At 37.1% G+C, this 113,972-nt stretch overlaps 2 protein-coding genes and 1 pseudogene across 2 annotated transcripts; all 3 read left to right on the forward strand.

Annotated features, from left to right (window-relative positions):
- Positions 1–7,745: 7,745 nt before the first annotated feature.
- On the forward strand, positions 7,746–39,280 carry LOC149827532 (pumilio homolog 23-like). The gene is made up of 7 exons (XM_090019444.1): positions 7,746–8,149; positions 14,342–14,705; positions 14,810–15,115; positions 20,896–21,066; positions 26,463–26,606; positions 30,776–30,895; positions 32,646–39,280. The coding sequence occupies exons 1-7, from the start codon at positions 7,890–7,892 to the stop codon at positions 32,904–32,906; spliced, it is 1,626 nt and encodes a 541-aa protein (XP_089875570.1). The 5' UTR covers positions 7,746–7,889; the 3' UTR covers positions 32,907–39,280.
- A 1,862-nt stretch (positions 39,281–41,142) lies between these two features.
- Positions 41,143–75,703, forward strand: LOC149827533 (ubiquitin-conjugating enzyme E2 34-like; annotated as a pseudogene).
- Positions 75,704–83,996: 8,293 nt separating this feature from the next.
- On the forward strand, positions 83,997–110,249 carry LOC149827534 (pumilio homolog 23-like). Its single transcript, XM_090019445.1, has 7 exons — positions 83,997–84,400; positions 90,702–91,065; positions 91,170–91,475; positions 97,256–97,426; positions 102,823–102,966; positions 107,130–107,249; positions 109,000–110,249. The coding sequence occupies exons 1-7, from the start codon at positions 84,141–84,143 to the stop codon at positions 109,258–109,260; spliced, it is 1,626 nt and encodes a 541-aa protein (XP_089875571.1). The 5' UTR covers positions 83,997–84,140; the 3' UTR covers positions 109,261–110,249.
- The last annotated feature ends 3,723 nt before the right edge of the window (positions 110,250–113,972 follow it).

Raw genomic sequence — 113,972 nt, forward strand, 5'->3', positions numbered from 1 at the left:
CAGCCATGGTGGAAATTCTCAGGATTGAGAATTCTGCTTGTGTGGTTTAAACACAAAAGTCCAGAACTGTATGGCATTTAGACAGATTTAGGGTTTTAACGGGTATTTACAGTTTCTACCTGTAATGGTGGCAATTTGATTTCTTGAATATTGTGTGGCTCGATGTGTCCATAAACCCAGAGTATTGGGAAAATATAAAGTTTTTTTTTCTACTGCCAATTCTCTCTTACTCAACTGCACCTTTTGATACCAGGCATATGGAATTCAGAAATGAAGCATGAAAAGCATCATTATTCTTTAGGTCTCAACAAGATTTAACTCCTATGAGTCGCCTTCCCTCTCTTGTTTGAAAGCTGCCCTCCAATTTGTGTGAACCACTACGTCTCCTTGCCAACTGAGGATTTTGTAAAAGACTTTAGCTCTTGACGTTTTTCAATTTCTGAAATGAAAACTCGGTGATCAAGACTGAAACTTTCATCGATAATCCATCTGTTGATAGGTTGATGAACTCTTGTGGATCTTCTCACAACCTATTCCTTATTAACCACACTTGGCTGCTCATTATCTTGTTGATGCCCATCATGAGCATTACTTCCACATTTGACGGACCTGACCATATCTAATCTCCTTGAATCGGTGAATCTCTATCGTCAAATTTACAAAAGATACCGAATGCATCAATTTACAAAAAATGAGTGTAGCTGAGATGCGTATGCTGAGATGGATGTGTGGAAATACAATAAAAGATAAGATTCGGAACGAGGAGATACGTAGGAAGGTAGGCGTTGCACCCATTGAAAATAAGATGAGAGAGAATCGTTTACGGTGGTTTGGACATATTCGACGAAGGCCTAATGATGCTCCAGTTAGAAGGATGGAGAAATGGGAAAATATATTAGTTAAAAGAGGTCGGGGTAGGCCTAGGAAGACATGGATGGAGGTGATAGGAAAGGATATGAATGCTTTGAACCTCACCGAGGACATGGCATTGGATAGAAATGAATGGAGGAGAAGGACTCATGTGGAAGACCCAGAATGATTTTCTTTGTTGGTTCATATCGCCGACCCCAATTGTTTTGGGATGAAGGCGTAGTTGTTGTTGTTGTTGTTGGACCGAATGCATCAATTTTATTTTTTCATAAAGCAAATCCAAGAATAACGGGAATAATCATCAATAAAAATAACATAGTATTTGTTGCAAGACAAAGATGCATTGGGAGCTGGACCCCAAACATCAGAATAAACAAGTTCAAAAAGCTTCAAAGCCCCACCATTCCAAGACTTGAAAGGCGAGACGTGACTCTTACAAATATGACAGCTAAGATATAAAGAATCTTTATTACAGGCTGGATTTGGGAATTAATCCATCAGACACAAGTATCTCAACAAAACCATGATTACAATGAGCAAGACGAAAATGCCATGTAGATTTATTGGACTCTGCAACATTTGAAATGGAAACAACAAGAGAAACTGACTTCGAAGTTGAGACACTAACAGGCGACTCTGATGAATGATGATCTTATTGATGGTTCATATATTTTTACGTCATTCTCCCTCAACGAACGTATTCTTCGTGAGAAGATCTTTCACATATACAGAAAATGAAGTAAATACAATGTAGGAATTTGTATCATCAACAAGTTTAGATACAAAATTTAAATTCTTCTAAATATTAGGAACACAAAATATTTGACAAGGATAAAAGATTAGAAATTGGTAGAGGAATTTGAGCATTGCCAACATGTGTGATTCCTACCAAACTATGGAATTAATTTGAACACTTACTTACATCACCTGTAGTATGAGTGAGGGTTCCAAAATCAATGTACCAATAACCTTCTTCACTCTTTTTGAAGTTAAAACCCACAAGAGCAGCAATAAGAGAATCTTTTTTAGTTCCTGGTTGGTTGTTAATACACTGTCTCTAGTTGGAATTTTGACCTTGAATAGCTGTTTGGTTCTTATTTTGGACAATCTTGACCTCAAGATTGTAGTTGGGGTCATCCTTCAACCAGCAGTTGGCCTTTAGATAACCCTTCTTCTTGTAGATATGATAGGTTGGAGCACCTCCTCCTCAATTTTGATTAGGAACTCCTAAGAGCTGCATATTAGGCAAGGGCAAAATACTCCTGCCTCCTTGATTGTTTCCATGACCATGACTGCGAGGCTCCCCTCAAAAGATTCCATGTCCTCGACCTTGTCCAGCAGCAGTGTTAAGAACATCACTAGAAGACCTTACACCTTTGCTTAGATCCTTCAAACTGTTCAGAGATAACTCAGTTACAGGAAGACAAGATTGCTGAAGAGGGTGAATACTATCAATCAGATGATATGTATGACTTCTCTTATGGTCATGATGTCGCACATGGTATGCATGGCATATCTCCATTGTCTGATGGCACATGCATGAAAGAATGTGATCCAAATGATATACGAAGTGGATGAACGCTAAATAAAGAAGAAAAAGATGATGACGAAGAGGAGGAGGAGGAAGAAGAAGAAGAGTATGAAAGTCAGATAAGTGATGATGAATCATTCACGAGCTAGTAAAATACAACTTGTAATACAATTTGATCTGAATGATCTAAATGATTAGAATGATTTAAATGTATTATATTGATTTGAATATATTGAAATGTATTGCAATGTTTGAATGCCTTGCATGAAGTTTTTTTCAATTTTATCTGAATGATTTGAATGATTTGAATGTATTGAAATGTATTGTATTGATTTGAATATATTGAAATGTATTGCAATGTTTGAATGTCTTGCATGAAGTTTTTTTCAATTTGATCTGAATGATTTGAATGTATTGAAATGTATTGTATTGATTTGAATATATTGAAATGTATTGCAATTTTGAATGTCTTGCATGAAGTTTTTTAATTTGATCTGAATGATCTAATTGATTTGAATGTATTGTATTGATTTGAATATATTGAAATATATTATAATGTTTGAATGTATTACATGTCTAAGATATTTTTTGAATTAATTATGTATGTTCAATAGGTATAGAGTTATGAATTGAATGTACATGTAATACATTAGAATTATTTGAATGTATTGCAATATTTGAATGCCTTGCATGAAGTTTTTTTTAATTTGATCTGAATGATTAGAATGCTTTGAATGTATTTAAATATATTGTATTGATTTGAATATATTGAAATGTATTGCTAGTATATTTTTATTTATTAGAATATGGTTCAGGGAGGACACACTCGTTGAGCACCCAATGGTAGCCAGTTTGAGCCTTCATCTTTACGGGCTCCTTCGATAGGTATATCATTTAAATAATTATATATTTGATTAGTTGAAATGCACATTATGTGAATTTCTAACTCATTGTTCTGTAGGTACTGTTTTGCCTACACATGACCCACCTACGCCGGATGCATGGTCTTCTCAGTGTGACCCACAAGTAATTCAAATAGTGTATATCGATGGTCGACCGTAGGTATTTCATTGTCACTTGTTCAATATTTAACTTATAAAAAATGTATATTGACGGTTAATTGTTAATGTGTATCTTTTCATGTGCAGTGCGAGGTTTGAACAGCAAGAAGTAATACGAGGAATTACGAAGTCATTACTGCATTATTTTCTAGGACCGATAGTGCAATGAAAAGAGTACCCGAAAGAGGTGTTGGACAACTTAATTTTCCCATTCATGGTATGCAATCATTTATCAAAACAACCAGTGTTTTATATTTATGTATGCTAACGTTCTGAAAGTATTTGTAGGTCTCCCATCGCTTCATGAGTGCAAACGAGGAGAATGACGCGAGGGTAGTATGGTAGAAGATGGCTGCCAATCAATTTATTGACATGCTGCACAATATGAAGACTGCAACAAAAAAATAGCTGGTGGGATAGATGATCCACTGCAGTGGAAGGGCCATGGGCCGGCTACTGCCAGGAGAGATTATTGGGAGGGCATGTGCGATAAGTGGGCGAGCAATGATTTTTGAAATCGCTCAACAAAAGCTGCACAAAATCGAGCAGTGATGCCCGATGCACAGCTACACGCAGGTAGATTTAGGACTTTTGGGAGCCACCAGAAGAAAATGATAAGTCATCAATATATATATTGTCAAATTTGTAAGTATTTCTGCATACTTATTAATCGATTTTTTATATCATGTCAAATTGCAGGAAGCAGAAAAAGGAGACATTGTGCCTTACAAGGATGTGTTTGTTGAAACACATAAATGTAAGAGCATGAGAGATTTTGTATCAGAGAAGGCGAGAGCGATAACGATATGTATTTATTGTATTAATAAACATTGTAATATACAAGTTACTTTGAATTATGTTATCATAAATATTATAATCCTTAATTATTACTTTGTAGGAGTCATACAAGCAACAAATGATACAGCGATACGGCGATGACTCCACTCAGCATCCGTCTTTTGATCCTGCAGCATGGGTGACTGCTACAGGTGAAAGGGTCGTGTGATCAAGTTTGGGAGTAACATGAACACCACACCAGTCATTGCCTCCTGTAGCCCGGGCTCACAGAGTTCTCCCGCCAGCATCAACTCTCAACGTCCTATTGACCCTGCTATGTCTTAGGATGGTGTCTGTCAGTGTCTTGACGAAAAAATGCAACAGTTTTTAAATCAAGCCATCCCCAACATTGTCCGTAATGAGTTATGCAACTTTTTTCAGAACAGGAGAACTTCATGTGCATTCAACATGAGCTCAGATGCCCGTCAGGTATGCATGATTAACTACTATAAATTTTTCTTTATAATTTTGCTAATGTGCTTAAGTTTATTACTAGTCTATGTGTCATTCAGCCATTTACTTTGTTGCATTATATTAGGTGGATTACAAATAATTTATTTCATTATGTTTTGATTATAAATACTAACATTTTGGTTCTCTTTTGTAGGATGCTGGATATGATCAACGTAGAGGAGCTGATGGAGGCATGGAGGGAGGGGCAAATTGAGAAAATGAAGAGGATGATGCCCAAAATCTTGGCGAGGATTAGATTTTTTTGTTTAATTTGTTTGACAAACTTGTAACCAATTATAACTTCGCAAGGACAGTATTTGATTGTTAAAGTTTGCTTAACTTAGCATTTGTGTTTAATTTGTATGTATTTTTTATGTGTACTATTTTTTTATAAGCAAGATATATGATTTGTATGAGAATTTTTTCTCGAGTTTCAAAATATTTCAATTTTTTTTTTAAAATTTTTATTACAAATTAGCGACGGATTAGCGACGAATAATGTCCGTCGCTACTCCATCGCTAATTTGAAGCAGTCATCGGTTTGCGACGGAATGTAAGTCGTCACTAATAGTCGTTGATAAATAGTAGCAATGAAATAACGACAGATTATATTCAGTTGCATAACCAAATCAGTCTCTATTTAGCGATGAATTCGCGACGTACATGATCCGCCGCTAAGCTGTCGCAATATAGTGAAGGAGTGGCGACAGATAAATTCTGTCGCAATTTAGCAACTAGGGTTATGCGATGGATGATATACGTCGCTAGTCCGTTGCAAAATCTATCGCAAAGATGTTCAACGACAGATTAACAACGTATATCATCTGTCGCCAATGCGCATTTTCCTTGTAGTGGAATAATCTTGCCTTTACTTTTAATTAAGGTGAATGTTTGGATCATCATTATTTAAATTACAATAAAGAAGAAAAGAAGATTAGTGAGCGGGTGTGATGATGACGATGGCAATGGTGATAGTGGTGGTGGTGATGGCAATGTTAATGGTGGTGATGGTGATGATGATGATGTTAGTGGTAATGGTAATAGTTGTGGCAGTGGTGATGACAATGGTGATGGTGGGGATGATGGTCATAATGGTAATAGTAGTGGTTGTGGTGATAACAATGGTGGTGGTAGGGGTATCATGTGGTCATGTTTGGTTAGAACCTAGGTGGAATCAGACTTGGATTAGATTTTTGAGTATAGTATCAGGTTTAGACCCGAGTATAATCGAGTCTATTATAAGATAAACCATACTGGGACCTGATAAAAATTACATGAACCAGACTTGATAAAATAATATCTTTTATCATCTTTACATTGAAAATTTGCAGGGCATAATCGGAACTCAGGTTGGGCCTGGGTTTGGTATAAAATTTTACAAACTATACTTGGGTTCATGTATTAATCGGACATTTGAGTTCGGACCGGAGTCCTAATCGGGTCTTATTATTTGTCACCGTACCCAGACCCTATAGGGTTTGGTCCCAGCTGAGTCTGGATAAACCAAACCCATTGACACCCCTAAGTGGTGATACTGGTGAAAATTACAAAGGTGGTGGTGGTGGTGGTGGTAGTGGTAATGATAATGATAGGTGGCCGTGATGGTAATGGTGGTGATGGTAAAGGTAGTGGTGGTGGAGGTGGTGGTAATGGTGGTAGTTGTAATAGTGATGGTTGTGTGGATTATGGAAGAAAATAAGTGTTTCCGAAAAAAAAAAGGTAAACTTTTCCTTTTGAAACAAAAGGTGAAATTTATAAAAAAAATCATTCAAAAAAGTAAAAAAAATATCCTAACACCAAAACGTGCTCTTTAAAATAAGCATAAATGGCAACGAGCAATTTATATAAGGCGATAGAAACACGGGGTTAGTTTTCTTTTTTCTTTTTTTAGAACCTCGTACTCTTAAATTCAAAAGTGATATACTGCAATTCAAAGCCTGAAAAAAATATGAGAGGATTCTGTCAAACGCTGTGTGAGATTAGCAATCTCACCCAGCGTTGGTAGGATCCGCTCTCAAAAAGTATCCGGGTTTTAGTTTGATATATATTTTTGATAGCTTATTTGAAATCTCTCTCTCTCTCTCTCTCTCTCTCTCAAGTACGCAATTTGCGTGTCCGATAATAGTTTCGTGATGTATTTCACTAGGCATGATTGTGGTGTTCAAAATTGAACAACTGAACTCCACAGTTTTTAGTAACAGCTGATTATAACACGCTTACCTGGTGTGCTGGTTTCCTTTATTATTTAATGTATAGTAAAAGAATTACCTTCTTCTGTCTCAATTCTCAAACAGGACAACTTTGAAGCTGCCCTCATTCCTTGGTAGCATCTCTGTTTTCCTGTGATTTGCACCTCGCATATGGGTTCCACCCAACACTCAAACTTAGGCGTCCAACTGATGGCTAGGATTGGTCTGCATTCTCACCTGGATGTCGTCTGATCCCAGCCGTCCATATGCATCCGCTGGATGTCTAGGACCGAACATCAAAGAATGAGATCCTTTGGGTTTAGGGAAACCGGTAGGCATGATCACCGGCCTACAACTTTTCTTCCCTAAGCAGATGGCGGGCTGAGGATTTTACAAAGTACCCAGATCACACAACCCAGAAACCACTGCTGGCACAGGTTGTAGTTGTACTGTTAAGTAAAACACAGAAAATGGGGGTGAGAGTGTCCATTATTAAGTCTGATGCTCACAAATCCGACCACAAAACTGACTCGGATTCTATTATTTTTTGGGATTCATAACTAGAAGAAATCGCACCCAGCACTAAGACCTGATCGCGCTGGCTCAGCCACCTATGCTAAGTGTTGGCTTGCGTAGAAGGGCGACCCCCATGGGAATCGAAACTAGATCTAGCAGCCAAGTCCCCACCCCACTCAGATTCTATTCTACAATCAATATCCGAAAAACAAAATGCATCGTTCGCATTCGGGTCTAAGGTTCAACTTCGTATGATTCATTCCATTTGTAACCCGAGCCCTAAGACGTTCTCTCTACCTCACTTTTCTTCTTCTTCTTCTTCTCTAAGGCCTCTTTTGTGAACCTCTCTGTGAAAAAACTATGAACAACACACGGTCACAGTGCCAACAACTCGTTTGAGTTTTGGGGGTGAAAAAAGAGAAAAGTGCAAGGATGGCGTGTTACGGGTCGAAGGTCTTGCAGAGCAGACGGAGAAAGGGAATGCATTCGGAGGCTCCAAGCGAAGACGACGTGCCCTCCAAGCACGGGAGCACGAGAGGCAGCAGCAGCAGAAACAGGAAGCCCATGAATGGGAAACAACGCGCAGATGGGGACCAACCCACCAGAAAAGCTTCATCGGGAGGGTCCTCTCACCAAACCCACTCTTCGCAGCCGACTCCGAGTGCACCATCCTCTCGAGATACTGCTCTCAGGTTGTTCTCGTCCCTACGAAAATGATTCTTTCTTGAACATCATTTGGACATGCCGAGGCTATAGAGGTTTAGGCCTTTTGATGGCTGTCATTTTCTGTTTTTTTTTTTGCTGTGAGTCCACTTTTTGTCGTTCTATTGAGTTCAAACGTTCGTATTCATAATGCCCAATTTGATTCCCGTTGTTGCATGTCGAGTTCTCTTAATGTTAAGCATTTTGGTAATTTTGGGTCCTCGTAGAAAAGATGCGCTGAATGGGATGGTGATTCAATTGTTTGATGAGAGAAAACTGTGAATTTTGGCGTTTGGAAACGACACCGTTCACCCGTTCTGCTCCTCATCTTTGAAGCTTTTTTCCATGACTTTTTAGCATTCTTTGATTCTAGAAAGGAAAGAAAGAGGGGAAATCTAATGAGACATGTTGAAGTTTGTATGGTGTTAGTTTGGTTACTGGCCAGTATTTCTTTCGTTGTTAACTGAGTGGCTGCTACAATATGTGAACTTGGTATTGAAAAAGTCATTCTCTTACGCTTCAAATGTGTTTAGCAGGTGTATTGATAATTCTGATTTCTCTTAGTTTGGCTAATTTTGAGCTTCAATGTGTTAGCCTTCTCTTGCTTTGATATGATTGTTGATCTTAGTACGCTGGACCTTTTTATGTTGTGCCAATTTCGTCACATCGTCAGTGCGACTCAATTGATGCAATTTGGTATATACTTTGTGATTTCTTTACCGGGAGATGTGGTAGTAGCTTTGAGATCGTTGTTGATGCCTTGTAGCTGTAATATGCTACTTTTGCAGCGGCACAAAATGAGATTATTTGAAGGGTTCTTCATAATTCAGGTGTTAATTACTACATTTTGCATCAAATATGACCACATTTACTTCTGGGCAATGAAGATCTCAAATTTAATAAGTTGGAAACTGAAGCTAGTTCCCTTCTTCGCGTATATTTAATTAACATTTGATTGATGTAAAATGGATGGTGTCTGAGCTTAAATTAAACATGGTTCTGTTTACCGATATAAAATGGTTGAGCTCTGAGCTTAACTTAAACATGGTTCTGTATTTGAGGTGAATTATAGATGCAACATGAATGAACCAACCCTTTCAAAATCGATGTCTGGCTTTGCTACTGAAGAAAAGGTGCAAGCAAGCGAGATGCTTTGCACTGTTTACTTATTTTCTATAAAATATACTGTAGTTGCATTGACTATGGCCCGACAATGTTTATTTCAAAACCTCTAGTAAAGAGATTGTTAATTTCACCCCCGATCTTTTGAATTTCTTGTAACGACAATATTATCAACATAACCAGAATAGGAACTTTATGCTGCTGACAAACTGTGGTGGTCAATTGGTGTAAAACACGTCAAAAATTTTGATTCGTGTTGGATCCGGACCCGACCCGAGGCCACCCGCCTTCGTGCTTATAAAATGAAACGAGGAGGGGAGGGGTTTCCGGTACGAAACCCTCTCCCCCTCCGTTGCTCTCTCGTTTCTCTCGGTACCTCGACTCCCTCTCCCCTCTCACCTCGCGCCGGCGACCTCCCGTCCGGCAGCCCTCAGGTGACCTCCCCTCACCTCTCCTGGCTTCTCCTGTTGACGGGATCGGCACAGGCGACCCCGACCCGAGCTCCCTTCGGACCCTTCCGGAAACCCAAGGTCGGTAGCCCAGGTGCGCACCCCTCTGCCGCCTCCTCTTCCCCTTTTCTTCTTCCTTCCGTCGACCAACAGGGCCAGTCGGTCTTTTACGGCAGGGGCTTTAGCCCCTGCCACTTTGCCGACAGGTCGGCAGGGGTAAAACCCCTGTCGCATGTGAGAAAGGTTCCGTCTGGGGGTTTGGGGCCTCTGCCTGCCTTTTCTTTCACCAGGGAGGGTCGAACCCCTCATTGCTTTCCTGTTTTGATGCGCAGGGGAGGGTTGGACCCTCCCTGCCTCTGTTTGTCGCAGGAGAGGGCTCGAGCCCTCCTTGCCTTCGAGCTACGCGCGGGAGGGGACCCTCCCTGCCTTAGTAGTACGCAGGAGGAGGGGTCGAGCCCCTTCCTCCGTCCCTTTTACACAGGGGGAGGGGTCGAACCCCTCCCTGCTTGTCTTTTACACAAGGGGAGGGGTCGAACCCTTGCCTGCTTCCGTGTTTCGCTGGGAAGGGGCCGATACCTCCCTCTATTGGTCAGGGGAGGGGTCGAGCCCCCCTCACTGCACCCTCGTTGTTAGGGGAGGGACTGAGCCCTCTCTCTGCACCCTCTCTCGTTGCCTTCGCCAGTTTTAGGCAGGCAGGAGCGGATCCCCTACCTCTCTCGTTGCCTTCGTAAGCCCCTGCCTATGCTTCCTTCGGGTCAGAACAATGGCAGTGCCCTTGGCCTTCTATTTTGGTGTTAGCTTGCTAAGGATGTCGCTTTTGCAGCTCGGCTCGTACGATGGATCCCGCTCGCACCCCCGTGGCTTAAGCCGTCAATCTCTTATGCCCGCAAACACCATCAAGCTCGCAACTTCATGAGGTAGGGGAAGATTGCACGGAGGATTTGGACAATTGAATTAAGTTCAATTAATTAAAAAGGATATATATATATATATATATATATATATATATATATATATATATATATATACGAGTATGCAGTTAACTCAAGGATGTGATTTCGCGATCTTTGTCCTTTACTTTCTCTCATGTCTTTTTTTACTGTCGGGCTTTGCGCTCAGGCTTTGCGTTTGCACTCCTGTTTTCAGTCTTTACTTTGCCGTTGCGCTTTGCGCCCAGGCTTCTGCTTTTGCAAATGTTTCGTTACTGTCTTGCCATTGTAGATGACGCTCAAGTTTTTGTTTATTGCATCCTCGTAAAGGATGCAAAGTCATTTACCACTCTTTCTCTTGCGACAAGAGTTGACTCGGGGGCTTAACGATACATCCTCGACTAAGGAGAGGGATCCCCAACAAGAATCCTGGCTTTTCGAGTGAGCAGTCTTGAAAAGTAGACTTGATAAATTAGGGAGCTGCTCAAAAGCATCAAAGACTGCCTAAATTGAAGTATTTGGAAGGATGTGATTGGTTGATTTTGTTTGTCTATCCGACATATCTCGGTTTACCCCGAATTGGGGCTTGAACGAACTTCTTAGCGGGGGTTATGTTGAGAAACTCGTATCCCGTTTATTGAGGCCAGTATCGAGTTATGCAAGGCATGTAGATACTACGATAGCGGATGAGATTCTGGAAACTCGCATGCCAAATGTTGGCACAAGCTGATGACTGTTTCAAAAGATAAAGAATGTCAAAAGTAAAGTTTGAGAAACATTAGATGTTTGCGAAACATTTCTGTTGAGGCTCATATTGAGGAATTATATCCCTTTCATCCTAGAGTACTTGTAGTCGTGCACTGTACGCTAGTACTGCGATGATCGGATGCGACGGTCGAGCGACCTCGATCAATGCTAAATGCACAATGTTGTAATCACATAAAATGGTGATTGATCGCCTTCACAAGCAAGATGCTCGAGCGGTTGAAAGACCAGAGCATGTAGAATGAATCGTTAGTTAAGCAACGCCTAACACACTCATTCGCCTTTTGTTTCTGTCAAGGGAGAGGATGGATCGGTACAAAAACTTCAATGAACAGATTGTTAACAACCACCTCACGGGCAAAGATCTGGCCTCCCCAGTCATTGGAGTTAGGAGAAAGGGGACTACCAAACATTATCTTAGGTGGTAGATCACATGAACTTCTGCAGAAGTTGGATGCATCCGTTGCCAAGTAACTGACTGCTTTTGGGGAATCCTTTCTCGGCTGAAAGCCGTCCCCTTAGGAGCGGACTCAACTAGCTATTCGGGTTATTGAAAATACATAGAATAACAGTCGTTCAAACTAGTCTCAGTTGTTTCTACAATTCGTGGCTGCGCGTACCCGTAGGCAAGTAATATCGAAACGTAAGTCTGTTCACACTGGTTGATGGGTCATAAGACTTGCTAATTGTTGGGTAGTTCACAGCTTACGATCAAATGAATTGTTATGCTGCGTTTTGACAGTTGTATTGCTTATCTGTTTAACTGCTTATCTGTTTAAATTGTTATCTACTTTAAACTGCTTAGCATACTGAATTAAATGTACTTAATTCAGTTTTCTGTAGTCTCTCTTGTGCACCTACTAGTTTTTCGCAAAACTAGCCTATTTTATGGGTACAAGTGTTGATTAGGTGCATCACAGGCGATGACATGATTGCGAGATGACTTCAAGATTTCTTTTTCCTGCTTTAGCTCGCGTCCTGGATGTTTTTTGGTTTTGTCACGGATTTTCCTTGGGATGTCCAAATATTGTAATTTTGAGAACTTATTTCAATAAAAGTGGTCTTTTCAAGTGTTTTGCAAGTAACATGTGAAGTGAGTTTTGGTCCTTTAGGCTAACGTGCCCAAAGTTGTCAGCTTGCCTTTCTGAATTCAACAAAAGAATCATCTTCCGCTGATTACATGGACTCTGAAAGGAAAGAGATTTTTTCTAGTCTCTTGCTTGTTTTCTGAAAGGTTCACAAGTTTGAAATTTTGGGGTGTTACAATTGGAATGTTCAAGCTAAAAATTAGTTCCGCTTTTGTTTTGTCTCTTATTTATATTTTTTGTCAGTCCTTAAAGTAAAAGATTCATGGCCCATCTGAGTTTTTGGGTTGTCCTGCACAAGTCATGAGTTGTGACTGAAGGAGTCAAGTGAAATGTTACAGATTCCTGAATTTGGATAATGAAGAAGATTAGATTGTTGTATAAGAAAATTGAAAATAAAGTTCGACGCAATAATGCACGATCGAGATTGAAAAATAGTATTGTTCATGCATGGGAAATGTCTCTAGGAGATCGTAAGATGGCATTTTAATGATCCGGCCGTGTGTGTGGAGGGAACATATTGCTATGATTGAAACATATTTGGTGGAGGATTCTAAAAGATTGCAATTGAGCATGATATACAAGACTGAAGCAGGTTGCTTGATCTTGGAAGGATTTGGGATAAATGTGGATTCAGATTGTGATAGCAAAATAATGTAGATTTGAAAATTGGAACTAGAAGCACAGAACAAGATTGGATTTTAGTATTTAAAAACCAGGGAAATGTGAATTGCAAGTAAGAGTAACATCTCTCTCTCTTATGCGGGTTACATTTTTCCTGTTTTACAGAAAAGGATAACAGTGTGAGGGTAAATTCCTCATTCTTCCTCTTCTTTTTATATTTTCCCTTTCTTTATAAAGAAACTGCCGTAAGAAACTTATTGAGAACAAGCGAAATCTAACTGAAGATTTCAAGAATTTTTGTTTTGTTTTTTCTTTTTGTGAAAGCATAATTCATAGTTACTCCATTACATATTTGCACTTGTTTACAGAATTGTAGTGATCAATCTTTTATGATTCAGATTCTTACCTGAGAAACTTTTGTTGGATGGCCATGATCTTAAAGGAGGGAGTAATAACTAATAGTTTCCAATATTGTGTTAGGAGGAACTGAGTTCTTAAGTCTCACTTTTTATTTGAGTTTTATTGGTGTATGGGTCGGTTTTCGTTTTCCTTTATAATTGGGTCTAGGTATAATCTTTGAAGCTGAGCATGGGTTTGGTCTTGTGGGTTGGATCAGGGCCCAACTAGACAGGATCAATCTAGGGCATCACTGTTTAGTGATGTAGTGATGAGTTCTAAACTAAGGAAGACTGCTTTTGATGCCAAGGAGGCCAGGGTTCCCTCCAAGCACCCTCTCTCGTTCCCTCTTGTTTTTTCCCCTTGTACACCATCTTTTTCCTCACTCTCTCATGTCAGCCACCTTTGTGTCGAGATCGCAAGTGATTCTCTTGGTGCATCGGGTGCTAAAGATTGACCAATAGGTTGTGTTAGCCTGCTCCCTTGCTGTATTCACAGTTGGGTTGAGCAGCTGGTTCACCTACCAATAGGTTGAGAGAGGAAGGCTGCAACATATTTCTCCTGTTTATAGATGCAAATTGTGTCCTTTTCTGTATACAAGTGTTTTTTCTATGTTTATTCTAGAGCCTTTTATTCTTACGGCTAAACAAAGCATACCTCCCTCAAGATCCTTTATATCTGTGGTTGAGTTGCATAAAACCAATTCGGGTCCAACCATTGGTTTATGAGAAGATGCAATTGTTTTTACTTGGCTGCATTTGTTTAATTTCAGTGTGACTGATCCACTTTGTGCTTACCAAAAATTGATGTAGGAAAATGGTTGATCCTGAGGCTGCAAAATACTTCTCTGAGATTGCCTCTCTTCTTGAAGGGAGTGAAATGGATCTTGAAGAAAGAACTGTTGTATGCAGTAATGCCCTTGAAGAGACAAGGGGAAAGGAATTACAGCTTGCATCTGACAAGATTCTTAGCCGAGTAATGGAAACACTCCTTGAAAACTGCAACATAGATGAATTGTGTAGTTTCCTTCAAAGTTGTGCCAAACAGTTTCCAGCCATCGCCATGGACCAGGCAGGATCACATGTTGCTGAAACTGCTCTGAAATCTTTGTCTAGTTTTCTTCATAACGAAGATAATTATTCTGCTATTGAATACACATTGACTAAGATCTGCCAGGTGTGTGATTTTTCACTGGTTGTGCTGTATGCAACATTATTCTACTGGTAAAAAAACTGGTGGTATATAAGTGTAACGTGTTAGTTTTGTTGTTTTTTCTTCAGGAGCTGGCTGTAACTTCTGGCAATGTAATTCTTAGCTGTTATGGATCACATGTCTTCCGGAGTCTCCTCTGTCTCTGTAAGGGAATACATCTGGATTCTTCAGAAAGTTTCCATGTGACAAAGTCAGCCACCATTTTAGCAGAACGTTTGAGTGGGAGGTCAGGTCAGTCAGCTGGGAACTGCCTGGTCCAAGGTCATCAAGGATTTCCTGAGGAGTTCAAATGTTTAATAAGGGGCATCTTGGGATATGCCAGAGATGACATTGCAACTTTGCAAGTTAGTAGTTATGGTACTCTTGTCCTCCAGGTATGCTTACAAAATCTTGATATCATAAGCTATTTCAATTGAAATATGTTACAAACAAGGAGAAAAAAGGGATCATATTTGTGTTATTGCTTAAGCTTGTACTCTGTGATTTACTATGTATGAAGGTCTTGCAAAGCATAACTTTGTCTGAAATGCCAGCATTTTGGGGGCTTTATTGTGTTTCTCCATTCATACTTACTTTGACATAGACATATATACTAGGTTTCTTTCTTCTTCTATTACTCACTTATATGAGCACATTTTTGCTGTTTTTCTTTCTTGATTTTATTTATTTTTCTTTTTTTTAACTGTACTGTCTTTAGTAAATTCTCGAATACTATCTTGGTGCCTGGACTTGGTTGGAACTTGGAACCAGCAATGGTTGTTTTATAAGTTTACAAAAGTTCAATCATCTTTCCGAAAGTGTTTGGTTGTCCTGAAAAGTACATTATAGACTGTTAGAAAGTGAGTTGGAATACATTGGGTTCAATAATGAACCCATATTTATGCACGTGAAGTGCAAATATACCCATTAAAGGGAAACAACACAAGCACATAATGTGCTAACCCATAAAACCCATAACAAGGGAAAAATATGACATAAAGTCATAAGTTGCATATCATTGAAGAAACAATGGACAAGGGGTAAAAACCCCATTACAATGGAGCATAAGCTCCCTCAAGAAGTAAGAAATACAAAGGGGAAAGCCCCTATTTATAACAACAAAAAGGAGCCTTGGAGGGGCTCCACTCATAGACGTTGGAGCCCCTCCAACGGTCACAAATGTGACCGTTGGAAGGGGCCCAACGTCTATTTGAGTGGGCCCCCCAAGGTACCTTTTGGTACTTGAGAAAAAAGAAAAAGAAAAATAAAATAAATTACAATCACATCCATAAAGTGAATGTGCGTAAAACAGAGGAAAAGACTAAAATACCCCTACGACTAAACAAAAGGAAAATATATATTTTATATATATAAATAGGAGGATACACATACATATATACCATATATGTATATGTATCATCTTTTATATATATAAAATATATCTAATTACAACAATTGATTGGTACATTTTAACACCCCCCTCAAGCTTTGCAGGGAAACAAAAAGATTGAAAAAAAAAGGCAAAACTCCACGATGCTTCAGCGACTCCAAGAGGCTTCGGCAAGGATGCAATGAAACTTGAAATAGCCTTCCTCCAATTGTCTTCAAATGATAAACCCATTTCCCGAACCATCCAGGGTACTTCCCTTTGTCCTATCTCCAAGATTCTGAGAAAAGAAAACAACAAAGAACAAGTAAACAATATCTTTGCACTTTACTCAAAAAGGAACATTCCTAACAAGGTGCAAAATTTATGCATAATATGATAGTTACTTTAGTATGAAACGAAAAATTTAGAAAACCAAAGTTTCTAAAGCATACATTATGTTAAAACAAAATGAGCGGAAGCAAATTATGCAAAAATTGCAAGAATGCATAATGCATTCATAAGGTCCACCATTGGACAAATATAACCCCATAATGGGGAATAACAAAATGGTCCACTAAGGGACACCACAATAAGCCTACGAAGAGGCATGATATACATAAACATTATTGAATGAGGGCCCAAAAAGGCCATAAAGAGCATATGCATATACTTATCATGAAATGAATTAATACTCAAAGAACTCTTTAATAAACATGCTTCAAACATGTAATGAAGTGCCAAACAAGAGAACCAAAGTTTCCAAGCATACTTTAGGCAGAATAAACCCAAGAGTTCACAAGGTTTTAAAATCATTTATAAAAGACATACTTAATACACATTTTTGCATATAAGGGTGGCAAAAACCATAAGCACTTAATATATGGATTAAATGCTAAGAAATCAACTTGATATGCATATCAAAAATATGATTTGCTTGAAAAACACAAGTCATGAATGAAATTTTGCAAATTTCAACAAAAGTTTATCCATTACAAACATCTTCCTCATTAGTCTTCCAAAACCCATAAATCAAGTGTATAAGCTACTAGATCAAGAATATAAAGCCATTAAAGGCCAAAGACACACACAAAGGTGTGTAAAAGAACCTCTTGTCTACATATAATAATACTTGAAATAAGTGCATCTACGACAAGAACAAGAGAATACATGCCAACATGGACTAAAAAGTATCTCTTGTCTACGTAAAAAATACACTTAAAACCAAGTATGTTCAGCTACTAGAACAAGAGTAATAAGCCAACCATGGGCTAAAACATAATACATCTCTTGTCTACATATGATAGCACTTGAAATGAGTGAAATAAGCCAACCATGGGCATACATCTTAAGCGACTAGAACAAGGACACAAACGCCAACATAGGCTCAAAATCACACACCATAGTGTGAATCAACGTGCCTTGTCTACATATAAAAACACTCAAGAAAAGTGTGTTCAGCTACTAGACCAAGAGAGCAAAAGCCAACAAAGGGCTAAAAACACACGAAGGTGTAATAAAATTCTTGTTTAAATATGATGACACTTAGATAATGGGCATAAAAGGAAAAGACTTTTGAGGCAATAAACTTGTAATGAAAATAAACCTCGAATAAAACAATGAATTCTCATAACAATAACATGCATGTAAAAAATATCTTCAACAAGATACTATAATCGATAAAATAAAATTCTTGAGAACAAATGTGTGAACATACACATACCAAGAATACTTGTGAAAAAACACAAGAACACGTGCACAACGAGCACAACATACGGAATCACAAATGTGCAAATGCACTCATAAGATTCATAAAATAAAAGGTTGGGCTATAATCCCAAAACATCTTGATTTTAAATGTACCTTAAAACATTTAAGGTTTCAAATACCATATGTCCATCACATAAAAGCATCCATAATATCAATGGCACAAGAGAAAAAATGAGTGACATGCTCATAATTAGAGATCAAATAACAAATCATTTTAGAGTCCCAAGGTGCCCATAACTCACCTCAACAACCATCTATAATATGGAAGGTGGACAATCTAAAAATGATACAACACGAGGTGCCCATAACTCACCTCGTCAAACATCTCTAATATAAAAATACTAAGGCCAAATAAATGATGCATTAAATAACATGTGATGGACAAACATAAATGCCACAAAAGGGCAATAAACACATAAGGAATCATTTTCTAAATAAAAGTTTTTACAAAGAGGACCGATTAACAAATTGAATCAAAGGTCCAATATAATCCATCAAAACAATTTTGCATAAACACGAATTATGCTTAATCTTCAAAAGAAGTCTTGTACACCAAAAAAGGCTTACTATGCAACATAATATGAAATATTAAGCAACATCATGTGTATGAACCGATTTGGAACAAACAAGCCTTAACTATGAAAGACATAAGGTGCAATTAAACGGTGAAGTTGGTGAAGTTCAAAAATAACAAACTTAGGCCAATATAGGCATTCATAAAGATGGTGAAGTTCGAAAAAACTTATGAAATCTACTATTGCAACTTAAAAATGATAAACAATCATGAAATCTTCATAAAAGAGTATATACTCACAAGAAGATCATAAGGACCGAAAGGCCCCTTAAGGAGAGTTTGAACAAAAAAACATATACAACTCCCAAGAAGGAGAAAACTCCATTAAAGTGGGAGAAATCCCAACAAAATAGATTCATTAACAAAACCTTATGATAAATAAGATTGTACTATGGCTTAAATAAAAATTAAACATTTATTGAGGAAAAATTTAACACTCTTAAGTTTTATAAAAAAAAAACATGACTTAATAGATTATTACCTATTCCTAATGAAATAAGTACACACTAGACATTAGTGAAGACCATAACTTTTGTAATGAAATATGCGGAAAAGCAATAGAGTGCATTAAGCACTTACAACATTCACTAATGAGCAAACAAAAGGGCAAACACCAAAACCCACAAGAGACAATCACAACATAAAATTATAAATGTCTCTTATTGAAAAGAGAGAGAACTCTCTAAATGTTGAAAACATCCTTAAGAGTGTAAAGATGAAAAGAAAATCATCATATTCCATAAGATCATTTTAAAACTTAATTCAACCGGTATTATAAAAAAAAACTTTCTTAATTAAATGTTGCTCATATAAAACGGACACATAATATGGAATTTTTCATATATGCCAAACATTTTTCAAAAAACTATATTTCACAAGCATTTTAATCTTAACATACCTTTCTTTAAAGACTAAACATTCATATAAAGGTATTTTCATAAACAAGATTAGGTTTAAAATGTAAATTCAAAGTTCCAACGGTCATAAATTTTTACCGACCCATTAAAGCAAGTTTTGAGCAATCATATATCTAATTTTTCGCCAAACAAGTTATCATTTAAAGTTTTTCAAAGAAAAACATACGAAAACGATTCAATGGAGTAGCAAGTAACTCAAAAAAGACATAATGACAAAAAGCACACATAAAGAAAAGGACATATTACATTCTTCATACAATACTCAAAGAAATAAAATGCATACCGAATAACTATAAGAAAGACAATAGAGAGAAACGAACACTTCACCATTTTTCTTTAACAAATTCTTGAATACCACGCTTCCCGATGCACCAAAGAGCAACTCGATCTCAACCTTGCTCTGATACCATGTTAGAAAGTGAGTTGGAATACATTGGGTTCAATAATGAACCCATATTTATGCACGTGAAGTGCAAATATACCCATTAAAGGGAAACAACACAAGCACATAATGTGCTAACCCATAAAACCCATAACAAGGGAAAAATATGACATAAAGTCATAAGTTGCATATCATTGAAGAAACAATGGACAAGGGGTAAAAACCCCATTACAATGGAGCATAAGCTCCCTCAAGAAGTAAGAAATACAAAGGGGAAAGCCCCTATTTATAACAACAAAAAGGAGCCTTGGAGGGGCTCCACTCATAGACGTTGGAGCCCCTCCAACGGTCACAAATGTGACCGTTGGAAGGGGCCCAACGTCTATTTGAGTGGGCCCCCCAAGGTACCTTTTGGTACTTGAGAAAAAAGAAATAAAAAATAAAAGAAAAAGAAAAATAAAATAAATTACAATCACATCCATAAAGTGAATGTGCGTAAAACAGAGGAAAAGACTAAAATACCCCTACGGCTAAACAAAAGGAAAATATATATTTTATATATATAAATAGGAGGATACATATACATATATACCATATATGTATATGTATCATCTTTTATATATATAAAATATATCTAATTACAACAATTGATGGGTACATTTTAACATAGACATGGTAGTACTTTTCTTGTAAACATAATTTTTACAAGTATATCAATTAATGCAAGGGATTGCCATGCAATTTTGAAATTTGTGAGGTAACAAAGGTTCACAAGCTGTTAATTTTTTACTACAAGCTGTGAATATATGCAGCACACTCCAAGCTATATGTGTGGAGAGAAACACAGGAATGCCAGGGTAATATAACATTACACCACATTATAAATAATACAAGTGTTGGCTGGAAATTTTCAGAAATTCCAAACCATGTGTTGACAATACTTACAAAAAAACTTTTCGGAAAAGGAATTTAAATACAGAAACCCAGTTAATGATGCAGACCAAGAAAGGGCAAAAGGACCATTCTAGCATGGAAAAAATTAAAATTCTGCTCTATTTTTTATTAGAATATTCTTGCAGTTTCATCCAAGTTTCTTCCTATTTGACAAATGCTATCTCATTTGAATACTACATGGGATTGTTAGTAATTGCATCATTTTCTTGTAGACAATACTAAAGTTACTAGCAGGAGATGATCAGGAGTTGTTCCATGTAATCCCTATCCTCCTTGGCTGCCATAAGTCTAGCACATCTAAACCAGGTGAATATTTGGAAGCTGCAAAAGTGCGTGAAATCTTGGGTTTGCTAAAGGATACTGCATTTAGCCATTTAATGGAGGTAATTTGCTTAATACTTTCTTGTGTATATTGCTTATTAAAGCTTCATAAGCATGTGTTGCAGAAACATCCTTTTTGTTTATTTTTTCGTTTGTGTGTATGTCTGTGTGCACATGTGGCATGCCTGCTTGCTATTTAACTTATTTTGCAAAATGTAAAAATACAGCTAAGGTGAGAGTTGCAATTTTTCATTTTTGATATTGTACACTGTCCTCCTAGCTCAACATAATGCTATTATTTTAGTGTTTGTGTCAGTGGCCAGTACCAAGGGTCAGTGAGATTTTGAGAAATTGTCTATGCTGATGCATTTAAGATGGTTGAGAGATGGCATTAAGAAGAATAGCTACTTGTGATTTCTCAAAAAAAAAAAAACATTTCCTTCTCAAAAAAGACTAATATTTACCTGTTGATGGTCTTCCTAAAATATGTATCTATGTGAGTTTTAGCTAGCAAATTATAGGGGAGAGCTTGGTCTACAAAAAATATAAGAACATCTTCCTTGTCATGCACCCTTTGAAGATGATAGTTGGTGGTTCATTTCTGTCTGGGGAAGTGCAATGTGCTAAAAAAAGACGTGAAATTTCCTTCTTCAGACTTTATGAAATATTTTGCACTTTGGAGAATGTTGTAGACTTGTAAGTAATGAAAATCTTCTTGGGAAATTTTATTGCTCCTACATGGAGATGGGGCACTCTGATTTTGTGTCTTAAAAATGTTTGTCTAGTTGTTTCTCCTTTCCTTTGGAGATGCTCTGGGGCATGAGCCATTGCTTAGTTAGCAATTTCTGGAGTGGACTTGATAGAAAATGACATTTAAATTATAACACTCAGTGTAGATTAATCAGATGGTTTCTTCATTAGTTGAAATGACACTTCAACTTCATTTGTTTCTTGGTACACTATGGAAGTGCTGCTTACCATGTTCACCTTGCTGGATGTTTAATGCACTTAATTGGGTTAGCAAATATCTTCTCTCCATTGCTGTAATTTTTTTTAACTTCATTCTGGAGAAAAAGGATTGTTGAAGCATTCTAGGATCCCTGATCATATGATATAAAACATAAGTAAATACTATGTTAAACTTTGTGGCGTATGAGATGAATTTTGTTACTTCACTTGACTGTCCTACATGTGTTAGAAGAAGAATCAGAAAAATTGGAAGATCAATCTCCCAAAGACATAAGTACATATGCTTGAGGAGAAAATGAACAATCATGGCTGACCTCCTTGCTACACACCTAAAGGTGTACCTACTTAGGAGCCAACTAATCCTATTTCCAAAAGCATACGTGATTCCAGTGAAGCTCTTGCTGATAACCTTCCAATTACTCTAAGAAGAGGGGATCAGTTGTGTGCTTGCCACTTTCTTTGTCGTTTTGTTTCTCATCATGTTGTTTTTGAACCATACAGAATGTTTATGGGCAATCCAAAATTGAATCCAATTCGTAAAAGTATAGAAGAGTCAACATCACATCCAAAATGGACTGAAACCATGATGAGCAAATGAAAGCTCTAAAGAGAATGATACTTGGAGGGTTACTATGATTCCAAATGTAAGAAAAGCAGTGAGGCCCAAATAGATCTATAGTCTAAAGTCCAAATCAGATGGATCCATGGATAGATACAAAACTAGATTAATTGCCAAGGGGTCCATTCAGATGCATGGTATCAATTATCATGAAGGCTTTGCTCCCTTAGCTAAGTTGAATCTCATCAGACTTATCCTTGCCCTAGCTTACAAAAGATGTGTCTCACATGAGTTGGATGTGAAAAATGCATTTTTACATGAGAATATTTAGAAAGATATCTGTGTCTCCTCTTCAAGGGTTCTACCCTCTAAGGGCAATAGAAGTGAAGTGTGTCAATTGAATAAAGCAATTTATGGGTTAAAACATTCATCTCGTGCATGGTTTGAGTATTTTAGTAGCCATCATTCAATTTGGCTACAAGTATTAGTGATCACAACTTATTTGTGTAAGAGAGAATGCTTCTATTATGATATTGTATGTAAATGATATAGCAATTACAGCTATGTCACAGGGATTCTGCATAGAGGCTGCCACACCTGCATCGACGCGACGTGGGATTGGATGCAGCACCCGGTGTGGTGAATGTGACCCTGAGTGCGGTCAATCCACACTCAGGGTTATTTTTGTCCAAAATAGATACATTAAAAAAATATTTATTTAAAGTTTTGTCTCATATACAAAGCTTTGAAAGTTTGAAACGTTGTGCACTAAATGTTTTGAGCCACACACATTCTTTTACTGTTTTTAAAAAGCTTTGTCATAAAAAGTTGAGCCATTACATTCTTTTATACTTTGTATAGAGCTTTATCATAAATGCATTAATAAAATAAGTGAAAACTGCATTGGAATGAATTTCTATATTAATTGGAGAGAATCGAGTAGGTCGGATTTTGTATTAAATGGGGAGAACCGAGTAGGTCGAACTTTTGTATTAAATGCATTAATAAAAAAAGTGAAAACTGCATTGCAATGAATTTTTGTATTAAATGTATATAAATTTAAATATGATTAAGCAATACCTGATTAAACAATACTTCTAAATTTTTATTGTTTCTTCTGAAAAGCAGATTTTTTTATTGATTACCCTCCTGAACCCCCGCACCCAAGTTTTTTTAAAGTGCCGCACCCGCACCCGCACCTATGTGACATAGGATTACAGGAGATGATGTAGATGGAATAAAAAGGTTAAAAGAGAGGATACAAGAGGAGTTTGATATTAGAAACTTGGGAGCACTTAACTACTTTCTTGGGATTGAAGTTCTTCGATCAAGGTGTGATCCTAACTGAAACGACATGTTCTAGACTTCCCAAAATTACTGGAATATTATGTTGTAAAGCTATGGACAACCCCATCGAGCCTAATCATAAGCCAAGAGGATGTTGAGATGTATCAACATATATCTCACCATTACATAGCCAGATGTGGCATATTCAATAAGTGTGGTGAGTAGATAGGCGTGCCTGCCCCCCAGAAGATTTTTTTTTAATAAAAAAAAATTGGACACAAATGACCGCACCTAGGGTCGGGTTGACCACACCGGGTGCCGCACCTGCGTCGCGTCGCGTCGACGTGGGTGCGGCACCCGGTTTGCCGAGTCCCTGTGACATAGGGCATTTCTATCTTTGTAGCCATTTTCACTATGCAGGGTCACTTTTGTTATTTATCCACCCCTTTTGCGATTAATGTGTATAATGAACAGTGTAACCCGATATGCAAATCTGAGCCTCATTTTTTCCCTTCATCGTTGTCTTCTTCATTTTTTCTTCCTTATCCTCTTCCCCTAATCTCAAGCACTTATTCCTTTTCTTTTTGAGACAAAAACTCAATCACTTATTCCTAATGTCAATAGTGTATGAATACTGTGGATTGAACATATCATATGGTACTTCCAGATCTGTGTGGAGAATGATTGGTTTGATTGATGACAATATGACAGTATATGAATTCATTTTGTTGTTTACTTGCAAATATATCTGGTCTATTGATCTATCTTGTATCTGATTTCTTTTTGAAGATAAAGATGAACTTTCTCTAAAGAGGAGATAATCAGTAACAAGTCACAAAAAAATATAAAAGAGTAGTAACTTCAAAAATGACTGAAATCTAAAAGAGAGTAAAACAAGGTATATGCTTAGCTCAATTTATTTGCTATAAAGTCCCCAGCCTACTCGACCAGTCCCATTGTATAGCAATACCTGCCTACTTTGCTTCAGCATAAAGTTGTAATTGTGACTGTATTCTCGTGTGTATTGTCGGCGGGTTCTCTTTCTTGTCATTATAAACCCTCTTATTCATTCTTGCCAAATATATGCCACCTTGCCAAAAAGATCCGTCATCTCCGATCTGTTTAACATTTCTTGCCTTTTAATCTGGTCCATGGGCCTATAAGGATGTATCTAAAGGATGTGATATCCCATGTGCTGAAGTTTCATTCCGGCCAGGATAGTTGAGAATGTAAGAGAAAGAGGAGTAGGCCCAAAGTAGGTGCCAGGATGTCTCTTCATTCTTGCCACACAGTTGCAGGAGACCAAGTGAAAGCCTCACTTTTTAAAGCTTCCCTGGGTCAATATGCTGTCTAGCAAGACTAGCCAAGCAAAAGTTACTGATCTTGAATTTGATGGGGCCCCAAATGTTTTTTTTTTCGGAGTAATGAATTTAGGGATTCACTCATAGAAAAATAACTGGATTTTGAAGTTAAAAGCCCCCATCTATTGAGCATTTTCTTTTAATAAAATCCTCCAAAGAGTTCAAAAACCGATTTCTCAGTTTGTGGGCATGGTGACAAATGTTAAAAGCGACAAAATCTCGTTTTTCAAAAACTCATGAGAAATTGAAATTTTTTCATAAATCTCACATTTTTTGGCAAAATCTCAGCAATAAAAAATTTAATTAAAAAAATATAAAATTAGTTTTTATAAGAAAATATTAATAAAAAATATTTAAAAATAAAAATACATGGTTTTTTCACTATAAATAGCTGTTTAAAATGTAAATATCATGTTTAAATCACGGTATTTATGTTTTTTCATAAATCTCATGATATTTTGAAAATCTCACGAGAAATTGCCGTTTTAGACTTTCAGGCAATTTCTCGTGATATTATCACAAGATTTTCATAAATCTTGCGATATTTGTCACTATGCTTGTGGGTAGGATCTAACCAATTTTCAACTACATTAAGCGATGACTCTTATGGAATGATATGCCCCATTCTCCTCCACCAGGCCAGCAATCAGCCATCATACTCTGTTTATTGGTAGCTGGTTGATATGGGTTATGAAATCTCAATCTTAGTTTTCTTTTCTTGTCCATGGGTCCAACCAAAACATAGCATTATGGCCATCTTCCAGTGTTGGACTGATGCACTCCTCAAAGTCCATCAAAACCTTCCATATGCCTGAGTAATTGTTTCCCTGGGTTCTATTCCCATGTGAAAGATAGTCCCATTAGCCCACATGTTTTATCAATGATTACCGCCAGCTAGTATCATAAAACAATTCTGACCTTCATTTTGTGGAAAAAAAGAAAGATATTTTGCTTCTACTACTGTGTTCTTGAAAATAATAGTTTTTAATAATTATTTATTTAAATACATGCCAACAAGCAGACAGTGTATGATATTCTTGTCATGCCACTTGCATCATGAGAAATCTTTAGAAACATAATAAGGATCATGCATGTCAGATCATGTCTTTTTTAGTCTTTCTTTTTGTGTAAGCCTATCCATTCTGTGTCAACATTAACTATAGGCATTAATCCCATTTCAATGCATTTTCAAACAAATATTTGACATGTAAAGAAGATTATGACCAACTATTTCCAATTCATACTTTAATAGGGAGATATTCCGGCTTTTTGCATGTTGCAGGTCATTCTGGAAGTGGCACCCGATACTTTATATGATGAGATCTTCATCAAAGTTTTGAGGAGTTCCTTTCTGGAAATATCATCTCATCATTGTGGCAACTTTGTCATTCAAGCTTTAATTTCTTCTGCAAGACACAAAGATCAAGTATGTGCTGGTTATCTATTCTTTGGCTGATCTGCAAATGTTGTTTTCATTACACACGAAGATTTGCACAAATGGAAGATTTATTAATTTTATTTGAATCTCCTGTTTTGTTTTTCAAACTTTTGGTGTTAAACTGTTGACTGCCTTTATCAGAATTTAGTTTGTATGTGGACTTCAGTTTTTGTTTGGGCATCTTGATTAATATGTCTAATTGGATTAGCAGCTGCCTTAGTGCTATTCCTGGCTTAATGCCAACCAAATGTCAGAACGGGTTAAATATGAGGATCATGACCCACAAAATTGTGAAGCATTTACATACCCTTTGTTTTTGGATTGTTGATGTATGTATGCTGAGTTGTTTTTCTTGAAAGGTATGTGTATAGAGATAAAGAAGTAGAAATGGACTCTTATCATGTTTCCTTATTTGCACTTTGTTGTCCTAATGAACATCAAAATAGCCCCCATCTGTCATGGAGTTTACACAGTGTCAAGAGACAAAGTTACGGCTAGAATATCTAAAATTAGAGGTTGCAGGAATAGAAGATGGTATGTGTATAGAGATAAAGAAGTAGAAATGGACTGGTATCATGTTCCTTATTTGCACTTTGCTGTCCTAATGAGCATCAAAATATCTGTCATGGAGTTTGCACAGTACCAAGCGTCAAAGTTACAGCTAGAATAGCTAAAATTAGAACTTCATGCATCTGGGCTTATCTTGTTTTTTAGGGGAAGAAAATTTTCATTGGAAGATGAATGGAATATATGACTAGGAGCCATCCAAAGCAAAGAGCAATTATTGCAACGAGAAGAACATGTGCCTACCTCTACTGTTTGGATTCTTTTGAGCATATCCCTCAAATACTAGTATCTTGAATGGGGTTCCTGAGATATTTCTTGAAGAGCTTGAGTAGGAGTTTGTGGCTTGTCTTGTTTTCCCTCCAGCTATGTGTACATATATGGAAAAAATATGTATGGGTCTTTTTTCATGGAAAGTAGAGATTTCAAGTGGTGAGATCTGAGGTGCGTTTGTTATGATGGCTTCCTTAAGGGAGAACATTACCATCGTTAGTTACATAACTTCTCAAGTGATGAAACCTATTGGAGGGGTTTCTTCATTCTCTAGTAAGAGTCAAAGCTTCCAAATCACCAAAGTGAAGTGCAATTTAAATGTAGTTTCTATCCGTCAAGGGAAGCTTGCTTAGGTCAATGGTGGAGTCAAGAATCCCAATGAAAGTGATCCTCATTGTGTGGATTGGGAGAATAAAAGTTACCTTGCCATTTGCTTACTTCCTATAATCCATGGACCCATCCATTAGAGAAACCTTTTTAATTTTTGAGACCCTAAAGGGATTTTGGATGCATGTTTGAAAAACAAAACTGTGGCAAAGAAGTACGATGTTATATATAGAATTTGGAGATATAAGCAAGAAGGCTGGTCATTGAATGACTATTACAATGACTTGGTAAATTTTGGCAGGAAGTGAGCCTCTATCAGAGCTAAATGTCCCGTGTAAGAAGGTAAGAAAGGTCAGAACTCAGAAGAGGTGTGATTTATTGTATAAACTTGATATTGAGCATAAGCATATCAGGTCAAATATCATGTGGCGTGAGGAATTACCCTCACTAGGTGCATGTACACCCTTCTTTAGAGAGAGAAAATAGAGATGTGGCTATCTTTGAAGAACAAGGCATTAAAAGATCCACTCTCCTTTGTGAGAACCCCTCCCAAAAGTTCAGTGAAAGGGGTAGAACCACAGAGGTAGAGAGAGAGTGTCTACTTAAGGCCGTGGTAGAGGTCTCAACTTTGTGAATTAGAAAATAAACTCAAGTGTACTCATTGTAGGAAGGCTAGGCATACTAGGAATCAATGTTGGGACCTAGCAAGGATGCCTACACCTAGGGTACTCAAGCATAAAATGATGGTCAAGAGAAGAAAAACCTTAAAGATTGTGAAATGGCTCTTTTCAGGAAAAGTATTTAGGAATTGTAGCTCAAGTCTGCTGATCATACTAAAGAGGGTGTATCCATCTCCATGCATCTTAACTCATCTGGCATCTATTTCTTAGATTATATATTCAAAATATACAAATCACATGGGATTGAGATGTAATGAAACAAGGTACAATAGAACAATAGGGAAACAAACACAATGCCAACAAAGGGCTTTAATAAACTCACTTAAAGTTGGTCACTAATGGACCAAATACAATCTCAAAAGAGATAAAAATACCAAACAGCACAAGAGGCATACAAGCCTATAAGATGGGAAAAAACTCTAGAGAAAAACCCTCAAATGCTTCTAAAAGCATTGAGGAATAACAAGGGAGTGAGGCTCTATTTATAGAGCCTCACTCCAACACATGGGAGGCAGTCCAGCTCTTTGGACTGCCTTCCAACAGTCATTATTATGACTGTTGGGTGGCAGTCCAACGTCTGCTGCCCAACAGTCATATTTTTGACTGTTGTGCCCAACAGTCATATTTTTGACTGTTGTGCCCAACAGTCATATTTTGACTGTTGTGCACAACAGTCATAAATATGACTGTTGTGCCTAAGCTGTATGACAGTTTATTTATTTATTATAATGTTAAATTACATTTCAGTCCCTAGTGGACTGTACTATATGATAAAAGACAAAAATACCCTTATTGGGTATTTGGATACAATTTTATTTTTAACATGAGATGTCTATTCTCTAGGTATCAATATCATGCATCTAACCATAGTGTAAGTTTAGGGGGCGTTTGATTCACGGACGCACGTGGACAGGACACCGCATCCTGTCCTACGCTGTCCATGGATAGGACAAGACACACTATCCCGGACTGTCCAGCACCCTCAATTTTTTTTTCTGAGTGTGTTTGGCATTTTCTCTTCCTCCCTATTCCGTTGGGTGGGGGAACAACAGTGGGCACAATTTTCCTGTCCTCAGGGCACACCACAAACGTGTTTCCGTGGGTGCACGGACGCGTGTGAGGCCTGCGAACACGTGGGGATGGTGAATCAAACACCTCTTAAGATTGGTTGATAGGTAGTCTCCATTGCCCACTCTTCGACAAGGAATAGTTAACATGGTTGATTTTCTTACATTCAATGTTGCATACACCTAAATTTTCAGTTAGCTTGCTATCTATAAAATTCCACGTGAAAGACCTTAACTATTGCATAACCATTTTCCAAACTACTATATATTTCAAGACTTTAAGACAGGGAAAATCGTTGATCATGAACTTGAGAGAAAGTGATTGTATACCCTTAGTGTTCCTTGTGCTCTGATGTCCCACAATGCCAAGTTATCATGTAATTAGAAGTCAATTCTGTTGATGCATTTGAGGTTAGGGTATCTGCCTTTGTCTAATTTGCTAATTTTGTACCCAAATATAATAATTGTCAATAATAGTCATGTTATCTATCATGGAACTTGTCGAAAGGCCAAGCAGTGCAAAACCTTCTTTCCAGTCAGATTTCTAAGAATTTTGCACCTTTTAAGCCTGTCCATTTTGAGGTGTTAGGACTGACCTCTATAGTATCTATCTTCGATTATAGATGTTTTATTTCATTTGTGGGCGACTTTTCAAGAATGAGAGTTGCTTAGTTGTTAAGATCTAACGTTTGTATCTTTTTTCAAACTTATCACAAATTAGTTGAGACTTAATATCGAAAGTATCCCTCTCAAACCTCTTATCATAACACCCCTCAACAAAGTGGGGTTGCTAAGAGGAAAAACAGACATTTGTTATATGTTACTCATGCACCGTTGTTTGAGATGAATGTTCTTAAGGGTATTGGTCGGAAGATGTCTTATTACTACTTACCTTATTACATATGTTTTTTGATGGCCTTTAAGGGGAGTCTCTTATTCATATTCTCAGACCGCATGATTTTGTCTTTTCAGTCATCGGTATAGTACTTGATTGCGCTGTTATATTCACATACCTAACGTCTCTAGAGATAAGCTTAACCCTAAGGCTATGAAAGGTAATTTTTATTGGATAAAATGTATAATCGAGACTCATCTGTTCATGGAAACTTGTGTCATTCTGTATGACCATCTAACACTTTGATATTCGATGTCCCTGGAATTGGTGTTTGCCTTGAAAAATGATCTGTTGATACTTTAGTTGTCCAGTGTTGGGTCCTGATTATTGTGCTGTACTTGAATTTTACAGATGAGCTTAATCTGGGAGGAGCTTGGTCCAAATTTTAAAGAACTGTTCAAAATGAGAAAGCCTGGAGTGGTTGCTTCTTTGCTAGCAGCATGCAAACGATTTCATACACATGAGAAAGAGGTGCCTTTCTCTTCTGTATTCTTTTCTGTAATCATAATTGTATGATATCCATCTCATGCTCCTCTCCCATGGCATGCTGTACATTCAGTATCATCATGTATTGGGTCTATCCAGTTATTTAAATTTCTTAAATAAAGACCACAGTATTAATGTAGCGTGGATGATGAATCATCTAGGCCATCACATTTGCAAGCTGGCACCATAAAATTTGTAGCTAGAAGACTCACAGTTTCGTGAAAATGGCTAATTGAAGTCAGGCTAGGATACCATAATAAGGAACCAAAGATATATCAGGCTGGAATATCATAATAATTTCTTCTTCACCATCAAATTTGAAACCTCTATTACATGATGGTTGGTTCTAGTTGGATATGGCCAAAAACTTGTGACATTTTGAAGCAGATGCAGATGAGATAATGAGATCAAATTAATGCCATACTCAATGATATTCCTCTCAATCTAGTGATAGTGGCCCGTAGTCTGTATCCGTTTCTTGAAACAACTGTTGTATATAGTGCATGTGTATGCTTGCAACCTTTGGAAAGTTAATGGTGGCAAGTGTTCTTAAATGCATAAGGTTTTTTGTTTGGATTCAGTCAGTTTACTTGTGTATACTCCTATCCTGATTGGTCAAGACTGTTTTAGTCCAATGTAAAATTGTAAATTATATTGAACACATGATCCAAATCAACCAGGATAAAGGTTAGTGAATATAAGCTTTAAAATGCAGCCTCCTCAATTACTTGATTGAAATGTAGCATGTAAGCTATGAACTTCTTTCAGCTTGAAATTAAGTCACATTCATTTAGGTTGAAGTCCAACACTACTTGACTAAAAGGATGAACTTACTTTAATAGGTATTATATTCTGTATTAATGTCCTATTTAATATTATAATATAAACAGTCTCTTTAGTAGAGGTTATATTACTCAATGAAAAGGGTCAAGCTAGCCCAACAAAAATTGTTGCCTCGCTATGTCATGAAGAGAGAAAAGGTGAAAGTATTAACTGATATTTTTTTTATGTTATTTCAGAATATCTACATACATCATTTTACATCATAATACATGAAAAATCCTATTGCAATGATAACATGTAATCTGTTAGTTGTGTGTTTGTAACGATACTTTCTTATTTGATGTGTTCTTTGTCTATAGTTTTTAATCTCTTAGTTGCATGTTTGTAATGATACTTTCTTATTTGATGTGTTCTTTTGTCTATAGTTTTTATAAAACAAAAATGCAAAGTTATACTTTTTGATTGCACAAGCTATATATGTTTTCTCTGCGACATGGACAAAAGAATTTAGGGATTGGCAATTAACCTCTTTGCAAACTGGGTTTAGTGGAGATATAAAAAACCCGAATTAATATGCAAATTATGGATAAAAAACAACCTATTTGTATATATGTTTGGGAAGAAATGTGAAATTCTTCAGAGGTGCATAGTGCCTTCATTATCAGCAAGGGGGAACTTGGAAATCGCAAATTGTGTACGTGTATGTGGTATCATTAATCGCAGAAATGTATATCAAGTGAAACCAGTTGTTTTAGCGAGCTCTCAAAATAACATATAGCAATTTTTTCTATCTGTTTGGCTTTTAGTTTGCTTCTGTTAATTAATTTATCTTGTGTTAATGAGCTCTTATTACCATTTATTGTGATTTTCAATAAAATTTTAGTAGAATTACTTGTTAGCAATCAGATTTTTGTCATTCACCTTTTTAATTTTAAAAACATTTGCTCTGCAGTGTTCTCGGGCTCTGGTTGCTGCAGTGCATTCCGATTCTGAACCTCTAAGTTGCATTATTCAACGAGTGCTCTTTCTGGAGAACTACTTTGGCTCTGAAGAGATGGCCAGTTGGACATGGCCAACAGGGATGAAGATTTCAGTTCTTGGATGTTTGATTTTGCAAACTATTTTTAGTTATCCAAGTGTATCTCTCTCTCTCTCTCATGCACACATGACACATGGTGTTCTCTGTTTCCTATTAGTTTCTGTGTCATATTAGTGTTTATGCCCATAGCAGTGAGGAAAATTTTAATTTTCTTTGTGCTCGTTTATGAATGCCATGATCAGTATGTTTTTTTATCATGTGAACAGTCTGACACTTGTTGGTATGGGCCATAGTGTTTATGCCCGTAGCAGTGAGGAAAATTTTAATTTTCCTTGTGTGCTCATTTATGAATGCCATGATGATGTGAGCAGTCTGTGGACACTTGTTGGTAAGGACCATATATATGTGGCCGCTAGAATATGTTAACTGGAAATGTGTGAACTGGAGTATGAACCGATATTTTCATGTGGCTTTTTATTTATTTTTCTTAAATTTCATCATACAGACGTGATCTAGATGCTTGGTTTTATAGAAACAGACTCTTGGATCATCCGATTTCGATGCATAAGGATCTTTTAAGGCTTGAACATCAATGGTTCAGAAGTTTTGTAAATATTCAAGCATCCGAAAATCACATTTATTTTATCGAAAATACATGATCCAACAGTCGATTCCTAGCAAATGCACCATGCCAAATGCATCTGCAGGGTTGGGTTTGCAAAAAAGTGTGGGAAATGCCTAGTTCACACAACAGTTTACATATTTCTAATTAACATTATTCTAGTGACCCTATATATATCACTGTTACCGATATCGCCAATATTTTGAATATAGCGCTATATTATCGGCAATTTCAATCTTGCTGATAATATTGGGAATATATCATGATATTTTTAAAATATCGGCAAATAAAAAATATCATGATATTTTTTAGTTTTTTTTTTTAAACTTTTCATTAACTATTTTTTGTTTCTTTTATATTTTAAAACTTTTAAAACATGTTTCTTTATATTTTTAAAAGAAAAATAATACAAAACTTATTATTTTCTTAGGTTTTTTTGTTGTTATTTATATTTTTTTCAATTTTTAAACTCCCGAGATTTATCAACTTTTGAAAATCTCTCCGAGAAATACCCTTGCCAAGAAATTACCTTTAACAATACAGGTGACTATGATATATATATATATGGTGCTTCTATTGTGTAACTGTATCACCATAACATGTGATGGTTAACACTTGCTTTACATAGTTCTAAGCTCCAAAAGCAAAACCTACCTTTGGAAATGTTTGACATGTTTCATTTACTAATTTCATGTGTTCAAGTTGACTCAAGCATGATATTTTGTACCATTTTTAAATCACCTTAATCTTTATTAACTCTGAGCAGTTGATTTTCACCAATTCAAAAACATAATCTCATGGTGTATTAGACATGATAAAAGCTTATAACATAGTAAATAAACCATGCTAAACCCATTTATTCTTAGATCTTTGGAATTGCTGCTGTATTGCTCAAGGATCAGTCACACAAGAAGAGTATTTGGGGCTGAAGATAGGACGATACCCAATATGGGTCGTCCTTTAGAATCTCACTATTTATATTAAAAGCACAAGACATATTATAAAATTGCCTCTAATGAGAATAGGGGTTACAAGCAATAAAAAATTACAGGAATACCTTTGTACACATTAAATAAAATACAGCTATTCTAAGAGCCTCTCTCAAGTTGTAGATGGTTCACAACCATGGACAACTTGGATTTCAAGAACAAATATCTTTGCTTGGTGAGACTTTTAGTGAAAATATCTGCAATTTCATCTTTGGTTCCAACAAACCTGGCCTCCAATTCAAGATCCTTAATTTCCTGTCTAATGAAGTGCTGGTCTATATCAATGTGCTTTGTCCTGCCATGCTATATTGGATTTAGATAAATCTTGATTGCACTTTGGTTATCACAATACAACACTGATCTCAAAATTCTTTCTCTGATCTTTCTTAATAAATGGTGAATCCATGTCAGTTCTGATGTGGCTGTAACCATGGATCTATATTCACATTCTGTATTAGATCTGGCTACAACCTTTTGCTTCTTATTGCTCCAGGATGTTATATTTCTGCCAACATACGTATAATAACCTGAAACTGATTTTTTTCATCTGGATCACCTGTCCAATCTGCACTGGAAAATGCCATAACAGAAATCACTTCATTTTAAGATCTTTTAATATAAACTAACCATCTCCAATCATTCCTTTTAAATAGCTGAGGATCCTGATAAATTTCTCCATCATATGAGCTTAGTTTTCAACTAAGAGCACTTGGAGTTGGTGAAGGCTTACAATCCATCATCACTGTCTTTGCCAAAAAGTTAAAGAGTATATTTATGTTGTGTCAGCATAGGTGTCCTCTTTGTGATGAACCTCCACACTAAGAAAATACTTTAATTTCCCTAAATCTTTCATATGAAAACATCTACTAAGGAGAGTTTTTATTTTATATGATTCTCACGACTCCCTATGACTATAATATCATCGACATAGATAAGCAACAAAGTAATCATATTGATGCCTATATATAAACAATGTCTAATGCTTGACCTTTTGAACCCATGCTTTTGGATTTCTTTAGAGAAGCTTTTGAACCATGATCTTAAGGCTTGCTTCAGCCCACATATGGACCTTCTCAATCTGATGACATGAGAAACAAAATCCTTCTCACTAAACCTAGGCAACTGCACCATGTACGCTTCTTCTAAGCTCTCATGAAGGGAAGCATTATTCACATCCAGTTGGTTTAAGGACTAGCCATAGTCCAGAGCAAGGGTTAGAATAATTATTATGGTTTTCATCTTCACCACATGACTAAAAGTTTATTTAAAATTCAATTCATACTCTTGAGTGAAACCTTTCTCTACGAGTCGTGCTTTATATCTTTCGATGCTCCCATCTCGTTTGTATTCGATCCAACCATATTCTTGTCCTTTGGCCTTCTCATGACTTTCCATGTTCAACACTCATTTAAAACTTTCATTTCTTCATTTATGGCTTCAACTCATGTGTGATTCTTATAGGATTTTGTAAAAGACATTAGCTCTTGACGTTTTTCAATTTCTGAAATGAAAACTCGGTGATCAAGACTGAAACTTTCATAGATAACCCATCTGTTGATAGGGTGATGAACTCTTGTGGATCTTCTCACAACCTATTCCTTATTAACCACACTTGGCTGCTCATTATCTTGTTGATGCCCATCATGAGCATTACTACCACATTTGACGGACCTGACCATATCTAATCTCCTTGAATCGGTGAATCTCTATCGTCAAATTTACAAAAGATACCGAATGCATCAATTTTATTTTTTCATAAAGCAAATCCAAGAATAACGGGTATAATCATCAATAAAAATAACATAGTATTTGCTGCTAGACAAAGATGCATTGGGAGCTGGACCCCAAACATCAGAATAAACAAGTTCAAAAGGCTTCAAAGCCCCACCATTCCAAGACTTGAAAGGCGAGACGAGACTCTTACAAATATGACAGCTAAGATATAAAGAATCTTTATTACAGGCTGGATTTGGGAATTAATCCATCAGACACAAGTATCTCAACAAAACCATGATTACAATGAGCAAGACGAAAATGCCATGTAGATTTATTGGACTCTGCAACATTTGAAATGGAAACAACAAGAGAAACTGACTTCAAAGTTGAGACACTAACATGCGACTCCGATGAATGATGATCTTATTGATGGTTCATATATTTTTACGTCATTCTCCCTCAACGAACGTATTCTTCGCGAGAAGATCTTTTACATATACAGAAAATGAAGTAAATACAATGTAGGAATTTGTATCATCAACAAGTTTAGATACAAAATTTAAATTCTTCTAAATATTAGGAACACAAAATATTTGACAAGGATAAAAGATTACAAAATTGGTAGAGGAATTTGAGCATTGCCAACTAGTGTGATTCCTACCAAACTATGGAATTAATTTGAACACTTACCTACATCACCTGTAGTATGAGTGAGGGTTCCAGAATCAATGTACCAATAACCTTCTTCACTCTTTTTGAAGTTAAGACCCACAAGAGCAGCAATAAGAGAATCCTTTTTAGTTCCTGGTTGGTTGTTAATACACTGTCTCTAGTTGGAATTTTGACCTTGAATATCTGTTTGGTTCTTATTTTGGACAATCTTGACCTCAAGATTGTAGTTGGGGTCATCCTTCAACCAGCAGTTGGCCTTTAGATAACCCTTCTTCTTGTAGATATGATAGGTTAGAGCACCTCCTCCTCAATTTTGATTAGGAACTCCTAAGGGCTGCATATTAGGCAAGGGCAAAATACTCCTGCCTCCTTGATTGTTTCCATGACCATGACTGCGAGGCTCCCCTCAAAAGATTCCATGTCCTCGACCTTGTCCAGCAGCAGTATTAAGAACATCACTAGAAGACCCTACACCTTTGCTTTGATCCTTCAAACTGTTCAGAGATAACTCATAATGCAAAAGCTTAGATGTAATCTCATCAAAGGTAGGCAAGGCAGAGAGAAGAGACAAAGTAGTGGATAAGACATGAAACTCCAGTTCAAGTCTACCCAAAGCTTGTTGAACTTTTTCCTTTTTCTGTATCTCACATCCAACCATGTCTAGTTGGTCCGTGATAGACTTCAACTTGTTCAGATAATCAAGAACACTCATGGACCCTTTTCTGAAATTCCTTCTTTAATTTAAATACATAATTCGGGCCTTTGAAATCTGTGAATAGGTCTGAACCAATCTTCCCCAAAGCTCCATGATGTTGCAATCATCTCGTATGCCGATGAGCACCTCCTGCGAGAGAGTAGAGGTGATATAGGAAACAGGGGTCTAATCCCTCTTCATCCAACTGATATATGTTGGATTCTGAATGGTGGATGACAACACAACCACCCTTTTATCATCCTTTTCTTCTCATAATGTGAGCTCTGGTGGGATCTTGACTGATCCATGGAAGTGCCCTGCAAGATCCTGACTTCTAATGAATGGTGAAATCTATATCTTCCAATTCACAAAAGTGGAATGGTTCAATTTTTTAAATACTAGCTGAGGTAGAAAATTGGAGGATAAGGCTAGATGAGGATTTGGATCCATGAAAACAATGAATATTGTGTAAAGGATGAACAAAGTTATACAAGAGAGAGGAAATATGAAAAACGTGAATCATGGGAACAAATGGATTCCATAGGCACAATAAAGAAATTGTTTCCTCAATATTTCATGTCACAATAAGTAAAGAAATCAATCAGAAACCACCGAGAGAAATAAATGAGATCTGCGTTTTTTTTTGTAGATTAGATCAATGAAACAGAAACAACAAAAAAATATATCAACAGATCAAACGGTCTTCTATTTTTTTATGATGACCTGAAATAATATGCCATGCGGAAAACTCAAAGAGATATATGGCAAAGTATGGGGATCGATGGAAAAAAAATCTTAATATTTGGGACGTTTTTCAGATTTGTAACATACCCAAAACAGAAAACTTAGAGAATGAAGGAAAACATATAGATCGATTTATATGTTATGATGAAAAGAGAAAGAAGACGATGTTGGGTCAAGAAAATATTAAGAAATAGCAACAAGAGTTGGATTAGAAACAAGAGATAATGAAAAGAAGTGACATATCAAAGAGAAATAAGAGATATGGATGACTTGGAGAAGAAGAAATCTAAGTCAGGGTCTTTCAAGTACCATAATGAATCATTCTTCAATCCTATACTCTGATACCATCTTAGATTTTTGGAATCTCTGCTGCATTACCCAAAGATCTGTCACACGAGAAGAGGAAAGATGAAGAAGAGTATTTGGGGGCTGAAGATAGGATGATACCCAATGCGGGTCATCCCTTAGAATCTCACTAGTTATATTAAAAGCACACAACATATTACAATATTGCCCCTCATGAGAATAGTGGTTACATACAATAAAAATTACAGAAATACTCCTATACACATTAAATAAAATACAACTATTCTAACATTTATATGGTTAGATTTAACGTTTAGTGGCCAGATCCATTAAATAAGAGTATGCACCACCATATGGTATCATGGTACAGAACTACCATATATATAAATTCAAGGTTCATTTAAAACCATTAGGACTTCTCCAACATTCATGATCAACTTGCATAACTTTATGCAGCATACTTTGTTGCATTGTGATTCTGGATGAAACCATGGATATGTTTTATAGGCTTATTCATATGGGAATCTTAGTCGAGGAACCTTGATAATCATCTTCTTTACTGTGATTACATTTTTGTTATGCCTTCACTTTTCATTACTTTTGTTTACAATATAATTAGTGTCAATATCAATCTCTTGTTTGTGTCATAAATTTGATGTAATACAGAAATACGTTCAGCCATTTGTCTCAAGTATTGTAACAATGGAATCTGGCCAAGTCCTTGAAATGGCAAAAGATGCTGGTGGTGGACGCATTCTTGAGGCCCTTCTTTCTTCTGATGTTTCTGCAAAACGGAAGTACAAAATAATAGCTAAGTATGCTCTTGAAACTAAGCCGAGAATATGCTGGCTTGATTTTCTGATTGTGTTAGTCAGTAGCATTTATGTGGATACTTTTATCCTGACTCAAAGTTATGTGTTCATTTTGTCTTTGTCCTGAAAAAGATTGTCCTTGCAGTGATGAGTTAAGAAACCCTATTTTGATGACCATGATTGCCATAACCGCAGGAATCATTAAAACAAGCCATTTTGCGTTGTTTGATGTGACTGATGGAACTACTTTCACATAGTTTCATAGCCAATTTTGAAATATTTGATTTGATACATTCCATTCAGATTGCAGATTAACTAAATGTGTATTCACATAGACAAACATGCATAAAGTTTTGTTTGAGAATTGAGGACTAGTTTATATAGGAAATTCCCGCACATGATGCCATGACAATGAGTATGTTTAGTTGGGGTTTGCCTGATACAACCTTGGATAAAGTGCCATTTCATTATTTTCATCAGTAAAGCATGTAAGATGTGGGTTTTTCCCTGGCACTTATTTTGCTTTTCTGTTAACATTTTTTGGAAGCACATGCGGCCTTACCTAGATGCTTGCTGCAGATAGAGGATTGAATATTAGTTTGTTTTATTCAAGATGCAGTTGCATTTAACTAATTGCTGACTGCGTTTATAACTCTTGCTTTTATTGTTTATCTTTTTAATAGACTTGAAGGCCATTTTGGTGAGCTTGCGATGCTGCCATCTGGCTCCTTCACAGTAGAGAAGTGCTTCAATTGTGGATCATTGTCCTTAAAAGAGCTGATAGTGTCCGAGTTGACTTCTATGCAAGTAGAACTTTTCAGGACAAAGCATGGACCCCATATGTTAAAGAAATTTGATGTGTCCAGGTTTCTCTCTCTCTCTCTCTCCATTAGAATATGTATTTACTCTAACCGTCTATTGCTGTATTGAATTTGGTTGTGAGCGGAGTGTAAGGTCATTTCAACGAGTCCATGGAGGAGTAGAGGGACGTTTGAGTTCTTTGCAGTTGGGCTGAACTGCTATAGTGTGCACTAAAGTTTCTCACATGTCCGTCTCTCTACAACCATGCAGTTCTGTCTTTGAATCTTTTGTGCTTGAATAGTGTTGGAAATTAAAGTTGTAGTTTATTTTTTATTGTATATTGTTTGCAACAATGTGCAATGACTGAATGACCCATCATAAACTCTGATGTGTGGCCAGTGTTTGCTACATTGTGACTTGAATCTAGACGTGGGAATTGGAGTTGACCTGACTGGTCAGTTGCTTTTCCTGGGTTCTCTTTTGGAACATGGAGTTACCTAGTAGTTTACACTACCTGTCCCCTGACATGGGATCATGATTTTCAATATCATGAGCAAAGCCGAAGAGAATAGCGTTGAAGTATTACTACAATTCAAATATCAAATGATACAGTGGGTACTTAACCTTGCTGTTGGCTGATACATTTTCTGCTGGCAACAGATTTGCCAGCCGACCCGAACAGTGGAGGTCCATGCAATCATCAAGGCAATCAACGCAAAAGGAGTTTTCTAAGCTGTTTGGATCCAACAATACATCTGAGGGAAGTGGGCTACCAGTGTCATCTTCTCATTCATTAGATGAAAGGATCGGAAAGGATAAAAAAAAGGATGGCATCCCAACTGATGGAAGTGATCGTGCTGTAAAGTTCTTGGGCACAGATATGCCTGGTCTTGATCTATCAATGGCTAAGTTGGGATTCCCGATGAAGAAACTGGCTAAAAAGTCTGTAAATTTCGTCACCAAACCCACAGTCAGGTTAGAAGAGGAAGGGCAAAACTCTGTGTCCAATAAAAAAAGAATGGTGGGGGCGGATACAAGTGGAGTGACTAATAGTGATGAGACTGACATTGAAGTCAAGAGGGAAGATGAAGTTGGACTTTCAGTTACTAATATGCAAAAGAAAGAGAAAGGAATGAAGAGAGAAAAACATGTAGCTTCCTTATCCCCATTCAAAAGACAAAAACTTGGTATAAGGTAACTCCAATTTCCTTTTTCTATACCATAATTTGTTGTTGCCTCATTTTTTTTTCTTTAGTCTTCATATCTGTTTTCTAAAATCAACAAGTCAATCTGGCTTTGATGGTTTTTCAAGAGATATATATCGCCAAACTGTTTCTGTTGTATTTCTAGCTTCCAAATATAAGGTGCTTATGCTTGTGTATGAATTGTTGGACATCTGCATCTTGCATCTCTGTACCTGATGCCCATACCAGTTTTTTTTTCATGAAAATAAATCTGGGCAATAACCCTATGCATTAATTTGTAGCATTAATAGCACAGATTAAATGAACCATGAGTTCATACATCGTGCCAAATCTGGAAGTTTATCCTTCCAGTACATCAAGTTCCATGAACTAGAAACAACATTCTACGTGTTCAGGACCACCAAGTTTTTCACTTTGTTTTTATCTGACGTAATACCTCTTTGCCTCTCGAAGTGCTATAATGGGCTTTGCTCTAAGACCTCCTAGCTTTGTACATGTTTAACTTTGCTATAAGAAGTTTTTGCTTTCTTTTCTTCTTGCTCTTTGCCTTCTTTCTTTTTATGTGATCATGTGTGTATGCTTGTGTTACTGTGTCTGCACATCCATCGAGAGGCCAGCCCTTGGTGTTGGGGAGCACTGAGGCGTGTTGCATGGGCCTTCACTTTCAGCCCATGATACTACATTTGACATTAGGTGAAGAAAATGATTGATGGACATGGTAGAGCAATTATGATTCAATGTTAATAAAATGTAGACAACGTAAAATCGACCATCTTCATCCATCTTCCTTCGTGTTGATCTCGTTACACCATCTCTTGTTGGATCTTATGTTAATCCTATAAACCTGGCTCACCCCTTGCAAGGTGATATTTAATTAAAAAATGATTGTATTGTCCTTATAAAATATCGTGTTTTTAAAAAATGTCTCACAATTTGTTGAAAATCTCTTCATTATCAAATTTTTTATTCTCTACTGTTTTTGGACACTTTTTTTTGCAAATATAACATGATGTTTGCAAAAATCATTTTTGTGAATCCTTAAAAATGTGTGAACCTCTTTTTACTAAAAAAAATTATGTTTGAGGACATTCGTAAATGTGTATGTATTTAGTTACAAGTCTGCAAATATAGTACAACCTTCGTAAATCCTGTAAATCCGAATGTCCTTAAAATGTAAATTCTTTTTACTAAAATTGCATAAGAGGCACACGTAGGAGGACATTCCCAAATGAGTAAGGACATTTGCATGCCAAGGTCAGGATATTTGTAAATGTTGGAGTATTTAATTAAAGGAGGCTCACTAATATGGTACATTTTCAAATTATGAGAATCTCTTTACTAAATATTCACATTTGTGATTGTCCTGACCTCATGCAAATATCTTCACACATTTGCAAATGTATTAAAATACTATTTTTTTTGTATTAAAGGAGGTTCACATATTTTTGGATGTTCACAAAAATTATTTGTGAACGGTGTGCTATATTTGAGAAAGGGGAAAATGTTTTAAAAAAAGTTGAGAATCAAAATTTGAATAGGGTTAGGATTTTGGTAAATTGTGAGGCATTTTGAAGATCCCACCATTTTACAAAGAAATTATGGTCATGTTCCCCCTATTAATCTTTCAAGTAAATCAAACTCGGGATAGACAAGGCCTCTCCCTGTGTTAATAGATTTTTCTGTGTCTTTTAAGGGCTAACAACTTTTGTACTCATTGCAGTCCCTGCCACCAAACGGCATTTGCAGCTCACAAGGTGGAATCCAAGATTCTGTGTTAGGACATGTCCTGCTTAGTCCGCTTCATCTTTTCTATTCTCTTTACAAGTGTCATGCGTTTGAATTGCATGCATCGACAGGACACACGCCCGTCTGTGGACAAGACACTTCTTACTGTCCTACCCTATCCACGGGCCAAAAAAACTTTCTTTTTTTTTGGGTGCGTCTGTGACTGTGTGTCTGCCGCTGTTCTGTGTTGTTGGTGGGGTGGTGGGGGTGCACGGGCATGGAGCAGCAACCTGTTTCAGCCACTGTGGGATGCACCAAATCCCCATCCTTGCGTCCTGCATTTTTGTGGGCATGCGGATGTGCATGGGCGCACTCTTGGTGTGTCCTGCGGACGGGGATTCAAATGCATCTCTTTGTCACGCCACCTTTTTTCTAATGGTGAAAGCTTCTATGCAAAAAGGTGGAAAACGATTTCCCAACAAGTCTTTACCGAGTTATCTTCTCGAAAAAGCAAATCTTTCCCGAGTTCTAGTTATGACTTGTTGAATCACCATATAAATTCTATGATGATTCAAGGAGGAGCCCACAACGGGCCTGCTGAAGCTTGTTCAGCCTTACGACCTATAGCGTCTTGCTCTGTTATGATCTTGGGGATTTTTTGATGGAGTTCCATAGCCGAATTCTGTGTCTGTAGGCTTGTTCCTCTTGTAGCTTCTTCTTCATCTACGCTGGAGTCACTCCTCACCTAAACAAGGGTGAGACAGTAGAATAGGGGAAAGATTGAGGGAAATGAAGATGGGCTGCTAAAGGAGTTTAGAGAGAGAGATACTTTGTTAGTCCTCCCTCCGAGGGCGAAGAACCTCCATTTTTTATCTTAATTCAGCAGAGAGAAACATTACAGCCATGTTCCATTAGTTATTGCCCTAACTAGCAGCTGACAAGAGATATCCAAATACTACTTCCGTTTTATACAATCGACTAAAAACATGACCTAGCTACTACTAGTATATTGTGCCTTAACCATTCAATGTTGGTGGGTTCAGCTCAGCTGAGCTGTCCCTAAACTTTGGATGGGGCAGTTTGCTCCCATCTATCTAACCAATTAGATCACATGTGAAAAGGATGGATGTGAATTGGGATTCCCATAATAGGTAATTGTGATTGATAAGAAATGATGAAAGTTGTTAAGTGGCTGAGAGGGAGATATTGATTGGCATACCAGGTTTATTTTCCATAACTAAGCTTACCAACGATACAGATGATGATTGGAGCCATACAATCAGGAAAATTTGAGCCCCAAATGATGGACTTAAGTTACTAATATTTACATCTAGTGGTTTACTATTACCACCGAGGTGGTATCTGAAATGAAATGGGGATCTTCGAAACACGAGCTTAGATTAACAAGGGCAAGTGTCAAGAATGACACTAAAGCATAACCCTTAAAAAGGGTATAACTGAAAACAAAATAAAAATAAAAATGTATTCTTTATTGATATGAAAAACCAATTGCTTAAGAAGCATTGGAATAAAATACAAGAGGGGCTGCACCCCTTTATATACACAGCTGAAAGAGGACTCAATAGAGCTTTTGGACACAGTCCAACAACTCTATTTAGAGCTGTTGGAATGTGTCAGTCCAACAGCTCTATTAAGAGCTGTTGGACTGTGTCAGTCCAACAACTCTATTGCTAGTCAAGTCTGGACAGGACTTGACTAGCAACAGTCATTCTAGTTCAAACTGAACTAGATGACATAAAGACAAAAAATAAAAATAAAGGAAAAAAATTACAGAAAAGAAAGAAATGAAAAATGTATTTATATATATATAATAATATAATATTATTATATATACATATGTGTACAGTTTTACATTTTAACAGTCCCCCTCAAACTTACGGTACAATGAGCGAAAGTTTGTCTAAGAGAAAGTGAAATCGGGGAGTAGCGAGAGGCTTTGTAAAGAAGTCTGCTAACTGATATTCTGAAGTGACATATGGCAGATCAATTATCTCGTGTAGATATTCCTCTCTGACGTAGTGACAATCCATTTCGATGTGTTTGGTGCGTTCGTGCAATGTTCTGTTAGTGGCAATGTAGATCGAACTTTTGTTGTCATAACACATTTGTGAAGCCTTTGTTGCTTCAGCTCCCATGTCATCAAGCAGTCGTCGGAGCCAAACTACTTCCATGGTCGTGGTTGCCATGGCTCTGTATTCAGCTTCGGTGGATGAGAGAGATACCTTCTGCTGCTTTTTACACCTCCACGAGATCAATGATTCCCCTAAAAAGACACAAAAGCCAGTGGTTGAGTGTCTGTTATTGGGATCACCTCCCCAATCAGCATCAATATATGCAATTAAATCAAGAGAAGAGGAGGAAGATAAGAAAAGTCCTCGTGAAAGAGAGGACTTGATGTATCTGATAATACGTATGACTGCTCCCATATGAATAAAAGTAGGAGCATGTTGAAATTGACTTGCTGTATGAACAACATGTGCTATATCTGGTCTGGTAATGGATAGATAGGAAAGTGCCCCGACAAGCTGTCTATAAGGAGTAGGGTCTGCAAGAAGTTCTCCATCATCAATCTTCATTTTAACATTAACAACCTCTGGAGTGTCAACTTTCTTATCATCAGTAATACCAGACCTGAAAACAATATTAAAAGCAAATTTAGTCTGAGATAATAAATATCCTCTAGGAGAATAAGCAACTTCAATGCCTAAAAAGTATCTCAACAAGCCCAAATCAGTCATTTCAAAATGAGATTTAAGAAGTGTTTTGATTGTTTCAACTCCCTGTTTATCGCTTCCGGTGATGATCATATCATCCACATAGAGAAGAAGCACAATGATCCCTGCATCAGAATTCTTAATAAACAAAGCAGTGTCAGTTAAACAGAATTGAAAACCAATATCAATCATAACACAACTAAACCTATCATACCAAGCTTTTGATGCTTGTTTAAGTCCATAAAGAGCTTTTTCTAAGCGAAGGACTTTACCCTTAGAAATACTTGACCAGGAGGGGGTTCCATGTATACTTCTTCAACTAGCTTTCCATTTAAAAAAGCATTTTTGACATCCATTTGAAAAATAGACCATTTTTTGATAGAAGCTAAGGCAATTAAGGTTCGGACAGTAGTCATACGAGCCACCGGAGCAAAGGTTTCTTCATAATCAATCCCATATTCTTGGGCATAACCTTTGGCTACTAAACGGGCTTTATATCTTTCAACAGTACCATCACTCTTGGTTTTAATTTTATAAACCCATCGACATCCTATAGTTTTCTTCCCTGAAGGAAGATCTTGAATATTCCATGTAGAAGCCTTTTCAAGTGCATCTAATTCAGCTTTCATGGCTTCTATCCATTTGATATCATTTTTTGCTTGAAAATATGTGGATGGTTCTTCATATGAGTGAATTAATGCAATAACTGCCCTATATGTGGGTGAGAAAGACTCGTATGATACAAACTTTCCTGGAGGCCTCGAGATTCGGGATGATTGTCTAGTTGGAATGTTAGAATATTTTTCAAGTGCACATGGAGGATTAGACTCTTGTCGCCTGGAATATTGAATACTAGTATCTCTATGAACTTCTTCATTTTCAACATTAAGATCAATAATTCTTTGATCATCATCAAAGTTACAATCAAGGTCATATTTATCAGATGTTGATATTAGATCTAGCAAAAAGGAGTACTCAGTGACGTCTTTTAATTTTCTAAAATCAAAGAAGCTCTCCTTTTCAAGAAAGGAAACATTTCTAGACACATATAGTTTATTATTTTTGAAGTCAAAACATCTATAACCTTTCTGGTTTTCAGCATATCCTAAAAAGGCACAGGGAATCGCACGAGGGGAAAATTTATCATTTTTGTCAGTAAATATGAAACATTTGCACCCAAATATTCTTAGTCTAGAGTAGTCTGGAGAAATGTTCATAAGTTTTTCAATGGGAGTGATATTTTGTAACGAAGAAGATGACATCCTATTAATGAGATAGGTGGCAGTTAAGGCAGCTTCTGCCCAAAAGTCTTTCGGGACTTGATTTGCTATTAATAAAATCCTAGTGGTTTCTATAATATGGCGATGTTTTCGTTCTGCCAGTCCATTTTGTTGAGGTGTATAAGGACAAGATCTTTGATGGGTGATGCCATGCAATTTAAGATAATTTTGAAAATCTGTGGATAAAAACTCTCCCCTTGAATCTGTGCGAAAAATAGTAATATCATTTTGAAACTTGTTTTTAACCATATTATGAAAAATTTGAAAGTATGAAAATACTTCAGACTTATGTTTGAGAAAGTACATCCACGTATGTCGGGAGAAATCATTGACAAAAATAACATAGTAAACAAATCCTCCTTTAGAAATTACTGGTGCAGGACTCCAAACATCCGAGTGTATTAATTCAAGTGGTCTTGAAGAGAAAAAGGTTCTGTTCTGAAATGGTAATCTTTTCATTTTGCCGAGAATACAATCTTTACAATCAAATGATTCAGAGTTACAAAATTTCCCTAGATTTGGAAAATGTTGGATTTTGGCTATATGTGGGTGACCAAGTCTCTTATGCCACAGTTCCAACTCTATTTTTTGAATATTATAACAAAAAGCTTTCTTCGGCATTTCCAAAAAATCCATGTAATAGAGTCCTCCTTCTCTATGGCCTTCCCCAATCAGCTTGCCTGACTGGCGATCCTGTACCCAACAACCATGAGAAGAAAAAGAAATATTACACCTATAATCAGAAATTTGAGATACAGATAAAAGATTTAAATTTAATTTGGGAACATGTCTAATTTCTGGAATAATTTTTTTTTTTTTTTTTATAAATTTTTTCAAAATTTCCTATTCCTTCTATTTCAAGAGAAGTCCCATCAGCAGTAAAGACCTTTGACACACTTGTTTTATTTTTAACACATTTGGATAGACTTTGATTATTTGGGGTCATATGAAAAGATGCACCAGAGTCAAGAAGCCAAGAAATTTTACCTAGATCAGAAAAAGATGAGGCTGCTGCGCCGGTTGAAGCTTCAGATGAGGAAGAGACACCTTTGATGAGAGGCTGAAGAATCTCCATTAGTTGGGCCAGGAAAACTGGTGCATCCTGATCTTTAGGCTCCGATCCAGCAATTGCAGCTCTTTTTTCTCTCAGCTCCTTAAGTTTGAGACATTGTGGCCTGTAGTGTCCCGGTTCATGACAGTGATGACAAATAACTTTCTTCTTATTATAGTCACCATTTTGTCGGTTAAAGTGAGGAGGCCTATATGATCGAACATGATTCCCTGGTCTAGACACGGCTAAAACAGAATCATCTTCAATTTTTAAAGAACCTTTCCGGAGACGATTTTCTTCCATTGTTAACTCTTCAATAGTTTCAACAATAGAAGAAATTTTTCCCCGGTGAAGTAGGGCCGATTTAGTGGTTTCAAATTTCGGCCTTAATCCAGTGATAAACTGGTAAAAATGTTCAGCATCGAGTTGTTTCTGACGAAGCTCGATGTCTTCAGCACAATGCCACTTTGGTTCTAAAAGAGAAAGTTCTTCCCAAAGTTTGGACAACCCATTGTAATATTCACGAATAGTTTTGTCTCCTTGTGTCATCATTCGAACTTTTTCTTGGAGGTTGCACACGTGTGCAATATCTTTAAGGGAATACATATTCTTAAGGTATTCCCATGCCTTGTCAGCATGATCAAATTTGGCAAGACTTGAGCATTTTTTAATGTCAACGCTATTGATAAGCCATGACATTATCTTTGCATGAGATATTCTCCATTCTTTCCATTTCTTCTCGTATGAGGCAATAGTCTTGATTTTCTCTTCTTCCGATAGAGGGACCTCTTTATCTCCCTCCTTTTTAGTAAGAGATAGCTTAGGTTCCGAATCGGAACCATCCACAATCCCCCATAAGCCTTTTCCCCATATATGGTGCTTCATGATTGAAGCCCATGTTACATAGTTTGTATCGCTTAGTTTCATAGGCATGATGGTGACTTTATCATTGTCATCCATCGATTACAAGGAGAGAAAAAATAGGGATAGAAGAGAAATAAGAAGGAAAATGAAAAAGAAAAAAAAACAATACAACAAGATGTGAAATCTTCTCTAATGAAGTGATAAAACACTTCTCTTCAAGTGGCGAACACTTTTGCAAACGGGCACGGAAACCGAGGCAGCTTCTCTAATGAAGTGATAAAACACTTCTCTTCAAGTGGCGAACACTTTTGCAAATGGGCACGGAAACCGAGGCAGCTTTTCCTCAAGATTTAGTACTTCCGCGGCTCTGATACCATGAAATGAAATGGGGATCTTCGAAACACGAGCTTAGATTAACAAGGGCAAGTGTCAAGAATGACACTAAAGCATAACCCTTAAAAAAGGTATAACTGGAAACAAAATAAAAATAAAAATGTATTCTTTATTGATATGAAAAACCAATTGCTTAAGAAGCATTGGAATAAAATACAAGAGGGGCTGCACCCCTTTATATACACAGCTGAAAGAGGACTCAATAGAGCTGTTGGACGCTGAAAGAGGACTCAATAGAGCTGTTGGAATGTGTCAGTCCAACAACTCTATTGCTAGTCAAGTCTGGACAGGACTTGACTAGCAACAGTCATTCTAGTTCAAACTGAACTAGATGACATAAAGACAAAAAATAAAAATAAAGGAAAAAAATTACAGAAAAGAAAGAAATGAAAAATGTATTTATATATATATATATAATAATATAATATTATTATATATACATATGTGTACAGTTTTACATTTTAACAGTATCCCGAAGGCTCAGGATCGAATCCCTCTGCCACATGGGGCAGCTGTTGTTCTGGTAGGGGGTTCGCCCAACCCCAGCTTGCCTTTCAAAAAAAAAAAGTGGCTTACTATTTCTCGAAAGAAAAATATTTACGAGTTGGTAAAATAGATGAGCACCATATGTCTAATTTTGCTGAACAGATTTAAGAGGCGTCCCGTGTACCAACCTTCACACTGGCGGCCAGGGCCAGCTGCCCTCTTTGAGATTTGAGGCCACTGCCTAGGGCCTCAAATGAAAATATATATATAATGCTTATATTTCACATGCTGAGGGCCTCCAATGAAACATAGCACATGATGAGGGCTTCCAATGAAAAAAAATATGGAGAAATATGGGCCTCCAATGAAATATGTCTAGCGCCTCAACTTCTCTTGAGCCGTCCGCCCCTGCTGGTGATCTTGTCCATTGTCTTGGACTTGCCAGTTGTACCCGCAAGGGTGCGATTGGCACGTCTTGTGCAATGCTTTATAAAGAGTCTGCACAGGACACACGATGTCCTGTACTAAATGCTGTGCACCCTCCTGTGTATCAAACATGGGAAAGCACCCGGGCAGGGACCAGCCGGTCCCGGCACAGGTGTGTCCTGCCTATCAAACACACCCTTATATTGCAAAAGATTAACTCTTTCATTCAAGTTGGTATCTCCCAAAGCACCAAAAAGAGGTCAAATGTTAAGCTTGTGTTAATGAACTTTGGCCAATATACAATAATTAAGGGCAGAAGGTGACTGCCTTTTTCTTTTCTTTTGGAAGGAGACCAAAGAAGGCACAACTAATTGTGGGATATGCTAGGCCAGACTGGCCCATTGCCAAACCCAAATTATTATATAATGTGGACAACGGGTCGGGCAGACCATGGGCCGGTACAACAGCTCAATCGATCAGTCCAAATTGCGGGCCAATTTCCCACGAGAGCCGATCATATGATCTGCCCAATTACAATGGATAAAGACTCTAACATCCCCACCTTCTATTACTCCCATCGCACCATTCCTTGTGTATATGGTGGGCCCAACCATGAAGGTATTGATGTCATCCTCAATGGCAGTAAGGGTGTAAAGGGGTTTGGGTTTGGTTAGGACCCAGGTGGAATCAGACCTGATCCCAATTTTTGGGTATGGTAACGGGTCTAGACCTCGGTTTAATCAGACCCGCCGTAAGAGAAACCAGACCGGGGTAATACTCGGTAAAATACTATTTTTTTTCATTTTTACAGTGAAATTTTGTGGGTCTTGATCAGAACTCGGGTTGGGTTCAGGTCTGGTATAAATTCTCATAAACTATACTTGAATCCATGTATTAATCGGACCTTCGGGTTTGGACCCAAGTCTTAATTGAGTCTTCTTATTTATCACCATACCTAGACCCTATAGGGTTTGGTTCGGGTCTGGGGTAAACCCGATCCATTGACACCACCCTTAATTGGCAGTCACGGGGACGCAAACCGTTTGAATCCACAACAGAGAACCAAAATTTGCAAAACCTCCATCTTGGATTCGACCCATTTGCATCCTTAGACAGCCATCATGGTGGTCGTTGGTCAGCCAAATGGATGATGGGGTTAGAGCATTTCCCAGTGGTGATTCGGTAGATCATATGATCTGCCGTGGTTGCCCACCCCTATTTCCAATAGATGATAATTAAGCTCGAGTCACATGATCCAATCGAAATCTGACTCTTTGATGGTCTTGGGCCCATCATCAAATCAGATCCATACCATAGCTGTTCTAACTTCTAGGGTTGTGGAACGAGACGAGTAGCTTGTTGTTTGGCTTGGCTCATGTAAGACCCATAATTTTTCAGTAAATTTTTTTGAATAAATTAATGAGGCATTTCATATGAAAATAGCATATTAACCTGAAATGTGAATCGAATCGATTTCTACGAACCAGTTATACTTAGGATATTCATATCTTTATGAATATATGCTCAAACAGTTAGGGAGCCATAACTTTCTCCTTGAGTAAAATCAGGAGATTTGTATAAGCCAACTTTCTTAGTTATATCGATACGAAGAGAATGACGTACTCAGAATTTTTTACAAAAAAACTATCGAAAACCCAAAATTTTTGCAAGACCCACAAAATGTTAGTAGGACCCACGAAAATATTTCTCAGAAAATATCTTTTGGGACCCACAGAATATTTTATGTAGGCCCCACATAAAATGAACCTTCATTCTTTATCCTGAAAGCCCAAGGCAAATTAAAAAAAAGGAAACTTGGAGACCAAGTTTCCTTTGGTTATAAATAGCCCCATCTCTCTCTCTCTCTCTTCTTATAAAATCGCCCTCCCCTCTCTCTCTTGCTCTCCTTCTCTCTCTAAAATCTCCCCTACCTAGCTTAGCCCTTTTGAGCCTACCTGACCTGGTTTGAGTCTGCCTGACCTGGTCAGAACCCACCTCACCTCATCCAAACCTACTTGATTTGGCTTAAACCTAGTTGGATCTAGTCAAAGTCAAATTCCTTTTTGGTCCTAACCCATATTTGGTTTACCTTACCTAGACCTAGCCTACTTGGGCTAAGTCTGAACCTACCTAACCCAGTTGACTTGGATCGAACCCAATTTTATTCAAACTGCTTGGGTTTAGCAGCTTAACCTGCTCTTCATCTTTCTCAACTAGGACAAACTCATCTGACCTAGTTTGACCTCTCAAAGAAAGTTTTGAACCCAATTTAAAGCAGACATAGCGTTCTAGAATCATTCTTCACCGATCGAAGGGTAAGTTTGATTCATCGATCACTCTCTCTTAAGTATTTGTTGATTTGTGTTGTGATATATATTGTATACGTTCTGAAGTAAAATCTGAACATAATCTTTGGTTTATGCTCTCTGAGACACTTTGGTGTTTACGTGCATCTTCTTGTGACTATCGTTGAATATTTTATGATAAAAAAACTCTTGCTTAAGGCAATATATCTGTATTTGAGATTGCCATCATGTCGAATAATACCAAAGCTATTCTTTTCTGCATATTACATATATATGCATTTGCTTATGCTTTTAAGATTATCGTCACGTCGAACGATGCCAAGACTCCTACTTTCTGCAATTTGCTTATGCTCTTAAGATTGGTGTCACGTCGAACAATGTCAAGACTATTGCTTTCTGCAATTTAAATTACGGATTTAAGATTGTCATCACGTTGAACGATGCCAAGGCTCTTGTTTTTGTAAATATACATATATATTTGCTTTCTGCAAGTTATTTAGTTTGGTTTCTCCCACCGAATATTAAATATGTATTCATTTACGCTGTTGCATTATAAAGCACAGGCTCTTGCTTATATTATATATAGTGCGCATAAATGAGTGTTCAAATAGAGATCAATTCCAAATCGCCAATGTGATTCCATTGTCGCTCTTCGATCAAGATTTTGTTTGATGAATGAATCTCCTATTGAAAAAGCTTTACTTTTGCGCAAAACTACTTTTTCGTAAAAACCTAAGTCACTTGCGCATGGCCTAGCTATGGCCTAAGGTTCCAACAAGCTTCGATGGATACAAAGTACGCACAGTGGTGTGCATCCATCCTCGAGTTAAAGCCTAGCAATTTCTTCACCAAAGAGGACAAATGTTGAAATTTCTGAAAAGATATTCACCGAGCTTAAAAGAAACAACACTTTCTCCGTCAAAGAGAGAAACTGTTGCTGAAATTTTTGAAGAAGCTCAACCTGCTCAGAAAGAGCGTAGCATGTTACTCCATCATACAGAGGAGGTGTCAAGTACTTTGTACAACTTAGAAAGGGTCATCACACTTCTGTCGTGAAAGCAGGAGAAGTATTATCGAAATGGTTAGCAAAAGAATTGCCTTAACCGGTTGAATGACACAAGGATGCCCTATTGTCGAAACGCTGCCAGAATGACTCATTCTCATGTTTACTTCTAAGGGCACTTTACTCGTAAGGGTCGAAGAGCTAGAGTAGTTGTTGCGCCTTGACTAGGCCAAGTACTCATTGCGGTAATATACATCGAGCAGTCGATCCGTTGAGATCGTGTCATATGCATGCTCATTGAGATACTGTTGCATAACTAGACTTGTAAAGGCCGGAGAGTTAGAGTGCGTTGTCTACCCAAAAGAGGTGAGGTGCTCGTGATGGTCGTAGATGCTGAGAGCAAAGTCAAACATGCATATGAATAAAACTTAAGGTCACAGACCCTGCGGTTTTGACCGCACTGGAGAATACTGAATGGGGTCGGGTACATATGTCCTCAGTAAGGGAGGCACTGCCTTTCTGAATGGCATGCAAATATCCGACAAGTAACAGTTAGACCGGCAGACCCATTCACGACTTTTGCTCATGTGGTAGATGGTGATGGTACAACTGCGAGTGACATGTATTTGATTATGAACCTAACAGAGTTCAAGGGGGCTCTCATCACTCAGGGGGTATGGAGGTCATGGTTATCCTTAAATATCTAAGGATTAAACCCAACTACTGTAGCATAGAATGCAACCCAATCGGTTTGGTAGGGTTATCCCAGTATGAGTTCTACTGCCCTACCATGGAGAGGGTCTCTAATGCTCCCAAAATTTTAACCTTAATTATTGTTCAAATTTTGAGGCCATTTTTTTTATAAGTCCAAGTAAATCGGATCTTATAATGCGGAAATGATTTCAAAAAATGGTTAAGACTTTTGGCAAGGTTATACAAAAAACAACAATCAAATCAAAATGTATGGGATATACACATTTCAAACGACATACAATATAAGACTGAAATATGAAAAGTTTTAATTTCATTTCAAATCAGAGTATAAAAACAACACTTCAGCCTCTACATTATCAAGTACTTAAAATGAAAAGATCATGAATACCAAGATCGCAAGGTAAGAGTGGACCCTCAAGGATGCAGCTCGACCAGCCCTTTGTTCAAACTACTCATTATACTTTACCTACATTACCTGTCCCCCATAAAACGGGGTCAGACTCACTAAAGTCTGGTAAATTAACCCAAACTCAAACTTATAGAAAACATATCAAGCATTTAAAAGTAAAGACATGATATATTATTCATCAATTGTCAGGTGATAGACCAAGGAACAACGTCCTATGAGTCATTCATTTTAAGCATTCGAACATAAATCATTTCATCACTTAATATTTTATTCAACATTAACTCACACAATAAAGCATAATCTACATGCATTTAAGTCATACAAGTCATCGCATAAATATATATATGCATCTAAGACATTCAGATCATTGCATCATTTTCATATGCATTCATAATTCTTATAAACAATAAGTCAAATCACATTTGATTATTCCTGCGTGAAATACACGCACATACATTCTAACTAATTTAGTTAGATATTCATGATACACATCAATCATGATACATAGGTGTGATATATTCACTCAAACAATCATAATGCAATCATTTGCAATAAAACTATGTAAGTGTGATGTATCATTCACCTAATAACTCAAAACTAGTCATTTATAGGCGGGCCACCTATACGCTAACATAAGCGTCACAATTATAACCTCATATCAAGATTTAAAATCAATAAAGATCTAATTCTCACATTTGAGTTCAGCATATAATCATGCTATAACAGAAAATCCAATTCTATAGATTCATAACTGGGAATCTTAATCAACTCAGAAGATCACCACAATTCATCATACTATTTTTTTTAATCATAATAAATATTTACAAGATCTATGCCAGATCACTTGGTCTGGGAAATGTACAACCTCACAAGGAGTTATCGCCCTAGACGGATGGTCTGCCTGGTCTTGGACAATGCACTTCCTCACAAGAATATACCATCTTCGTGAGCTACACGCTCTTGGACAATTCATTTCCTCATAGAGACTTACCGCTCTAGCTAGATTACCTGATCTAGTCATGCATACCATCACATAGAATCATTTGGGAGCAGTTCTTCAACAGGTACCATATTCAATAAAACTATTGTGATACCTGCATCAATATAATTAACCACTCTCAGGGTCGATAGCCACCAACACGGCACAAACATGTATACAATCAATATGCTTCACATCATACATCACTTCATATAGCACTTAAATCATAAAATCACACATTTAACCAATAACGTTTCATGAACCATAGTTCACTATTGAACTTAAACATTTATCGCATGCCTTCATAATTTTATATCACAGTATTTAAATCATATCATACATAAACATATTATCCTACGCACCATATCATCGCTACAAGAAACATTGCATTTCGTAAATTGAACCTCGAAGCATGCATAAACAAAAGATGAGTTCTATGCATGCATACGTGAACATGCACATTTCATAATACGAAGCAACTAAATCTCAACATACATAACTCCTACATAGTTTGAGATTTGCACACACGATAAAAGTCATATGCATTGTTCATCACATGAATCGATATATCACTTTAGATATAATTGTATAAGGGTAGGTCAAAATCTCATTGACCATCCCACCGTACATCATACACATATATTTCTCAAGAAAATAAGACATACAAGTTCAAGACAATTTATAACATTCATAGTATGCATCGAACACAACTTACACAAATTCATAATAGTTATATGTGCACCATGTATCAAATTCATGCAAATACACAAAGCAACATAGTATGCACAAACCAAAGTATAATGGCACACATTGCGTACATATTATACATTCATAAGTGTATGGGCATTCAAACTCACACACAGGTGTACCTACAACAAACACACTCCATATTTCGCTCACTACAATCATGACAAACATGATCTCTGAACTATAATCACAAGAGTCCTAGATATCCATAACTAAGTGAAGTGTGTGAGCATAACTTGTATTTGCAATTTATTTAGATATTCAGTGCAACAACATCATGCTTACAGAATTAGTGCCTAAACATACTCTCTATAAGTTCAGTTAAGGTATCTTACCTCAATAATGTTAAGAATAATTAATCGATATCCAAAAGATAGAGGGGTTTCAAAGTTTGTAAAGACCGCTACCCAAGCAATACAATAAACCCTTCGTGTGTGATCGTAAATGCCAAAAAACTCAAAAAAAAATCAATTATATCAAGATTAGCCAAAAATAGCAAATTACACTATAAACCATTACCAAGAGCCACATAACGCACAAATACACTCCAATAATTTATAAACTTCATCAAAAATATATTTAAATATAATATATATATATATAAAAATAGTAATTTGTAGTCCAAAATAGTTCTATAAATATAAATTATGCTCTGATTTGCTTGAATAGAAAAATAAACAGGTAATATATCAATAAATAAAATTCAAAAGCTAGAAACACATTTCTAATTTAGAAATAAAAAATGAGTTCTTTAGTTATTAATAGTTCTTAAAAATTATGGGTTTTACAGGGTCAACAAGCCTCTGGGTATTTAAAAAACATAAAATAATCAACCCCAGAACATCACGTTAATGCCTGGGCAAAACTTCTCCCGTGTACCAGGGGGTGAACCGCTAATAACGAAATAATGCATTAGTTCTAGGTTCAGTGATGTATGAATATATGAGTGAGTGGACGTTGTTCTGTCAAGTCCTGCATAACCTTGAGAAAGGTGTCATGATCGGTATACTACTGGACCGATAGGACAAATACACATGTTATATCCGCACGACTAAGCTGTAATATCCTAAAATTTCTAAGTTCTTTTCTATAGCATTGTGAAATGTCTTGAATTTCGTGCTAATATAGAACCCTAATTTCTTTAAAAATTAATGTTCGAGTATATTTGTAAGGCTTAGGGGGTTTAATAAGGTTGAATTGTAGTAAATATAAACCCTACACGGTTTGAATAATTGATAAAACCCTAAGTGATGCCTAATTGAAAATGTCTCTCTTAAAAAGAAAATATTGAATTTTCTTTAAGTAAAGTTAATTAAATAATGTGAATTAACAAAAGTAGGTTGTGAACATATACTTATTAATATGCTTAATAAGTTGTAATTAATGGATAATTAATGTCTTTACATTTTATATGATTTGTGGTTGTATAAAACACAAAACGATTTTTGTTGGAATTCTATGGTTTTTTAATTATAGTTTAATAAAATAGATTTTTGTTATAAATTAAACCCATTTTATTAGTTTAGTAGGAGCCAATAGGTGGGCCGTCCCATCCTATGTGGCATATTACTTTAAATTTATTTTGAAATTTAATAACCTAACTTAGAGAGCGTTATAAAACCCTCCCATAGCCCACGCCTCCCTCATTTTGGGCTGGAAAAATTTGAGAGCTTCTCTCTCCCCCAAAAACCCTCTTCTCTCTCTCCTCTCTTTCCCTTCCCTCTTCTCTTCTTTTTAGGGTTTCTTTTGGTTCTTGAGTTTAAGATCCAGACCTCAAGGGGTGTGGAGAGGGATCTAAGGTCCTCACCTTGCTGGAAGGAGGAGCTGGTCGGTGGATCGAGCAAAAAGAGTCGTTCATCCATCAAGAAATACATTTTTTCAACAAAAGTTAGGGTTTCTATGCTTTTATTGCAAGAACGGAGTTCTTGGCATGGATTTTGATGCTTTTTTATGAGTTTAGATCATGATCAAACCCTCCTAATCGTGGGTTTGACTCAGATCTAATGATCCATGGCAAAAACACGTTTTTCCCTAAAGAAAACCATTTTTGAAATCGGGTTTATCATAAAAATCAGTTTCTTAGAAATAGATTTGTAAAATATATTTGTATTTGATTTATTCCATGATTTTTATGCAAATATTAGCTTGGATTGATAGATTATGAATTGTTCCATCTACTGTGAATATTTTAGAATTTTTGGAATTTTATTTCATGCGTATTTTCTATTTCTTTTAATTTTTCTTGGGATTCGGGTGACTCAATTTGATTCACCTAAATGCAAATCTCGAAATTTCAGGTTTTCCACTTGACCTTTGTTCAGTAAAATGGTTGTTTCTCCCTCGTCCTGAGGAATTTTGACGAACGGATTGTTGCCTTGGAAAGCTAACTCCATTGTGCATCCACTGTAGAAATTTGGGCTCTGTTCATGGACCGAGCACGTATCTGTGACAGCCGAAACAAAAATTGATAGGTCTGTAGTAAAACATGCATAACTTCCTCATACGAAGGAGTTTTTACGAACGGTTTGCGGCTATGGATAGCTGACAACAATTCCTATATACTGTAAAAATTTCAGCTCTATTCATGAAGCCAAAAAATTTCTGTGAGCTCTGTACCAGTAGGACAGAGTTAAGAAATTGGAAAAAAATTAGGGCAAATTCATAAATCAAGGCTCAAAGGGTGCATAGTATATATGTTTTTATTCAATTTCTTTATAGAATTAATATGCATTATGTGAATGATTATGTAGGTCTGATTTTATGCAATCTTATATGATTATGGCATGAATTGTAAATGGAAGGTTACACATTAAAGATTTAGGATCAAAAGGTCCAATGAATACAAGTTTATGTTTTAAATTCTAAAAATGTGTTGACTACATGTATGTTCATGATATCGTGATGATATGATTGTTTCATTGATATGGATGTTCATATATATTCTCTTTGTTGCATTGGCCATGTACATGTATGTGCCTTATGATGTGTGAAAATGAATAAGATATTTATGCTACGCATGTGTTGAAGTGTCTGTTACAAGTTTAATTAAGTGATTTTGTTCAATGTTTTATAAGAATACATCCATGACCATAAAGTGGTTTAAGTTTATTGTTGCATAAAAAGTATGACTGTAATCAAGTAATCATGTGACATTAAAACCCAAGATATTTGCTGGGAGAGTAGCAAATGATACAAAACTTCGTGGGGCAAGTCTGTTATGGGCACGGAAGGTTGCTCCTCCCCTCCTACGATTTTAGGGGGAAAACCTCTGCATTGGACTGCAACGTAGAGGTTATTGTACTCATGAGGAAAAACTGATGCATCGGGTTGAAAGGTGTTGGGAATCTCTATCGTATTAACGTCCCTCACCCCGTCTTAGTGAATGGACCTGACCAGGCTAAAGCCACCCTTGTATGTAAAACACGTCCTGTGTCATGGTCCTGATCTGAGAATGTCTGCCTGTGTCGTATCAGCAGGGCTAAGAAGTGATAACTTAAATGGTGTGTGCATTAATTTGGCATCGCATGCATCATCTAATTAAGAAAATGTAACTAAAGATAAGAAAATATGCATGCATTGAAAGAGCTTTTGCATATGGTAAGTCATTCATATTATCTGTTCATGCATGGTGTATTTTAAATGTATGGATTTATGTTTTTCTGTTATATATGAAAATTCTAAACATGCATGAGTTGTTGTATGATTGTTTAAGTTAAATTAAATGTTAAACCATGAAATTTCTATTGAAATCTTTGTCTTGTTATTCTGTCTTACAAGTTTAGCATATTTACTCTACTGACACACGTTGTCTGACCCTATATGGTTTAATATTTTTTAGGTAATGAGTAAGTACTTACGTGCGAAGGCGGAAGGTTGCGACGGGGACTGAGCCTACCTTTCCTCTGCTTCATGAATTCTAAACTCTGATTTTTACTTTAATTTAATTCAAGGACAAATGTGATTAATTTGGATATTTGTGAAACCTAAATATTATTTCATGCATAGTTAATTAGTTGTTAAAGTTTAAATTCTATAATTGTATGGTTGCAAGCATTCATCTGAAGTAGCACGCCAAGTTTTATGCCCAATGTGTTTTCCGCTGTTAACTGCTAAAAGATTTAAATGTATTTCAAAAAAAAAATTCCACCAATTTCGGGTTATAAAAATTGGGGTGTTACATAAGCAAAGCTCGAGGTGCTCGCGTTGGGGTTCGTGGGATATGGATATGCCAAGTCTTGGAAGCTTGAGCTTGACATCCCAAATGAAGTGCTAAAGAGGCTCTTGCCAAGTCGTGGAGACTTGAGCGAAATGTTCAACTCATAGCCCTATGGAGGCTCTCACGATATACACTAAGTCGTAGAGACTTGAGCGTCGTTGCTGCGAACTGGGACCCTGAGTGATCTTTGTATGAGTTGATACTTGTTTGAATATGTGAATTAATGCTTACTTACCAGACCAAAAGTGGTTTTGACCCTGTTTAATGAGGATTTGAGGTGTTGAACCTGCGATGCGATATATGGAGCAAGGCGATATCGAGTTCCAGAGTTTCTCTAGACAGTTGCACTGCTTCTTTTATAAAACTAAATATTGATTTTCCAAATAGTGACATTTTTAATAAATAAGTGGTTTTGACAAATGAAACACCTTGGTGGTCAATGAGTGCTTGGCCACATACTTGTGACTTGCTCGGAGTTTTCTAAAACTGGTGACCCATTATCGTCTATTTTCGTTGCTAAAACCTTTCTAAATTTCGCTACAAAGAAAAAAAATGAAATTCATGAAATTTTTAACTTAACTTTGCTTTAGAAATTTGGGACATTACAAAAATGGTATAAACCTTTGTTCGTGGTATCGCATTGTAAGTAAAATTTTATACTTTTTGATTCGGTAAACCCATGTCAATTATATATAGTAACTCATGATTAACGAGGCTATTGTTATCGATGCAAGTTCATATACGATGAATAGATTTGCCCATACAAAATCCAAGTCTGTCAGTATTGTGGTGAAGATGGGCATTCAACCAATGAATGCCAAAAGAAATATATTGTCGACCTCGTGCATCAGTGGACCCCATCACTCGAGGGTTGGGAGTAGCAATACCCTATCAACTTTGGATGAATCACCGAGTCTAAGCTACTTCGACTTGAACTTCCTTGCAGAATTCAATAATTCGCCAAGCTACCATCGGGCATCATGTACACCTAGCATAAATGATCCAAATGAAGGATACAACTCCTTCTATTTGCCAATTATAATTTTGGATTCCCTGAGTCATGATACTGACACATCATACGCTGAACCAACATCACTAGTCTATCAGCTAGATTCGCTTGAGTGTGCAGAAGTGCTGCTTGAGCCAACTCCAACTGCGCCTAAGTCAAGGTGATGTGGCGATCAACGGGTCTATCTGAGGTCATTTATGTCAAAAAAGAAACTCAGTTCTTAGAAACTGGTTATGTTTGGAGTCGACAGACTCATATGTATGGTTTTTCGCCGCCAATGTTCGACGATATGGCATGACACTTGTATTTAAAGGTGATGTATGTATGTTGTGTTGCAGTGTATATATAAAAGTAAATAAAATTTTACTTTCCTATATACATCAAGAAACTGAATCACATTGCTTTTATGTGATTAGATAAATGACTCCTACAACAAGAAGAACCACATCGAGTGAGGAGTCTCACATACAGGAGTTTCTGTTAGAGACCATCAACAACCTTATGACTGTCATTCGTAAAATAAGGCAGGAATCACGATCACTTGCCCAAAAAAAAGGATTTTTGAGTAAAGAACTTCTCTCCACCGACTAAGAGACCATTGCAGATGGAAGAAGTCATTCAGCTCTACAAACAGTCCAAACTTTGTTGTCCGAGGTGTAGCTCACATCACCCCAGAAGGGCTTGTCCTCGCGATACAGGGGGTTGCTTATATTGCGACAAACAAGGCCATTCTGTAAAAGAATATAGCGAGAAGGCCTCATATCATCAATGGAGGAATATGGGATCTGAATGACCATCTCAACAAACACAACAACGTCTCCTATCCCAACGGCTGTCACTACCTAAGGCAGAGCAGAAACCTATGGCGAGCCATGTCTATGCGGTGTCAACTGAACAACTCATGGATAATGACTGTATCAAGGAATCTGAATACCTTGATAACTAGAGTTATGTTGGATAAAAAGGTAGTCTGAAGACAAAATTAAAGGAATGCTAGAGCCTAGACAAGTGACTCATGACCTTATGTATGGTCATCAGAATCGATATATATTTTTGTTCTCCAAAATAATCTTAGACCTGTCAAATCGAATTTTAAGTGCTTATGTCTAAATTGGTAGCTATCGACCCTATGAGTGAGAAATTGAGTTTGCGTAATTAGAATGCTAAAAATCACTTAATAAATTAAATCATTGAGGAATTGTTCTTAAGAAGAGAGTCTTGTGAGGTTTTACATATTCAAGATCAGATAGTTTATCCAGGGTGAGTATGTGAGGATGTACCGCTCCGCGTGAGTGTACATGTTCTAAAACCAGTAAGTTTGGCTAGTATGATTCTGTGAGGGTGTACTAATCCAATATCAGGTAAGTCTGGCAAAGGCGAACTTGTGAGAAAGCACGTTTCTAAGACCAGGTAATCTGACAGGGGACTTATTCCAATATGGTTAATCCTTTTGAAAATTATCTGTGTGTATGAAATAGTTACACAGAGCGACTATGATTAATAGCCAGTTGGAATGAGATCGATTTAACAAAGTTGTCATTGTTGTAGCAAAATTTGAACTCAGATATGAGAAGCATACCCTCATCGATCATAGATTATGATATGAGGTTATGAATGCGATGTCAAGATATGTTGATAACATTTATGAATCTGATATACAAGAGAAATATCTCGAGTTATTCACGCGACACTCTTAACAGAATTTCGAGGATGAAATTCTTTTAAGGGGCTAACGATGTAAGACCCATAATTTTTCGGTAAAAAATTCTAAATAAGTTTATGAGGCATTTCATATGAAAATAGTATATGAATCTGAAATGTGAATAAAATCAATTTCTATGAATCAGTTATACTTAGGATATTCGTATCTTCGCGTATATATGCTCAAACAGTCAGGAAGTCATAACTTCCTCCTTGATTAAAATCAGGAGATTTGTATGAGCCAACTTTCTTAGTTATGTCGATACGGAGATAATGACGTATTCAAAAAATTTAAAAAAAAATCACCTAAAACGCAAAAATTGTTGGTGAGACCCACAAAATTGTTGGTGAGACCCACGAAAATATTTCTCAGAAAATATCTTGTGAGACCCATAGAATATTCAATGAAATATTCTATATAGGCCCCAGACAAAAGAAACTTCCAGTCTTTATACAGAAAGCCAAGAGAAAATCAGAAAAAAAGAAACTTGGAGACCAAGTTTCCTTTGGCTATAAATAGCCCCCCTCTATCTCTCTTCTCATAACCCCCCCCCCCCCCCCCCTCTCTATCTTGCTCGCCTTCTCTCTCTAAAACCTCCCATGCCTAGCCTAGCCCTTTTGAGCCTACCTGACCTGGTATGAGTCTGCCTGACCTGGTCCAAACTTACTTGACTTGGCTTGAATCCAGTTGGGTCTAGTCAAAGTCTCTTTTGGTTCTAACTCAGGTTTGGTTTACTCGACCTAGACCTAGCCTACTTGGACTAAGTCTGAACCTACCTGACCCAATTGACTTGGATCGAACCTAGTTTTGTCCAAACTACTTGAGTTTAGCACATTGACTTTCTCTTCCTCTTTTTCAACTTGGTCGAACTCATCTAACCTAGTCTGACCTCTCAAAGGAAGTTTTGAACCCAGTTTGAAGCAGACAAAGAATTCTGGAGTCATTCTTCATCGATCGTAGGGTAAGTTTGATTCGTCGATCACTCTCTCTCAAGTATTTGCTGATTTGTGTTGTGATATATATCGTATACATTCTGAAGTACTATCTTACCCTAGTCTTTATTTTATGCCTTCTAGAACATTTTAGTGTTCACGCGCATCTCCTTGCTACTATCATTGAATATTTTATGATAAAAGCTCCTGCTTAAGGCAATATATATGTATTTGAGATTGTCATCGCATCGAACGATGTCAAGGCTCTTGCTTTTTGCATATTACATATATATATATATATATGCATTTGCCTTTGCTTTTAAGATTATGATCGCATCGAATGATGCCAAGGCTCTTGCTTTCTGTAAATTGTTTATGCTATTAAGATTATCGTCGCGTTAAACGATGTCATGACTTCTGTTTTTTGTAATTTAAATTATGCTTTTAAGATTGCTGTAACGTTGAACGATGTCAAGGCTCTTATTTTCTGCAATTTAAATTATGCATTTAAGATTACTGTTGCGTTGAACTATGCCAAGGCTCCTAATTTATGTAAATATACATGTATTTGCTTTCTACAAGTTATTTAGTTTGGTTTCCTCCGCCGAACATTAAGTATGCGCTCATTTACGCTGCCGCATTATAAAAGACAGGCTCCTACTTATATTACATATAGTGCGCATAAATAAGCATTCAAATGGAGATCAACTCTAAATCGCCAATGCGATTCTATTGCCGCTCCTTGATCAATATTTTGCTTGATAAATGAATATCATATTAGAAAGGCTTTGCTTTTGCGTAAAATTGCTTTTTCGTAAAACCTAAGTCACTTGCACATGATCTAGCTATGGCTCAAGGTTCCAACGAACTTCGATGGATGCGAAGTACGTATAACAGTGTGCATTCAACCCCGAGTTAAAGCGTAGCGATTTCTCCATCAAGGATGAGAAATGTTGATGAAATTTCTGAAAAGATACTCACCGAACTTAAAAGAAATGCGCGCTTTCTCCGTCAAGAAGAGGAAGTGATGCTGAAATTTTTGAAAGATCTCAACTAGCTCAGAAAGACCGTAACATGTTACTCTGTCATACATAGGATGTGTTGCCCAAATTTTGTCAAGTACTTTGTACAACGTAAAAAGGGTCATCACACTTCTGCCATCAAAGCAGGGGAAGTGTTGTCGAAATGGTTGGCAAAAGATTTGCCTGAACTGGTTGAATGACACGAGGATGCCCTATTATCGAAACGCTGCCAGAATGACTCGTTCTCATGTTTACTTGTAAGGGCACTTTACTCATAGGGGCCAAAGAGCCAGAGTAGTTGTTATGCCTTGACTAGGCCAGGTGCTCGTTGCGGTAATATACATCGAGCAATCGATCTATTGAGATTGTGTCATATGCATGTTTATTGAGATACAATTGCACAACTAGACTCGTAAGGGCTGAAAAGCCAGAGTACGTTGTCCACCCGAAAGATGTGAGATGCTCGTGATGGTCGTAGATGTCGAGAGTAGAGTCAAGCATGCATATGAATAAAACTTAAGGTCGCAGACCCCACGGTTTTGGTCGTGACGGAGAATACTGAATGGGGTCAGGTACATATGTCCTCATTCAGGAGGCACTGACTTGCCCGAATGACATGCGAATATCCGACAAGTAACAGTTAGACCGACAAACCCCTTCAAGACTATTGCTCACGTTGTAGACGGTGATAGAACAATTGCGAGTGGCATGCATTTGATTATGAATCTGACAGGGTTCAAGGGGTCTCCCGTCACTCAGGGGGTATGGAGGTCGTGGTTATTCTTAAATATCTAAGGATTGAACCCAACCATTGCAGTTGATGATGCATCTGAACGGGCCTGGTAGGGTTATCTTAGTATGAGTTCTATCACCCTACTATAGACAGGGTTAACAGGCCTCTGGGGTATCTAAAATACATAGAATAATCAACTCTCATAACATCACGTTGATACCCGGGCAAAACTTCTCCCATGTACCAGGGGGTGAACCGCTAATATCGAAACAATGCATTAGTTCTAGGTCCAGCGATGCATGAATGTATGAGTAAATGGATGTTATTTTGTAAAGTCCTGCATAACCTTGAGGAAAGTGTTATGATCGATATACTACTAGACCGATAGGGTAAAGACCCATGTTGTATCTACACGATTAAGCAAAACTCGAGGAGCTCACACTTGGGTTTTTAGGATACGGATATGCTAAGTCTTAGATACTTGAACTTGACATCCCAAATGAAGCCCTGAAGAGGCTCATGCCAAGTCGTAGAGACTTGAGCGAAATGTTCAACATGTAGCCCTGTGGAGGCTTTCGCGATATACGCTAAGTCGTGGAGACTTGAGCGTCATTGTTGCGAACTGTGACCATGAGTGGTCTTTGCATGAGTTGATACTTGTTTGAATGTGTGGATGAATGCTTGCTTACGAGACCAATTGTGGTTCTGACTCCGTTTAATGGAAATTTCAGGTGTTGAACCTGCGATACGATATGCAGAGCAAGGCAACATCGAGTTTCAGAGTTTCTCTAGAAAGTGTTGTATTGCTTCCTTTATAAAATTAAATACTGCTTTTTCAAGCAGTGATGTTTATAATAAATAAGTAATTTTGATAAATGAAACACCTTGGTGGTCAATAAGTGTTTGGCTACATACTTGTGACTTACCCAGAGTTTTCTAAAACCGATGACTCATTATCGTCCATTTTCACTGCTAAAACCTTTTCTAAATTTTACTGCAAAAAAAATCTGGAAATTTTTAACTTAGATTTGTTTTGAAAATTCGGGGCATTACAGCTCAGCTCGCCAAGCTACAAGCCAGCTCGTTTAGGTAAATGAGCAAAGCACAGGGTAAGCACAACTTGGCTCGACGCATAAACGATTGTTTTACATATTATATATTTATATATATTATATATTTATATATATTATATATTATATACACAATATGCATATTATATATGTTTTATACATATATTATATATACTTTTACATATTATCAAATTTTAAAAGCATTCAAAAAATTCCTTCTGGAAAATGAACCAGCTTGTGAAGCTCGATTCGTGATGGCACGAGCCGAGTCCGAGCAGGAGTGGGGCCTTAGCTGCCCAACCCACTTCCCACTTTGCATCTTTCACATGGTCAGTTTGTGACCAAAGAACCAATGGGCCTATTTTATTCCGTAACTACCCCTATGAAAGCACATCTTAGATCATTAAATATTGAGGAGAATTGTGGGTACAATAGTCATTTGACAACCGCGTAGGATGAATGCTTCTCATTATAATCGCCGGAAACCCAAACGAGAACGAAGTTCTCGAAATCCATCGATTTTGTGCTCTTTCCCATCGTCTCTTCTTGCGTTCCATCGTTTCCGTTGTAAGAGGGTCTCTCTCTCTCTCTCTCTTTGGGTGAAACTGTAGTCGCTTGCCATTATTTCGATGAAAGTATGCAATCTGGTTTACATCTTTAATGTCTTTGTGGTCAGATTTGGTATTTTTCCATCGAAATTCGAATTGGGTGTTGGCGTTTTTTTTACCACATTGGCGCATTCACGAGAAAACCCCTAAATCCTTTTTCCTGCTTAATTTGATTTTTCGATTTTTATGGCTTCTATGCGTTTGAATTTATGATTTTGTTCTCTTTATCCCAAACGCCTTCCCCATCTCTTTTTTTCTTTATGGGCAGGGCGGCAGAGTCGTAAAAGTTGTAGTGATTTTCTTTTTACATGAAATGGGGATTCTTGAGAATGAATTACAATGCCATTTACAACGCATGGATTTGAGATATTTATTTGTTGGTGTTATAGAGTGTTTGCGTGAGGATGATTTACTTGTTGTTGAGATCAGTGGGATTTTTGGTTATCTGATTCTGAGTTGAGGTTTATGTAGATTGCGTCGAAACTAAAGTTTAGAAAAGCTAAAGAACTTATGTTGTTTGGGAATTAGAAACTGGATGTGGATGTGTTGATTTTAACTAAAGCGGAGTTGTGGTTTATGTAGATTGCCTTTAAACTAAAATTAGGAAAGGTAAAGAGCTTGTGTTGTTTGGGTGATACTTGGGAATTGGAAGTCGGATGTGGATGTGTTGATTCTCTTCCGACTGTTTGTCAACCCAATTCCTCAACCGAATCTGCATCGGTGAAATTCACAGCCACATCCGGATCGTTTGAATTGGAAGCCGGATGTGGCCTGCAAGAAACCACGCATTTCACTGAATCCGCATGGGTGGCTAAGGGGATCCCGGGAGCACACCGTACATCAGAGTCCACAATCTGGGTCATTCCTAGAAGCTCGAAGTGCTACAGTTGAAGGATAACATGAGCTGTTTTGTTTCCTCATAAATAAAATATCGTGACCTTTTTTAGATATTTATGATAAGAGTGCATGGTTACTTCATTGACTATTGGTATTTGGCATGTGATGCTGCAGGGGTGCTTATTTTTTTGTACAGAATTATTGTTGTATGTAGTTTAGCTGCCAGTGCCGTTTGCATTTACCTCCTTCATGTCAACAACTTTGCAGCATTATTGTGATTTCCTCAAGATCCATCTTGCATATTTCAGTGTTAACATATTACCATGAAGATTTCTGTTTTGATATCTGCGGGTTGTGAAGCTTTGGAACTTGAATACATTTTCCTCTTCCTCGTGCATTACTTTTCCTTTATGTGTATTTCCCAAATGAAGATTCCCACACTTTTCTTTCTCATCCAAGTTACCATCATGTTGAGGCAGCATTGGCCATGCTTTTTTCTGTGCGAGCACAATCTTCCTAAAGAAGTGCTGAATATTTGCTGCTTGATGTATAATGCAAGTATTCTGGCCTGCCTTTAGAAAGAGTTGTTTAAATGTAAATACCACTAGTCATGTTTATCCTACTCACTGTATCATCAGCGAAGAATGCACATACTAGTAAGAATGTTGAATCCTTATTTTTTGGTGATTTGTGTATTGGGAACTTATTGCTAAATCATTCCATTTGCTCTTTCTGTCTACTGGTCTATTACTTCCTCAGATGTTCCATTCATAAATGATACTTTCCTCGATTTCTAGCTTTTGCTGATTTCCATTATATTATTCTTTGTATCTTTTCCAATAGACATTAGTTCAATGATTTACTGACCTTTTTGCATATTTTGTTGAGCCGCCTCTTTTTGCATGTGTGGATTTCTCCCATCTCTATCAATTCTTTGTCCATTTGTTTTTCTTTCTTTTTTTCCTCCTGCTATAAACCTAAATAGAAACATCACTTAGAAAGGAGAGATTGTGAAAAAGGTTAAACAAGGAGTCCTTTGCATATTTTGTCGAGCTGCCTCTTTTTGCATGTGTGGATTTCTCCCATCTCTATCAATTCTTTGCCCATTTTTTTTTCTTCTTTTTGTTTTTTTCTCCTGCTATAGACCTAAATGGAAGCATCCCTTGTAAAGGAGAGATTGTGGCAAAAGTTCACAAGGAGTACCACCAAAGTTTCACATCAACATGAGGGTGCAAGAAGAAGAAATATGCTTTCTTTATGTGATTAGGAGAGAAAGCTTATAATGCTTACCAGAACCTGCTGTTGTTTGTATTTGTAGTCTGGTCACTGTGAGCACTGTCAAAACCCATACGAAAAAAGTGAAAAATAGGTCTTTTCTCCGGTGCCAACTTCCTGGCTGTGGGTCACAGTGTTATGCCATTGCCAAATTTTACCCACCATACGAAAAGATGAACTCTACAGAATGTTCGTGGAACATTATTTTCTTGTCCTTGAGCAGTCTTGATAGGAAGATCTCATGAAAGAAAAAAGATGAATTAAAGGAACTGTGGCACATCAGCTCCAGGCAGAATGTCGTTGCCAGTCAAGATGGCAATCTCTAGTTTGAATGTCCATACTAAGCAATTTGTAATGTATGACTAGCCAAGCAAATATTTTCACCCAAGGGGAGGACCACTTTCCCTACTATTTTCTGATAAGTATTGGTAAAAGTGCTCGTTCCAACAATTTCAAGTAGCAACCACTTGCCCCTGAATCTTTCTAAATGATCCACCTGTGGATGCGTTTCACTAGCAGAAACCATTTGTTTGTGAGCCCATCCTCCGTTGACCTTCACTCTGAGTTCAATGTACAATCCTGTTCTCTCTGGCCTCACAAAAGAATCCCTTGGAAACTTTTGACTTTTATGAAAAAGATACCTTCAAAATGGAAGAAACTAAGTACTGAAAAAAGACAGCACAACCTTTGTGAAATCTTGCTTTTAGTACAGTTGTTTATTGGGAATTTTCCTACTTCATTTTGGTACTTCCAATCCCCTTTGAAGTCATAGGAAATATTTCTGGGAATAATATTGGAGTGCTACAAATAAATGGAAAAAAGGATTGTTCTTCTTTTTCATTTTGTGAACTATGGTTTTATATATTATTTTTCTATATTAGGTTTGGGGCAATTTTCCTTAGGTTTATCATTCTTTTAAGGGTTCATCAAATAATATTTTGTTCTCTTGGCATAAGACTGCACTTTGCACATCTGGTTTGAATGAAACTGGTGGCTGTCCCCCAGCTTACCTGGACAAAAGAAAAACTGGGGTCAGTTCTAGAAGTGAACTATCATGGTGGAGAAATAAATAAAACTGCTATTTTTCTATTCCCCCCTGCCTAGTGCATAAATCCATATTCAAGTTTTTGTGAAGCCCATGACCACCTTTTATATTCTGAAACTGTTCACTTCCATATATTTGTGTAGGCTTTGAACAAGCAACATCTTCAGGAAGCTTTGCAGATTATAAGAGAAAGGTGCTTGTAGGTGTTTCTACTAACTAAATTAGAGGGTTTTTCTTCTGAAGCCTTTTTCATGGCAGAGAGGGCTTGTGTCAAGCGTCTTCAGAAGGAATATCGGGCGCTGTGTAAGGTATGTATACTCTTTTCTATCTTTTATTTTGATGTTTTTAACCCTCACGTTCGCCAAATTTTTAAAATTTTATGCTTTTGATGTTTTCATAGAGACAGCTTGTCTGTGTTATAAGTCTTTCTTGAAAAAGGCTGTTTTTTTCTTTTTCTGTTGAGGCTTAGCAACACTCTGTCATTTTCCATTGGTACTTAGTAATGCTAGCGGTGCAGCAAGCAGTTTTTTTGTTTCTATTTCTTGTATTATATGCCTTTATTGCCTTAGTGACTTTAAAGTATTTCTGAATTTTTAGGAGCCGGTTCCCCATGTTTTAGCTCGTCCAAATCCAAACGATATCCTTGAGTGGCGTAAGTATAATAATTTATCAAATTCATCTTTTATTGGTTGTACATAACTCATGCTATCAGTATCTATTCTTTACCATCTGTCCTTTCTCAAGCTCTCAGTGATCATATCAAGGTGCTTCATTTCAGCATTCCAGAAACCATGACCATTATGCTCTTATCGTCTACGATACGGGTGTTGATGACTGATAAGCTTTTATTATCATTGGATTTTGGTTGTTTTATGAGGCTGTGAAGGTGTTGATTGAAATGACAGATTCCCAAAGTGGAACAAAGAATATGGCTTGCAGGGCTTTATTGGACACACACTCAATATAAAATACCCCTCTTCATCCATGCTTGCATTTGATGACGAGTCTCAATGCTCGTATATAAGTCTAACACGTATTGAGTGCCAAGTACTGCTTAATGTCAGATATCACAAATTGCCTATTTCTACCAAAAACTACTGCCATCTGACTACCTTTAACTGTGGCTGAAGAAGGCTTTCCTTTGACATTTATGGACATTGCTTTTGTATGTTTTAAACTATTACTGTTTCTATATTTTTTTTTTTGCCATCAAGTCCTTCCAGTCTTCTACTTTGGAGCTTGTGGAGATGATTTTCTTTTTCAATTTATCCTTTCCAGATTATGTACTAGAGGGAAGTGAAGGCACACCATTTTCAGGTATGTGAAGCTTGAATGACAAGGCACACACAGACACAGATTGTGGTGTAGATTGAAGTGTTATGATATGCCATTGTAGTTCTGCTGGATTGTCATCATCTAGACTAGTCTAAGATGAGTTTTGACTCAATATTGCCTTTGTATCATATATTGTCTGAGAACTTTTCTTAATAACATGTAGGTGGTGTTTACTATGGAAAGTTAAAGTTCCCCTCTGACTATCCATTCAAACCCCCAAGCATCAGGTACATGATCACTTGCATTGGAATGAGCTTGGAATTTTAAGAGCTGATATTAATGCATCTCATGCTGTCTAATTTTCCCCATCCTTGAATATCAAAATCCTGATGTTAATGTCTTTCTTTATGCTAGCATGAATACTCCTAATGGCCGATTTGCTACACAGAAGAGAATCTGCATGTCTATGAGTGATTGTAAGTGTCTGCCTATCTTTGGAGAATAATCATATTATTTCATGTGTTTTTTACATGCTGAATGTTGTTTCCCATTTTACTTCAGTTCATCCTGAGACATGGAACCCCATGTGGTCAGTTGCAAGGTGTGTTGAATAAATGTTTTGACTTGGATATATATTACACTCTTAGTCCTTTATATGGTTTATATTTACTAACTTTTCTGCAACTATAATTTCTTTATCAGCATACTCACGGGGCTTCTTTCATTCATGGTGAGTGTGGTTCGATTTTTGTGTCAGTTTTTTAGTTCTTTATAGCTATCCTATAAAGCTCTATGTGGAAGCGTTTTTTCCCTTCAGTTCTTGTCCTCGATTATAATTATGGGGTCCAGTTTATAATTCAGGAGTCTACACTAGCTTTGTGAAATTTTGCTATATTTGTTCTCCTCAAATATGAATTATATCTGATACTGTTGAACTTCAGTCTGAGTAATTTGATGTTGTTTCCTTCTGTGATAGTTTAATGTAGATGTGGGGCATGTGCATATATGCACAAATACAAAGCGCCACCACCCGATGATCCCTCCAGCTCATTTGGACACCACCATAGAAGCTAGTTTAGTCCTGCAGGCATTAACCTGACATCAGACTTAGCTGATTTGTCTTTTGGCTAGGCTCAAGTTCATGTTTTTGCTTCACATAAACTTGCAGATCCTATCTTGTCAAGTGAGTGCTGAGCTATGTAACACAGACTCTTCTAAAAGGTCGACGCACTCGAGTCGAACTTGCATCAATGCGGGTTGACACTTGGACACGGCTTCTGCAGTGTCAGGTGCTATGTAACATGCTATGTAACACGGACTCTTCTAACAGGGCACCGCACCCGCATCGCACTCACACCCATGCGGGTGCACGACTTCCTTTGTGTCAGGTGAAGTCAACCACACTGAGGTCCATTTCTATCTACAAGTAGATTCAGTTAACCCTAACAAAGTCTAGTTTTATCTATATTATATATAAAAATACATAAATGCACACACATACATGTAGTGTTAACTTAAAACTGTTATATATATAGATATATATATATATAATTTTTTTTCCCGCACCTCCGTTCCCAAGTTTTTTTAAAGTGCTGCATCCGCACCCGCACCTATGTGACATAGGTCAGGTGTGGCTAACCGCACCGGAGTCCATTTCTATCCAAAACTGGACTCAGTTGACACTAACAGAGTCCATTTTTATCTATAGCATATACTTAAATACATATTCGCACACACACACACACTCACTATATATATATATATATATATATATATAGAGAGAGAGAGAGAGAGAGAGTAATGCTACTGTTCTCTGGGAGTACCTACTCCCACATATTAGAAATCATGGTTGTAGGTTGTATCTTCTCAATTAAACCTTATGGATGCACTCAACATAGTTTATTTGATAGGAATCATGCTTTGGATCATGTTTTTTTGGACATAAAAATATGATTTTTTAAGTCATGAAATTTTGCTACATTGTGAGCCATTGATTTTTAAAGGTCTTAAAAATCATACATGTATGCTATAATCTCATGATCCAAAACTTGTTTTCTATTAAATAATGCGTATAGATCATCTCTATAGGGTCTGATAAACAACAAAAAAATCAGAAATTTGAAAATTTTAAAGCTTCTATTAGGTGGGAGCACCTTATCATTTACCTATATATATCAGCACCCTCACACCCAAGTTTTTTGGAACTGCCATGTCGCACCCTTCACACCTGCACCCGCACTTATGTGACATAGGTTCTCAGTCATACCAACTTTACTGAGGCACAGTGTCCTTGATGTTTCAAGTTTGGGTCCTTTTTAATCTTTCATCTGTTAGGTCTTTTGTCATTTTATTCCAAAAGATTTTATGCCCTGTAGCTTAACTATATCTTTTAACCCGTGCAGATGGATAATAGTCCTACCACTGGCAGTGTGTCTACTACTGATGCTGAAAAGCAAAGGCTTGCCCAGGCTTCACTTGCATTCAACTGTAAGAGGTAAATGAATACTTTGATTCAGCAAAGTTTCCCATGCTTGTATAATTTTCATTGATGATCAGTCTTTGTTGTTGGGTTGGGCCCTGCCTACTTGGGGTTCTCTATTACTAATCAGGTCTTCAGCCCACACCAGGCTGTGCTTGAAAAAAGGGAGCAGCCTTTGGAATTGACCTTTATAAAAGTTTCACACTTCCCACTAAACGATAGTTTTTACGTTCTATGTTCATCTTCTGATGCTTTAGTTTGGAAGAAAACCATTTTTAATTATTTGTTTTCTTTTGTAGTCCAATGTTCAGAAAAATGTTCCCAGAATACGTTGAGAAGTACGACCAGCAACAAAATCCAGAAAAGCTGAATTCAGATAGATTGGCAGAGAAAGAACAACCTCATGCTGCATCTTTAACTGGAGACATCGAAAGAGAAGCCAATGACAGAGTGGTTGACAAAAGGAATGGGCGGCATACTAAAAAAAATTCCATTTTGGCTGCTGTTTTTTATATTCTCAGTTCTTGGTGCCATAATGGCATTGCCGCTTCTTCAGATTTAATTTTCTGCTAATTTAGAAGAATCAAGCTGCCTTGGTCCTACTCAGTGCAGATGTCGAAGAATTCCTCGAATGATTCTGGTCGATCTATAGGCCTTTCTGAATGCTGGTTGCTTTAGACGTACATCTTTGTATATAGTTAAACCTCTGTAGACTGGTGTACTGAATCAAGGATCATTAAGCATCCATTGAAGTTCAGAAGTAGGTGATTGTCTTGGGACATGACATGGGTGTGCCTCAGACCCAATTTCTTCTGGAGTTTGACTTGGGGTTGCTTCACCCTCGGTGGTTCCGTAATTTCTTGCATTGAAGTTGCTAGTAAGCGGTTATTGCTTCTTCAGTCACTTGATCATGTTTTTCTCTTAGAAATAGTTGGCTCAATTCCAGGAACGACTTTGGTTGGGAACAATTAGGTCAGACCCTTAAACTGTGTTCATCTGGTGACTTATTAGTGAACTTGCAAGGACTCAAGAACTGGGTATATCTGATCCTTATTTTTGTTCAGAAATAAAAGAAATAAACTTTGATCACACACTGATGACAAATGGGTGTGAGGCCATCTGAATTAATGGAGTTAGTGGTTGAGCCATGGCTCTTTTTGAATCATGATTCTGCACTGAATTGAATGAATGCAATATTTGAAAGTCATTTTGAATGAGCAATGTGTTCTATGGCAAAAATTGCTAGAGAAAGGTCCTTGGTTGAGGATGGACTTGCTCTGAATACGTGCATGCAAGCAAGTCTGGCTTCTTCCGAAGTTGTTCTCGGGCTTCAGGTTCCCTTTCTGATGCAATGCCGTTAACGCTAGATATTCTATGGGCATGTTTGATGGCAGTGATTTTTTTTTTTTTTTGCCCAAGAAAAAACTTCCGGGTTTTTGTGGATCCCACGTGCATCATCAAACGCATGACTATATCCTCCCTTTTTTCCGCTGTTTTGAGGCTTAACTTCCTTCAGAAAACGGAGAGAAAAAGTTGGAGAAACTCATCACGTTCTGCAAACACACCATAATTGTAATGCTTGAACATTTGTGTTTGAGGCGTCGGTCTTCTAAACCTTGATACAGCTCGCATTTGGACAGCCATGGTGGAAATTCTCAGGATTGAGAATTCCGCTTGTGTGGTTTAAACACAAAAGTCCAGAACTGTATGGCATTTAGACAGATTTAGGGTTTTAACGGGTATTTACAGTTTCTACCTGTAATGGTGGCAATTTGATTTCTTGAATATTGTGTGGCTCGATGTGTCCATAAACCCAGAGTATTGGGAAAATATAAAGTTTTTTTTTCTACTGCCAATTCTCTCTTACTCAACTGCACCTTTTGATACCAGGCATATGGAATTCAGAAATGAAGCATGAAAAGCATCATTATTCTTTAGGTCTCAACAAGATTTAACTCCTATGAGTCGCCTTCCCTCTCTTGTTTGAAAGCTGCCCTCCAATTTGTGTGAACCACTACGTCTCCTTGCCAACTGAGGATTTTGTAAAAGACTTTAGCTCTTGACGTTTTTCAATTTCTGAAATGAAAACTCGGTGATCAAGACTGAAACTTTCATCGATAATCCATCTGTTGATAGGTTGATGAACTCTTGTGGATCTTCTCACAACCTATTCCTTATTAACCACACTTGGCTGCTCATTATCTTGTTGATGCCCATCATGAGCATTACTTCCACATTTGACGGACCTGACCATATCTAATCTCCTTGAATCGGTGAATCTCTATCGTCAAATTTACAAAAGATACCGAATGCATCAATTTACAAAAAATGAGTGTAGCTGAGATGCGTATGCTGAGATGGATGTGTGGAAATACAATAAAAGATAAGATTCGGAACGAGGAGATACGTAGGAAGGTAGGCGTTGCACCCATTGAAAATAAGATGAGAGAGAATCGTTTACGGTGGTTTGGACATATTCGACGAAGGCCTAATGATGCTCCAGTTAGAAGGATGGAGAAATGGGAAAATATATTAGTTAAAAGAGGTCGGGGTAGGCCTAGGAAGACATGGATGGAGGTGATAGGAAAGGATATGAATGCTTTGAACCTCACCGAGGACATGGCATTGGATAGAAATGAATGGAGGAGAAGGACTCATGTGGAAGACCCAGAATGATTTTCTTTGTTGGTTCATATCGCCGACCCCAATTGTTTTGGGATGAAGGCGTAGTTGTTGTTGTTGTTGTTGGACCGAATGCATCAATTTTATTTTTTCATAAAGCAAATCCAAGAATAACGGGAATAATCATCAATAAAAATAACATAGTATTTGTTGCAAGACAAAGATGCATTGGGAGCTGGACCCCAAACATCAGAATAAACAAGTTCAAAAAGCTTCAAAGCCCCACCATTCCAAGACTTGAAAGGCGAGACGTGACTCTTACAAATATGACAGCTAAGATATAAAGAATCTTTATTACAGGCTGGATTTGGGAATTAATCCATCAGACACAAGTATCTCAACAAAACCATGATTACAATGAGCAAGACGAAAATGCCATGTAGATTTATTGGACTCTGCAACATTTGAAATGGAAACAACAAGAGAAACTGACTTCGAAGTTGAGACACTAACAGGCGACTCTGATGAATGATGATCTTATTGATGGTTCATATATTTTTACGTCATTCTCCCTCAACGAACGTATTCTTCGTGAGAAGATCTTTCACATATACAGAAAATGAAGTAAATACAATGTAGGAATTTGTATCATCAACAAGTTTAGATACAAAATTTAAATTCTTCTAAATATTAGGAACACAAAATATTTGACAAGGATAAAAGATTAGAAATTGGTAGAGGAATTTGAGCATTGCCAACATGTGTGATTCCTACCAAACTATGGAATTAATTTGAACACTTACTTACATCACCTGTAGTATGAGTGAGGGTTCCAAAATCAATGTACCAATAACCTTCTTCACTCTTTTTGAAGTTAAAACCCACAAGAGCAGCAATAAGAGAATCTTTTTTAGTTCCTGGTTGGTTGTTAATACACTGTCTCTAGTTGGAATTTTGACCTTGAATAGCTGTTTGGTTCTTATTTTGGACAATCTTGACCTCAAGATTGTAGTTGGGGTCATCCTTCAACCAGCAGTTGGCCTTTAGATAACCCTTCTTCTTGTAGATATGATAGGTTGGAGCACCTCCTCCTCAATTTTGATTAGGAACTCCTAAGAGCTGCATATTAGGCAAGGGCAAAATACTCCTGCCTCCTTGATTGTTTCCATGACCATGACTGCGAGGCTCCCCTCAAAAGATTCCATGTCCTCGACCTTGTCCAGCAGCAGTGTTAAGAACATCACTAGAAGACCTTACACCTTTGCTTAGATCCTTCAAACTGTTCAGAGATAACTCAGTTACAGGAAGACAAGATTGCTGAAGAGGGTGAATACTATCAATCAGATGATATGTATGACTTCTCTTATGGTCATGATGTCGCACATGGTATGCATGGCATATCTCCATTGTCTGATGGCACATGCATGAAAGAATGTGATCCAAATGATATACGAAGTGGATGAACGCTAAATAAAGAAGAAAAAGATGATGACGAAGAGGAGGAGGAGGAAGAAGAAGAAGAGTATGAAAGTCAGATAAGTGATGATGAATCATTCACGAGCTAGTAAAATACAACTTGTAATACAATTTGATCTGAATGATCTAAATGATTAGAATGATTTAAATGTATTATATTGATTTGAATATATTGAAATGTATTGCAATGTTTGAATGCCTTGCATGAAGTTTTTTTCAATTTTATCTGAATGATTTGAATGATTTGAATGTATTGAAATGTATTGTATTGATTTGAATATATTGAAATGTATTGCAATGTTTGAATGTCTTGCATGAAGTTTTTTTCAATTTGATCTGAATGATTTGAATGTATTGAAATGTATTGTATTGATTTGAATATATTGAAATGTATTGCAATTTTGAATGTCTTGCATGAAGTTTTTTAATTTGATCTGAATGATCTAATTGATTTGAATGTATTGTATTGATTTGAATATATTGAAATATATTATAATGTTTGAATGTATTACATGTCTAAGATATTTTTTGAATTAATTATGTATGTTCAATAGGTATAGAGTTATGAATTGAATGTACATGTAATACATTAGAATTATTTGAATGTATTGCAATATTTGAATGCCTTGCATGAAGTTTTTTTTAATTTGATCTGAATGATTAGAATGCTTTGAATGTATTTAAATATATTGTATTGATTTGAATATATTGAAATGTATTGCTAGTATATTTTTATTTATTAGAATATGGTTCAGGGAGGACACACTCGTTGAGCACCCAATGGTAGCCAGTTTGAGCCTTCATCTTTACGGGCTCCTTCGATAGGTATATCATTTAAATAATTATATATTTGATTAGTTGAAATGCACATTATGTGAATTTCTAACTCATTGTTCTGTAGGTACTGTTTTGCCTACACATGACCCACCTACGCCGGATGCATGGTCTTCTCAGTGTGACCCACAAGTAATTCAAATAGTGTATATCGATGGTCGACCGTAGGTATTTCATTGTCACTTGTTCAATATTTAACTTATAAAAAATGTATATTGACGGTTAATTGTTAATGTGTATCTTTTCATGTGCAGTGCGAGGTTTGAACAGCAAGAAGTAATACGAGGAATTACGAAGTCATTACTGCATTATTTTCTAGGACCGATAGTGCAATGAAAAGAGTACCCGAAAGAGGTGTTGGACAACTTAATTTTCCCATTCATGGTATGCAATCATTTATCAAAACAACCAGTGTTTTATATTTATGTATGCTAACGTTCTGAAAGTATTTGTAGGTCTCCCATCGCTTCATGAGTGCAAACGAGGAGAATGACGCGAGGGTAGTATGGTAGAAGATGGCTGCCAATCAATTTATTGACATGCTGCACAATATGAAGACTGCAACAAAAAAATAGCTGGTGGGATAGATGATCCACTGCAGTGGAAGGGCCATGGGCCGGCTACTGCCAGGAGAGATTATTGGGAGGGCATGTGCGATAAGTGGGCGAGCAATGATTTTTGAAATCGCTCAACAAAAGCTGCACAAAATCGAGCAGTGATGCCCGATGCACAGCTACACGCAGGTAGATTTAGGACTTTTGGGAGCCACCAGAAGAAAATGATAAGTCATCAATATATATATTGTCAAATTTGTAAGTATTTCTGCATACTTATTAATCGATTTTTTATATCATGTCAAATTGCAGGAAGCAGAAAAAGGAGACATTGTGCCTTACAAGGATGTGTTTGTTGAAACACATAAATGTAAGAGCATGAGAGATTTTGTATCAGAGAAGGCGAGAGCGATAACGATATGTATTTATTGTATTAATAAACATTGTAATATACAAGTTACTTTGAATTATGTTATCATAAATATTATAATCCTTAATTATTACTTTGTAGGAGTCATACAAGCAACAAATGATACAGCGATACGGCGATGACTCCACTCAGCATCCGTCTTTTGATCCTGCAGCATGGGTGACTGCTACAGGTGAAAGGGTCGTGTGATCAAGTTTGGGAGTAACATGAACACCACACCAGTCATTGCCTCCTGTAGCCCGGGCTCACAGAGTTCTCCCGCCAGCATCAACTCTCAACGTCCTATTGACCCTGCTATGTCTTAGGATGGTGTCTGTCAGTGTCTTGACGAAAAAATGCAACAGTTTTTAAATCAAGCCATCCCCAACATTGTCCGTAATGAGTTATGCAACTTTTTTCAGAACAGGAGAACTTCATGTGCATTCAACATGAGCTCAGATGCCCGTCAGGTATGCATGATTAACTACTATAAATTTTTCTTTATAATTTTGCTAATGTGCTTAAGTTTATTACTAGTCTATGTGTCATTCAGCCATTTACTTTGTTGCATTATATTAGGTGGATTACAAATAATTTATTTCATTATGTTTTGATTATAAATACTAACATTTTGGTTCTCTTTTGTAGGATGCTGGATATGATCAACGTAGAGGAGCTGATGGAGGCATGGAGGGAGGGGCAAATTGAGAAAATGAAGAGGATGATGCCCAAAATCTTGGCGAGGATTAGATTTTTTTGTTTAATTTGTTTGACAAACTTGTAACCAATTATAACTTCGCAAGGACAGTATTTGATTGTTAAAGTTTGCTTAACTTAGCATTTGTGTTTAATTTGTATGTATTTTTTATGTGTACTATTTTTTTATAAGCAAGATATATGATTTGTATGAGAATTTTTTCTCGAGTTTCAAAATATTTCAATTTTTTTTTTAAAATTTTTATTACAAATTAGCGACGGATTAGCGACGAATAATGTCCGTCGCTACTCCATCGCTAATTTGAAGCAGTCATCGGTTTGCGACGGAATGTAAGTCGTCACTAATAGTCGTTGATAAATAGTAGCAATGAAATAACGACAGATTATATTCAGTTGCATAACCAAATCAGTCTCTATTTAGCGATGAATTCGCGACGTACATGATCCGCCGCTAAGCTGTCGCAATATAGTGAAGGAGTGGCGACAGATAAATTCTGTCGCAATTTAGCAACTAGGGTTATGCGATGGATGATATACGTCGCTAGTCCGTTGCAAAATCTATCGCAAAGATGTTCAACGACAGATTAACAACGTATATCATCTGTCGCCAATGCGCATTTTCCTTGTAGTGGAATAATCTTGCCTTTACTTTTAATTAAGGTGAATGTTTGGATCATCATTATTTAAATTACAATAAAGAAGAAAAGAAGATTAGTGAGCGGGTGTGATGATGACGATGGCAATGGTGATAGTGGTGGTGGTGATGGCAATGTTAATGGTGGTGATGGTGATGATGATGATGTTAGTGGTAATGGTAATAGTTGTGGCAGTGGTGATGACAATGGTGATGGTGGGGATGATGGTCATAATGGTAATAGTAGTGGTTGTGGTGATAACAATGGTGGTGGTAGGGGTATCATGTGGTCATGTTTGGTTAGAACCTAGGTGGAATCAGACTTGGATTAGATTTTTGAGTATAGTATCAGGTTTAGACCCGAGTATAATCGAGTCTATTATAAGATAAACCATACTGGGACCTGATAAAAATTACATGAACCAGACTTGATAAAATAATATCTTTTATCATCTTTACATTGAAAATTTGCAGGGCATAATCGGAACTCAGGTTGGGCCTGGGTTTGGTATAAAATTTTACAAACTATACTTGGGTTCATGTATTAATCGGACATTTGAGTTCGGACCGGAGTCCTAATCGGGTCTTATTATTTGTCACCGTACCCAGACCCTATAGGGTTTGGTCCCAGCTGAGTCTGGATAAACCAAACCCATTGACACCCCTAAGTGGTGATACTGGTGAAAATTACAAAGGTGGTGGTGGTGGTGGTGGTAGTGGTAATGATAATGATAGGTGGCCGTGATGGTAATGGTGGTGATGGTAAAGGTAGTGGTGGTGGAGGTGGTGGTAATGGTGGTAGTTGTAATAGTGATGGTTGTGTGGATTATGGAAGAAAATAAGTGTTTCCGAAAAAAAAAAGGTAAACTTTTCCTTTTGAAACAAAAGGTGAAATTTATAAAAAAAATCATTCAAAAAAGTAAAAAAAATATCCTAACACCAAAACGTGCTCTTTAAAATAAGCATAAATGGCAACGAGCAATTTATATAAGGCGATAGAAACACGGGGTTAGTTTTCTTTTTTCTTTTTTTAGAACCTCGTACTCTTAAATTCAAAAGTGATATACTGCAATTCAAAGCCTGAAAAAAATATGAGAGGATTCTGTCAAACGCTGTGTGAGATTAGCAATCTCACCCAGCGTTGGTAGGATCCGCTCTCAAAAAGTATCCGGGTTTTAGTTTGATATATATTTTTGATAGCTTATTTGAAATCTCTCTCTCTCTCTCTCTCTCTCTCTCAAGTACGCAATTTGCGTGTCCGATAATAGTTTCGTGATGTATTTCACTAGGCATGATTGTGGTGTTCAAAATTGAACAACTGAACTCCACAGTTTTTAGTAACAGCTGATTATAACACGCTTACCTGGTGTGCTGGTTTCCTTTATTATTTAATGTATAGTAAAAGAATTACCTTCTTCTGTCTCAATTCTCAAACAGGACAACTTTGAAGCTGCCCTCATTCCTTGGTAGCATCTCTGTTTTCCTGTGATTTGCACCTCGCATATGGGTTCCACCCAACACTCAAACTTAGGCGTCCAACTGATGGCTAGGATTGGTCTGCATTCTCACCTGGATGTCGTCTGATCCCAGCCGTCCATATGCATCCGCTGGATGTCTAGGACCGAACATCAAAGAATGAGATCCTTTGGGTTTAGGGAAACCGGTAGGCATGATCACCGGCCTACAACTTTTCTTCCCTAAGCAGATGGCGGGCTGAGGATTTTACAAAGTACCCAGATCACACAACCCAGAAACCACTGCTGGCACAGGTTGTAGTTGTACTGTTAAGTAAAACACAGAAAATGGGGGTGAGAGTGTCCATTATTAAGTCTGATGCTCACAAATCCGACCACAAAACTGACTCGGATTCTATTATTTTTTGGGATTCATAACTAGAAGAAATCGCACCCAGCACTAAGACCTGATCGCGCTGGCTCAGCCACCTATGCTAAGTGTTGGCTTGCGTAGAAGGGCGACCCCCATGGGAATCGAAACTAGATCTAGCAGCCAAGTCCCCACCCCACTCAGATTCTATTCTACAATCAATATCCGAAAAACAAAATGCATCGTTCGCATTCGGGTCTAAGGTTCAACTTCGTATGATTCATTCCATTTGTAACCCGAGCCCTAAGACGTTCTCTCTACCTCACTTTTCTTCTTCTTCTTCTTCTCTAAGGCCTCTTTTGTGAACCTCTCTGTGAAAAAACTATGAACAACACACGGTCACAGTGCCAACAACTCGTTTGAGTTTTGGGGGTGAAAAAAGAGAAAAGTGCAAGGATGGCGTGTTACGGGTCGAAGGTCTTGCAGAGCAGACGGAGAAAGGGAATGCATTCGGAGGCTCCAAGCGAAGACGACGTGCCCTCCAAGCACGGGAGCACGAGAGGCAGCAGCAGCAGAAACAGGAAGCCCATGAATGGGAAACAACGCGCAGATGGGGACCAACCCACCAGAAAAGCTTCATCGGGAGGGTCCTCTCACCAAACCCACTCTTCGCAGCCGACTCCGAGTGCACCATCCTCTCGAGATACTGCTCTCAGGTTGTTCTCGTCCCTACGAAAATGATTCTTTCTTGAACATCATTTGGACATGCCGAGGCTATAGAGGTTTAGGCCTTTTGATGGCTGTCATTTTCTGTTTTTTTTTTTGCTGTGAGTCCACTTTTTGTCGTTCTATTGAGTTCAAACGTTCGTATTCATAATGCCCAATTTGATTCCCGTTGTTGCATGTCGAGTTCTCTTAATGTTAAGCATTTTGGTAATTTTGGGTCCTCGTAGAAAAGATGCGCTGAATGGGATGGTGATTCAATTGTTTGATGAGAGAAAACTGTGAATTTTGGCGTTTGGAAACGACACCGTTCACCCGTTCTGCTCCTCATCTTTGAAGCTTTTTTCCATGACTTTTTAGCATTCTTTGATTCTAGAAAGGAAAGAAAGAGGGGAAATCTAATGAGACATGTTGAAGTTTGTATGGTGTTAGTTTGGTTACTGGCCAGTATTTCTTTCGTTGTTAACTGAGTGGCTGCTACAATATGTGAACTTGGTATTGAAAAAGTCATTCTCTTACGCTTCAAATGTGTTTAGCAGGTGTATTGATAATTCTGATTTCTCTTAGTTTGGCTAATTTTGAGCTTCAATGTGTTAGCCTTCTCTTGCTTTGATATGATTGTTGATCTTAGTACGCTGGACCTTTTTATGTTGTGCCAATTTCGTCACATCGTCAGTGCGACTCAATTGATGCAATTTGGTATATACTTTGTGATTTCTTTACCGGGAGATGTGGTAGTAGCTTTGAGATCGTTGTTGATGCCTTGTAGCTGTAATATGCTACTTTTGCAGCGGCACAAAATGAGATTATTTGAAGGGTTCTTCATAATTCAGGTGTTAATTACTACATTTTGCATCAAATATGACCACATTTACTTCTGGGCAATGAAGATCTCAAATTTAATAAGTTGGAAACTGAAGCTAGTTCCCTTCTTCGCGTATATTTAATTAACATTTGATTGATGTAAAATGGATGGTGTCTGAGCTTAAATTAAACATGGTTCTGTTTACCGATATAAAATGGTTGAGCTCTGAGCTTAACTTAAACATGGTTCTGTATTTGAGGTGAATTATAGATGCAACATGAATGAACCAACCCTTTCAAAATCGATGTCTGGCTTTGCTACTGAAGAAAAGGTGCAAGCAAGCGAGATGCTTTGCACTGTTTACTTATTTTCTATAAAATATACTGTAGTTGCATTGACTATGGCCCGACAATGTTTATTTCAAAACCTCTAGTAAAGAGATTGTTAATTTCACCCCCGATCTTTTGAATTTCTTGTAACGACAATATTATCAACATAACCAGAATAGGAACTTTATGCTGCTGACAAACTGTGGTGGTCAATTGGTGTAAAACACGTCAAAAATTTTGATTCGTGTTGGATCCGGACCCGACCCGAGGCCACCCGCCTTCGTGCTTATAAAATGAAACGAGGAGGGGAGGGGTTTCCGGTACGAAACCCTCTCCCCCTCCGTTGCTCTCTCGTTTCTCTCGGTACCTCGACTCCCTCTCCCCTCTCACCTCGCGCCGGCGACCTCCCGTCCGGCAGCCCTCAGGTGACCTCCCCTCACCTCTCCTGGCTTCTCCTGTTGACGGGATCGGCACAGGCGACCCCGACCCGAGCTCCCTTCGGACCCTTCCGGAAACCCAAGGTCGGTAGCCCAGGTGCGCACCCCTCTGCCGCCTCCTCTTCCCCTTTTCTTCTTCCTTCCGTCGACCAACAGGGCCAGTCGGTCTTTTACGGCAGGGGCTTTAGCCCCTGCCACTTTGCCGACAGGTCGGCAGGGGTAAAACCCCTGTCGCATGTGAGAAAGGTTCCGTCTGGGGGTTTGGGGCCTCTGCCTGCCTTTTCTTTCACCAGGGAGGGTCGAACCCCTCATTGCTTTCCTGTTTTGATGCGCAGGGGAGGGTTGGACCCTCCCTGCCTCTGTTTGTCGCAGGAGAGGGCTCGAGCCCTCCTTGCCTTCGAGCTACGCGCGGGAGGGGACCCTCCCTGCCTTAGTAGTACGCAGGAGGAGGGGTCGAGCCCCTTCCTCCGTCCCTTTTACACAGGGGGAGGGGTCGAACCCCTCCCTGCTTGTCTTTTACACAAGGGGAGGGGTCGAACCCTTGCCTGCTTCCGTGTTTCGCTGGGAAGGGGCCGATACCTCCCTCTATTGGTCAGGGGAGGGGTCGAGCCCCCCTCACTGCACCCTCGTTGTTAGGGGAGGGACTGAGCCCTCTCTCTGCACCCTCTCTCGTTGCCTTCGCCAGTTTTAGGCAGGCAGGAGCGGATCCCCTACCTCTCTCGTTGCCTTCGTGAGCCCCTGCCTCTGTCTGAACAATCGGCAGGCAGGGGTGCAACACCCTGTCTCCCCGTTGTTTGCTGTCAACAGGGGCTCGCAGCCCCTGCCCCTGTTTCTTGCGCTGATAGCAGGTGCGCAGAGTCTCAAAGCCCCTGCCTATGCTTCCTTCGGGTCAGAACAATGGCAGTGCCCTTGGCCTTCTATTTTGGTGTTAGCTTGCTAAGGATGTCGCTTTTGCAGCTCGGCTCGTACGATGGATCCCGCTCGCGCCCCCGTGGCTTAAGCCGTCAATCTCTTATGCCCGCAAACACCATCAAGCTCGCAACTTCATGAGGTAGGGGAAAATTGCACGGAGGATTTGGACAATTGAATTAAGTTCAATTAATTAAAAAGGATATCTATCTATCTATATATATATATATACGAGTATGCATTTAACTCAAGGATGTGATTTCGCGATCTTTGTCCTTTACTTTCTCTCATGTCTTTTTTTACTGTCGGGCTTTGCGCTCAGGCTTTGCGTTTGCACTCCTGTTTTCAGTCTTTACTTTGCCGTTGCGCTTTGCGCCCAGGCTTCTGCTTTTGCAAATGTTTCGTTACTGTCTTGCCATTGTAGATGACGCTCAAGTTTTTGTTTATTGCATCCTCGTAAAGGATGCAAAGTCATTTACCACTCTTTCTCTTGCGACAAGAGTTGACTCGGGGGCTTAACGATACATCCTCGACTAAGGAGAGGGATCCCCAACAAGAATCCTGGCTTTTCGAGTGAGCAGTCTTGAAAAGTAGACTTGATAAATTAGGGAGCTGCTCAAAAGCATCAAAGACTGCCTAAATTGAAGTATTTGGAAGGATGTGATTGGTTGATTTTGTTTGTCTATCCGACATATCTCGGTTTACCCCGAATTGGGGCTTGAACGAACTTCTTAGCGGGGGTTCTGTTGAGAAACTCGTATCCCGTTTATTGAGGCCAGTATCGAGTTATGCAAGGCATGTAGATACTACGATAGCGGATGAGATTCTGGAAACTCGCATGCCAAATGTTGACACAAGCTGATGACTGTTTCAAAAGATAAAGAATGTCAAAAGTAAAGTTTGAGAAACATTAGATGTTTGCGAAACATTTCTGTTGAGGCTCATATTGAGGAATTATATCCCTTTCATCCTAGAGTACTTGTAGTCGTGCACTGTACGCTAGTACTGCGATGATCGGATGCGACGGTCGAGCGACCTCGATCAATGCTAAATGCACAATGTTGTAATCACATAAAATGGTGATTGATCGCCTTCACAAGCAAGATGCTCGAGCGGTTGAAAGACCAGAGCATGTAGAATGAATCGTTAGTTAAGCAACGCCTAACACACTCATTCGCCTTTTGTTTCTGTCAAGGGAGAGGATGGATCGGTACAAAAACTTCAATGAACAGATTGTTAACAACCACCTCACGGGCAAAGATCTGGCCTCCCCAGTCATTGGAGTTAGGAGAAAGGGGACTACCAAACATTATCTTAGGTGGTAGATCACATGAACTTCTGCAGAAGTTGGATGCATCCGTTGCCAAGTAACTGACTGCCTTTGGGGAATCCTTTCTCGGCTGAAAGCCGTCCCCTTAGGAGCGGACTCAACTAGCTATTCGGGTTATTGAAAATACATAGAATAACAGACGTTCAAACTAGTCTCAGTTGTTTCTACAATTCGTGGCTGCGCGTACCCGCAGACAAGTAATATCGAAACGTAAGTCTGTTCACACTGGTTGATGGGTCATAAGACTTGCTAATTGTTGGGTAGTTCACAGCTTACGATCAAATGAATTGTTATGCTGCGTTTTGACAGTTGTATTGCTTATCTGTTTAACTGCTTATCTGTTTAAATTGTTATCTACTTTAAACTGCTTAGCATACTGAATTAAATGTACTTAATTCAGTTTTCTGTAGTCTCTCTTGTGCACCTACTAGTTTTTCGCAAAACTAGCCTATTTTATGGGTACAAGTGTTGATTAGGTGCATCACAGGCGATGACATGATTGCGAGATGACTTCAAGATTTCTTTTTCCTGCTTTAGCTCGCGTCCTGGATGTTTTTTGGTTTTGTCACGGATTTTCCTTGGGATGTCCAAATATTGTAATTTTGAGAACTTATTTCAATAAAAGTGGTCTTTTCAAGTGTTTTGCAAGTAACATGTGAAGTGAGTTTTGGTCCTTTAGGCTAACGTGCCCAAAGTTGTCAGCTTGCCTTTCTGAATTCAACAAAAGAATCATCTTCCGCTGATTACATGGACTCTGAAAGGAAAGAGATTTTTTCTAGTCTCTTGCTTGTTTTCTGAAAGGTTCACAAGTTTGAAATTTTGGGGTGTTACAATTGGAATGTTCAAGCTAAAAATTAGTTCCGCTTTTGTTTTGTCTCTTATTTATATTTTTTGTCAGTCCTTAAAGTAAAAGATTCATGGCCCATCTGAGTTTTTGGGTTGTCCTGCACAAGTCATGAGTTGTGACTGAAGGAGTCAAGTGAAATGTTACAGATTCCTGAATTTGGATAATGAAGAAGATTAGATTGTTGTATAAGAAAATTGAAAATAAAGTTCGACGCAATAATGCACGATCGAGATTGAAAAATAGTATTGTTCATGCATGGGAAATGTCTCTAGGAGATCGTAAGATGGCATTTTAATGATCCGGCCGTGTGTGTGGAGGGAACATATTGCTATGATTGAAACATATTTGGTGGAGGATTCTAAAAGATTGCAATTGAGCATGATATACAAGACTGAAGCAGGTTGCTTGATCTTGGAAGGATTTGGGATAAATGTGGATTCAGATTGTGATAGCAAAATAATGTAGATTTGAAAATTGGAACTAGAAGCACAGAACAAGATTGGATTTTAGTATTTAAAAACCAGGGAAATGTGAATTGCAAGTAAGAGTAACATCTCTCTCTCTTATGCGGGTTACATTTTTCCTGTTTTACAGAAAAGGATAACAGTGTGAGGGTAAATTCCTCATTCTTCCTCTTCTTTTTATATTTTCCCTTTCTTTATAAAGAAACTGCCGTAAGAAACTTATTGAGAACAAGCGAAATCTAACTGAAGATTTCAAGAATTTTTGTTTTGTTTTTTCTTTTTGTGAAAGCATAATTCATAGTTACTCCATTACATATTTGCACTTGTTTACAGAATTGTAGTGATCAATCTTTTATGATTCAGATTCTTACCTGAGAAACTTTTGTTGGATGGCCATGATCTTAAAGGAGGGAGTAATAACTAATAGTTTCCAATATTGTGTTAGGAGGAACTGAGTTCTTAAGTCTCACTTTTTATTTGAGTTTTATTGGTGTATGGGTCGGTTTTCGTTTTCCTTTATAATTGGGTCTAGGTATAATCTTTGAAGCTGAGCATGGGTTTGGTCTTGTGGGTTGGATCAGGGCCCAACTAGACAGGATCAATCTAGGGCATCACTGTTTAGTGATGTAGTGATGAGTTCTAAACTAAGGAAGACTGCTTTTGATGCCAAGGAGGCCAGGGTTCCCTCCAAGCACCCTCTCTCGTTCCCTCTTGTTTTTTCCCCTTGTACACCATCTTTTTCCTCACTCTCTCATGTCAGCCACCTTTGTGTCGAGATCGCAAGTGATTCTCTTGGTGCATCGGGTGCTAAAGATTGACCAATAGGTTGTGTTAGCCTGCTCCCTTGCTGTATTCACAGTTGGGTTGAGCAGCTGGTTCACCTACCAATAGGTTGAGAGAGGAAGGCTGCAACATATTTCTCCTGTTTATAGATGCAAATTGTGTCCTTTTCTGTATACAAGTGTTTTTTCTATGTTTATTCTAGAGCCTTTTATTCTTACGGCTAAACAAAGCATACCTCCCTCAAGATCCTTTATATCTGTGGTTGAGTTGCATAAAACCAATTCGGGTCCAACCATTGGTTTATGAGAAGATGCAATTGTTTTTACTTGGCTGCATTTGTTTAATTTCAGTGTGACTGATCCACTTTGTGCTTACCAAAAATTGATGTAGGAAAATGGTTGATCCTGAGGCTGCAAAATACTTCTCTGAGATTGCCTCTCTTCTTGAAGGGAGTGAAATGGATCTTGAAGAAAGAACTGTTGTATGCAGTAATGCCCTTGAAGAGACAAGGGGAAAGGAATTACAGCTTGCATCTGACAAGATTCTTAGCCGAGTAATGGAAACACTCCTTGAAAACTGCAACATAGATGAATTGTGTAGTTTCCTTCAAAGTTGTGCCAAACAGTTTCCAGCCATCGCCATGGACCAGGCAGGATCACATGTTGCTGAAACTGCTCTGAAATCTTTGTCTAGTTTTCTTCATAACGAAGATAATTATTCTGCTATTGAATACACATTGACTAAGATCTGCCAGGTGTGTGATTTTTCACTGGTTGTGCTGTATGCAACATTATTCTACTGGTAAAAAAACTGGTGGTATATAAGTGTAACGTGTTAGTTTTGTTGTTTTTTCTTCAGGAGCTGGCTGTAACTTCTGGCAATGTAATTCTTAGCTGTTATGGATCACATGTCTTCCGGAGTCTCCTCTGTCTCTGTAAGGGAATACATCTGGATTCTTCAGAAAGTTTCCATGTGACAAAGTCAGCCACCATTTTAGCAGAACGTTTGAGTGGGAGGTCAGGTCAGTCAGCTGGGAACTGCCTGGTCCAAGGTCATCAAGGATTTCCTGAGGAGTTCAAATGTTTAATAAGGGGCATCTTGGGATATGCCAGAGATGACATTGCAACTTTGCAAGTTAGTAGTTATGGTACTCTTGTCCTCCAGGTATGCTTACAAAATCTTGATATCATAAGCTATTTCAATTGAAATATGTTACAAACAAGGAGAAAAAAGGGATCATATTTGTGTTATTGCTTAAGCTTGTACTCTGTGATTTACTATGTATGAAGGTCTTGCAAAGCATAACTTTGTCTGAAATGCCAGCATTTTGGGGGCTTTATTGTGTTTCTCCATTCATACTTACTTTGACATAGACATATATACTAGGTTTCTTTCTTCTTCTATTACTCACTTATATGAGCACATTTTTGCTGTTTTTCTTTCTTGATTTTATTTATTTTTCTTTTTTTTAACTGTACTGTCTTTAGTAAATTCTCGAATACTATCTTGGTGCCTGGACTTGGTTGGAACTTGGAACCAGCAATGGTTGTTTTATAAGTTTACAAAAGTTCAATCATCTTTCCGAAAGTGTTTGGTTGTCCTGAAAAGTACATTATAGACTGTTAGAAAGTGAGTTGGAATACATTGGGTTCAATAATGAACCCATATTTATGCACGTGAAGTGCAAATATACCCATTAAAGGGAAACAACACAAGCACATAATGTGCTAACCCATAAAACCCATAACAAGGGAAAAATATGACATAAAGTCATAAGTTGCATATCATTGAAGAAACAATGGACAAGGGGTAAAAACCCCATTACAATGGAGCATAAGCTCCCTCAAGAAGTAAGAAATACAAAGGGGAAAGCCCCTATTTATAACAACAAAAAGGAGCCTTGGAGGGGCTCCACTCATAGACGTTGGAGCCCCTCCAACGGTCACAAATGTGACCGTTGGAAGGGGCCCAACGTCTATTTGAGTGGGCCCCCCAAGGTACCTTTTGGTACTTGAGAAAAAAGAAAAAGAAAAATAAAATAAATTACAATCACATCCATAAAGTGAATGTGCGTAAAACAGAGGAAAAGACTAAAATACCCCTACGACTAAACAAAAGGAAAATATATATTTTATATATATAAATAGGAGGATACACATACATATATACCATATATGTATATGTATCATCTTTTATATATATAAAATATATCTAATTACAACAATTGATTGGTACATTTTAACACCCCCCTCAAGCTTTGCAGGGAAACAAAAAGATTGAAAAAAAAAGGCAAAACTCCACGATGCTTCAGCGACTCCAAGAGGCTTCGGCAAGGATGCAATGAAACTTGAAATAGCCTTCCTCCAATTGTCTTCAAATGATAAACCCATTTCCCGAACCATCCAGGGTACTTCCCTTTGTCCTATCTCCAAGATTCTGAGAAAAGAAAACAACAAAGAACAAGTAAACAATATCTTTGCACTTTACTCAAAAAGGAACATTCCTAACAAGGTGCAAAATTTATGCATAATATGATAGTTACTTTAGTATGAAACGAAAAATTTAGAAAACCAAAGTTTCTAAAGCATACATTATGTTAAAACAAAATGAGCGGAAGCAAATTATGCAAAAATTGCAAGAATGCATAATGCATTCATAAGGTCCACCATTGGACAAATATAACCCCATAATGGGGAATAACAAAATGGTCCACTAAGGGACACCACAATAAGCCTACGAAGAGGCATGATATACATAAACATTATTGAATGAGGGCCCAAAAAGGCCATAAAGAGCATATGCATATACTTATCATGAAATGAATTAATACTCAAAGAACTCTTTAATAAACATGCTTCAAACATGTAATGAAGTGCCAAACAAGAGAACCAAAGTTTCCAAGCATACTTTAGGCAGAATAAACCCAAGAGTTCACAAGGTTTTAAAATCATTTATAAAAGACATACTTAATACACATTTTTGCATATAAGGGTGGCAAAAACCATAAGCACTTAATATATGGATTAAATGCTAAGAAATCAACTTGATATGCATATCAAAAATATGATTTGCTTGAAAAACACAAGTCATGAATGAAATTTTGCAAATTTCAACAAAAGTTTATCCATTACAAACATCTTCCTCATTAGTCTTCCAAAACCCATAAATCAAGTGTATAAGCTACTAGATCAAGAATATAAAGCCATTAAAGGCCAAAGACACACACAAAGGTGTGTAAAAGAACCTCTTGTCTACATATAATAATACTTGAAATAAGTGCATCTACGACAAGAACAAGAGAATACATGCCAACATGGACTAAAAAGTATCTCTTGTCTACGTAAAAAATACACTTAAAACCAAGTATGTTCAGCTACTAGAACAAGAGTAATAAGCCAACCATGGGCTAAAACATAATACATCTCTTGTCTACATATGATAGCACTTGAAATGAGTGAAATAAGCCAACCATGGGCATACATCTTAAGCGACTAGAACAAGGACACAAACGCCAACATAGGCTCAAAATCACACACCATAGTGTGAATCAACGTGCCTTGTCTACATATAAAAACACTCAAGAAAAGTGTGTTCAGCTACTAGACCAAGAGAGCAAAAGCCAACAAAGGGCTAAAAACACACGAAGGTGTAATAAAATTCTTGTTTAAATATGATGACACTTAGATAATGGGCATAAAAGGAAAAGACTTTTGAGGCAATAAACTTGTAATGAAAATAAACCTCGAATAAAACAATGAATTCTCATAACAATAACATGCATGTAAAAAATATCTTCAACAAGATACTATAATCGATAAAATAAAATTCTTGAGAACAAATGTGTGAACATACACATACCAAGAATACTTGTGAAAAAACACAAGAACACGTGCACAACGAGCACAACATACGGAATCACAAATGTGCAAATGCACTCATAAGATTCATAAAATAAAAGGTTGGGCTATAATCCCAAAACATCTTGATTTTAAATGTACCTTAAAACATTTAAGGTTTCAAATACCATATGTCCATCACATAAAAGCATCCATAATATCAATGGCACAAGAGAAAAAATGAGTGACATGCTCATAATTAGAGATCAAATAACAAATCATTTTAGAGTCCCAAGGTGCCCATAACTCACCTCAACAACCATCTATAATATGGAAGGTGGACAATCTAAAAATGATACAACACGAGGTGCCCATAACTCACCTCGTCAAACATCTCTAATATAAAAATACTAAGGCCAAATAAATGATGCATTAAATAACATGTGATGGACAAACATAAATGCCACAAAAGGGCAATAAACACATAAGGAATCATTTTCTAAATAAAAGTTTTTACAAAGAGGACCGATTAACAAATTGAATCAAAGGTCCAATATAATCCATCAAAACAATTTTGCATAAACACGAATTATGCTTAATCTTCAAAAGAAGTCTTGTACACCAAAAAAGGCTTACTATGCAACATAATATGAAATATTAAGCAACATCATGTGTATGAACCGATTTGGAACAAACAAGCCTTAACTATGAAAGACATAAGGTGCAATTAAACGGTGAAGTTGGTGAAGTTCAAAAATAACAAACTTAGGCCAATATAGGCATTCATAAAGATGGTGAAGTTCGAAAAAACTTATGAAATCTACTATTGCAACTTAAAAATGATAAACAATCATGAAATCTTCATAAAAGAGTATATACTCACAAGAAGATCATAAGGACCGAAAGGCCCCTTAAGGAGAGTTTGAACAAAAAAACATATACAACTCCCAAGAAGGAGAAAACTCCATTAAAGTGGGAGAAATCCCAACAAAATAGATTCATTAACAAAACCTTATGATAAATAAGATTGTACTATGGCTTAAATAAAAATTAAACATTTATTGAGGAAAAATTTAACACTCTTAAGTTTTATAAAAAAAAAACATGACTTAATAGATTATTACCTATTCCTAATGAAATAAGTACACACTAGACATTAGTGAAGACCATAACTTTTGTAATGAAATATGCGGAAAAGCAATAGAGTGCATTAAGCACTTACAACATTCACTAATGAGCAAACAAAAGGGCAAACACCAAAACCCACAAGAGACAATCACAACATAAAATTATAAATGTCTCTTATTGAAAAGAGAGAGAACTCTCTAAATGTTGAAAACATCCTTAAGAGTGTAAAGATGAAAAGAAAATCATCATATTCCATAAGATCATTTTAAAACTTAATTCAACCGGTATTATAAAAAAAAACTTTCTTAATTAAATGTTGCTCATATAAAACGGACACATAATATGGAATTTTTCATATATGCCAAACATTTTTCAAAAAACTATATTTCACAAGCATTTTAATCTTAACATACCTTTCTTTAAAGACTAAACATTCATATAAAGGTATTTTCATAAACAAGATTAGGTTTAAAATGTAAATTCAAAGTTCCAACGGTCATAAATTTTTACCGACCCATTAAAGCAAGTTTTGAGCAATCATATATCTAATTTTTCGCCAAACAAGTTATCATTTAAAGTTTTTCAAAGAAAAACATACGAAAACGATTCAATGGAGTAGCAAGTAACTCAAAAAAGACATAATGACAAAAAGCACACATAAAGAAAAGGACATATTACATTCTTCATACAATACTCAAAGAAATAAAATGCATACCGAATAACTATAAGAAAGACAATAGAGAGAAACGAACACTTCACCATTTTTCTTTAACAAATTCTTGAATACCACGCTTCCCGATGCACCAAAGAGCAACTCGATCTCAACCTTGCTCTGATACCATGTTAGAAAGTGAGTTGGAATACATTGGGTTCAATAATGAACCCATATTTATGCACGTGAAGTGCAAATATACCCATTAAAGGGAAACAACACAAGCACATAATGTGCTAACCCATAAAACCCATAACAAGGGAAAAATATGACATAAAGTCATAAGTTGCATATCATTGAAGAAACAATGGACAAGGGGTAAAAACCCCATTACAATGGAGCATAAGCTCCCTCAAGAAGTAAGAAATACAAAGGGGAAAGCCCCTATTTATAACAACAAAAAGGAGCCTTGGAGGGGCTCCACTCATAGACGTTGGAGCCCCTCCAACGGTCACAAATGTGACCGTTGGAAGGGGCCCAACGTCTATTTGAGTGGGCCCCCCAAGGTACCTTTTGGTACTTGAGAAAAAAGAAATAAAAAATAAAAGAAAAAGAAAAATAAAATAAATTACAATCACATCCATAAAGTGAATGTGCGTAAAACAGAGGAAAAGACTAAAATACCCCTACGGCTAAACAAAAGGAAAATATATATTTTATATATATAAATAGGAGGATACATATACATATATACCATATATGTATATGTATCATCTTTTATATATATAAAATATATCTAATTACAACAATTGATGGGTACATTTTAACATAGACATGGTAGTACTTTTCTTGTAAACATAATTTTTACAAGTATATCAATTAATGCAAGGGATTGCCATGCAATTTTGAAATTTGTGAGGTAACAAAGGTTCACAAGCTGTTAATTTTTTACTACAAGCTGTGAATATATGCAGCACACTCCAAGCTATATGTGTGGAGAGAAACACAGGAATGCCAGGGTAATATAACATTACACCACATTATAAATAATACAAGTGTTGGCTGGAAATTTTCAGAAATTCCAAACCATGTGTTGACAATACTTACAAAAAAACTTTTCGGAAAAGGAATTTAAATACAGAAACCCAGTTAATGATGCAGACCAAGAAAGGGCAAAAGGACCATTCTAGCATGGAAAAAATTAAAATTCTGCTCTATTTTTTATTAGAATATTCTTGCAGTTTCATCCAAGTTTCTTCCTATTTGACAAATGCTATCTCATTTGAATACTACATGGGATTGTTAGTAATTGCATCATTTTCTTGTAGACAATACTAAAGTTACTAGCAGGAGATGATCAGGAGTTGTTCCATGTAATCCCTATCCTCCTTGGCTGCCATAAGTCTAGCACATCTAAACCAGGTGAATATTTGGAAGCTGCAAAAGTGCGTGAAATCTTGGGTTTGCTAAAGGATACTGCATTTAGCCATTTAATGGAGGTAATTTGCTTAATACTTTCTTGTGTATATTGCTTATTAAAGCTTCATAAGCATGTGTTGCAGAAACATCCTTTTTGTTTATTTTTTCGTTTGTGTGTATGTCTGTGTGCACATGTGGCATGCCTGCTTGCTATTTAACTTATTTTGCAAAATGTAAAAATACAGCTAAGGTGAGAGTTGCAATTTTTCATTTTTGATATTGTACACTGTCCTCCTAGCTCAACATAATGCTATTATTTTAGTGTTTGTGTCAGTGGCCAGTACCAAGGGTCAGTGAGATTTTGAGAAATTGTCTATGCTGATGCATTTAAGATGGTTGAGAGATGGCATTAAGAAGAATAGCTACTTGTGATTTCTCAAAAAAAAAAAAACATTTCCTTCTCAAAAAAGACTAATATTTACCTGTTGATGGTCTTCCTAAAATATGTATCTATGTGAGTTTTAGCTAGCAAATTATAGGGGAGAGCTTGGTCTACAAAAAATATAAGAACATCTTCCTTGTCATGCACCCTTTGAAGATGATAGTTGGTGGTTCATTTCTGTCTGGGGAAGTGCAATGTGCTAAAAAAAGACGTGAAATTTCCTTCTTCAGACTTTATGAAATATTTTGCACTTTGGAGAATGTTGTAGACTTGTAAGTAATGAAAATCTTCTTGGGAAATTTTATTGCTCCTACATGGAGATGGGGCACTCTGATTTTGTGTCTTAAAAATGTTTGTCTAGTTGTTTCTCCTTTCCTTTGGAGATGCTCTGGGGCATGAGCCATTGCTTAGTTAGCAATTTCTGGAGTGGACTTGATAGAAAATGACATTTAAATTATAACACTCAGTGTAGATTAATCAGATGGTTTCTTCATTAGTTGAAATGACACTTCAACTTCATTTGTTTCTTGGTACACTATGGAAGTGCTGCTTACCATGTTCACCTTGCTGGATGTTTAATGCACTTAATTGGGTTAGCAAATATCTTCTCTCCATTGCTGTAATTTTTTTTAACTTCATTCTGGAGAAAAAGGATTGTTGAAGCATTCTAGGATCCCTGATCATATGATATAAAACATAAGTAAATACTATGTTAAACTTTGTGGCGTATGAGATGAATTTTGTTACTTCACTTGACTGTCCTACATGTGTTAGAAGAAGAATCAGAAAAATTGGAAGATCAATCTCCCAAAGACATAAGTACATATGCTTGAGGAGAAAATGAACAATCATGGCTGACCTCCTTGCTACACACCTAAAGGTGTACCTACTTAGGAGCCAACTAATCCTATTTCCAAAAGCATACGTGATTCCAGTGAAGCTCTTGCTGATAACCTTCCAATTACTCTAAGAAGAGGGGATCAGTTGTGTGCTTGCCACTTTCTTTGTCGTTTTGTTTCTCATCATGTTGTTTTTGAACCATACAGAATGTTTATGGGCAATCCAAAATTGAATCCAATTCGTAAAAGTATAGAAGAGTCAACATCACATCCAAAATGGACTGAAACCATGATGAGCAAATGAAAGCTCTAAAGAGAATGATACTTGGAGGGTTACTATGATTCCAAATGTAAGAAAAGCAGTGAGGCCCAAATAGATCTATAGTCTAAAGTCCAAATCAGATGGATCCATGGATAGATACAAAACTAGATTAATTGCCAAGGGGTCCATTCAGATGCATGGTATCAATTATCATGAAGGCTTTGCTCCCTTAGCTAAGTTGAATCTCATCAGACTTATCCTTGCCCTAGCTTACAAAAGATGTGTCTCACATGAGTTGGATGTGAAAAATGCATTTTTACATGAGAATATTTAGAAAGATATCTGTGTCTCCTCTTCAAGGGTTCTACCCTCTAAGGGCAATAGAAGTGAAGTGTGTCAATTGAATAAAGCAATTTATGGGTTAAAACATTCATCTCGTGCATGGTTTGAGTATTTTAGTAGCCATCATTCAATTTGGCTACAAGTATTAGTGATCACAACTTATTTGTGTAAGAGAGAATGCTTCTATTATGATATTGTATGTAAATGATATAGCAATTACAGCTATGTCACAGGGATTCTGCATAGAGGCTGCCACACCTGCATCGACGCGACGTGGGATTGGATGCAGCACCCGGTGTGGTGAATGTGACCCTGAGTGCGGTCAATCCACACTCAGGGTTATTTTTGTCCAAAATAGATACATTAAAAAAATATTTATTTAAAGTTTTGTCTCATATACAAAGCTTTGAAAGTTTGAAACGTTGTGCACTAAATGTTTTGAGCCACACACATTCTTTTACTGTTTTTAAAAAGCTTTGTCATAAAAAGTTGAGCCATTACATTCTTTTATACTTTGTATAGAGCTTTATCATAAATGCATTAATAAAATAAGTGAAAACTGCATTGGAATGAATTTCTATATTAATTGGAGAGAATCGAGTAGGTCGGATTTTGTATTAAATGGGGAGAACCGAGTAGGTCGAACTTTTGTATTAAATGCATTAATAAAAAAAGTGAAAACTGCATTGCAATGAATTTTTGTATTAAATGTATATAAATTTAAATATGATTAAGCAATACCTGATTAAACAATACTTCTAAATTTTTATTGTTTCTTCTGAAAAGCAGATTTTTTTATTGATTACCCTCCTGAACCCCCGCACCCAAGTTTTTTTAAAGTGCCGCACCCGCACCCGCACCTATGTGACATAGGATTACAGGAGATGATGTAGATGGAATAAAAAGGTTAAAAGAGAGGATACAAGAGGAGTTTGATATTAGAAACTTGGGAGCACTTAACTACTTTCTTGGGATTGAAGTTCTTCGATCAAGGTGTGATCCTAACTGAAACGACATGTTCTAGACTTCCCAAAATTACTGGAATATTATGTTGTAAAGCTATGGACAACCCCATCGAGCCTAATCATAAGCCAAGAGGATGTTGAGATGTATCAACATATATCTCACCATTACATAGCCAGATGTGGCATATTCAATAAGTGTGGTGAGTAGATAGGCGTGCCTGCCCCCCAGAAGATTTTTTTTTAATAAAAAAAAATTGGACACAAATGACCGCACCTAGGGTCGGGTTGACCACACCGGGTGCCGCACCTGCGTCGCGTCGCGTCGACGTGGGTGCGGCACCCGGTTTGCCGAGTCCCTGTGACATAGGGCATTTCTATCTTTGTAGCCATTTTCACTATGCAGGGTCACTTTTGTTATTTATCCACCCCTTTTGCGATTAATGTGTATAATGAACAGTGTAACCCGATATGCAAATCTGAGCCTCATTTTTTCCCTTCATCGTTGTCTTCTTCATTTTTTCTTCCTTATCCTCTTCCCCTAATCTCAAGCACTTATTCCTTTTCTTTTTGAGACAAAAACTCAATCACTTATTCCTAATGTCAATAGTGTATGAATACTGTGGATTGAACATATCATATGGTACTTCCAGATCTGTGTGGAGAATGATTGGTTTGATTGATGACAATATGACAGTATATGAATTCATTTTGTTGTTTACTTGCAAATATATCTGGTCTATTGATCTATCTTGTATCTGATTTCTTTTTGAAGATAAAGATGAACTTTCTCTAAAGAGGAGATAATCAGTAACAAGTCACAAAAAAATATAAAAGAGTAGTAACTTCAAAAATGACTGAAATCTAAAAGAGAGTAAAACAAGGTATATGCTTAGCTCAATTTATTTGCTATAAAGTCCCCAGCCTACTCGACCAGTCCCATTGTATAGCAATACCTGCCTACTTTGCTTCAGCATAAAGTTGTAATTGTGACTGTATTCTCGTGTGTATTGTCGGCGGGTTCTCTTTCTTGTCATTATAAACCCTCTTATTCATTCTTGCCAAATATATGCCACCTTGCCAAAAAGATCCGTCATCTCCGATCTGTTTAACATTTCTTGCCTTTTAATCTGGTCCATGGGCCTATAAGGATGTATCTAAAGGATGTGATATCCCATGTGCTGAAGTTTCATTCCGGCCAGGATAGTTGAGAATGTAAGAGAAAGAGGAGTAGGCCCAAAGTAGGTGCCAGGATGTCTCTTCATTCTTGCCACACAGTTGCAGGAGACCAAGTGAAAGCCTCACTTTTTAAAGCTTCCCTGGGTCAATATGCTGTCTAGCAAGACTAGCCAAGCAAAAGTTACTGATCTTGAATTTGATGGGGCCCCAAATGTTTTTTTTTTCGGAGTAATGAATTTAGGGATTCACTCATAGAAAAATAACTGGATTTTGAAGTTAAAAGCCCCCATCTATTGAGCATTTTCTTTTAATAAAATCCTCCAAAGAGTTCAAAAACCGATTTCTCAGTTTGTGGGCATGGTGACAAATGTTAAAAGCGACAAAATCTCGTTTTTCAAAAACTCATGAGAAATTGAAATTTTTTCATAAATCTCACATTTTTTGGCAAAATCTCAGCAATAAAAAATTTAATTAAAAAAATATAAAATTAGTTTTTATAAGAAAATATTAATAAAAAATATTTAAAAATAAAAATACATGGTTTTTTCACTATAAATAGCTGTTTAAAATGTAAATATCATGTTTAAATCACGGTATTTATGTTTTTTCATAAATCTCATGATATTTTGAAAATCTCACGAGAAATTGCCGTTTTAGACTTTCAGGCAATTTCTCGTGATATTATCACAAGATTTTCATAAATCTTGCGATATTTGTCACTCTGCTTGTGGGTAGGATCTAACCAATTTTCAACTACATTAAGCGATGAGTCTTATGGAATGATATGCCCCATTCTCCTCCACCAGGCCAGCAATCAGCCATCATACTCTGTTTATTGGTAGCTGGTTGATATGGGTTATGAAATCTCAATCTTAGTTTTCTTTTCTTGTCCATGGGTCCAACCAAAACATAGCATTATGGCCATCTTCCAGTGTTGGACTGATGCACTCCTCAAAGTCCATCAAAACCTTCCATATGCCTGAGTAATTGTTTCCCTGGGTTCTATTCCCATGTGAAAGATAGTCCCATTAGCCCACATGTTTTATCAATGATTACCGCCAGCTAGTATCATAAAACAATTCTGACCTTCATTTTGTGGAAAAAAAGAAAGATATTTTGCTTCTACTACTGTGTTCTTGAAAATAATAGTTTTTAATAATTATTTATTTAAATACATGCCAACAAGCAGACAGTGTATGATATTCTTGTCATGCCACTTGCATCATGAGAAATCTTTAGAAACATAATAAGGATCATGCATGTCAGATCATGTCTTTTTTAGTCTTTCTTTTTGTGTAAGCCTATCCATTCTGTGTCAACATTAACTATAGGCATTAATCCCATTTCAATGCATTTTCAAACAAATATTTGACATGTAAAGAAGATTATGACCAACTATTTCCAATTCATACTTTAATAGGGAGATATTCCGGCTTTTTGCATGTTGCAGGTCATTCTGGAAGTGGCACCCGATACTTTATATGATGAGATCTTCATCAAAGTTTTGAGGAGTTCCTTTCTGGAAATATCATCTCATCATTGTGGCAACTTTGTCATTCAAGCTTTAATTTCTTCTGCAAGACACAAAGATCAAGTATGTGCTGGTTATCTATTCTTTGGCTGATCTGCAAATGTTGTTTTCATTACACACGAAGATTTGCACAAATGGAAGATTTATTAATTTTATTTGAATCTCCTGTTTTGTTTTTCAAACTTTTGGTGTTAAACTGTTGACTGCCTTTATCAGAATTTAGTTTGTATGTGGACTTCAGTTTTTGTTTGGGCATCTTGATTAATATGTCTAATTGGATTAGCAGCTGCCTTAGTGCTATTCCTGGCTTAATGCCAACCAAATGTCAGAACGGGTTAAATATGAGGATCATGACCCACAAAATTGTGAAGCATTTACATACCCTTTGTTTTTGGATTGTTGATGTATGTATGCTGAGTTGTTTTTCTTGAAAGGTATGTGTATAGAGATAAAGAAGTAGAAATGGACTCTTATCATGTTTCCTTATTTGCACTTTGTTGTCCTAATGAACATCAAAATAGCCCCCATCTGTCATGGAGTTTACACAGTGTCAAGAGACAAAGTTACGGCTAGAATATCTAAAATTAGAGGTTGCAGGAATAGAAGATGGTATGTGTATAGAGATAAAGAAGTAGAAATGGACTGGTATCATGTTCCTTATTTGCACTTTGCTGTCCTAATGAGCATCAAAATATCTGTCATGGAGTTTGCACAGTACCAAGCGTCAAAGTTACAGCTAGAATAGCTAAAATTAGAACTTCATGCATCTGGGCTTATCTTGTTTTTTAGGGGAAGAAAATTTTCATTGGAAGATGAATGGAATATATGACTAGGAGCCATCCAAAGCAAAGAGCAATTATTGCAACGAGAAGAACATGTGCCTACCTCTACTGTTTGGATTCTTTTGAGCATATCCCTCAAATACTAGTATCTTGAATGGGGTTCCTGAGATATTTCTTGAAGAGCTTGAGTAGGAGTTTGTGGCTTGTCTTGTTTTCCCTCCAGCTATGTGTACATATATGGAAAAAATATGTATGGGTCTTTTTTCATGGAAAGTAGAGATTTCAAGTGGTGAGATCTGAGGTGCGTTTGTTATGATGGCTTCCTTAAGGGAGAACATTACCATCGTTAGTTACATAACTTCTCAAGTGATGAAACCTATTGGAGGGGTTTCTTCATTCTCTAGTAAGAGTCAAAGCTTCCAAATCACCAAAGTGAAGTGCAATTTAAATGTAGTTTCTATCCGTCAAGGGAAGCTTGCTTAGGTCAATGGTGGAGTCAAGAATCCCAATGAAAGTGATCCTCATTGTGTGGATTGGGAGAATAAAAGTTACCTTGCCATTTGCTTACTTCCTATAATCCATGGACCCATCCATTAGAGAAACCTTTTTAATTTTTGAGACCCTAAAGGGATTTTGGATGCATGTTTGAAAAACAAAACTGTGGCAAAGAAGTACGATGTTATATATAGAATTTGGAGATATAAGCAAGAAGGCTGGTCATTGAATGACTATTACAATGACTTGGTAAATTTTGGCAGGAAGTGAGCCTCTATCAGAGCTAAATGTCCCGTGTAAGAAGGTAAGAAAGGTCAGAACTCAGAAGAGGTGTGATTTATTGTATAAACTTGATATTGAGCATAAGCATATCAGGTCAAATATCATGTGGCGTGAGGAATTACCCTCACTAGGTGCATGTACACCCTTCTTTAGAGAGAGAAAATAGAGATGTGGCTATCTTTGAAGAACAAGGCATTAAAAGATCCACTCTCCTTTGTGAGAACCCCTCCCAAAAGTTCAGTGAAAGGGGTAGAACCACAGAGGTAGAGAGAGAGTGTCTACTTAAGGCCGTGGTAGAGGTCTCAACTTTGTGAATTAGAAAATAAACTCAAGTGTACTCATTGTAGGAAGGCTAGGCATACTAGGAATCAATGTTGGGACCTAGCAAGGATGCCTACACCTAGGGTACTCAAGCATAAAATGATGGTCAAGAGAAGAAAAACCTTAAAGATTGTGAAATGGCTCTTTTCAGGAAAAGTATTTAGGAATTGTAGCTCAAGTCTGCTGATCATACTAAAGAGGGTGTATCCATCTCCATGCATCTTAACTCATCTGGCATCTATTTCTTAGATTATATATTCAAAATATACAAATCACATGGGATTGAGATGTAATGAAACAAGGTACAATAGAACAATAGGGAAACAAACACAATGCCAACAAAGGGCTTTAATAAACTCACTTAAAGTTGGTCACTAATGGACCAAATACAATCTCAAAAGAGATAAAAATACCAAACAGCACAAGAGGCATACAAGCCTATAAGATGGGAAAAAACTCTAGAGAAAAACCCTCAAATGCTTCTAAAAGCATTGAGGAATAACAAGGGAGTGAGGCTCTATTTATAGAGCCTCACTCCAACACATGGGAGGCAGTCCAGCTCTTTGGACTGCCTTCCAACAGTCATTATTATGACTGTTGGGTGGCAGTCCAACGTCTGCTGCCCAACAGTCATATTTTTGACTGTTGTGCCCAACAGTCATATTTTTGACTGTTGTGCCCAACAGTCATATTTTGACTGTTGTGCACAACAGTCATAAATATGACTGTTGTGCCTAAGCTGTATGACAGTTTATTTATTTATTATAATGTTAAATTACATTTCAGTCCCTAGTGGACTGTACTATATGATAAAAGACAAAAATACCCTTATTGGGTATTTGGATACAATTTTATTTTTAACATGAGATGTCTATTCTCTAGGTATCAATATCATGCATCTAACCATAGTGTAAGTTTAGGGGGCGTTTGATTCACGGACGCACGTGGACAGGACACCGCATCCTGTCCTACGCTGTCCATGGATAGGACAAGACACACTATCCCGGACTGTCCAGCACCCTCAATTTTTTTTTCTGAGTGTGTTTGGCATTTTCTCTTCCTCCCTATTCCGTTGGGTGGGGGAACAACAGTGGGCACAATTTTCCTGTCCTCAGGGCACACCACAAACGTGTTTCCGTGGGTGCACGGACGCGTGTGAGGCCTGCGAACACGTGGGGATGGTGAATCAAACACCTCTTAAGATTGGTTGATAGGTAGTCTCCATTGCCCACTCTTCGACAAGGAATAGTTAACATGGTTGATTTTCTTACATTCAATGTTGCATACACCTAAATTTTCAGTTAGCTTGCTATCTATAAAATTCCACGTGAAAGACCTTAACTATTGCATAACCATTTTCCAAACTACTATATATTTCAAGACTTTAAGACAGGGAAAATCGTTGATCATGAACTTGAGAGAAAGTGATTGTATACCCTTAGTGTTCCTTGTGCTCTGATGTCCCACAATGCCAAGTTGTCATGTAATTAGAAGTCAATTCTGTTGATGCATTTGAGGTTAGGGTATCTGCCTTTGTCTAATTTGCTAATTTTGTACCCAAATATAATAATTGTCAATAATAGTCATGTTATCTATCATGGAACTTGTCGAAAGGCCAAGCAGTGCAAAACCTTCTTTCCAGTCAGATTTCTAAGAATTTTGCACCTTTTAAGCCTGTCCATTTTGAGGTGTTAGGACTGACCTCTATAGTATCTATCTTCGATTATAGATGTTTTATTTCATTTGTGGGCGACTTTTCAAGAATGAGAGTTGCTTAGTTGTTAAGATCTAACGTTTGTATCTTTTTTCAAACTTATCACAAATTAGTTGAGACTTAATATCGAAAGTATCCCTCTCAAACCTCTTATCATAACACCCCTCAACAAAGTGGGGTTGCTAAGAGGAAAAACAGACATTTGTTATATGTTACTCATGCACCGTTGTTTGAGATGAATGTTCTTAAGGGTATTGGTCGGAAGATGTCTTATTACTACTTACCTTATTACATATGTTTTTTGATGGCCTTTAAGGGGAGTCTCTTATTCATATTCTCAGACCGCATGATTTTGTCTTTTCAGTCATCGGTATAGTACTTGATTGCGCTGTTATATTCACATACCTAACGTCTCTAGAGATAAGCTTAACCCTAAGGCTATGAAAGGTAATTTTTATTGGATAAAATGTATAATCGAGACTCATCTGTTCATGGAAACTTGTGTCATTCTGTATGACCATCTAACACTTTGATATTCGATGTCCCTGGAATTGGTGTTTGCCTTGAAAAATGATCTGTTGATATTGTCCAGTGTTGGGTCCTGATTATTGTGCTGTACTTGAATTTTACAGATGAGCTTAATCTGGGAGGAGCTTGGTCCAAATTTTAAAGAACTGTTCAAAATGAGAAAGCCTGGAGTGGTTGCTTCTTTGCTAGCAGCATGCAAACGATTTCATACACATGAGAAAGAGGTGCCTTTCTCTTCTGTATTCTTTTCTGTAATCATAATTGTATGATATCCATCTCATGCTCCTCTCCCATGGCATGCTGTACATTCAGTATCATCATGTATTGGGTCTATCCAGTTATTTAAATTTCTTAAATAAAGACCACAGTATTAATGTAGCGTGGATGATGAATCATCTAGGCCATCACATTTGCAAGCTGGCACCATAAAATTTGTAGCTAGAAGACTCACAGTTTCGTGAAAATGGCTAATTGAAGTCAGGCTAGGATACCATAATAAGGAACCAAAGATATATCAGGCTGGAATATCATAATAATTTCTTCTTCACCATCAAATTTGAAACCTCTATTACATGATGGTTGGTTCTAGTTGGATATGGCCAAAAACTTGTGACATTTTGAAGCAGATGCAGATGAGATAATGAGATCAAATTAATGCCATACTCAATGATATTCCTCTCAATCTAGTGATAGTGGCCCGTAGTCTGTATCCGTTTCTTGAAACAACTGTTGTATATAGTGCATGTGTATGCTTGCAACCTTTGGAAAGTTAATGGTGGCAAGTGTTCTTAAATGCATAAGGTTTTTTGTTTGGATTCAGTCAGTTTACTTGTGTATACTCCTATCCTGATTGGTCAAGACTGTTTTAGTCCAATGTAAAATTGTAAATTATATTGAACACATGATCCAAATCAACCAGGATAAAGGTTAGTGAATATAAGCTTTAAAATGCAGCCTCCTCAATTACTTGATTGAAATGTAGCATGTAAGCTATGAACTTCTTTCAGCTTGAAATTAAGTCACATTCATTTAGGTTGAAGTCCAACACTACTTGACTAAAAGGATGAACTTACTTTAATAGGTATTATATTCTGTATTAATGTCCTATTTAATATTATAATATAAACAGTCTCTTTAGTAGAGGTTATATTACTCAAGGAAAAGGGTCAAGCTAGCCCAACAAAAATTGTTGCCTCGCTATGTCATGAAGAGAGAAAAGGTGAAAGTATTAACTGATATTTTTTTTATGTTATTTCAGAATATCTACATACATCATTTTACATCATAATACATGAAAAATCCTATTGCAATGATAACATGTAATCTGTTAGTTGTGTGTTTGTAACGATACTTTCTTATTTGATGTGTTCTTTGTCTATAGTTTTTAATCTCTTAGTTGCATGTTTGTAATGATACTTTCTTATTTGATGTGTTCTTTTGTCTATAGTTTTTATAAAACAAAAATGCAAAGTTATACTTTTTGATTGCACAAGCTATATATGTTTTCTCTGCGACATGGACAAAAGAATTTAGGGATTGGCAATTAACCTCTTTGCAAACTGGGTTTAGTGGAGATATAAAAAACCCGAATTAATATGCAAATTATGGATAAAAAACAACCTATTTGTATATATGTTTGGGAAGAAATGTGAAATTCTTCAGAGGTGCATAGTGCCTTCATTATCAGCAAGGGGGAACTTGGAAATTGCAAATTGTGTACGTGTATGTGGTATCATTAATCGCAGAAATGTATATCAAGTGAAACCAGTTGTTTTAGCGAGCTCTCAAAATAACATATAGCAATTTTTTCTATCTGTTTGGCTTTTAGTTTGCTTCTGTTAATTAATTTATCTTGTGTTAATGAGCTCTTATTACCATTTATTGTGATTTTCAATAAAATTTTAGTAGAATTACTTGTTAGCAATCAGATTTTTGTCATTCACCTTTTTAATTTTAAAAACATTTGCTCTGCAGTGTTCTCGGGCTCTGGTTGCTGCAGTGCATTCCGATTCTGAACCTCTAAGTTGCATTATTCAACGAGTGCTCTTTCTGGAGAACTACTTTGGCTCTGAAGAGATGGCCAGTTGGACATGGCCAACAGGGATGAAGATTTCAGTTCTTGGATGTTTGATTTTGCAAACTATTTTTAGTTATCCAAGTGTATCTCTCTCTCTCTCTCATGCACACATGACACATGGTGTTCTCTGTTTCCTATTAGTTTCTGTGTCATATTAGTGTTTATGCCCATAGCAGTGAGGAAAATTTTAATTTTCTTTGTGCTCGTTTATGAATGCCATGATCAGTATGTTTTTTTATCATGTGAACAGTCTGACACTTGTTGGTATGGGCCATAGTGTTTATGCCCGTAGCAGTGAGGAAAATTTTAATTTTCCTTGTGTGCTCATTTATGAATGCCATGATGATGTGAGCAGTCTGTGGACACTTGTTGGTAGGGACCATATATATGTGGCCGCTAGAATATGTTAACTGGAAATGTGTGAACTGGAGTATGAACCGATATTTTCATGTGGCTTTTTATTTATTTTTCTTAAATTTCATCATACAGATGTGATCTAGATGCTTGGTTTTATAGAAACAGACTCTTGGATCATCCGATTTCGATGCATAAGGATCTTTTAAGGCTTGAACATCAACGGTTCAGAAGTTTTGTAAATATTCAAGCATCCGAAAATCACATTTATTTTATCGAAAATACATGATCCAACAGTCGATTCCTAGCAAATGCACCATGCCAAATGCATCTGCAGGGTTGGGTTTGCAAAAAAGTGTGGGAAATGCCTAGTTCACACAACAGTTTACATATTTCTAGTTAACATTATTCTAGTGACCCTATATATATCACTGTTACCGATATCGCCAATATTTTGAATATAGCGCTATATTATCGGCAATTTCAATCTTGCTGATAATATTGGGAATATATCATGATATTTTTAAAATATCGGCAAATAAAAAATATCATGATATTTTTTAGTTTTTTTTTTTAAACTTTTCATTAACTATTTTTTGTTTCTTTTATATTTTAAAACTTTTAAAACATGTTTCTTTATATTTTTAAAAGAAAAATAATACAAAACTTATTATTTTCTTAGGTTTTTTTGTTGTTATTTATATTTTTTTCAATTTTTAAACTCCCGAGATTTATCAACTTTTGAAAATCTCTCCGAGAAATACCCTTGCCAAGAAATTACCTTTAACAATACAGGTGACTATGATATATATATATATATATATATATATATATATATATATATATATATATATATATATATATATATATATATATATATATATATATATATATATATATATATGGTGCTTCTATTGTGTAACTGTATCACCATAACATGTGATGGTTAACACTTGCTTTACATAGTTCTAAGCTCCAAAAGCAAAACCTACCTTTGGAAATGTTTGACATGTTTCATTTACTAATTTCATGTGTTCAAGTTGACTCAAGCATGATATTTTGTACCATTTTTAAATCACCTTAATCTTTATTAACTCTGAGCAGTTGATTTTCACCAATTCAAAAACATATTCTCATGGTGTATTAGACATGATAAAAGCTTATAACATAGTAAATAAACCATGCTAAACCCATTTATTCTTAGATCTTTGGAATTGCTGCTGTATTGCTCAAGGATCAGTCACACAAGAAGAGTATTTGGGGCTGAAGATAGGACGATACCCAATATGGGTCGTCCTTTAGAATCTCACTATTTATATTAAAAGCACAAGACGTATTATAAAATTGCCTCTAATGAGAATAGGGGTTACAAGCAATAAAAAATTACAGGAATACCTTTGTACACATTAAATAAAATACAGCTATTCTAAGAGCCTCTCTCAAGTTGTAGATGGTTCACAACCATGGACAACTTGGATTTCAAGAACAAATATCTTTGCTTGGTGAGACTTTTAGTGAAAATATCTGCAATTTCATCTTTGGTTCCAACAAACCTGGCCTCCAATTCAAGATCCTTAATTTCCTGTCTAATGAAGTGCTGGTCTATATCAATGTGCTTTGTCCTGCCATGCTATATTGGATTTAGATAAATCTTGATTGCACTTTGGTTATCACAATACAACACTGATCTCAAAATTCTTTCTCTGATCTTTCTTAATAAATGGTGAATCCATGTCAGTTCTGATGTGGCTGTAACCATGGATCTATATTCACATTCTGTATTAAATCTGGCTACAACCTTTTGCTTCTTATTGCTCCAGGATGTTATATTTCTGCCAACATACGTATAATAACCGGAAACTGATTTTTTTCATCTGGATCACCTGTCCAATCTGCACTGGAAAATGCCATAACAGAAATCACTTCATTTTAAGATCTTTTAATATAAACTAACCATCTCCAATCATTCCTTTTAAATAGCTGAGGATCCTGATAAATTTCTCCATCATATGAGCTTAGTTTTCAACTAAGAGCACTTGGAGTTGGTGAAGGCTTACAATCCATCATCACTGTCTTTGCCAAAAAGTTAAAGAGTATATTTATGTTGTGTCAGCATAGGTGTCCTCTTTGTGATGAACCTCCACACTAAGAAAATACTTTAATTTCCCTAAATCTTTCATATGAAAACATCTACTAAGGAGAGTTTTTATTTTATATGATTCTCACGACTCCCTATGACTATAATATCATCGACATAGATAAGCAACAAAGTAATCATATTGATGCCTATATATAAACAATGTCTAATGCTTGACCTTTTGAACCCATGCTTTTGGATTTCTTTAGAGAAGCTTTTGAACCATGATCTTAAGGCTTGCTTCAGCCCACATATGGACCTTCTCAATCTGATGACATGAGAAACAAAATCCTTCTCACTAAACCTAGGCAACTGCACCATGTACGCTTCTTCTAAGCTCTCATGAAGGGAAGCATTATTCACATCCAGTTGGTTTAAGGACTAGCCATAGTCCAGAGCAAGGGTTAGAATAATTATTATGGTTTTCATCTTCACCACATGACTAAAAGTTTATTTAAAATTCAATTCATACTCTTGAGTGAAACCTTTCTCTACGAGTCGTGCTTTATATCTTTCGATGCTCCCATCTCGTTTGTATTCGATCCAACCATATTCTTGTCCTTTGGCCTTCTCATGACTTTCCATGTTCAACACTCATTTAAAACTTTCATTTCTTCATTTATGGCTTCAACTCATGTGTGATTCTTATAGGATTTTGTAAAAGACATTAGCTCTTGACGTTTTTCAATTTCTGAAATGAAAACTCGGTGATCAAGACTGAAACTTTCATAGATAACCCATCTGTTGATAGGGTGATGAACTCTTGTGGATCTTCTCACAACCTATTCCTTATTAACCACACTTGGCTGCTCATTATCTTGTTGATGCCCATCATGAGCATTACTACCACATTTGACGGACCTGACCATATCTAATCTCCTTGAATCGGTGAATCTCTATCGTCAAATTTACAAAAGATACCGAATGCATCAATTTTATTTTTTCATAAAGCAAATCCAAGAATAACGGGTATAATCATCAATAAAAATAACATAGTATTTGCTGCTAGACAAAGATGCATTGGGAGCTGGACCCCAAACATCAGAATAAACAAGTTCAAAAGGCTTCAAAGCCCCACCATTCCAAGACTTGAAAGGCGAGACGAGACTCTTACAAATATGACAGCTAAGATATAAAGAATCTTTATTACAGGCTGGATTTGGGAATTAATCCATCAGACACAAGTATCTCAACAAAACCATGATTACAATGAGCAAGACGAAAATGCCATGTAGATTTATTGGACTCTGCAACATTTGAAATGGAAACAACAAGAGAAACTGACTTCGAAGTTGAGACACTAACATGCGACTCCGATGAATGATGATCTTATTGATGGTTCATATATTTTTACGTCATTCTCCCTCAACGAACGTATTCTTCGCGAGAAGATCTTTTACATATACAGAAAATGAAGTAAATACAATGTAGGAATTTGTATCATCAACAAGTTTAGATACAAAATTTAAATTCTTCTAAATATTAGGAACACAAAATATTTGACAAGGATAAAAGATTACAAAATTGGTAGAGGAATTTGAGCATTGCCAACTAGTGTGATTCCTACCAAACTATGGAATTAATTTGAACACTTACCTACATCACCTGTAGTATGAGTGAGGGTTCCAGAATCAATGTACCAATAACCTTCTTCACTCTTTTTGAAGTTAAGACCCACAAGAGCAGCAATAAGAGAATCCTTTTTAGTTCCTGGTTGGTTGTTAATACACTGTCTCTAGTTGGAATTTTGACCTTGAATATCTGTTTGGTTCTTATTTTGGACAATCTTGACCTCAAGATTGTAGTTGGGGTCATCCTTCAACCAGCAGTTGGCCTTTAGATAACCCTTCTTCTTGTAGATATGATAGGTTAGAGCACCTCCTCCTCAATTTTGATTAGGAACTCCTAAGGGCTGCATATTAGGCAAGGGCAAAATACTCCTGCCTCCTTGATTGTTTCCATGACCATGACTGCGAGGCTCCCCTCAAAAGATTCCATGTCCTCGACCTTGTCCAGCAGCAGTATTAAGAACATCACTAGAAGACCCTACACCTTTGCTTTGATCCTTCAATCTGTTCAGAGATAACTCATAATGCAAAAGCTTAGATGTAATCTCATCAAAGGTAGGCAAGGCAGAGAGGAGACAAAGTAGTGGATAAGACATGAAACTCCAGTTCAAGTCTACCCAAAGCTTGTTGAACTTTTTCCTTTTTCTGTATCTCACATCCAACCATGTCTAGTTGGTCCGTGATAGACTTCAACTTGTTCAGATAATCAAGAACACTCATGGACCCTTTCCTGAAATTCCTTCTTTGATTTAAATACATAATTCGGGCCTTTGAAATCTGTGAATAGGTCTGAACCAATCTTCCCCAAAGC

This window comes from Nuphar pumila, chromosome 10 (genome assembly GCF_984573655.1).
Source record: "Nuphar pumila chromosome 10, dmNupPumi1.hap1.1, whole genome shotgun sequence".
NCBI classification, from domain to species: Eukaryota; Viridiplantae; Streptophyta; class Magnoliopsida; order Nymphaeales; family Nymphaeaceae; genus Nuphar; species Nuphar pumila.

Excerpts from the sequence above, each read along its gene's own strand:
- LOC149827534 (XM_090019445.1), top strand. The coding sequence starts at position 84,141 with ATGGCGTGTTACGGGTCGAAGGTCTTGCAGAGCAGACGGAGAAAGGGA. Across the intron at positions 91,066-91,169 it reads CATTGACTAAGATCTGCCAG|GAGCTGGCTGTAACTTCTGG; the intron begins GTGTGTGATTTT and ends TTTTTTCTTCAG. Across the intron at positions 107,250-108,999 it reads TTCATACACATGAGAAAGAG|TGTTCTCGGGCTCTGGTTGC; the intron begins GTGCCTTTCTCT and ends TTTGCTCTGCAG.
- LOC149827532 (XM_090019444.1), top strand. The coding sequence starts at position 7,890 with ATGGCGTGTTACGGGTCGAAGGTCTTGCAGAGCAGACGGAGAAAGGGA. Across the intron at positions 26,607-30,775 it reads CTGCAAGACACAAAGATCAA|ATGAGCTTAATCTGGGAGGA; the intron begins GTATGTGCTGGT and ends TGAATTTTACAG. Across the intron at positions 30,896-32,645 it reads TTCATACACATGAGAAAGAG|TGTTCTCGGGCTCTGGTTGC; the intron begins GTGCCTTTCTCT and ends TTTGCTCTGCAG.